The 144,179-nt window shown below is 37.6% G+C and overlaps 4 protein-coding genes across 5 annotated transcripts in view; 1 reads left to right on the top strand and 3 right to left on the bottom strand.

Annotated features, from left to right (window-relative positions):
- The first annotated feature begins 259 nt into the window (after positions 1 to 259).
- On the top strand, positions 260 to 30,411 carry LOC137236880 (putative fatty acyl-CoA reductase CG5065). Of its 2 annotated transcripts, none has more exons than XM_067759970.1 (9): positions 260 to 1,343; positions 22,472 to 22,827; positions 23,645 to 23,869; positions 25,302 to 25,465; positions 25,530 to 25,688; positions 27,133 to 27,428; positions 27,493 to 27,767; positions 27,868 to 28,078; positions 30,214 to 30,411. In XM_067759970.1, exons 2-9 carry the CDS (start codon positions 22,779 to 22,781, stop codon positions 30,287 to 30,289), a joined length of 1,455 nt encoding a protein of 484 aa, XP_067616071.1. In that variant the 5' UTR covers positions 260 to 1,343; positions 22,472 to 22,778; the 3' UTR covers positions 30,290 to 30,411. The 2 variants fall into 2 exon arrangements, with proteins under 2 accessions (XP_067616071.1, XP_067616079.1); XM_067759978.1 differs by lacking the exon at positions 260 to 1,343 and adding an exon at positions 14,353 to 14,561.
- Positions 30,412 to 30,479: 68 nt separating this feature from the next.
- On the bottom strand, positions 30,480 to 60,336 carry Xport-B (exit protein of rhodopsin and TRP B). Its single transcript, XM_067761040.1, has 14 exons — positions 59,986 to 60,336; positions 57,525 to 57,808; positions 56,104 to 56,117; positions 54,079 to 54,455; positions 49,295 to 50,493; positions 46,383 to 47,229; positions 43,223 to 43,450; positions 42,642 to 43,135; positions 42,027 to 42,585; positions 37,431 to 37,574; positions 33,417 to 33,560; positions 33,192 to 33,328; positions 30,705 to 30,866; positions 30,480 to 30,636 (listed from the first exon to the last, which is right to left on the bottom strand). Exons 1-14 carry the CDS (start codon positions 60,334 to 60,336, stop codon positions 30,480 to 30,482), a joined length of 5,097 nt encoding a protein of 1,698 aa, XP_067617141.1.
- Positions 60,337 to 60,496: 160 nt separating this feature from the next.
- On the bottom strand, positions 60,497 to 67,983 carry Xport-A (exit protein of rhodopsin and TRP A). The gene is made up of 2 exons (XM_067759320.1): positions 67,648 to 67,983; positions 60,497 to 60,713 (listed from the first exon to the last, which is right to left on the bottom strand). Exons 1-2 carry the CDS (start codon positions 67,832 to 67,834, stop codon positions 60,583 to 60,585), a joined length of 318 nt encoding a protein of 105 aa, XP_067615421.1. The 5' UTR covers positions 67,835 to 67,983; the 3' UTR covers positions 60,497 to 60,582.
- A 23,563-nt stretch (positions 67,984 to 91,546) lies between these two features.
- The window catches only part of RhoGAP92B (Rho GTPase activating protein at 92B), a 131,065-nt gene continuing 78,432 nt past the window's right edge, over positions 91,547 to 144,179 (bottom strand). Inside the window, exons 4-5 of the mRNA XM_067759321.1 lie at positions 97,986 to 98,946; positions 91,547 to 96,571 (exon numbers count right to left, since the gene is read on the bottom strand). Of these exons, the coding sequence (XP_067615422.1) occupies positions 95,457 to 96,571; positions 97,986 to 98,946 (2,076 nt within the window). The 3' untranslated portion in view covers positions 91,547 to 95,456. The remainder of the gene's footprint in view (positions 96,572 to 97,985; positions 98,947 to 144,179) is intronic.

Here is a 144,179-nt window from a genome sequence, read left to right on the forward strand (position 1 = left end):
CGTCTCCCACTCAACCATTATCAAAAAGTAAGTTAAATGAGGTTGTGAGGATAAAATCCCCCAAATAAACTTTTTAATAATCATCTGGCAACATCTCAACATTGTTACTCACAATGATATTTAATTGTGAATATTAAAACAGAATGAATAAAACATAAACATAATACGTCATAAGATATTTTAGTGTAGTATGTAAGAGTGAACCAGATATATGTGGGGTGAAACATGAAAAACGATTGGCAAGAGTGATATTATAATATACACCAAATAAAGTGTTGAATTTTTAATGAATTGGAAAGTGTACCGTAGACGGCCGCCACGGTAGTGAAAATTTAATTCCAGTACACACCATGGCAACGATCTGGAGGCGGCGCCCTCCACGGTTCGAATTTTGCAAATAGCATGGCGCTGGGACTGCCAAGTCACCACGGGTGAGTTATTGTTGGGTCAGCAAGCAAGTACAATCAATTTGTACATTATATGGCGACCGTGAGGCTGGAGCCTCGTTCACTTCAATTTTGGCATCGTGGCGTACCGGACATTTTTTTGGACAGCAGCGGTGAGTAGAGTGGAGAAAAGTGGAAAAGTGTTGGTCAGTGAAATTATTAGAACAAAATTAAAACAAAGTAAATAAATTTATAATACAAAAACTTTAATGCTACGGAGATAACAAAAAAAAATTTTTTCTACAATTATAATATAAAACACTAAATCTAACAGAAATAATAAAAGAGAAATCAACCTACAATATAAATCCTAATGCTACGGAACTAATGGAAAATTTTACAATTATAATTCAACAAAACTAAATTTAACAGAGATAATAGAAGAAAACTGAGTATAAATGCAAAGAACTTAATCCTACGGATATAATCGGAAATTTTACAAAACTAAAGTACGATATTTAAGTACGGAAGAGATAAACGAAATTTTTAACGATTAAGTACAAAATTTACCAAAAGAGTAAAACCATAATATAAAACAATTTTAATCGATGCAGAAATAAAACAAAATTTTGGAAATAATAAACTCAAATAAAACAAACAGAGATAATACAAACTAAGAACAGCGGAAATAGAAAGAAAATCGCAATTCAAAAGATAATTTTAAAATACCTAATTCGCCTGAGTAAGAGAAAATCTGTACCAACCACATTTAATAACGGCATAACATCCGCCATATTCCTCCACCTACTCACATAACGGAACGCGAAAAACCACTCCACCAATACAACGCCATTTTTACCGCAATCAGTAGCAGCAACAACACCAGCAGCGATTCAGGTCTGTCAGCGCAGCAGCAGCAGTGACGGAAACTAGCAGCAGCGACAATTAAGCATACATGTATGTATTTAAAATTATTCTTGCTTACGGGTCTTTTTCTTCAAACATATATACTTATATAAAACATTTTAATTACCATTAAATGCAATGCATTCGCTTTTCATATAATTAACTTGGATTGTTTCAATAGCATATAAATTTTGGATTTTTGATATTATGGTGGTTTTCGATAAAACCAATTAATTTTTTTTTTGATACATACAGTGATTTTCGAAAAAACCCAATTAATTTTTCGGTACATGCGGTGGTTCCGTTAAAAACCAAGTAATTTTTTTTGACAATATGCGGTGGTTCCGTTAAAAACCAATTTTTTTAATACATGCGGTGGTTCCGTGAAAAACCAAATTGAGATTTTTTTGAATAAAGCGGTGCGTCCGTGAGTACATTTTAAGACAATATACATACTTTTGAGCCATTTTAAAATCAATTACTTTTATAGATTTTTCATACAAATTTACTGCAGTTTCAATTAATTCTTCTAATAAATTGTTAAATTGCGACTATTCACCTGCAAATCAGTTCCCTTTTATAAAATTTTCAACTTCAAATATAAATTAAACATTCAAACAAGTGCTTTAGTAATTTCATATGTACAACCTTAGAAGTGGTAGACAAGTGCAAAAAACTTCAGATTCAGAATCCGATTCAGATAAATCAGGCTCAAGCTACGAAAGTTTAACTTCATCTTCGACCGGAAAAGTCACAAACCAGGAAAATGGATTTTCTTTATCAGCAGATTTTCCAGGCTTCGAAAATTCTTCCATTAAAAAATCAACTTCTAATTTAGTTTCAAATCTTAACGTTTCAAATAGTGAAATATTAACTTCAACTTCTCCTACTTTAAAATCAGATCTTAACGATCCACTTAGTACAAACGTGGCCTCATCTTCTGCTAATTCAGCTCCAGATCTTAACGATCAAATCATGGCAACACCTGAGGAAAAGAGAATTTTTTTAACACACGTGCTAATTCTATTAGAGAAAACTACAGTGGTGATCCACTAGCACTTGATTCTTTCATAGACAAAATTGCATTACTCGAACAATTCGCTACTGCAGATTTAACCTATACTTTTATAGCGTTCTTAAAATCAAAATTAGAGGGTAAAGCTCGTGAAGCAATACCAACACAAGTAACTACAGTCAATGAAATTAAAACAGCTCTACGTAATAGGATAAAACCAGACAACTCGAAAGTTGTAGCAGGGAGAATTGCAGCGTTGCATGTTAACGGTAACAATTAAACAGATTTTGCCAAAAAATTTGAAGATTTAGCTGACTCACTTGAGCGGTCTCTTATTATTGAAGGGATCACTCAAACGAAAGCTTATGAAATGGCAGTCGAACAAACTGTTAACGTGTGTCGTCTAAATGCAAAATCAAATTTAGTAAAAACGTCTAAATGCAAAATCAAATTTAGTAAAAACCATTCTAGCCTCAACAGCATTTACTAATCCGAAAGACGTAGTAGCAAAAATAATTGTGGAACAAAACAACGAAGTGACTGAACGTCAGGTTTTAGCTTTTCGATCACGTGGTAACACCACATTCAGAAACTCACGTGGTAGTTATCGAGGTTTTTACCCAAACCGGGCCATACTGGTTATAGAAACAATAATTCATTTTCATACAATAGTAACTATAACGGTAACAATAATCAAAGATATAGAAATTATAACGGAAATAGATACCAGAAAAACAACAGTAATAATATGCGTCCAATTACAAATTCCAATTCAAATACAAATAATGGTAACAATAGAGGTAACAATTCGAGATCAGCCAATGGTAGAGGTCGAAACGCTAACGTTCGCGCTTTAAACGCCAGCGCCCCTCAGGAGCGAACACTGAGGGAGGACGAACTAAGCCAGTAAGCGAACTTCTCTCACCAATAGGCATCTATTGTTTAAATTTAAATTACTCTGATTTCATAGAATTACAACTAAACGAGTCACAAAAATTTTGTTCTTTCCTAGTAAACACTCAAGCCGACATTTCCTTAATAAAAATATCATATCTAGACAGTAACATTTCATTAAATACGAACGACATTATTAATATTACCGGTGTCACTTCTGATTTAGTTTCTACTTTAGGTAAAATTACAGCAAATTTAAATTTTTCAAACTTTTCTATTAAACATACTTTACATGTAGTAAATGAAGATTTTAATATTCCATCCGATGGCATACTGGGTAAATATTTTCTGAAAATTAACAAATGCATTATTAATTATGAAAGAAATAGTATTTCCTTTTGGGTAGGTAATGAAAAAGTCGCGATACCAATCCTACACGGAACAGAAAGCGACAGTTGTATCATTCCGCCAAGATGTGAAATATTCAGACTTTTTGATTTAGGAGATTCACCCGAACCACTTTTCGTAGACTCGCAGGAAATTGAAAGAGGTGTTTTCACAGCTAGGTGCATTGTTAATTCCAGTAACCCAATAATTAAAGTCATAAATACCACAGATAATATAAAGTATGTCAAAAGAAAAAGTATTCGGACAGAAAAACTTTCAAACTACCATGTTTATACAATTAACAAGACAGAAACAGAAGACAAAAGTACCAAAAAACTAATTTCAATTTTGAAAAATTAAATACCTCAACATGCTCATAGTAAATTAATTGACCTTTGCATAGATTATGCCGACATTTTCGCTCTTGACACGGACAAAATGACTTTAAATAACTTTTACGAGCAAAAACTAAGATTGACAGACAACGATGCGGTATATGTTAAAAACTATAGATTGCCATACTCTCAACGCGAAGAAATAAATCGCCAAGTAAATAAATTATTAGACAATGATTTGATTGAACCCAGTTATTCGAATTACAATAGTCCTTTGATTGTAGTCCCAAAGAAAGATACCAATGGTCAAAAAGCATATCGTATGTGCGTAGATTTTCGCGCGGTAAACAAAAAACTCATTGCTGATAAATTTCCAATAGCTAGAGTTGACGATATTTTGGACAATCTTGGCAGGGCAAAGTATTTTTCCACATTAGATCTTTTTTCAGGATTTCATCAAATCCCCTTGCATCCTGATTCTCGTGACATTACGTCTTTCAGCACTGACCGTGGCGCATTTAGATGGAAAGTGCTTCCATTTGGCTTAAATATAGCACCAAATTCGTTTTCACGAATGATGACAATAGCTTTTTCGGGTATACCACCCAATGTCGCATTAAAAATCTTTCAAAAGTCTTCGATACTTGTAGATCTTTTAATCTCAAACTTAACCCAAATAAATGCAACTTTTTACGACCAGAAATTACATTTTTAGGTCATAAATGTTCAGCCAAAGGTTTGTTGCCAGACGACTCTAAGATAAACGCAATTAAAAAGTACACGAAACCGACTGACAAAGACGCGATACGACGATTCGTCGCGTTTGCAAATTATTACAGACGGTTTATACCTAATTTCGCATCTCTGGCAGCGCCTCTAAATCGATTAAACAGAAAAAGAGTTGAATATGTATGGGATGTTGAGTGCGAAAGAGCATTTTTATCTTTGAAAGCAGCGTTACTTTCACCAAAATTACTTCAATATCCAGATTTTACTAAACAATTCATTATTACCGTTGATGCTTCCACAACTGGATGTGACGCTATTCTGAGTCAAGAACAGCAAGGTAGTGATTTACCAATTTGTTTCGCTTCTAAAGCATTTAATAAAGCCGAACAGAAAAAACACATTATAGAATTAGAGCTTTTAGCTATTTACTTTGCAATAAAGCAATTTCGACCATACGTTTATGGCACCCATTTCATTGTAAAATCAGACCATATACCTCTAGTATACTTATTCAACATGAAAGACCCATCTTCAAAACTTTCAAGAATAAGACTGGAACTATCTGAATATAACTTTACTATTGTATATATAAAAGGTAAATCAAACGTTTGTGCTGATGCACTATCGCGTATAACAATCGATGAGATTAAAGAAGCTAATAAACAAATTTTGGCAGTACAGACAAGAGCCATGACAAAAAAGGCAAACGACAAAAATTTACATAGGAAAACAGACAAAACCGATGAAAAACAATTTACTTTACATGTCTACGACAAATTTTCATTTAATTTTTCTAAAAAAGTTCCACGAATAAGATCTGCAATTACGTACGATAAATATAATAAAACAACAAATTTAAGAATTTTTGCGCATATTAAACATAAGAAACTCGAGTTACTTAGTTTTGAGCTTGTTAACGAAATAATGACTTTAGAGAAATTACTTTCGAGGCTTGAATCAGAAGCCGGCAAACGCAAAATTAGGCAGATTGAATGGCCTAAAAACGATATTATGTTCGAACATTACACTATTACAAATTTCAAAAATATTGGAAATAAAATTTTAAAATCTTTAGAAATTATACTAACAGATTCAGTGGAGACAGTAACAGATGAAGATACAAAATTAAAACTTATGAAAATTTACCATAATGATCCCATTTCTGGTGGACATTGCGGAATGAAAAGACTTTACGCAAAACTACGAACAAAATTTTATTGGAAGAACATGACTCGTGATATATCGAAATATATCAAAAATTGTAAAGATTGTCTTGGCGATGGCGAGTACCGAAGAAGATTTAATGATGAGCTGTACGAGCTATACGCAGACATCAACATAGTCCAGCGAATTAAAACGCAGCGGCTGCGCTGGCTAGGCCATGTTATGCGAATGAAAGATGATGCTCCGGCCAAGAAAGTGTTTCTATCGGAACCCGCCTATGGAAGCAGAGGTAGAGGGCGGCCCCCACTCCGTTGGAAGGACCAGGTGGAAAACGATTTAAACTCCCTTGGTGTGACCAATTGGCGCCGGTTGGCGGAGCGAAGGAGCGACTGGCGCGCCTTGTTGGACGGCCATAACCGTTTAGACGGTTAATCGCCAATTAAGTAAGTAAGTAAACCTAAAACAAAAGAAAAACTTGTTTTCATATTTCATATTTCTTTATTCAGTCTATGATTTACAAGAATCTTACAGACTATATTAAACATTGTATGATTTTTAATAATCGGGGATTGCCCATATTGCTTTTTTTTTTTTTTTTTTAAATGTATGAAAACATTTATTTGAAGCAATTTTTTAATTTTATAATTTATTTAATAATTTGGGAAAACTTTAAACAACGTGACATCAGGACGGACAATATTAAACATTATTAAACATAAGGTTTATTTACAGTAAAGTTAATTTAAAATGGAAAATAACATATTTTTAAAACTTCGACGAGATATCGAAAAATCAATACAATAATTATTATTGATTGAGTTAATAGCAATTAGAGCGTGAGTGATCGGGCCATTAAGTGCGTAATTAGATCTAAACTGGTCAATTACAAACATAGTATATTGGCGCAAAGTCCGTGATGGAACATACAAGTTCAAAGACTCTAACAGTATCGGGCAATCAATATTGCCATTAGAAATATCCATAATAAACATTATAGATGTAATTAATCTTCTACTTTCTAATGTGTGAAGATTGATTAGCTTACACCTAGAGATATATGGATGAAGAGGCAGATCGAAGTTTATATCGTATAAACAGTACTTCATGAATATTTTTTGCACACGTTCGACTCTCTTATTGTGTACCTCATAATAAGGACCCCATATTATGGAACCATACTCAAGTCTTGACCGTACAAAGGCATTGTATAATAGTTTTTTAGTATATGGATCCTTAAACTCGGATCCATTTTTTTAATAAAGGCCAGTAAGGAATGTGGTTTGGGGATAATAAAATTTAAGTGCTCGGTGAATGTAAAAGACGAATCAAATACAACACCTAAATCCCGAATTTTATTCACCCTAAGTAACGGCTTATTAGAGACATAGTAAGACGAAATCAATTTATTACATAATTTGGAATAAGTTATGTAATAACATTTGTTGGCATTCAGCGCAAGCCTATTTTTACAGCACCACTCATTAAAATTATTTAACTCAGATTGTAGTATGAGAGTATCAGACTCGTTCTTGATTCAGAAAAAAATTTTCAAATCATCAGCGTAAAGAAGATAATTGCATTGCTTGAAACAAGCACTTACATCATTGATAAAGAGAATAAAGAAAAGTGGGCCAAGGATACTACCTTGGGGCACACCTGATGTTGCTACGTAAGGAGATGACTTTACGTTGTCAATAACAACAAAATTTATCCTATTGGATAAGTATGAATAAATCCATTGTAAAAATGTTGAGTGGAAACCCATTTTTCGCAATTTAGCCACGAGAGCTTTGTGCGAAACTCTGTCAAAAGCTTTGGATATGTCCGTATATATGCAGTCAACTTGACAACCATGAGTAAAAGACGAGATGCAGTAATTCGAAAAAACGACCAGATTAGTTACTGTTGAACGCCCCGGAACGAAGCCATGCTGACATGGGCAAATATAACGCTTAACTGCGGACGATAATTTAAACATCACCGTTTTCTCAAAAAGTTTTGAAATCACGGGGATCTTCGATATTGGCCGATAGTTTGTAACGTCAATTTTACTACCACTTTTATGAATAGGTTGAATAAAAGTAGTTTTCCATTCATCCAAAAAGATACTTTAATGATAAATTAAATATATGCAACAAGGGCTCTGCAACGGAAGCTACACATTGCTTCAGGAAAAACAAGTAATGAAGGCTAAGTTCGGGTGTAACCGAACATTACATACTCAGTTGAGAGCTATGGAGACAAAATAAGGAAAATCACCATGTAGGAAAATGAACCTAGGGTAACCCTGGAATGTGGTTGTATGACATGTGTATCAAATGGAAGGTATTAAAGAGTATTTTAAGAGGAAGTGGGCCATAGTTCTATAGATGGACGCCATTTAGGGATATCACCATAAAGGTGGACCAAGGCTGACTCTAGAATTTGTTTGTACGATATGGGTATCAAATGAAAGGTGTTACTGAGCATTTTAAGAGGGAGTGGGCCTTAGGTCTATCGGTGGACGCCTTTTCGAGATATCGCCATTAAGGTGGACCAGGGGTGACTCTAGAATGTGTTTGTACGATATGGGTATCAAATGAAAGGTGGTAATGAGTATTTTAAAAGGGAATGGGCTTTAGTTCTATAGGTGAACGCCTTTTCGAGAAATCGCCATAAAGGTGGACCAGGGGTGACTCTAGAATATGTTTGTACGATATGGGTATCAAATGAAAGCTGTTAATGAGTATTTTGAAAAGGAATGATCCTTAGTTCCATAGGTGGACGCCGTTTCGAGATATCGCCATAAAGGTGGACCAGGGGTGTCTCTACAATGTGTTTGTACAATATGGGAATCAAATGAAAGGTGTTACTGAGCATTTTAAGAGGGAGTGGGCATTAGGTCTATAGGTGGACGCCTTTTCGAGATATCGCCATTAGGGTGGGCCAGGGGTGACTCTAGAATGTTTGTACGATATGGGTATCAAACGAAAATTGTTACTGAGCATTTTAAGAGGGAGTGGGCATTAGGTCTATAGGTGGACGCCTTTTCGAGATATCGCCATTAGGGTGGGCCAGGGGTGACTCTAGAATGTTTGTACGATATGGGTATCAAACGAAAGGTGTTACTGAGCATTTTAAGAGGGAGTGGGCATTAGGTCTATAGGTGGACGCCTTTTCGAGATATCGCCATTAGGGTGGGCCAGGGGTGACTTTAGAATGTGTTTGTACGATATGGGTATCAAATGAAAGGTGGTAATGAGTATTTTAAAAGGGAGTAATCCTTAGTTCTATAGGTGGACGCCTTTTCGAGATATCGCCATAATGGTGGACCAAGGGTGACTCTAGAATGTTTGTACGATATGGGTATCAAACGAAAGGTGTTACTGAGCATTTTAAGAGGGAGTGGGCATTAGGTCTATAGGTGGACGCCTTTTCGAGATATCGCCATTAGGGTGGGCCAGGGTGACTCTAGAATGTGTTTGTACGATATGGGTATCAAATGAAAGGTGGTAATGAGTATTTTAAAAGGGAGTAATCCTTAGTTTTATATGTGGACGCCTTTTCGAGATATCGCCATAAAGGTGGACCAAGGGTGACTCTAGAATGTTTGTACGATATGGGTATCAAACGAAAGATGTTACTGAGCATTTTAAGAGGGAGTGGGCATTAGGTCTATAGGTGCACGCCTTTTCGAGATATCGCCATTAGGGTGGGCCAGGGGTGACTCTAGAATGTTTGTACGATATGGGTATCAAACGAAAGGTGTTACTGAGCATTTTAAGAGGGAGTGGGCATTAGGTCTATAGGTCGACGCCTTTTCGAGATATCGCCATTAGGGTGGGCTAGGGGTGACTCTAGAATGTTTGTACGATATGGGTATCAAACGAAAGGTGTTACTGAGCATTTTAAGAGGGAGTGGACATTAGGTCTATAGGTGGACGCCTTTTCGAGATATCGCCATTAGGGTGGGCCAGGGGTGACTCTAGAATGTTTGTACGATATAGGTATCAAACGAAAGGTGTTACTAAGCATTTTAAGAGGGAGTGGGCATTAGATATATAGGTGGACGCCTTTTCGAGATATCGCCATTAGGGTGGGCCAGGGGTGACTCTAGAATGTGTTTGTACGATATGGATATCAAATTAAAGGTATTAATGAGGGTTTTAAAAGCGAGTGGCCCTTAGATGTATATGTGAAGGCGTTCTCGCGATATCGACCAAAATGTGGACCAGGTGATCCAGAAAATCATCTGTCGGGTACTGCTAATTTATTTACATATATATGCAATACCACTAACAGTATTCCTGCCAAGATTCCAAGGGCTGTTGATTTCGCCTTGTAGAACTTTTTCATTTTCTTCTACTTAATATGGTAAGGTTTCACACCCATTTTACAAAGTTTTTTCCAAAGTTATATTTTGTGTCAATAAACCAATCCAAACATGGTAAGTTTCATCCCTTTTTTCGTATTTGGTATAGAATTTTGGCAATTTTTTCATTTTTCGTAATTTTCGATATCGATAAAGTGGGCGTGGTTATGGTCGGATTTCGGCCATTTTTTATACCAAGATAAAGTGAGTTCAGATAAGTACGTGGGCTAAGTTTAGTAAAGATATGTCGGTTTTTGCTCAAGTTGTTGTGTTAATGGCCGAGCGGAAGGACAGACGGTGGACTGTGTACAAAAACTGGGCGTGGTTTCAACCGATTTCCCCCATTTTAACAGAGAACAGTTAACATCATAGAATCTATGCCCCTACCAAATTTGAGAAGGATTGGTAAATTTTTGTTCGACTTATGGCATTAAAAGTATTCTAGACAAATTAAATGAAAAAGGGCGGAGCCACGCCCGTTTTGAAGTTTTCTTTTATTTTTGTATTTGGTTGCACCATATCATTACTGGAGTTGAATTTTGACTTAATTTACTTATATACAGTAAAGATATTAAATTTTTTGTTAAAATTTGAATTAAAAAAAACTTTGTGTTAAAAAGTGGGCGTGTTCTTCATCCAATTTTGCTAATTTGTATTTAGCACATATATAGTAATAGTAGTAACGTTCCTGCCAAATTTCATCATGATATCTTCAACGACTGCCAAATTACAGCTTGCAAAACTTTTAAATTACCTTCTTGTAAAAGTGGGCGGTGCAACGCCCATTGTCCAAAATCTTACTAATTTTCTATTCTGCGTCATAACTTCAACCCATCTACCAAGTTTCATCGCTTTAACTGCCTTTGGCAATGAATTATCGCATTTTTTCGGTTTTTCGAAATTTTCGATATCGAAAAAGTGGGCGTGGTTATAGTCCGATATCGTTCATTTTAAATAGCGATCTGAGATGAGTGCCCAGGAATCTATATACCAAATTTCATCAAGATACCTCAAAATTTACTCAAGTTATCGTGTTAACGGACAGACGGACGGACATGGCTCAATCAAATTTTTTTTCGATACTGATGATTTTGATATATGGAAGTCTGTATCTATCTCGATTCCTTTATACCTGTACAACCAACCGTTATGCAATCAAAGTTAATATACTCTGTGAGCTCTGCTCAACTGAGTATAAAGATGAAAATTCTTGATAATCACATTGCTTGGAGCTCTTGATCGTCTGAATACTTAAGATAATATCATCAATATCTAGAACTAATGAGGAGAAGTCGAAACAAGACGTTATCCCATTCAACATATCCCCGTCGTTATTCCCCAGGTCATCAACAACAAAGTTTGTTTTAAAAAATTCTGCAAACAGATTGGCTGAATCACTAGACGATGATGAATTCTTGCACTTGTAAGACACAGACAACGGTATTGTTGAAACCGATTGTTTGGAGCGAATGAAATTCCAAAACGATTTAGGATTCGATTTGATATTATTTTCGAAATTGAGAATATATCGATTGTACAAAAACTTATCAAGACAATTAAACTCCTTCGCGTAATTCAGATATTGTTGCTTGAGTTCGGGACTTCCTGATTTTTTAAAAAGTTTATGATATTTATTACGCAAATTGTTTAGAGTCTTTAAGCTTTTGGTATACCACGGCAACTTGTAAACCCTTGCCGGGAAACGAGGAATATTAATATTCATTATTTCCCAGATATTACTTTTGAATAAGTCAAAGCACTCTGAAAGATTGCGATTATTAAAAAGAGACTGCCAGTCAATATTTGAAATCAAATTATTGATCAAGGCAAAATCACATCGGCTATAATTGAAACCAACTTCATTATTGAGTTTAATATTTTCAAATTCATAAAACTTAATCTCCAATATCAATGGTACGTGATGTTTATCAGTATTAGACAACGGGCAGAGGGAACGAATTAAATTATAATTAAGATCATTACTAACAAATATAAGATCGAGGATTTTACCTAGCGTATTTTCAAAATCATTGATTTGAACTAACTGTAAACTATAAATATTATCAACTAAGTACATTTCACTAGCTTGATTGACATTAGTAGGTATGAGAGTTTTCTCACCTGGAAGATAATTCCATATGATTTTATTTAAGTTAAAATCCCCTAAAATACAAAATTTAGAATTCAAGTTAGTGCTCGAAAGATGCATAATATTATTAACATGATTTTCATAAACACTATCTGCACTATTTGGTGGTATATAAGAAACACTGACAAATAGACATTCTGTTTTGCCTTTTATGCTGATTATAAGCTGATCAATAGAAGTATCAGCGATATTAAGAGGAACCTCCGAGGTTTGTAGGCTTTTTCTTACAGCAATTAGCACTCCTCCACCTCGATAAGGTCCTGTACTTACATTATCACGATCTTTGCGATATATATTATAAAAATTTTTATCAAAAAACTGATTACTAAAAAAGTCCGCAGTAAGCCACCAACTCCTTGTAAACCTTTCGATATATTAGTAATTGACACAATAGGACCCCTACCTGAGTCCAAATATGGTAACAAGTTCGCACTTACCATGATTTGCGACATGACTAAATACCTGGTAACAGTCGCTGTGCCAGACAAATTGGCAAAAACAATCGCTTCAGCAATTTTTGAAGGATTCATTTTAACATACGACACAATGAATGCCATAAAGTCATATTTAGTTACTGAATTTAAAAATGAATTATTCGAAGAATTAACAAAGCTTTTAAATATTCAACATAATTTTTCAACTGCATACCATCATGAAACTGTTGGCACGATTGAACGTAATCATAGAGTTTTTAACGAATACTTACGTGCATATCTAAAAGACACTTTTTCTGATTGGGATGTTTATTTAAAATACTTTACCTTCCTACACAATACTACGAGTAGCACAAATTTCGACAATCAATTTTCACCTTACGAGTTAGTCTTTGGGAAAAAGGCAACTTTGCCTAATGAATTAACAAAAGAAAAAATTTACCCAATTTATAACGTCGAAAACTATGCCAAAGAAGTAAAGTTTAGGATGCAGAAAACGCACAAAATGGCACAACATCTAATTAATAAAAATAAGCTACAAAGTAAAACATTTATACGATAAAACGGCACGACCTTTAATTGTAAAAATCGGAGATAGAGTACTTTTACAAAAAGAACCACATCATAAACACGAAAATATTTATCAAGGTCCGTTCATCATTACTAAAATTAACGAACCTAACGTAACTATTTTCGATGAAGTCAAAAACAAAGAAAAAGTGGTACATAAAAACCGCCTTAGTAAAGTAAATTAACATTACTTTAATACCTTGATAAAACGTTAAATTCCATTGAAAAATAAATCCAAACTTTTCTTTCTAGAATTTAAGCAGCCACGAAGGCAAAAAAAAAAAAATTGTTAAAACAAAAAAAAAAGCACAAAATTTTGTATATTCAAAAAACATATTTCAAAACAGCAAAGACTACAAATGTAAAACTTTAACAAATCTAATATATGTATATTACAATGTAACTATTTACAAAAGAAAATTCAAACAAAACAAACATACAAAGTATTTTACTAATTTAAATTGAAATTAATATTCTCGCCAATAACTTTCTAGTTCCTACCAGTAAACAAACATGAATGTAAATAAAATTTAAGTATTTTTACTTCTAAGTTCATTTGTAATAATCAGTCATAAAAATGGTTCTGAACCAACGAATTAAAAAGGGGAGGGACACCCTAATATAAATATATATTCGTTTGTTCGCAACAATTTTTATAAGTTTTTGGCCAAAGAAGAATGTGACAAAATTGATCACTTTGTCAATTCTTCTTTTCCCCAAAAAGGGTGATGTAGTGATAAAATTCCCCATTTTATACATAACGAACACATCTGACAACGCCATTGCGGACAATGCAAGATGTGACATTGTGAATGGTGCACTTTGTAAGAAAGAGTAGGAAACATGTTCATAGCATATTCTAATAAGTAGTCAGCTATTGTAATACCACGTGTTAGACAGTAGGCAAAGTATGTTGTATATAATGAAATATAAAAATGACGAATGGCAATAGTGCCATCGGCATTTTTATGTTTCACGGCCATTATTATAATTTCGGCTACTCATTGAATTGGACGCTTTTAGAATTGGTCATTTAAAATAAAGTATTTTAAAATCCAAAAGTTTTTCCTTTTTTTTAAATCAATGAGTTTCTGGCGGAGAAGACCGCCACGTGATTAATATAAACGTGACATGGCGTCGATATGGAGGCGGCGCCCTCCAAGATAATGGTAAACCGTATCAGAACAGCAAGGTGACGCCACATGGTAAAACGGGGCGAAGAAGCAGGTAACCTAACCTAGGTGAGTCGAATGGGTCGGCTAACGAAGCCGTACCTTACATTATAAGGTGCTTTTACCGAATCGTCGATGGTCTCAATTTATGCTCAAGTTATGGTGTTAAGGGACTGTACTTTGTTGATTTTAAACATGTAGACCATCGACACGTGGCTAAGTATCGATACTTTACTCAGTACTTGGCAAAAAGCATCGAGTACGAAATACTCGAGCATTTTTGTAAAAGTATCGATACTACTCACTCAGTGCTGTTGTTGTTGTTGTAGCAGTGCTTCGTCCCACCTAACAGCTGCGACCGATCACAAATTGTGATCAATATCCTCTAACGGGAGTCCAAGGAAAATTGCTGTTTCAACAGGGGTGAACCATAATGAAAGGGGTGTTAGAGGCGTTGGTTCCACATTACAATTAAAGAGATGGTTGGTGTCATGTGCGGACACATTGCAAGCGGGGCATACATTTTGTATGTCGGGGTTGATTCTGGATAGGTAAGAGTTTAACCTGTTACAGTATCCAAGACGAAGTTGAGCTAGAGTGACTCGCGTTTCCCTGCGGAGTATGCGGTCCTCTTCCGCAAGTTTTGGGTACTGGATTCACCGGGCAATTCCTGGCATAAAGGTCCGATGCCTGTTTGTGGAGTTCACCAAGGACCTGCTTGTGTTTTTTTGCTTCATACGGCTGAGTTCTCAGGTGCCGTATTTCCTCAAAATGCTTACGGAGATGACTTCTTAAGCCCCTAGGCGGTGTTGGCTCATCAATCAGATTTCTGTTGGGATGCCTAGGTTTTTGGGCATTCAACAGGAACTGTTTGGTTAGCATCTCATTTCTCTCCCTGATGGGGAGTATAATCGCCTCATTATTATGTAGATGGTGTTCTGGGGATATAAGAAGACAGCCCGTGGCGATTCTGAGAGTGGGTAATTTTTAGGCTTGGCGACCATATAGGGGACGCGTAGCACGCAATCGGCTGGCCAATTGCTTTGTAAGTGGTAATGAGCGTTTCTTTGTCTTTTCCCAAAGTACTGCCAGCAAGGGATTTGAGGATTTTATTAGGGCTCTGGATTTTCGGAACAATTGCGGCTGCGTGCTCACCAAAATGTAGATCCTGATCAAATGTCACACCCAAGATTTTGGGGTGTAGGACAGTCGGTAACGTAGTGCCATCGACGTGGATGTTCAAAATCCGTAATTTGGGGCGTCCATGTTGTAAATAAGGTCGCGGAGGATTTAGTCGGTGATAATGCCAGGATTCGCGAGGCGAAAAAACTGAAGAGATCAGGGAGGTAGCCGTTTATTCTGTTGCAAAGCTCACCGATCTGTGGGCCTGGGCCTGTGGCCATTATTGTGCAGTCATCGGCGTAGGAAACGATAGTAACTCCTTCTGGTGGCGAAGGTAGCTTAGATATGTAGAAATTAAACAAAAGTGGGGATAGGACACCACCCTGTGGCACCCCTTGTTTAATTCTTCATGGTTTTGATGTTTCATTTCTAAATTGCACCGATGCCGGCCGACCACCCAGATAATTTGCGGTCCACCTTTTAAGACATGGGGGAAGGATAGACCCATCCAGGTCTTGCAGTAACGTGCCATAGTTGACCGTATCAAAAGCTTTTGATAGGTCTAGCGCAACGAGTACTGTTCTATGGTGGGAGTTTTGATTTAAACCGTAATTTATCTGGGTGCTGATGGCATTTAGCTCGGTGGTGGTGCTATGGAGTTTTCTGAAGCCATGCTTATGACAGGCTAGCTGAAAATTTGCTTTGAAGTGGGGGAGGAAAATGGCTTCAAGCATCTTTGCCACTGGCGATAGGAGAGATATCGGGCGATACGACTCTCCGATGTTAGCTGGTTTTCCAGGCTTTAGTAACGGGACCACCTTGGCCACTTTCCATTTTTCGGGTATGACAAAGGTGGAAAGAGACAGGTTGAAGACATGTGCTAAATATTTGAAACCCTCTTTCCCTAGGCTTTTAAGCATCGGCATGGCTATGCCGTCTGGGCCCACTGCTTTGGATGGTTTAGCATGACCGATGGCATCCTCAAACTCTTTGACGGTGATGGTAATTGATGACGTGCTGAATTTATGTTTATGTGCGTGTCTGTTGGCCCTCCGTCTATCTATGTCGACCGTAGAATGCATTATATATTGTCGGCAGAAAGCGCTCGCGCATTTTCGCATCCGACAGCACTTTATCGCCAAAGGCGATGGAAACTTTGTCATTGTGGCTAGAAGGATTCTATAGGGACTTTACGGTGGACCAAAGTTTACCTACACCGGCAGAGAGGTTACAACCGCTTAGGTGCTCCTCCCATTTCGCCCGCTTGTGTTCATCCACAAGCAATCTGATGGTTTGGGGTCGCCGGGATCGAGCTGTCTTATAAGGTCGCGTTCTCTCGCTAAATTTGAGGCCTCCGCCGGGAAGTGGGGCCGAATTTCGGGAATTCTACCAGCGGAAATGAAACGTGCCGAGGTGGATTCGATGACCTTGCGGAAAGCACGCTCCCCTTGACGGGCATCAGTCGGGATAGGGAGGGCAGCGAAGCGGTTGTCTGTAAGGGATTTGTATTCGTCCCACTTTCCTTTTTTAAAGTTTATGAAGGTGCGTTTTTCTCTGACAATGAAGTCGGCGGTACGCCAATGTTACCATCGGCTGCCAGTTGGGCGCTTCCCAAGGCAGTCGGTTCTATGTACCGGAGCGACTCGGGATTTTTCCCGACCAAGGACTGTCATCTCAGTGTGACCCCATTTAATTTGTTTCGTCCCTCCCACAAATTGTCATCCTCCCAGCAGCTCCTTGCAGCAGGACTGCTACATATTCTCTTACTCCGGGAAGGTATCGAACCCAATCCGGGTCCGTCTCCTGACCCCGGTCCTGAGAAATGGTTTTGCTGCATTTGCCAGAAAAGAATCTTTTTAGGACGGTCATAATCTGTTCAGTGTGTCTCGTGCAAGGGATGGTTGCATCGGACAGGTTGTTCTGGGCTTGATCCCAAAACCCGACGTCCACGTAACTTTTATAAATCTTTTGTGGCTCCTTGCTGCTCACGCCCAAGGGCGTCCCGTAGTCTACGCCTAAGCGTATCCGCACTACCTTCCAGCAGCTTCGCTGCTCAGCAAGCCACAACAAGTACCCGCTGCTGCTCGCGCCCCACGGCGCCAACAACTCAAACAGCTGATACCACTCATAACTGCTACCTTCGTAGTAGAGCTGGTAGCAATGCTGAGCATCAGCCCCTGCCCCCGTCTTCTTCTCCCCCCTCTTTTCTGGCAGCAATCGTGCAGATCAGGGAAACAGACTCTTAGTCCCTGCCTCCGTTTGCACCGTCTGCCAGCACAGAATATATAGGTTTACGACATCCGCTCAATGCAGCTCCTGCCTTGGGTGGTGCCACTTTCCTAGATGTTCTGGTCTCCGCGACGTCAACCCCTCGACGGGTTTCATCGCGCCATGTTGCCAGGTCGCAAACCCAAATCATCCGGGTACCCCAATGTTTGCCCAAGGGCGCCCAGTCCCAAGGCCACAACAGCAATTGCGTCCTGGCCTTCCACAACCTAGGCGTAGTCACCCCTCACTTACCCCTAGAGTGACGGCGTCACCCCTCATGCACTTCAGAATTCTGCAGTTCAACTGTAATGGACTAACTGGGAAGATTACGGAGATAGTCGATTTCATGAAGCGGCGCAACATCCGCATTGCTGCGATTCAAGAGACTAAACTCACAGCAAGATCTGCATTGCAGACCTGCTCTGGTTATAATGTCCACAGGAAAGACCGCGAGAGCGGAAATGGAGGCGGCCTCGCGTTTATTATACACCACTCTGTGCAATATCATATATTTGATCCTGGCATCAACCGCAGTGACAATGTCTTAGAACGTCAAGGCCTATCTGTCCGGTCAGGCGATGCAAATCTAGAAATCATCAACATCTACATCCCTCCTGTCACCTGTTGCCCCAGTGGATACCGCCCTAATATCGAGGCCTTACTCACTGGCAACAATCGCCTTATCTTAGGCGATTTCAATGCCCATCACAACCTATGGCATTCAAACTTGCGGGCGGACAGTAGGGGTGGGATGTTGGCGGATCAAATAGACGAAACGACGTTCTGCACAATAAACGGAGACGCCCCCACACGTATGGTAGGAAGCTGTCATAGCTTGCCAGATATCTCAATCGTGAGCGCAGAACTCGTAAACTGCGTCAACTGGCAGCCGATGGTAACATTGGCATCCGACCACCTGCCCATACTTATTTCTTTCGAGCGTACCGCCGACTTCATCGTCACCGAAAAACGCACTTTCATAAACTTCAAAAAAGGAAAGTGGGAAGAATATAAATCTGCAACAGACAGCAGCTTTGCTGCCCTCCTTATCCCGACTGATGCCCGCCAAGGGGAGCGTGCCTTCCGTAAGGTCATTGAATCCGCCTCGGCACATTTCATTCCCGCCGGGAGAATTCCCGAAATCCGGCCCCACTTCCCGGCGGAGGCCGCGAGCTTAGCGAGGGAACGCGACCTTATAAGAAAGCTTGATCCAGGCGACCCCCAAATAAGGGATATAAACCAACGCATCAGATTGCTTGTGGACGAACACAAGCGGGCGAAAAGGGAAGAGCACCTCAGAGGTTGTAACCTCTCTACCGGTGTAGGTAAACTTTGGTCCACCGTAAAGTCCCTATCGAATCCGACTAAGCACAAAGACAAAGTTTCCATCGCCTTTGGCGATAAGGTGCTGTCGGATGCGAAAAAATACGCGAGCGCTTTCTGCCGACAATATATAATGCATCCTACGGTCGACAAAGATAGACGGAGAGCCAATAGACACGCACATAAACACAAACTCAGCGCGTCACCAATTACTATCACCGCTAGAGAGGTTGAGGACGCCATTGGTCGCGCTAAACCATCCAAAGCAGTGGGCCCAGACGGCATAGCCATGCCGATGCTTAAAAACCTAGGGAAAGATGGTTTCAAATATTTAGCGCATGTCTTCAACCTGTCTCTTTCTACCTTTGTCATACCCGAGAAATGGAAAATGGCCAAGGTGGTCCCGCTACTAAAGCCTGGGAAACCAGCTAACGTAGGTGAGTCATATCGTCCGATATCTCTCCTATCGCCAGTGGCAAAGACGCTTGAAGCCATTTTGCTTCCTTATTTCCAAGCACATTTGCAGCTAGCCCCTCATCAGCATGGCTTCAGAAAACTCCATAGCAGTACCTCCGCGCTAAATGTCATTAGCACCCAGATAAATTGCGGTTTGAATCAATATCCCCACCATAGAACAGTACTCGTAGCGTTAGGCCTATCAAAAGCTTTTGATACGGTCAACCATGGCTCGTTACTGCAAGACCTGGAAGGGTCTACCCTTCCCCCATGTCTTAAAGGGTGGACCGCAAATTATCTGGGTGGTCGGCAGGCATCGGTGCAATTCAGAAACGAAACATCAAAACAAAGGAGAATTAAACAAGGGGTGCCACAGGGTGGTGTCCTATCCCCGCTTTTGTTTAATTTCTACATATCTAAGCTACCTTCACCACCGGAAGGAGTCACAATCGTTTCCTATGCCGATGACTGCACAATAATGGCCACAGGCCCAGGCCCAAAGATCGATGAGCTATGCAATAAAATAAACGGCTATCTCCCTGATCTCTCCAGTTTTTTCGCCTCGCGAAACCTGGCATTGTCATCTTCCGCGACCTTATTTACAACATGGACGCCCCAAATGTCGACCATATTGAACATCCACGTCGATGGCACTACGCTACCGACTGTCCTACACCCCAAAATCTTGGGTGTGACGTTTGATCAGGATCTACATTTTGGTGCGCACACAACCGCAATTGTTCCAAGAATTCAGAGCCGTAATAAAATCCTCAAATCCCTTGCTGGCAGTACCTGGGGAAAAGATAAAGAAACGCTCTTGACCACATACAAAGCAATTAGCCAGCCGATTACGTGCTACGCGTCACCCATATGGTCGCCAAGCCTAAAAACCACCCACTGGAAGAAACTACAGGCCTGCCAAAATACTGCTCTCAGAATCGCCACGGGCTGTCTTCTTATGTCCCCAGAACACCATCTGCATAATGAGGCGAGAATACTTCTCATCAGGGAGAGGAATGAGATGCTGACCAAACAGTTTCTGTTGAATACCCAGAAACCTGGGCATCCCAACAGACATCTGATTGACGAACCAGCACCGCCTAGGGGCCTAAGGAGTCATCTCCGTAAGCATTTTGAGGAAATACGGCACCTGAGAACCCAGCCGTATGAGGCGGAAAAATACAAGCAGGTCCTTGGTGAACTCCATAGACAGGCGTCGGACCTTTATGTCGGGAATTGCCCGGTGAATCCAGTACTTGAAGAAAAATATCCAGAACTCGCAGAAGAGGAACGCATACTCCCCAGGGAAACGCGTGTCACTCTTGCTCAACTTCGTTCTGGATACTGTAACAGGTTAAACTCTTACCTATCCAGAATCAACCCCGACATACAAAATGTATGCCCTGCTTGCAATGTGTCCCCACATGACACCAACCATCTCTTTAATTGTAATGTGGAACCAATGCCTCTAACACCCCTTTCCTTATGGTCCACCCCTGTTGAAACGGCAAGTTTCCTTGGACTCCCGTTAGAGGATATTGATGACAATTTGTGATCGGTCGCGGCTATTAGGTGGGGCGAGCATTGCTACAACAACAACAGTTGGTGCAGTTTACGAGTTCTGCGCTCACGATTGAAATATCCGGCGAACTGTGACAGCTTCCTACCATACGTGTTTGGGGCGCCTCCGTTTATTATACAGAACGTCGTTTCTCCTATTTGATCCGCCAACATCTCACCCCTTTGTCCGCCCGCAAGTTTGAATGCCATAGATCGTGATGGGCATTGAAATCGCCTAAGATAATGCGATTGTTGCCAGTGAGTAAGGCGCTGATATTAGGGCGGTATCTACTGTGGCAACAGGTGGCAGGAGGGATGTAGATGTTGATGTTTCTAGGTTTACATCGCCTGACAGGCAGATAAGCCTTGACGTTGTAAGACACTGTCCCCGCGGCCGATGTCGGGATCAAATATATGATATTGCACAGAGTGGTGTATGATAAACGCGAGGGCGCCTCCATTTCCTCTCTCGCGATCTTTTCTGTGGACATTATACCCAGAACAAGTCTGCAGTGCAGATCTTGCCGTGAGTTTAGCCTCTTGAATCGCAGCAATGCGGATGTTGTGCCGCTTCGTGAAATCGACTATCTCCGTGATCTTCCCAGTTAATCCATTACAGTTTAACTGCAGAATTCTGAAGTGCATAGGGGGAGACGCCGCCACTCTGGGAGTAAGTGACGGCTAACTACGCCTGGGTTGTGGAAGACTAGGACGCAACTGCTGTTGGGGCTCTGTGACTGGACGTCCTTGGGTAAGCATTGGGGTACCCGGTGTATTTAGGTATGCGGCCTGGCAACATGGCGCAATGAAACCCGTCGAGGGGTTGCCGTCGAGGGGTTGCCGTCGCGGAGACCAGAACATCTAGGAAAGTGGCACCGTCCATGGCAGGAGCTGCATTGGGCGGATGTCGCAAACATATATATTCTGTGCTGGCAAACGGTGCAAAGGCAGGTAGGGACTAAGAGTATGTTTCCCTGACCTACACACTCAGTGCTCGTATCGTTCTATCACTACCTACACATGATGTTCTGTGGAGCCCCGCACTTCGTCTCACGCTGTTGTGTTGATTACAAGTTGCGTCACTTCAATAAAATGTTGCCTAAATAAATCGTCGTGCATACATATGTTTATGTACATACAATATAGTACGTACGAGGTAGAGATATATCTTTTCCCGCCAATTTTATCGTTGTTGTTTACAAAAGCCAAATAAAAAAATTACTTTTACGAGTATTTATTCATTTTTCTAGCAACAAATGCTGCCCGGTAAAGCACGTGCTATTGCTGCTGATTGGCACCATGAAAAGCTCCATAGAGCCGCTGCAATCGCAACGCTACTGCTCAGTCACTTATTGGAAAACTTGTTTTTCTAGGATTGATGTGTGGCTAGCCAATGTTGGCTTTCATCTAATATTTTTCACTTTCATTTGGTACAGCAGAGAGATTACTTGGTGTGGAAATCAATTCGGAAAATTCGCATAAAAAAAATTTTTACAAAAACAAGTTGTAGCGGCAGGGCATTGGAACTTTTCTTAAATAACGGACTTACAGTGAAAAATGTGTGATTCAGAGGACTTCTACAAGGATGCTGTAATATTCGTAACAGGTAAGGAAAAGTGGAGAACGAGAAACCTACTACATATTTCTGTGTAAACAAAAAAATAATTACAATAAAACAAATCAATCAAATTTGTTTAAATTTTCCTGTTTCGTAATATGCAATTGCAATATTTCTACATTAGACGGTAACAAAATCTTAACATTTTTAGTGCAAATTTTGATCGCTACTCTTAATGTACTCGTATTACACAAACGGCGACGCGTTTCACCTCCTAGTTTTAATTTGTTGACGCTGGCGATTTCAATCCGAGAACAGATAGGCTAGCTGCGTCGACACTAAGTTTGAATTAGGCGGGGAAAACGTGTCCTCTGAGTCGATTGAAGTTTTATGAACATGCGTGGTAGTAAAAAGGTTTACAATTGTTATTTTCATTATTCATTTTGCGATTCACTATCTCATCTCTTCAAAGTTGGTATAACTGCGCTTTGTGGAGGGCATCATTCCTAACAACCCATTGGAAGTACCAAATATTTTATATGAAAAACTAAAAGGGAGAAAATCGAGTTAAAAGGGGGCTTATGAGTTTCACTCGGAACTTATTTCATGCAAATATAATTATTAATATTTTTCGACTTAATCGGGTGGGAAAACAAAATCACTAAAAACGTATGTGAATGATTTCACACGATTTACGCTGCCCTAGAAAGAAATTTCGGTTTCATATATTTTTTTTATTGATACACCTTAACCTTTTTACGTATATGTATGTATGTGCAAATGTATGTAGAAGCAGATGTTAATTTGTTTTTGTGTTTTTATCTACAATTTTGCGTTATCTTATCCCCTTTTATTGTTATTTTAGGCGCCACTGGCTTTGTAGGGAAAACTTTATTGGAAAAGCTATTATGGAGCTTTCCTGAAATCGCGCGCATTTATATCTTGATACGTGAAAAGAGCGGCTTCACGGTGGCTCAGCGGTATCAGGCTTTTGTGCAGCATAAAATTTTTGAGCGTCTACGAATGAATTTTCCTGAGCGGCTGGAAAAACTGCAATATCTCAGTGGAAATATTGAATGTGATGATTTTGGTGAGTTCTGGAACCACTTTTTTACATTAGATAATTGGCGCTTAACAATCTTAGAGCTTAAGTTAAAGAAACCACAATAGAAAACTGCGGCGATTTTAAAACTTATTTGAATGTATGTATGTATGTATGTATCTCTTACAGAAACTGGAAAACTTTGACTTTATTTTCCAAATTAAAAAAATAAATAAATGTAAGGCGCGATAACCTCCGAAGAGATTTTAGCCCGAGCTTCTTTCCAATTTACGTCGCATTCCATTTAATTATTCCTGCGAATTGGCGGGACGGGACCTACTTGTTTTATACCGACTCCGAACGGCATCTGTAAGGCAGATGAGTTGTTTTCACTGAGAAGCTTTTCATGGCAGAAATACACTCGGAGTGCTTGCCAAACACTGCAGAGGGGCGACCCCGCTTAGAAAAATGTTCTTCTAATAGAAAAAAACTTGTTTCTTAAATTTTGATGGTGCTGTGCCCGGGCCGTTAACCCAGGATATTCGGTGTAATAGGCGGAGCACGCTACCATCACACCACGGCTGCTTTTCGAAATTAGAATTTACAATATTAATTATTTCACAAATATTTAATAAAGTAATAAATAAAAAGCAAGAAGATGAAGCAGCTCTGGGAGGGTTTGACGGAAAAGTTCTTCGAATGATTTATGGACCTCTACGTATTGGCGTTGGCGAGTGCCGAAGAAGATTTAATGATGAACTGTACGAGCTTTACGCTCACATCAACATAGTCCAGCGAATTACAACGCAGCGGCTACGCTGGCTAGGCCATGTTATGCGAATGAAAGACAACGCTCCGGCTAAGAAAGTGTTTTATCGGAACCCGCTTTTTTCACAACACAAACTTTTTTTTAATTAATTTTAACTTTTAATTCGATATTTTTTAAAAGCGTGTTTTTTAGTTTATTTTAGCTATGTATATTTATTTTTGAACTTTCCTTCAAATAGATATTTTCACGGAACAATAAAGAAGGGGCACAAATTCGCAGGAGCACTCATGCAACTTATTACAGCCAAAAGAGACCCACGCTCTACTCATGGTTCAAATTTACTTTTAACCTATCTGCCCAATGTCTTGAATATTTGAGCTGCATAACAGCCCCGTCTCATCATCATTATAAATGTGATTGGATAGAAATTAAAGCTTTTCAAACTCTTCTGGAAAATCAAAAAACAATTTAGCATTTTCTTTTTTGAAACGTTTTACTCTGTCAAACGAAGTTCAATTCCAGTAGGTTCAAGGAGGCTGACTTGTCTTGGTAGAGTTTAGAGAAAGCATTAAACCAGTCTTTACCTGCTCTTCTATCCAAAGTAAATTTATAATTTCTAAGTCATTCTTATTTCGTCATAGCCGTCGTCAGATATTATAATGTAATTTAGTAATTGCTTAATTTTTTATCAACTCGTTGTACCTATTTCAGGGTTAAGTGCCGCTGATCGTCATGAATTATGTGAAAATGTACAGATAATTTTCCACAGCGCTGCAACAGTTCGTTTCAACGAGCGCTTAAAGGTGGCCTCGCAGGTTAATGCCATTGGCACTTTGCATTTATTGGAGATGTGTAAGAAAATGCCACAACTGAAGGTATGTATGACTAAAAATGGCTTAGAGTAGTCGTACCTTTTTGAGGTTTTATCATCATTTATAGAGCTTTGTGTATGTTTCTACGGCATACTGCAATCCAGGACGCAAGTACGTTGATGAGTTGATATATCCAACTCTACCCCCGGTCAATTGGAAAATGTTCGTTGATTGCACCAATAAAATACCAGATGCATATTTCAATAGTTTGGCCAATTATATTAAGGTAAAAAATATTAATTTGTAACGTCACCGTCGTTTATTACATTGTTCTCCAGCTAGCAACTTTTCGACTTTAGTCTCTACGAGACCTATTTCCTTAAACCTAGAACTGTCTTAGTTTTAACCTACGATGTTGGTAATGTACGTAAATTTTACGTACTATACCATTTCCGTATGTTATTTTAAATAAATGTTTAATAAAAACTCATTTGTCTTCAGTGTTGATTTTATTGAATGAAAATACAAAGTTTTTGGTTTCCTAAACTACTAGGTTATGGAACAATTTATGGGAAATTATTCATACATTAGCCGTGTTTTTTTACACGTATATACGTCTACTTTTGCGGGTAAAAAACGCTTATCTTCACTTAGATAATGTTTAGGATACCCATCTAGCGGCAACTAGCTACAGAACATGTTGTACCGAAAAGCGGAGACACACACCTCTGATGGTCATATTTATAAGCTATAGCTGAATCGGTTTCGGTGAATAGTGGACACACACAATACATAGAGGTGAAATAAAGACACATATTTCAGTTGCATCTGAGTATAATGCGTATTGAAATTTAGGAGTACTAATTTTCTGCGCGTCACCGCAGACCACACCGAATGCCCTGGGTTCACACCCCGGGCAAAACAACATCAAAATTTTAGAAATAAGGTTTTTTAATTAGAAGAAAATTTTTCTAAGCAGGGTCGCCCCTCGGCAGTGTTTGGCAAGCACTCAGAGTGTATTTATGCCATGAAAAGCTCTCAGTGAAAACTCATCTGCCTCGCAGATACCGTTCGGAGTCGGTATAAAATAAGTAGGTCCCGTCCCGCCAATTTGTAGGAAAAATTAAAAAGGAGCCCAACGCAAATTGGAAGAGAAGCTCGGCCTAAAATCTCTTCGGAGGTTATCGTGCCTTATATTTATTTATCATAATTTTCTGCGGCTACCGTGGTGTGATGGTAGCGTGCTCCGCCTATCACACCGTATGCCCTGGGTTCAACTCCCGGGCAAAGCAACATCAAAATTTTAGAAATAAGGTTTTTCAATTAGAAGAAATTTTTTCTAAGCGGGGTCGCCCCTCGGCAGTGTTTGGCAAGCGCTCCGGGTGTATTTCTGCCATGAAAAAGCTCTCAGTGAAAACTCATCTGTCTTGCAGATGCCGTTCGGAGTCGGCATAAAACATGTAGGTCCCGTCCGGCCAATTTGTAGGGAAAATCAAGAGGAGCACGACGCAAATTGGAAGAGAAGCTTTACATTTATTTTTTTTAATTTAATTTCCTGCGCAGCAATTTCAGAAGAGTAGATAAAGTTTAACACTTAACAGTCCATATAAAGTTTAAGCGTAAACGTATATAGATGTAAAAAAAACCCAGCTAATATATCCTTTGCTGAAATTTAACAAACGGTTGTTGTATTGGATACTAATTAAATAGATAAATAAATCCTACAATAGGGTCCACATCCAAACACTTACACTTTTACGAAGTCCATAGCAGAGCAAATCGTGAACGAATACAAACACTACATACCAATTGTTATCGTCCGACCATCCATTGTGACGGCTGCTCATCGGGAACCCTATCCCGGCTGGATCGATAATATACAAGGCATTACGGGAATTATGATGGAAATCGGTAAAGGAACAATCAGCAGCATATTAGGCGATAAAGATATTATATGTGATATAATACCAGTAGACTTTGTGGTTAATTCTTTGATCTTAATGGCGAAAAAAGCAACGCTAGGGAGGTTTGGAAAGCTAACACATGCCCATCACCAACAATTTTGTACGATTTTATATTTTGTTTCGTAGAGTTTGCATTTCCAATGCTACATCGGGTGTAACGAACCCTATTACATGGGCACGTCTGGGTTGTCTGACACTCAAATGGTCACGCGTTTATCCCACCAAACGCATTATGATGTTTCCGAATTTTAAGTATCAAAAAAGTTTTCTGCTACATGAAATAGCGGTAATTTTGTTGCACTATGCTCCAGCGCTGCTAATGGATCTTTTGACGGTTTTGAGGCTGAAAAGAAAATTTGTCTTACCCATAGCGAAAAAATTTCGACAAGCTTGCCTAGCTGGTAAGTAAGTGATGAGCCAGTGAGGAGGTTAAAAAGGATGAAGGAAGGAGTGGTGGACTACGAAGTGAGATAACAGACATAAATAACTTTTCATTGACAGGTCGCACTTTCTCCTTAAATGAATGGATATTCAAAAATCATAGTCGCCATTATTTTAAGGATTTGCTACCTACTAAGGCTGCACCTGAGATTTTATGGAACTTGGAATCATTGGATTATGACACTTATATAAGGGCATTTGTAATTGGCATACAAAAATATCTGCATCGTGAGCATTTTCAGGAGAATTCCAGCAAATGGAAAATCACTCGGTGAGTCAAATTAATATCCCAGGAAATTCGAGTATTGTAAAGGGCTAATAAGCTGTAGGAAAGATAAGAAACCTAAAAATTTAGGTACGATAGCCACTAATGTGAAAGGGTGGGGATCCCAACACAAAACCAAAACAATTACTTAGGTCAATGTAAGACAGGGTAAAAAAAGTTGAATCTAAGTGCACTCCAAGCGGTATTGCTACAGTTCAAGTTGACTATGAAGAGTTTCGAAATCCTTCTATTAGGTTAGATTGAAGAGACGCGAGTGCAGTTTCATTTATTTCCACGCAGGCACTCTATGTCCATTTTGAATTCCATTAAAAGGTGCCGTTTGCGGACACATACCGTGACCTGTCAAAACTCCAATCTTTATTTACGGATCACCGTCTATCCACTTCCGGTCAAAAGTAGCCCTGCAATGGGTAGTGACTATTCAGTCTAAACTTAGCTATCCCGAGGCTAGTGTGCACAGGAACAAATCGCAGGAGATCAACGGTACTTCGGATTCCTTGCAGCCCTCTAATACCGATTTAATTGTACATGTGCGGGCTATGATATCTACTTGACAGTATCCTGGGAAACTTCTATTGCCCGGAATCTAGATGATCCGTATCTTAAATAGTACAAGGCATGTTGCGAGGCTGACTGCTGAGGTGGTGAGGAGCAGTAGCAAGCAGGTATGCACGCTTGTATCTCACCCTAGCTCGTCGTCTTGGGCGGGGTATTTCACCACCGTTCTTACCCATAGCCACATGCACAAAATGGTGGTTCATATGCATATATCAGGAAAGAAGAAAGGAGTTAGGCATGAGGGGCACAACATAAAGGAGGAAAGAAAAGATGAGGTCTGTAAGTAGAAAAGGAGTCAGCATAGTACTCATGGCTTCGCGCAACTCGCGCTGAAAAGGGTGTGAGGACACCACCTTACAGAACAGGCCTCACCTTTTATTTTCCCTTTTCTTGCCGCATCACATATATTTCTATATTTATTCAGGTATGAACCTAATTTTTTTTCATGTGGCTGTGGGCAAGGACGGTGGTGCTCAAGACGACGAGCTAGCATGGGATAAAAGCATACCTGCTTGCCACCGCTCTTCTCCAATTAAGTAGTCAGCCTTCAACATGCCTTGTACTAAAACACGGATCATCTAGATTCCGGGCAATAGAAGTTTCCCAGGATATTGGCAGGTAGATATCAAATCATAACTGCTTGTCACCGTTCCTCGACACCCAAGGAGTCAGCCACGTAATAAGCAATCGCAAAAGAGGTCAGGCACTCCTGGAGTAGCCTCCATCGCACCGTTGTTGAGCTGTTTAATTCTTTCACCGTAGTTGTTTTATAAACTGCATCTTTATTCGCTGCAACTTCCTTTTGGAAGACGCTACTGTGATCATGCAGCTTGAACTTGGGGCTCATATCTAGCTCAGGACAGAAAATCGCCCAGCAATCTTTCATTCCAACCTCGAAATATCAGTGAATCAGTTAACTAATATACTGCGCCGAATCCAGTGTATTCCACCATTCCCACATCCCATAGAGCAGAACCGGCTTGACTACCATCTCTTAAATCCAGAGTACAGTCCTTGGAGAGAGGCTTTATTTTGCACCTAGTATATAGGAATCTAGGAAGAAAAAGATACCACTACTACGAGGAAAAACTATGCGGAAAAGTGTAGTGAAACGGAAATCAGTTACTCGTAGAAGCGGTAGTCATGTGGTCTTTAGCGTTATCGAAAAATTTAATATTAGCACTAATATGCTTCCTCGACAGTTAAAATGAAAATTTTTGAGAGCGTGCGTGGTATGAATAATAGCCACCAGTAGCACCCTTTATGAAAGATTTTGGTATTTAACGAAATCCTGGAAACTTTTCGCAAACGCCGTCGATTTATCGACAATGATCACAGATAAACTCCTTCCACAGGTTTGTAATCTCATTGAAATTTGCCGTGTCTATATTTACGCGGCACGGGGGTCCAACTAAACGCTATTAATCTCATGATGGAGCTTGTGTAAGGTATACCTCTACTCAGCGGGATCCTTAAGTCCTATTAAGCTCAGCTTCTTATTTTTAAGTAGATATTTAAGTAAAGTAGGGCGATATTAATGCTTAATGTTCTTTTCTTCACAGCCTCTATTGGACGTGGTCATTTCTTCATCTTTTCATACCATTATTAACTGTATATATGGTATTCGCTCTGAAATAATGCAACTAAGTCAAACAAAAATTTTGATCAAAAAAATCTTGTGTATTTTATGTATAAATGAAATAATTAAACAATGATAAGTATGGCATACGTACAAACATACATATGTATGTAGATATGAAAGTCTGTTAACAAAATCATTTATAAAATAAAAGTTAAGTTAACGGGAAAATATTTAAAAGTATTAAAATTAATTCATTGGCTCTTCGCAACCCTCAGGAGGTGGTCCCAATGTCGGGAATGTACGCAAACGTTGCAACTCCAAAATGGTCTTCAATTCAAGGATATGTGCATAATCCTGCCGAACCTCGTTGATGAGAAAACTGTAACGTTTTATTTTCTCCATTCTGTAAAAAAAAAAAAACATAAAATCAAAAAAAATTGAATGTCATATTGATGAGCAACAATTTATTGCCTGTCTTTGCGTTCTCTATCCAATTTCTCTTCCAAAAGAAAATCACGATTTGCGGTAAATACCGCCACATCAACTTTAATCTCATCAATTGCCCGATTTATACAAGCATTTTTTCGTTTAACTTCAATAATTTGGTCCTTGCAATTTGTAATTTTTTCGTTGCTACAGAAAGGAAAACGTTTGAATAAGAATCTAAATAATGTACAGCCGCTCCCTAGTCTATATATTAATAAAATATGTAAGTGTGTGTGTTTGTATCTAAGCAGCCTTTAGACTCCGAAACCAGCGATCATATTTTGTTCCAATTTCCAGGACTGTTTCATAGAAGCCGCGGGAGTGTACCTTAAGGGTGCTTTTTCTGGGAAGTAGCCAAAGAGGTAAAGAGAGAGGGAGACGAAAAGGAGAAAGAGAGATGGGATTAAATAGAGAGAGAGAGAAAAAAAATAGGACGGACAGGGCGATAGAGAAAGGGTGATAGAAGTAGAAAGTTTGAAAAAAAGTATTAAAAATAAGTATTAATTCGATTAGCTAGAAACTTGGAAAGGGAGAGGAGATGGAGAGGTATAAAGTAGGTGATGGTAAAAGAGAGGGAGGAAAACGATACTGTGACATGAAGCGGCAAAGGGAGAGTAGAGAAAGTTTTTTAAACTCAGACAGGTAAGAACTTATTGAACGAAATTGAAAATTATGCATGTAAACCAAAATTAGGGCAAATTACCGTCTGTGGGGGAATCTCTTTTATGTTACAGAGAATATAAACCATGTATTAGGTTCGCGTCTTAAGTCTTTTGGTTTTTTGTGCTGACTTTACAGGAAATCTGTGCTCTGCCCAATTAAATTCGCCTTGCATGAAACTAAGCCATGGCAGCTGAGAGATTCGGATGAGACTACTCTAAGCATATCCGTAGAATTAAAAGATATTCAAAGGTACTTTGGTCTATAAAGTTTTGTTTGGAAATTTGTGTGCTTCAAGGTCAAGTTAATAGAGCTTTATTTTGTCTACCTCATTTAAGGTGGGCTTTAAACAATGGAATTACTCTTAGAGTTATTTAAAGAAAACCTTACAAATGAAACCGTAAAAACGGAGTACAAGAAAGAGCAGTAAAAATAGGGCTCCCTATATAACTTTCATATAAGATTTCAATGAGTTGTTTTATCTTTGCTAAGCTCTTTTTCTGTACTACGTTTCGCTTTTATTGGCTCTTAAAATAAATCAAGTTTTATTGCCGGCCGTTCATTTATATGTTTCTGGTGTAAGATATCATTTCATTACATGACGGAACTAATGAAAAGAAAAGGAAAACAATAACCGGAACCCTCGAAACCGGGATCAAAATCAAAACTGGAACGGATAACATATTCGGAACTAGAACCATAATCGAAACAGCAATCGGAACCACAACATATAGCGGAGTAGAAGGCCGAACCCGAACCAGAAACGAAGTCGCACTCAAAGCCAGCACCGAAAAGGAAATTGAAACCGAATCTGATAACCCGCGCGGAAATGAAATAAAACCGAAAACGTGGCCGTTACCGGAAGGGAAATCGAAGCGTAAATATAAACCAGCGAATCCAAAAAAAGCAATGGCAATTTTACTTAAATTTCTTCTTTTTATGTTTTCAAAATTTTATATGTAAAAAACTTCTATGAATTTTTTGACTGTAACTATGCAAGCAAATCGTGAAAACATTTTTGAGTATATTATTTGAAGTTCTCTGAATTTTTTTGAATATGCAGTTTTGTAGCTCAACCAATTTTAGTTCAACAACTAATTTTCCTAAAAAGGAGATTTTATTCCATATACAATAAAAAAAATGGTTCAAACTTTTTATGGAGCTTAATCTAAGACACTCCTCGAAAAAAAAAAATTGTTAAAATTCAATGCGAATTTTGGGGGACCTATAACTTTTGTTTTGTTATACTAAGATTGATTGGAGTAGAACATACATACCAACTCAAAAAAACAAATTTTCTAAAAACGTTCTCGAATTTTGAAAAAAAAAGAAGAGTTTAACTGGCGAGGTTTAATGAAAAATTGGCACTGCTATTTTTCTGTAACCTGATGTAGACGGAAACAAAATCAAAATATGTATCGAAATCAGAAGTCGAATTTTTATTCGGTATCGGAATTTTAGTCATTTGAAATTGATGGACGAGGTGATAGTATAAATTAAACTTTGACTGAGTCCGTGTAACAGCAAAAAGCTAGATGAACAAGAAAACAATATAGTTAGGTAGATCTATTAGTTGACGAAAGGCAAAAGCCCTCCCGGCACAATTGGCTTAGGTAGATGGGAATACATAACACTCGTCCGATCATTAAACTAATCTGGGCGGTCATCTACAAAACCAAAACTACTAAGCAGTTAATGTACCATGGCCGCCTTTATGTAAAGTTCGATAGCGCGATAATTTGACAAACAAAGTCACATTTCTTTGAAGCCAGTTTGTCCTATATTTACGTCATTTATTATTCGCTCACTCACATGCAATCCAAATTCTTACGATATGCCGCTACTCGTTGTTCAATCAGTTGCTCAATACTACCAATCTTCATCTGCTTCGCGCGCTGCTCTTTAACTTTTTTCCAGTTACGTAATAATTGCAGAAACTCTGCACTTACCTGGAAAAATATTTCATGAGACAATTTCAAGAAGATCTTCCATGGAAGTAGGCGGTTTTTTTTTTTTTCAAATTACTACATACCGTACCTTGCACTTTTCTATTACTTCCAACATATACTTGAGGTAATCGATATTGGCACGATACATTTTGTGCTCCCATTCTCTGTAGATCACCTGACGACGGAAGACGGCTAAACGTTGCATCATACGTAACTTTTTTGCACCTGCTTTCTACGAGTATTAGTGGAAATACATTTTATGTCTTTTTTAATTAAATTGAAAATTATAACCTCTTAGTTTCGATACTGACTGACCTAAAAGTGTAAAAACTAAGATAAAACGCTATTAAGGAGATGACGATCACGGCAAACTGAATATTAATATCTAGTTATAAGAACGACTATACGATATCTAGACCCTTTTATAGGTTTTATAGTTCTCTGACAACAAAAGCATCATCCCTCATATAAAGTGTTTTGAATCAGACACGCGCCATTTTTAGTGAGTTTTATTCTAAGAAATCAAGTTCAAATTCGGAACTCCAAAATCACACTCCGCTATAAAAATATGATGCCTTCGTGAAACTACATACATATATTATTTGCTAGCGACCTTTCTATTTTCTCAAAGTACAAACGTTGTATCCTTGCATCAAAAATCAACTATTGGCGTCACTTACCGTTAAAAAGGAATGGCTGGTGTTTTGCTACTATACGGCCAAATCGAATAGACTGTTAAGGCCCTACTAAGGATTCTGATGAATTATGACTACGTCATCCACGTAGCCTATCAGAATTCTATCCCGATATTATTTGCAAGATCTCACTCACCATAGCAGAGGTGATAGCCTCCTTTACTCCTCCTTTACTAAGATCTCTTCACGGACCCCAGCTGTACTCTTTCGACCCCTTTTTTTTTAGAAAATTTGTTTAGGAGTAAAAAAGCTTTATTTTATGGACTATGTAAAAATTTTCTGCCAAATATCATTCGAATAATGTCGTTTATCTTGATTGCAGATTTCGGGCTCATACGAACAGGCATCTGGGAAGAAGGCTCATAACAGCACTCCTTGCTATTTTTTGCTCTAAGGTAGTTACAGCAATACTTTTTTAGTTAAAATGAAAATACCACAGCTAAAACTTTGCCTTTCAAGACACTACCTCGACCTGCCTTTATACTTTTGGGAAATGTCGAAACTATCGAGAATATTAGAGTGCCCTAAAAGTGAGCACGAAACCCTACCCAGTCGTAGTATTTTGCTAGGCCTCCTTAATATCCAAGAACTAAAGAAGCTAAATGTGACTGTTACACAGTGGCTCTCCCAGCTGCTTCTTATCTTGTAAATTGTGAGGGTCTACCACGTTATCCCCAAAATCAAAAGGGTTGGGCTCGAAATCCCCAAACACAACATCCCTAAATCAAAATCCCCAAATTCAAAATCCCCAAACACAAAATCCCCAAATACAAAATCCCCAAATTCAAAATCCCCAAACTCAAAATCCCCAATTTCACATTTCTTACATTTGATTTATTTCATTGCATTTCCAAACAAAAGTTTTTTGTTTTTATTAATTAACAACACATATCTAACATAAGAATAACATATTATGATTAAAGGATACAGAATTCAAGTTAATTAAAACGAATTTAACAAAGAAAGTAAAATATTATTTGCAACAGCTCGTAAATAATAAATTTTATCTAGTTTGGTACGATTTTTTACAATTTTTTAAATTTTTTTGCGACGTTTTGCTTTTTTTACAGGTATTTCTATTCATGACTGGAGCTTTTCCACATTTGTCTTTATTAAAATCATTTCTTTTCCCAGCTATCGTATTATTGCGTACAGACCCCAGTTCTTTCTGCCAACAATAACTTTAAGTCTTCAGCACCAGGCCTCTATGGAGTTTTGGGTCCGAGGAAAGTTTTCTTTGAAGGTATCTGCTACACTCCAAAAGTCAGGACCATATTTCGGATTGCTAGATCCGGGTTTTCCGGTTAAATAGTTAACCCTAAACCAAGCACCAATTTTTTTAAAGTCATAATCCTCAGTATTAGCAACCAGCTCTTTAAAATACACCAACACTTCCTCTGTAGGTACAAATGCCAGGCTTTTTAGCATACGTATGTGCATACTGAAATTGCAATCATTCCCATATTTTCGAGTTAGTCTCCCTTTTTGTATGCGTCTCCACATTATCTGGCCAAAGTGAAATAAACAGCCTTTGTACTTCGCATCAGGAAAATATTCATTTGCAGCAGATGCTATAGTTTTTTCAAAATCGGAAATAATTCTAGTGTGATTTAAGCATACATTTTTTGAAGCAGCCAAGAAACATAACCGATGAAAAAACTCTTCGTATGCTTGCTTTGATTTTTTGCTCATTAAACAAAAAATTAGCGGAACCAAACTGACCATCGATTAGGCCTTGAATTGTGAAAAGCTGTCGGAATATAGTTGGCACCACATAAAATGTACCATCCATTACCCAGAACTGCGAACTACCCAAGGCTTTTAATGAGTACGTTGTACCCAATATTATGTTTTTCTCATCACCGAAACAGCATTCACTTTAAAAAAAAAATGGTTCACCTTCTAAATTTCTTAATTCTTCGGTTATGTCTTGCAAACTAATTGGCTCGCTACATACGTCATGCAATTTTCGAATACGTCGTACTTTAAGCTTTTGTGCTCGTTTTGAAGGAAGGTACACCCTACACTCTGGCTCACAATTTACTGCAGTTTCCCGAATGATTTGGGAAGGTTGAAGTCCTGACGAATTGGCCAATTCTTTTAATTTAGTCTTGGCATTTGTCGTGGCCAAATGAAAGCTTCGGGGATCGTGAGAGTGTTCGGTGGGGCTTTTTTTAATTGCATGCTCTTGCTTATTCGATGATGTTGTCACTACAACACTTTTACACAATAGAGACTTCCTTTCCGCACACGACCAACGATATTGCTCTTTATTTCTGGAATGCAGATGGAAAGTATATCCATCAACAAATAAAAAATCGTTCCCTTTGTTGGACTTTTGTATTTTGATTTCCATTTTATTTATTAATTAAAAAGTTCTTTTAAGCACTAATTGCTAACACAAGCGTACTCGTATAATACTACAAATGTAACAATTTTTTTTTTTTAAATATGTATGCACACATTCATGCATATGTTCAAAGTTGAATATGATTTTCTATATCATAAACAGCAAGTGCAGAAAGAAATTTTGAAACACCGGCTTCGCAATCCCCAGTATTTCTGTGCAGAGACCCCTTTTGAGGAGGTGGCCCACGGCCATGCTTCATAAAAATAACCCTTAGACGATCCAACTCCGGCTACGCGATCCCCAGTATTTCCATATTAAAAAACCTTTCTGCGTAGGTGGCCTACGGCCACGCTTATAAAAAATAACCCTGGGCTACGGCATGCCAATTCCGGACGTGTGCACTAACCGTGGCTACCGCCACGGTGACGTCCTTCTGCGTAGTACACCCTTCTGCGTAGGCCTTCGGACGGGCTTCATAAAAATAACTCTTAGCCGATCCGACACTGGCTACGCCATCCCCAGTATTTCTGTTCTACGTAGGCGGCCCATGACCGCGCTTACGAAAAATAACCCACGGCCGATCCTACACTTGAAGGATTCGGTATTTGGGGATTTTGAATTTGGGGATTTTGAATTTGGGGATTTTGTGTTTGGGGATTTTGTGTTTGGGGATTTTGAATTTGTGGATTTTTTTTTGGGGGGGATTTTGTATTTGAGGATTTTGTTTTTGGGGATTTTGAGCCTCTCCCACATAAATATGAATGAAAGAGGAAAAAGATATTGCTATTTTTTACACGATCATGATGTGTATAATAGCACTGGGATTTTGTGTTTGGGGATTTCGATTTTGGGGATTTTGATTTTGGGGATTTTGATTTTGGGGATTTTGAATTTGGGGATTATGTGTTTGGGTATTTTTCTTTCTTTGGAGATTTTGTGTTTGGGTATTTTTTTATGGGGATTTCGTGGCACTCCCAAATGTGACGATGACCCTTACTTTCGGTCTATTATTAGAATAAACCAATTCAACTTCTTTGTTATTAAAAATATATCTTACCTTAATCGAATCATTTACTGCATTTATGTCGTCGATACACATTAGAATGCAGTTGTTCAAATTTTTCATCGACCCTCCGATTGATGTTTCTACCTGGCCCAAAGGTAAGACAATTTCCAAGTTTTGATTTTGTACGGTGTTGAACTGTTGAAGGTATGTTATTAAAATAATTGATATATATTTACATAAATATATTGTAACGAATTTACTGCAAATTCTATTATTTCAAATTCTCTTCTAACGTTCGAATCACTAAACTGTTGAATAAATAACTCCAATATTTAATAATGCAAAATGGCCTTTATTAAAGTACTTCACAATAACACTGAAACTAATTTTCAAAATAATACTGCTATTGCTCGCTAGATAGCAACTTAAATCCAACTGATTATCGCGCCTCTACTGTTGCTGCCTTTTATACTCTCTGATTTCCTCGTTCGCATCTTCTAGGCGCTTCCATTTCCAGAATCTACTAGTTGGCCATCAGCTAACAAATTTCTCAGCTGTAACTACAGATGCACGAATTTATAGCTTCTCTCATTGCATACTTTCGGGAGTATCTCAGATATATGCATGTGGTTGTGCGTTGCTTCTCCGCTGCGGGTACGTACATATGTGTAGACATAATGATTGATTCGGTTATGTAGATACAAGCGACTGTCTGCTTTATTGTTGTTGTGACTTCATTTACTTAGCATCAGACTAGGGATGTGAGTATCACTTAGTGTCACTAATATATCGTCCCGGTCAGACAAATCTCTCGATCTAACCGCTGCTAGCCTCTCCAAATGAGCCACCCTTCTATTTCGTGGTTTCCCAATTGTTTGTATGCGGTAGATGACATCACTGATCTTCTTCACAACTTTGTACGGGCCTTCCCAACTGCACCGAAATTTGGATGGAACACCTTTCCGCCGGTGAGGGTTGTATAACAGTACCAAATCTCCCTCCAAGAAACCTTCCGAATTATTGTTCTCATCGTACCTGCGTTTCATCTTACTACTCATTATCCTGGATCGTTCCCTCGCACTCTGTTGTTTGATCAATGAAGAACTACTTCGCAGAGATTGATCTTGACGGATTGACTTTGCATCATCAGTATCGTCTTGACGTTTCACAACAGTAGTGCTCGCTGGCTCGAAACCACCCTTACATCCTTTCTGGAAAATTCTTTCAGTCGTTTTAGTGCGTCCATTAGGGGTTTTCAATGCCAGTTTTTCTCTCGCAGGTATCTTTGGTTTTGCTTTGTTTGGCCCATTCGTTCCATCAACCTTTACCTTTGACTTTCGTGGTCTTTGTCGACTCTTCTCCACCAGTACTCGATTACTACTAAACCCTTTTTCCAAACTGAAGTTAAGTGGCAAATCCTGGTTCTTATAACGCATAATCCTTTTCTTCATGTCGATCCTGATGTCATGGTCAGCTAAGAAGTCCACTCCCAATATGACTTCATCAATAATCTCCGCTATAATGAATTTGTGTAGAACCATGACCTCCCCAATTAAGACTTCATATACCACTTCTCCCTGGACTTGGTTACACTCGCCAGTAATCGTACGCAATCTTGCTCCAGGTAATGGCTTTACTCTCCTGGTGACCAAATCAGATCGGATCAAAGAATGAGATGCACCTGTATCGACAGTCACGTTCTTTGCCATCCACATTTCCCCCGACGTTAAGACTGCTCGATTTCCTTCCAGTTTGAGAGATAGGTATCACACGACGTTCAATAGCTGGGGCAAGTTCTCGATCTTTACATTTGACTCGCTGTTGCTTATCTCCTCCAGCTTTGCGGTTACGACCAGCCAAGTTGGAACTACCTTGACCGGTGCAGCAATGACGTGCAATGTGACTCCGGCATTTTTTTGTTGTAATCCCTTCAGTGCTTCCAAAATTATGCCTACCCAATCTGGCCTTTCCACTTCCACGCGATGAGATTTGTATGCGGGCTTACTCAAAAGTGACGCTATTTCCTGGGTCAGTACATGGGATACCGTTTCAGCAAATGTTGGCTGTGGGTTCGCATATGTAGCTCGTTTCGTTTCGGCACCCCGCATTCCATTTATAAAGCTCTGAATTTTAACCCTCTCGGTGTATTCCATGGGTGTGTCTACATTTTCGAGATGAACCAATCTTTCAACATCCGACGCAAACTCCTGCAAAGTCTCATTCGCCTTTTGGTAACGATTTTGCAACTCAATTTGATATATCTGTATCCTATGTTCGCTTTCGTAACGTGTCTCTAGAGAGCTCATCAATGTTTCATAGTTGTTCCGTTCGTACTCTGAAATTGTCTGTAAGATTTCAGCTGCAGGCCCTTTCAATGCCACGAACAGTGCAGCAACATTATCTTCAGCATTCCAGTTGTTCACTGCTGACGTATTGTTGTCGTGACTTCATTTACTTAGCATCAGACTAGAGATGTGAGTATCACTTTGTGTCACTAATATTCGTCACAATATGATAAAGATTTGTAAATGAAAAAAAAAAAGTTTCGTCGACTATCTTCGTGATCGATATTTACATGACATAGTTCCATGCATTGACGGCCACCGTGGTGTGATGGTAGCGTGCTCCGCCTATAACACCGTATGCCCTGGGTTCAACTCCCGGGCAAAGCAACATCAAAATTTTAGAAATAAGATTTTTCAATTAGAAGAAAATTTTTCTAAGCGGGGTCGCTCTTCTGCAGTGTCTGGCAAGCGCTCCGATTGTATTTCTGCCATTAAAAGCTCTCAGTGAAAACTCATCTGCCTTGCAGATGCCGTTCGAAGTCGGCATAAAACATGTAGGTCCCGTCCGGCCAATTTGTAGGGAAAAATCAAGAGGAGCACGACGCAAATTGGAAGAGAAGCTCAGCCTTAGATCTCTTCGGAGGTTATCGCGCCTTACATTTATTTTTTTTTAGTTCCATGCAACATTCTTCCGTAATCTTCTGCAACCGAGATCGCTAGAAGATTGGGCCTCTTAAGTATACCATTTTCCTATAATATCTCTACTGCCAACCGTGACCTATTTTCTATTTGGACTTTTTGTTCCTGCGTATGCTAAAAACACAAGGCATTGATCGCCTCAAACTAGTCCGTAACGGCATCTATACATCAAAATTTAATGGCTTATTAAGCAATTGATTAAAAAAATTTGCAAAATGAAGATGATGCTGGTGGATGCATATTTTTCTACAGCATGTACTCAAACACTAACACCTACAATTTTTTAAAAGCATATTTTTGTAGAATAATTTATTCCCGAAACGTCCTTGGAAACACGGCTTTTAGCACATTTTTGGAAAATTTCGGACAAATATATGCCATTTAGTAGCCACCGTTCCTGTTTTGATTAGACAACGTAACAATCTTTATCTCGTTCGACTTACAGAAGCTGGTAGATATCGATTATGTCGTATCTTAAATTACTTGCAGTATTTAAATAACCTCGAGGTTATCCTGAAAATATGCGTTAAAGATCCCAGAAGCTACAATTAAATTATCGCGAAAAAAACTCCAAAATGATCTTGGCATGGTTCTAAATTTTTTCACAAACTTTCTTGAAATTATCCCTATATGATCACCAATACAATTCGAAAAAACATTTCATAAATAATAACACAAAAGTACCGCATTGATCTCGATTTTTGAAATGATCCCAAGAAAAATGCGAATCTATACTAGAACAGTCCGGGAATGTTTAAATGATCCCCACATATTTTCGGAATGATCACCAAACAGTCTAAAAACTATCACGAAAACGATTACGAATCTAATCCAAACACAACCATATACAAAGTTCCCAAAATATTCTCATTCTTGTATAAATTTTATAATTTTTTGGACTACTTAAATAACCAATCTAAATTTGGTTTAAAATTTAAATCATTTCAGTTGAAATAATTACAAAAGAAAAATTATAGCCACAGACCCGCTTTGAATGTATTCCCAATGGAAGTTTTGTGCTTCACCCACAGAGCTTTCCCATATTTATAACAAAATGTCAACGAAAAAAAAACCAAAAAGACAATTTTAAAGCCTTAGGATTTGTTTGATATTTTAAAGTGATTGCTCAGTTAAGTTTCATATGTAAACTGAATAAACTTAAAAAATGTAAACTGAATAAGCTTTAAAAAAGCCGCAGTAGTTGGAAGGTTTGAAATTTGATACAAAAAAGTTAAAAAAATAGCTGAAACCGCGAGTGGTTTCAATTTTAAACTAAAACTGTCGGTCTTTTCATATCATAAAACCGGAACTGTATATAAAAATATTTGATCTCACATAAGTCCTTTCCGCGACGACTTATTAACTCGAGTTAATGTGGCAGTGTGTCGTGCTTTCGAGTATTCCAACAAATTTGTTTGCCACATGGGCCCGTAACGTGTTATAAGATGACGTATCGAAAACCAATTTCACATAAACGATAAATATGAATCTGTCAATGTTTTCTTAAAATTAATCATAATGAATCTCATAAGTACTTGTAGCCGTAAATTACCTCAATCCCAATTGTCATTTCAGTGCTACTGCAATTTAAAGAATTGAGCTCGGCACACGGATCGTAAATCACGATACGGGTCCTGGTAAAAAAAGAACGGACTATACTCACGTATTGAGTGGAAGCATTTTCCATTTCAGTTATCATATGCTGCTTAACACTTCTCAAATTATTTAATTCTTTTAAAAAAACATTCAATTTATCCTGAGCATCGGCCAAATGGAAAGACTGCCCTTTAATTTTTAGCTCATTCTCAATCTTCTGTCTACGCAAACGTACAAATTGATCCCAATGCTTTGGATCCATTTGATTTGGCGCATTGTGCGGATCATCTAAACTTTGTAAATTATTAAAATAATCCTGCACCTCAATAGGCAGCGGAAACATTGAACGACCCTTTTGCACTAAATGTGCAGCGACCTCGTGGCACACCAGTGCCGATTGGAAGGAGCGTTGTAACATTTTTGGACGACGTCTAAACAGTTTAATCAATTCGTGGGTGAACGTTGGAACAGTCGGCAGAAAGTTGGCCTTAAATTGACGTTCGATGTATTTGTCACGTGCATTCAACGCCTCCATGTCTTGTTTAATGTCCACAATGGATTTTTCAGAGAACTCAAGCAATTTTGAATAGCGATTTATATATTCGGTAGCCTTTTCGGTTTCGGCACTAAAAATAAGTACAGTTAAAATGATAACCTTTTGCAAATTTTTGTTTTTGCTTACTTCAACTCGGAAATTGTATTTCGAAAATTTACGCGCTGATAGAAAGTCACCTTCAAGCCGAGTAAACGAACGCGAAAATGCTTCAAAGCAAAGTCGTACTTCAACTTCAGCACCGCCATTTCGGAGCAACGTTCATTAAATTTATGAATGTAATTATTTTTCAAATCAATTGCTTTTCGCTCGTTCACATTCAATATACGAAGATACTTTTGTCGATCCTCCTGTAAAAGGCGCAAAGTGTCCTCATAAAAACGTAAGAGCTTCTGATCTTCCAAAGTGTATTCATGTGGTTGACGTTTGGACATGAATTCCGGTTCAGGCGGCGTCTTTTTAATTTCCTCCTCCCATAATTTCTCCAATACACCATCCATCATTGTATTAAGAGCACGTGTCCAAAACTCTAAAGACCATAAAAGCATACGTCCGTGTTTTTGATCGCTAACGATGGCCTTTTTGGCACGACGATTGATTGCTTTGATCTCGGAGTCGTCAACCTACAAGATAACGAAAGGTAGAAGTGGTAGAAGTGCCTATGCGAATATCAAATTTAATATCATCATTAATTTAAAAATTTTACTTACTGTCATTATACGTTCCAGTACTTCATCGTTCATCCATGTCGGTATCGAGAGTTGCGGTGGCTCGAAAGTTGCCAAACCCAGTAATGTCAGCATAATATTCATATCATCATAGATATGAGCCAAGGATTTATTTGTGTTTAGGATATTATTGATGATCTCGTTCTTGTATTGTTGTACTTGATCAAATAATTTATTGAATTCTTCTCGTAATGGTCCATCCAAGAGGACCTTTTGAAGAATAAAAAAGTGGAAAAAGTAACCATCAACTAAGGGTATTGTATCCATTGACTGAGCTTAGACAAAATCGGAAGGAGTAACAATCAAGCTATCCAAGCTACTCCTTCAAAAGAGTTAGCACTTTGAAACTTCTATAAACCTTGCATTTAGATATCAAAAGGCATACAAGTATACAGTTTTATAAAAACTTGTTTTTATTGACAATTGGGATGCAGTTGATAAAGTTCAGTAGCGAGGATAGTGAAATTACTTCCAAATAAAAAATGCATCTACCTTTTAGTGGGGTGACTTACTAGGCATTGGCCAAAATCGGCCAGACGTCTAAGCGCCAATAAATATTGATGATGATGAAAACGCTCTGATAAGGCTCAATCAGTTCGTCGTCCCGATGGAACTTCATAAGCCATACATCCCATCACCAGGTATTAGGATATCGCTTTCGTCATCTTCCTCACTTTCTAGCGGTAATGAGAAGTTCTCCTTCCATAGCTTCACATGCACCCGTACGCCGATTACAAGGTCGCCATTATCGCTTCTGCAGGACTTTGTCTCGGCTTGGAATTTGTCCCTTTGTCCCTCCGATAGGCATATGAAGCTACTCGCATCCACGACTTTCGACTTAACGTTTCTTTCTAATTGTCTAAATTGGTATTAACACGTCTTATAGTGCGTAAATCTATGACCCTGGTGCTCATCCTGCCGTTGACCCACAAATAGCTAGATATATAATTCTAATGAACTAAATCAAAGGACCTATAGACTATTGAGTGTCGAAAACTGTCCCCTGTGCCAACTTCGACAGAGGCCCTCCCTCTAGACAAAACAAGTCCAGCAAATTGATTCGACAACGTAAGCAGTTTATCGTAAAAAGAGGACTTATCCATGGCGGGAAACTAATATGTTGGCGTGTAGATCACGTCAAGACACTCGCTCTCAGTCGGGAGCAAAATACTTGGCGGCTAAGTCTCTTTCCCACGACAAAAACCAATAAAACTCAAAAGCTACACCTTTCTTTCTTCTCTTCTTGGTCACTCTGCTACAAAGATGTTGCCCGCCTGCCTTGCTTTGTCTGTCGCATTTCCTGTAGGGCGCTGATGTCAGCCTTTGCAATCAATTACGATAGGTGCTTAACGTGAGTACCTGTCAGTGGATGACTCAACCCCACGTTGTCAGACACGGATCTAATTGCATGATCAATGGCACAAATTATCAGCTCCATGTTGCCCTCCTCCCTCAACACTTCTTAGCATAGCCATTGGAACCATTGAGCTTGTAATCGGACGTTTCAATTGCGGATTCTTACCTTGGTCTGATAGGAGTCTATCAAGCTCCCGCCATTTTATGGACAATGGCATCTGGTTGCAAGGCAACTCCACCTAGAATTCCACTACGATTTTAATTCTATGCTATTTCGCTGTAACATATTCTGACCTTTAGCACAATGCATCAAATACATGATACAGTTCCACAATTTTAATACAAGTATTAGGTGAGAGTGAACCACCCGTTCTGAACGGAACAAGGAAACCTGGATCACAATTTAGGGATGTGATATAACATTTCCGAGACATTGTGATCCAAAACATCCTATCGCATAACTACAACGGCGTCATCTATAAGATCAAAATGTCTTTTCCGCATGAATAACTACCTCGACGTCATCTTAAGGTTGAAATGACAGTTCGCCGTGAATAACATGATTCTAACGTAACTAAATTAGAAACATGAATAGCCACAGGTACTACGCTCATTTACTCGGAAGATACACCTCATTAATCACAGGTACTAGTACGTATACTAAAGATCAAATGCTTGGTGTAACGAAGTTTCAAAAACTAACCCAATCTTACAATTATCCATAAATATCCACAACGAAAGATCATAATGTAACATTCATTCTGCTTTATTTATTAAACTCATATGTTCATCTTTATTTTTGTTCAGCTTTACTTACCAAACATTTTATACTCAACATTCACAATTTTGGGATGTGTTCAACGGGTTCCTTTTCCGCAGAAAGGCAGTTTACTCCATGTGAGAAGAGTATCATGAGTAAAGTTTATGCCAACCTTCCACCGAAGAAGGCTGCATTACTCCGAAGAGAATGCTTTATTGTTTGATTCGATGGCTGAAGCGACCGCATTACTCCGAAGAGAATGCTTTATTGCCACCACAACGAAGAAGCGACTGCATAACTTCATTAAGCATGCTTTATTGTCAACTTCCACGAAGGTGAATTCGTGGTATTAAGGACGCGTCACGAATCCAAAATACAACATGAAACCACAACCCCCAAGATTTTTCCGAATCCTCAAGGTAGGAGTTTCAAACCTGATACAAGCATCATATGATACATTCCATCAGATTGCAACTGGCTAATCCTACACCCCGCAGTACAGTTTCTAAAGACCATGCTAGGGTCTCGCAGGAGGTACATAGCGTCCACTCTGCTCCCTTTCAAGTAAACACCACTCATGGATTGGTTAGCCATGGCATTATGATCGCCTCTTACGATCGGTATATCTACCGCGGGCATATTCATGGCCCCTAACCCGCAGGAGGGAGCCTTTGCAAGCAAGAAGGACATAAATCAGCCAGACCCCATAGCCCTTAAAATATTTGCCCTTGGAAGAGGTTTTGGGCCCAAAGCCCAGCGTACAAGCCGAAAAGGGGTTAGTTACTAGTTACAAATATAAATATCTGAAAGCAGGTTGGAACAAACGACAAGGTATCCGTTTGTTCCGACCCGCGTTCACCCTCGTAATTAACAAGTGCTGCAAGCCGCGATTAGTCATTCAGCTGAGATGCCTACCCTCCAGGCTTGCTCTCTTTCAGCCCCGATCATAGCCGTGACATATCACACACTTTTTATAATAATGATACTCGCTAGTTCATTGAACCACTTCGTCATTAAACCACTCACTTTGAACTTAATATCCTCATTATACATTTGATTGGCCGTAACCAAACGTATGTCCTGCATCAGGAATTCCTCTGCCATCACATGCTCAAATATATTGCCCACAACTTTATAAAGTTTACGCTTTTTCTTCACAACAGCCACCTCTTCAACGGGTTCAGGTGCTTCTTCATCAACTTTACCAAAAGCAACAACAGTACCAGGACCAGCAGCACCTCCTCCATCTTTCTGCTGCACATTTTCTATTAAATGTTCTTCTTCTTCTTCTTCTTCTTCTTCTTCTTCTTCGGGTTCTAGATCTTGAAAACGATACAAATCGAAAAATTCTGCTAACTCCTTTACTCTCGTTTCCAGAGAATAATTTTCGAATGCATTTTCGGCAAATATGGAACGAACTTTTACACTAATTTTTGTCGTATTTCCAATTAACAAATTCATAATCCAATCTCGTATACGACTTTTATCTTGAATACTTTCCTTTAGTGATCTATACTCGGCCTCACATACTTTACGCGCCTCCATATTTAATTGGTTCAACCAATTGTAGTTCAAACAGAATTTCCGATAGATGCCCGTCGTCTTTCCTGTCACTGAGATGTCATAATCGATTAGAGTACGAACTTCCATTTCCAATTCAGCGATTCGTCTATCAATGGCAATGCGCAAATCTAGACTTTCTTGTGGAATTTCCCTTTTCACTATTGAAACCGAGCATGGTATGACGTAGAGCGGACCCTTTTCGAGCTCCACTGGTGTCTCAGCAATTTCATTATTTTCGCGTAGATTATCAGAAAGCGAATGTAGGCGAGATACTTTTAAGCAACCGGACTCCAGTAAAATAACCAAATATCTGTCAATTAAAATAAAGACAAATTTAAAGACTCAATATATTATTATCTAAAATTAGTATGTAAAAGTTTATATCCAGAAAAACGAATTTGTGAGGTTTTATGTGAGCCGATCTCGTTGTCAGGTGTTATAGGAGAGCAATCTCGTATACTGGAAGGATTTTACCAGTGACTGATTTCGTGAAAAAAATTTTTTGCGATGGAGTAGTGTCAAGTTAGACGAATTTTGCCCCCTCATAACAAAAGAACAAAATATCCAATAAAACCTACTTTGTAATGATAATTTCCATAATATCTAGCCTCAGAAATTCATGTGCATGTCCACGAAGGGGCAAGAATTTTCAAGACGGCCCTTAACAACTATCTTTCTCCCCATATACTAAATAGTCTCTTAATTTTAGGAGATATATTTGGGTAAGCACTTTGCGGGTTATATCTCTAGGTCTAGGCTCAAGAAAATTAATATACCGCAGACATCTTGGCGTTTTCTGATCACAAATGCTTACCCAAAGCGATGACGTCATGATCAACGAACTCTGAAAGTTACCTAAATCGACTCGGACCATCGTTTTGTGGCAACCAAGACACAACGCCTCTTTTCAGAGCGCATAGTAACTCAAGGATATTTTTCGTACACCTCCCCTCCGCTAAGGACAATATATCGAAAAGAAAGAGGATACATTCATGGTCGAATAAGCAGTGATGGTAAGCGTAAAAGTGAGAATGAGAAGAAAAAAGGACGACTTTTTAAAAAAAGAAAAATAAATGTGCTTAAGACCCTGGCTGATGAGAAGCCACTCAGGGATGGCAAAAGGTTTCTAAATCGCGACATTTTTCTGATGGAACACAAATAACAGAGTTTTCACCTTCTCCTCATACATAGTTAAGCAAAATAAATTTCGACGACTGATTAATTTCTAGTTAGTTTAGAAACATGGTGCTACGTGTTTTTACACCCAGCATGTATTTATCACCAATAGAAATCGAGATAGATAATGACTTCTTTATATATATACATTAGGGTGGTTACAAGGTATATGGTAAATTTTAATTTTTGTTCTATCTTTCGAGGCACCCTACTAAAATACTCCAATAGATCAGAAAATGATTATTGCAAAGTTTCAGGCAAATTCGATAATGTTAACATGTGCCTCATTGAGGTCAAAGTTAGGAAAAAGAGCGATTTTTCAGAAAACATTTTAGTGTTTCGTCAGATTAAGATGTCTTTAATTAAGATGAAGGCGTGGCCTCGCCTCGTTTATACCAATAATGTCATAAATCTAACAATACTAAGGAAATTCGACATTAGTATTGTTTCTACAACAATACCAATTTGTTGTAAAAATAGGCGAAAACAGTTGGAAGCTACGCCCACGTTATATACCTAGCCGTCCGTCTGTCCTATTATGCGTTCGTTAACGCGCTTACGTGCGCAAAAATTTAGATATCTTCATAAAATTTAGTACACGAGCTTATCTGAACTCAAAATTTATTGGTATTGAAAATGGTCGAAATCAGATTATACACACGCCTACGTTACCGATATCGAAATTTTCAAAAAATGGGACAATGCATTAACAATCACTGATTAAGTAGTGCAACTTGGTGTGAATTAACTATCGGAGTGAATTAACTTTATGAGGCAAAAGAGAAAATTAATAAAATTTTTGTTAAATCGGCGTTGCTCCAAATTTAGTACAAGGACACTTAAAAAACATGTTGGGCAGAAGTTTGTTTCTTGGTATTGTATATAAACCTAAGAAAAACCGTTGACCACCTCGCTCTTTTTTGTTATGCAATAAGCCAATCAAAAATTAACCAATTTTAATGAAATTTGGAAGGAACATTGTTCGTATGACTGTATTAGTTTTATAGCCTCCTACGGAACTCTATATTTGCATTTGCATTAGTATATTTCAGCTTACATATCATTTAAAATTTGAAACATTTATCTCAAATCTATCCGATAATATTTGTTGAAAACAGACAGTTGGGTATATAATGTTAAGCCTCGCCGGGACCTAAACTTTCTTACTGGTTTTACATATATTTATGTTTTTAACTTACTTGCTGTTATATAACTCCACAACATTTCTTATTAGCCTCTGTGAGTAGCTTGAAAATAATTTCCGACATACTATATAATGTTTCGGGGAACGTTTATGTTGACGAAAGTGTATCATCAGGGTACTTATGCCAAAGGTGATTAAATTGCGCGTACCCGTGACACCATTTATATAACCCATATGTATGGTATGTAATGTGCGCATTAAAAATACGTTCTCACAATTTTTTATAACATAAAAATCCAAACAAAAGCTATCGACTGGCAATGCGACGAATTCCACATGATTTCTATTTGTCACTTGTAACATCGTTACATCGCGATATTGTTTCGGTAAATGTATAACCTGCCGATTTACACTATTATTCAAATGTGACCATGTGCCGATGACGAGTTTATCTGCATACGGTATAACAGTGGTATCATCCTTGGTCGGCGTAAAGAAAGACAAAGACAGTTCTTGATCAACCAGGAAAAATGCAAGCACATGAATTTCTAATGTTGTTGGTAACGGTATAAGCATTTCGAAACGTTCATTTTTGAAATCAACAAAATACTGCTTGTAAGCATTATCTATATTTTTCAACAATAATGTCTCATTTGACATACGTATGTCACTTATTCGACACTTATCTGCTTCCGCAACATGCACAATTATCGGTGCACGTATCTTCTCATACGATATAAAATACAATTTGCCATATTCAGTACCAACTGCAGCATAAGGCATTACGTTATGGCTGGCAATGCAACAGCTTTGGGGTATATGGAGTTCAGAAAACTTCGTATTGCGAAATATTTCTACGGCCCGTAAATTGGAGTCACGCGTTAATATAAGTAAGTTCTCATCCTTCAAACCATTTAATATTGTGAAATCTTCAACTGTGTAATTTGTAACAGAGAAATCTTGAAGCGTTGCAGTGTAACCTTTTATTTGTAATTGATATAAGGAACCCTTATCATCGGCAGCGTAGACATCTCCAACGAAATTTGATACAATTTTTTGGAAATTGGCAGTGTGTTTTTCCATTACCCATTCAACAGTCCATAGATCATGTTGTTGCGTTATATATATAATACTCTCAGAGCACGTAACCATGAGGCCATGTTTGTGTGGATAAAGGTGATATGCCTGTGGTGGGCCATGATGGGCTATTGTGGTACCCCATTGTCGTAATAAATGGAATTGTGCCACTTCGACCTGCAATCGGTGTGAAGATGTTATAATCGGACTTATTGTGATGGTCGATGTGACAGTCGTCCTTTTTTGCATTTCAATCAGAATAAGTCCGATTCAAAAATACATATAGCAAGCTAAACCCTATGCAAGTAACAGAGACACTACAGAGAAGTTGTAGAGAAACACCAACGACGAACACCAATTGAATGAAGATGGTAAAAACAACGGTATTTTGATACCGCTTTCTTCCTCCTAACACAGATCGACCGCAATAGCGGTAAAGCGCCTTTTTATGATAAACATTCATATTCCCATGATTGTGCGGACTCGGATAGGTGCCTTGCTGTTGACGGCACCATTTCCATATACATCAACGATTCTTAGTTAAACGGCAGAGTTGGGGTGGAGTTTATTCAAACGGCCCTATACCTCTAACTCTCTTTCAGACTTCCCATTCATTGTACTGTCTTCCGTGCAGAAGTATCAGCCGCCATGGAAGACGCAGTTAGGATAATGAGACACAATATCGAAACGAGTTTTCAGCGACAGCCAGGCTGATATCAGTTCAATTCTGAACTAACACTAAACGGTCGCCAATCGCTTCAAATAATGGCCCAACAGAACCGTGTATACAGAAGCGGGGCACAGGGACATCGATGGTAAACTGCATTGCAGAAGAGGGGAAACTGCGTTGCTAGGCACATCACCACCAGGCAAATTATTCTAAGAACGTTTAGGTATGATATTTTTCACATCCTAAAAGACCCGTCACATTTACACCCTAAGTAGGTTAGAAGCGGTTTATCGTCACTGTTGCAGAAGTTGTAAGGAGTATAAAGAGGAAGACAAGGTGGTTCATCTCATCTACAACTGCCTGGCGCTAAGTATCACAAGGCAGCGCTTTCTGGGAGCTCCCTTTCTGAATATTCTGCGCTAGATCATGGAGTATAACATCAAGGACTTGGTAGCCTTTTTCAGGTCCTCAAAATAATTCGAAGAGGGCCAAATGTTACTGGCCTAGGTGTGCCCTTGGGCAGCTACTTCAACCTAACCTAATATATGAGTTATAAAATAATTTAATTGTGATTTTTATATCAAAATAATAGTGATTCTGGCATTAAAGTTGGCATATTTCAAGAGAATATTTCCCAGTTACCTAACCACCATTTGATTATTAACTGTTGGCCACTTAGAGGGTTCCACAGTACAATTTAAAATACGGTCATACATATCATGGGACATACATATCATATGTGTTACTTTTGACCGCGTGTTTTGGGGGACCTCCGTTTTTCTCTAGCGTCTTTCAATGTGCGGCTGTCCAATGGCCTTATACGTTATCAACTTTTCTTTATCTTTTCGCCAAGTGCTGTCAGCAAGCGACTTCAGAACTTTGTTGCGACTATGTACTGTAGATGCAATTTCTCCTTCATGTGCCGAGACTGCTATCGAACAGTACGCCAAATGTGTTTTGGTATCTTAAATTCGGTAGCTTAATGCCATTGACGTGGCGATTTTCGCCGTTGCGCAACAAGATAGATCAAATCTTCCTCTCCCATCTGAGTGTAGGTCGCTCCACTTCGCTAGATAACTTTCTGCACCGGAGCGCTTTCATACATTCGCTTAACATGACCTAGCCTGAAAGCGTTTGGGCTTTTTTTCGCTGCACTTTGTTCATTTCTGTGATAAGTTAATCGGCATCCCGAACAGGACCATAAACGTTCCGGAGAACTTTTCTCTCGAACACTCCAAGAGCCATCTCATCTTCTCTCGACACTGTCCATGATTCCAAGTCATACATCAAGACAAGTATTATGAACGACTTGTTGGCAAGAGTCCTCCTCCGTTTGGTTTCGAAGCCGTTTAGTGTCGAAGCTGATTATTTTCGCTGTAAATGCTGGTTTTCAGATAGTCTCGAAGATGCTGATTTTTTTGGATAGCACCAAGTGCTTTGTCTTGTCCTGGCAAATGACGCGTGGCGAAACAACTAGACAATACTTGCTGATTGATGTTAATTTTGAAGCAGCACGATTTCCAATATCTTCACTACTGACATAAAAAGGGATATCCAACGAAAGACTCTCCTTGGTTAGTTTGTTTTCTAGACTTTAGAGTCGTGACAACCCTGTCGATTTCCATCTTCGAATTAAAAAAAAAAATATAGTAATAATTCCAAAAAAAAAACAAAGTAGCTTCATCCCTCTTCGCAATGATCCCTCATTTATATCGGCATTGCTATTTCGATGACTTTTTCGAGACCGACAGAACTTTATTGCTAGCTGCGATAAAAAATGTGTTCCATTTGACAGTGATTTCACGGTTGATCCCAACATACAAACAACAGCAGGGAGGTTGTAGTTCCTATATACGGCATATTGAAGCTCCTTTCATATAGTTCTTCTGATTTAAGTTTTTGTATAAAAGCTCGCCGTCTCGCAAGGGTAGCAACTGAAGCTGAGAAAGTAGGCCGATTTTATAGTACTCTACCAGCAGATATGCAGCGATTCGATCCAGATCAATGACCCTTCGAAACCAACGTACAAGGCGCGATACACCTCCGAAGAGATTTAGGTCCAAAAGTTTCCTTAAGGTTTCCGGAATGGGACCTATATGTTTTAAGCCATCTGCAAGGCAAGATGAGTTTTAATTTAGAAGCTTTTCATGGCACAAATACACTCGGTGTGTCTGGCAAATTACTTCCGACTAGTGACCCCGCTTAGAAAAACTTTTTTATAATTGTGTTTCTAAATGTTTAATGTTGTTCCGGGCAAAGGTCTTGAAGGCAGGATCTTCTGTTTGGAAGGCGGAGCAGACTCCACATCACGACGGCCGTCCCCTTGCTAGGCATCAGTCGGCTTTATAGCCATCCCTGTTAACTATTTGAAGTTAAGAAAACTATGGCATTTAGAAATAAAGGTAGGTTGGTGGACGCCACAGTTAATATAAGCTGTCGGTCAGCGCAGTCTGTCACTGCCACTGGAGATGTTTCGCGAGCCAAGATAGCTTCCTGCACTGTAAGAGATCTTCTCATTTCTGCCTGCTTCTGGCGGCTGGCAAGTTCGAACGGCAGAGAATGGGGCATACTTTGAAAACGAACAGATCAAATGGTTTGCAGAGTGATAAATACGAGACCTCCCAGATTTTTTCGCTCCCGATCTTTCTGATGTGAGTTATAGCCATTGCAAGTGGGGTGTTCCAATCTGGCGGTAAGCTTTGTTACTTATAATGCAGCAGTGTGGACTTTGTCTCTACACAAAACCGGCTACGGTTTAGTTGCGACGCGGAAGAAGTTAATTTGGGGGTCTAGAACGTATTTGTGTATAATTACTATTATAATAGAAAACCGTTTTATATCCAAATATCGGCGGATTATAAAACTTTTTCCCACTGAACGGAGCAATAGAAATTGAAAAATTAAATAATTGAATTTTTTCGGTTATTCGGGCAAAAACTAGTTTTTAGAAAATTGGAGCTTACGACGTTTTTCGCGCCACTAATTCAAATTTTCGTCACAAAAAGGGGATACATACACAAAAAATGTTCCATAGGTGCTAACTTAGCACCTACTTTTTTCACTATAACTATGCCCCAGAAAATTTTACTTACACTGAACACAACACCAAAATCATTCACCACATAAACAGCATCATCTAGGAAGCACGTAGCCCATTGTGTACTCATCACATGCGCCTTCGGCAATGGTATGCGAGATATTTCATGTAGTTTTGTTGTACCAGCAGAATAGTTCATTTCCCAGAATATTAATTCTTTTTCGAATTTTGAATATTGCATAATCATAGGCCAAGTACGGCTGGAGCATAGTAAAGAGAACATTGAGCATTTGATACCAGTTGAATGCTCGGCCATAAATTTTCCAGTACGACAATTCCAAATGCGAATTAAATAATCAGGAAAACCACTTAGAGCGATTAGCAGATCATGACGAGAGAAAATCAAGCTGACATAGCTTACGACTTGTGTACCTGGAGGAACATTTGAAAATATAAATTTTAGAGAAGGCGATATGTGAAGATATATCAAGTAGTTCTAAAATACCAAACTGATGTTTTTTTTTCGATTGTACTTTTGTATAAGAACCTGCTTTTGAATATATAGGACAGTTCCTAACAATTTCAAGCTTTGGTTGAGAGAAATTTTACGAGTTTTTGCTAACTCCAATTCTTATTCCTCAATTCTAGCACCCAACGAAAACCAGCATGTTTCTTTTTCGAATGTAAGGTTAACAGGAATCATTGTTCTAGCCTAGTTTATTATCCATATCGAAGTTTATTATCCATGTCAAAGACTACTTTTTATACTCAGTTGAGCAGAGTTGAGTAGGTGATTTAAACTTATGACGCAGAATAAAAAATTAGTGAAATTTTGAACAATGGGCGCGGCACCGCCCACTTTTAAAAGAAGGTAATTTAAAAGTTTTGCAAGTTGTAATTTGGCAGTCGTTGAAGATATCATGATGAAATTTGGCAGGAACGTTACTCCTATTACTATATGTATGCTTAATAAAAATCAGCAAAATCGGAGAACGACCACACCCACTTTAACAAAAAAAAAATTTTTTAAGTCAAATTCTAACAAAAAATTTAATATCTTTACAGTATATAAGCAAATTATGTCAACATTCAACTCCAGTAATAATGCGGTGCAACCAAATACAAAAATAAAAGAAAACTTCAAAACGGGCGTGGCTCCGCCTTTTTCATTTAATTTGTCTAGGATACTTTTAATGCCATAAGTCGAACAAAAATTTACCAATCCTTGTGTAATTTGGTAGGGGCTTAGATTCTAGGACGATAACTGCTTTCTGTGAAAAAAGGGCGAATTCGTTTGAAGCCACGCCCATTTTTTGTACACAGTCGACCGTCTGTCCTTCCGCTCGGCCGTTAACACGATAACTTGAGCAAAAACCGATATATCTTTACTAAACTCAGTTCACGTACTTACCTGAACTCACTTTGTATTGGTACAAAAAATGCCCGAAATCCGACTATGACCACGTCCACTTTTTCGATATCGAAAATTACGAAAAATGAAAAAATGGCATAATTCTATACCAAATACGAAATTGGATTGGTTTATTGACGCAAAATATAACTTTAGAAAAAAAACTTTGTAGAATGGTTGTGACACCTACCGTATTAAGTAGAAGAAAATGAAAAAGTTCTGCAGGGCGAAATCAAAAGCCCTTGGAATATTGTTATTACATATATAAATAAATTAGCGGTACGCGACAGATGATGTTCTGGGTCACACTGGTCCACATTTTGGTCGACATCTCGAAAACGCCTTCACATATACAACTACCACCACTCCCTTTTAAAATACTCATTAACACCTTTCATTTGATACCCATATTGTACAAACAAATTCTAGAGTCACCCCTGGTCCAACTTTATGGCGATATCTCGAAAAGGCGTCCTATAGAACTAAGCCCACGCCCTTTTAAAATATTCATTAATACCTTTCATTTGATAACCATATCGTACAAACTAATTCTAGAGTCAGCCTTGGTCCACCTTTATGGCGATATCCCTAAATGGCGTCCACCTATAGAACAATGGCCCACTCCCTCTTAAAATATTCTTTAATAACTTCATAATGTCATACAAACACATTTCAGGGTTACCCTAGGTTCATTTTCCTACCTGGTGATTTTCCTTATTTTGTCTCCATAGCTCACAGCTGAGTATGTAATGTTCGGTTACACCCGAACTTAGCTTTCCTTACTTGTTTTCTCTTGTTTTCGGGTAAGACTTACATATTTCACTCGCCTAAGTCGTCGCCGCAACATATTTATCTTCGAAGGTACCTACTACATATATGGTAGACTCTGACGCCAAAGCCATCCTCGACGACACCCCCAAGTGAAATGGCAAAGTGGGCGGGGATATCAATTTAGGAGTTCCACCGCCCTTCTTATGTGTAAGACTATCGATCTATTTTAAGCTTGCTTTCATCCATAAAGGAGCTCAAAAAGGCGGGACTTACTCTAACAGCCAAGGAACGATCATGGTAGAAATGCATATTTTATCGAATAACACCGTTGATTAGACCGTGGTGAACAAATCAAGAAAAGTCGCACTTCCAAGTAATTGCTTTGGTCGGACCTCACTAAGGAACACAAAACCATTAAAACATTGAAACTCACGTGAGGTATCCAAGGGAATTGGGTCCGCGCCAATAAGACACCGATGGCGATCAAATGGTAAACACTTGGAAATCCCAACAAACAACCTGAAGAAACGATGAGAAGACAGAAAGTATTGAAGACTTTATCTGCAGAAACTGCTTTGATGAACGGATGGAAGACCAACCAAAAAACTTGGCTTATTCTTCGTTTAAAGGAGAAAGGGCATCAAGTAAAATCCGTAGGACTGGCATATGTGTGCCTAACTGCTATGCTAACAAACCTATTGACCTGGCGTCGATCAATTTTCATAATTTATTAGCTTATACCCGCGGGTTTCACTCCACCTACCTATATATGTAAATACGCAGAACAAATAAAACTAAATTGAGATTCCTATGGTAGCGGACTCGGCAGGCTTTGGTTTGCCCTTTTTAAAGAAGAACGGCCTTCCTCTCACTTTCCGACGGCAAGTACCGAGGCTTGTATGATTAACTATAACGTATAGAAGCCTCCTTGTCCCGCATAGGGCATGTTGTGCGTATGAATGGGACGCTGCGGGCCTGACAGTATTCCCATCGATAAGCGTCAGCTGAAGAGAGGAATTAAGTGCAGCCTTTAGAAGGCCAGATAAACTTTCCTTTATTCCTTTCATATCGGCTGCCATTTCGGAAATGACCTATCTGAGAATAAGTTTGAACAACGGCCTATTCCAGTATTTGTTTCAAAAACATTTGTTTATTTAACATACCAAATGTTTAAAGCACCTCTCTAAGGCTGAGTATTGTCAGAATTCGCAGTTGGAATATGGATCAGACGTATCTTGATCCCATTCAATCTTTTTACCTACCTATATGGTTTAACAAACACTCTACAGGCCACACAATACTTACTCTCAAATACAAACAGTTTATGAAAATCCGGATAACGAACGATATGTATCCTAGGTCGCATTACAGTCTCTGAATAGGCAAACATTGGCAAAGAATGATGTCCGGCTAAATTCCTTGCGCCCGCACCAATATTCGGATTATCAACGGTGTAGTAAAGTTTGTTTTTACTTTTTAAATCCGTGAAAAATATTGTATGGTCATGCAAGAAGGCCAGTGCTTCCATTCCTATGGTGACGAGTGTATTGGAGCGGGCATAAGTCGCCCAAGAACTGAAAAAGCGAACAAAAATTTCACGAGACTACTAATTTAAACAGAATTAGGATTAAAAATTAGATAGAATTAATATTACCAAGACTGCCAAGGATGGAAGGTCGCCATTTTATTAGTTTTTGTTCAATTTCACGCAGGTAGAATCAGTTTTTCAAATTTTAGCTAATATTTTGTATGAAAATGGGGAAAATTGAATTGTAAATGAAGGAAAATTTCATTGAAGTGCTGAATAAAAATGATTTTTCTTTAGTAAATAAATTCATTGACGCGAAACATGTGAATGATGTCATAGAAACGAGTGGGGTTTTTTGGAGAAAAGTAACGAATATTGTTGCTACCTTTATTACTTAATTTAGTATGATATATGTAAAAATAAATACACACCGGCGGGCCAAAAGTAGGATCTATAAAAATAGTTTGTAAATCTTATATTATTCTTATTGTCGCAAATTGTACAACGAAACTAATAGCTGTGTTTTTTTACATCTATCTACGTTTACGCTTAAACTTTATATGGACTGCTCCCAAAAACCTAGTGACATGGAACTTTAAGCACAGCTTAACGCTCTAATAGGTTGTACTATTTAGGATAAAGGAATTTTCTATATAGGGCAGGGATCGAGATATTTAGAAAGTCCGTTTACAACATGTGGAATCTTGCAACCGGAGAAAATAAAAAGAAGATACACAATTTTTAAGAACTTACTTTATATAAACGGACCAAAAGGAACAAAAAATTTCTTGTTAAAAAACGTAATCTTGTTAAGCTTTGATATTCAAATTTTAACAGAACCAATGAAAAAATTTTTGCGTACCGTTTTTGTGTTTTTGACCATAAGCAAATCGGTTGTTCTACCTGTTCCTGTAGAGCGATTCTTTAACATCTATTTTCAAATGGTACAATTTTTTAAGTGTTTTAATATGAGAGGATTATTAAAACATAAACGTTTGATATTCTGGAAAAATATTGTGGGTGGCTTTCAGACAGGATTATCTACCATTTGTTCTACCCTACCGTGAGTTGCAATGAAACCTCGTCACTTTTTAGTTAATTTAAAATATATTTAGAAATAATAAGTGAAATAGAACTCACAACAACGGCACTATTTTTTTCAAGATAGAATACAGGATGCTGAATTTTTTAATAGGTTTTTAATCTGGTTTCTTCACTAAAGTTATTATTCATATTAAATCCGGCTAAACTATGTATACATAGATGTAGAGTTGAGAACGTAATTGATCAACTTTATTTATTTATATGTTGCATCTATTTATACTTACATACAACACATTTTGCTCGTTCTTCACACAATAATGTGATTAAAATATGTATTTATTTCTTGTTTCAACACTACTTGCATAGTGTATTGAATAATAATTCCTGTTAATACCATATGAGTGTATATAAATATGTATGTAGTATCTATGTGTATCAGATAAATATATAATGTAATTATAGTCTTGTAACTATTTAAAATATTTATGTGTTTTTAATATATTTTGTTGCCTTTTCCTGCTTTCGTATCTCGGGATGTATTTCAAGGACCTTCAGAATAAGCGCAATAGTGTAGCAAGGACTGGTTTGTTCTTATCGCATCCTTCGGTGTCTCATGACATGTTGTATTAAGTTTAACATGTTGTTTTACATATATTAGTGCTTACTTGATTATAATCATTTTGTTAATATGTATGTAAATATAGATAAATAGTTTTAAATATATAGATAAATGTGTGTATAATTATATGTTTTTATTTTATAGGGTTAAGTATGAAATTCAAACTGTATTGATTATAACATGATGGTCTTGGTTCATAACATATTTTTCTGTGATATGTAACTTTTATATATGGTATATATGTTTATATTAAGTTCTTCAGAAATGTTCTTCAACATTGTGGTAACCATCCAGATTCTATTCTACTAAACATAAACGATTGGTAGTTTGTTCTACTTATTTCTCGAACTCTTCTAAACGCTTTTAGCGCAATCAAGCATTAGCTTCATAACAGATTTTTCTGTGATATATAAATTTTATGTATGCTATATATATTTATATCTTGTTTTTAAATAATGTTCTTCAGTATTATCATAAAGGTATATTATATCGCCGTTTTATACAGCTTCTAATCTACTAAACATATACGATTAATTGTTTGTTCTACTAATTTGTAGAACCCTTCTAAACGATTTTCGTGCATACAAACATTTGTCGGCACCAATACATCTATTTCATCCCCTCTAGCTTTGTTGCTCGAACTTATATCGGCAGCCGCATCCCTTCCCATATTTGTTGTAACTGTTTTATCAATTTCTTTGATTTGCTGCCACTGTACTGCCTTATCCTTCTCCACACTTTCATTCTTGATCTTACTTAAACGATGTTGGACAATTTTGTCAACTCCAATAAAATCGCTTGATTCATTTAATGGTTCATTAGCAATAATTTTACGCTGAATTTCAGTGCGATAATAATCGTTGATTAATGAGAGCATACCCTTGGTATACCAATAGATAATGCCCATTAGAAGCACACCTTGCATGAAGGGGCCAACCATTTTGATAAGTTGCTTATTAACTAAAAATAAACTCTTTTTTCTTTAACTTTCGATTTGTTGCTGTTCCCCGCTTTAAGGTTCATTAAGTATTTTTATATGTAGTATATGTGGTGCATAAGTATATTTGTTTCAGAAAATTATTTTTGATAAATATATGTGATTATATATGCTTTTATATGATTAAATAAGTTTATATATATTTGTTTATTTAATTTTATCAATAGCTTTTCGTTATGTTTTGGATAACTACTGTGTAACGGCAAATGATTCCAACCATTCTCTCAACATATAATATTGCTCCTTGAAATGTGGCCAAGCCATTGTAACAATTAGCATGATGGTATTAGCAAAAACAAAGAGCTTCATTATCTCGACCGCTGTAAAGGAGAGAAAATGTTCATTATGATAAATGTATTACTATTGATTGGGATCTATTAAGTCCCGTTTTATACCATTAAATTCTTGAATTCAACTCTTTTGGCGTTTCCTTTTATGCTTTCTATACGCGTTTACTTGAAAGCAAGTTTGAAACAAAAAATGGAATACAAGCAGAGAGAGGAAGAAGAGATAGCAAGAAAAAATTTAAACGACTTGACGGTACGTATGCTGTTGTAAACTTCCCCTCTCTTCTCACCTCTTGGCAGACTTGAATTCAAGAAATGTATGGTGTAAAAGGGGCTAAGGGCTACATAATTAATAACGATCTTACATAGACTAAATGGGTCCATAGAAAAAAAAAATGAATACTAAGCAGATGCAAGACAGATGAATTTACATTTAGTAATAGGCAAATAATCGCGACAACCCTCCCGCGAAAGCACTAGACCCTGCGAGAAATACACTAACAAGGCAACTGAGAGTACAAAAGCAGCGCAATCTTAGATTCAATTAGCTTGATTTTAACACGCTACAAGTGAAGTACACGAATACAATAAATTGTGAAGATCTACTACCATAGAAGTGCTGTTAATGAAAAACATTTTAAATGTAAAAAATTTCCGTGATTCGAACGATAACAGACGATTTATCGAATTATTTAAACTCGCAACAATTACTTATTAGGAGGATTTTATTCGAGGTTTGCAGATATGTAAAAATAATGAAACTAGGCTCAATATATCTCAGAGGAGATTAAGGTAAAGATTATCTTTCCATTTGCATTATAGTAATTTTAAGATATTCCCGCAGATTGGTGGGCTCTGGACCTACATACTTTATGCCGACTCCGAACCGCTTCGTTGCCGAGGGGAGACCCCGTTTAAAAAACGTTTGCTACAGCTGTTTGATGTTGCTTTTTGATGTTGCTTTTTCTAAGAGTTGAACCCAGGACCGTCGTTTTGGTAGGTAGCACGCTGCTTACACAATACTATGTACCCGGTAATATTATACTGTGGCGAATGTTAGTAAATAATCACAACAACAAAAACGGCAAGCAGCCACACTTATGTACATGTACACATTAAAGCATAGAAATTATCTCACATACACATATGTAGTCTTCAGCTAAGAGACGAATACATATAGCTAAATAACCAAGTATGCGATACAACTGTTCCATCTTCGTGGAAACTACGAATCCATTGGCAAGTGTTAACATTAACGCGATACTAGCAGTGCTGAAGCAAATGTCGTCACAAATATCAACCGATATGTCAGCACAGACGACGCAGATTACATCCAAAATGGAAGCTTAAGCTTATCATTGCAGGTGGCCCAAATGTCTTCACAGTTATAAGAACAGGAAGCAAGGGTAACATCAAAGCTGGGGGCAAGATACAACAACTTTACAGCTCGAGGCAAAGAGGTCCTATACAGGAGTTGTAAATTAATCGCCCAGCAGCGAATAATACAAAGGTAAATACACCATCCTTTGACGGTTCTGTTCCTTTACAGAAGCTACAGTTTGAGAAGACCGCAGCAGTGAACAACTGGAATGCTGAAAATAAAGTTGCTGCACTTTTCTTGACATTGAAAGGATCTGCTGCTGAAATCCTACAGACAATTCCCGAGGGAGAGCGGAGTAACTACGAAGCTTTGATGGACGCTCTAGAGAGGCGATACGGAATCGAGCATATATACCAAATGGAGTTACTGAACCGCTTCCAGAGGGCTGGTGAAACGTTGCAAGAGTTCGGGGCGGACCTTGAAAGATTGGCTCACCTTGCAAATGCGGACGCACCTGTGGAATATACTGTGAGAGTTAAAATTCAAACTTTCACAAATGAAATTCTGGATGTCGAAACGAAGCGACAGTGCAAACCCAAAACCTACATTCGCAGAAACGGTATCACATGCACTGATTCAGGAAACAGTATCGCTTCCGTGTAAGCCAGGTTTCAAAGCACGCCGTGTGGGAGGCCAGACTGGGTGAACACAACTCTAGATACGGGCCCTTCTCATTCCATAAATCGATCTGATTTGGTCAACAGGAGAGTAAAGCCATTATTCGGAGTAAGATTGCGTACGATCCCTGGCGAGTACAACCAAGTACAGGGAGAAGTGTCATCTCCCTGTACAACCAAAAAAAAGGAGAAGTGACATGTCCCCCAGCGGGTTAGGGGGTCAGAATATACCCGCTGTAGGTATGCCTGATATAAGAGGCGACTAAAATATCAGAATCAAGGGGCTGTGTAGCGCAACCCTTTCAGGTTACCAGCGTAATATATAGCTTCTCCAAACCCAATTGTCAACCTCACCTATTCGTGGCGGATCTTGTTTCACTAACAGACGAGGCTCTGGACCCCAACAAGCTCCTCATGGAACTTAGGGGTGGGGAGGGAGGGATGGCCACAAGGTTTAATGTGGCCATATAAATCTTTCCCGAGATGATTGTGCCAGCACCTTAGTGGTGCTGTGTACCGGATCTGTATCCGGCAAAGGACCATCACACCGATAACACCCAAAGCCTTCGGGTCGTAATTGGGAAGGCCTCGGTTCTGCACAAATTCGTTGTGGCAGAGATTGTTGATGAAGTCATATTGGGAGTGAACTTTTTAGTTGACCACGGCATCAGGATTGATATGCAGAGAAGGATTATGCGCTGTAAGAACAAGGATGTGTCACTTAGCTTTAGTTTTGAGAAGGGGATTAGCAATAAGCGAGTGCTGGTGGAGGAGACTCGACAAAGACCACAAAACTCAACAGCAGTAAACCGGGCAAAGATTGGTTGAACGAATGGAACACACAAATCAATACCGATGGACCTGCGGAAAGAACACTGGCATTGACAAACTCAAATGGACGCACTAAAATGAAGGAAAGAATTTCCGAGAAAGAATGCAAGGGTGGATTCAAGCCAGTGGGCACTACTGTTGTGGAACGTTAGAACGATAATGATTATGCAAAGCCAATCCGTCAGTTGGGAAGACCCGTAAAAAGTTACAAGCGGATCAGTGATGCGGTCTATCGCATACAAACAATTGGGAAAATACGAAATATATGGGCTGTTCATTTGGAGAGTCTAGTAGCGGTTGGATCGGAAAATCTGTCTGATCGGGACTTAGATGGAGGGCAGTGTGGCGAATGTTGACATCACTAAGCTGTTAGTAAATAACAAAGCAACACAAAAACGGCAAGCAGCCACACTTATGTACATGTACGCATTTAAGCAAAGAAATTATCTCACATGCACATATGTAGTCATCAGCTAATGGACGGAGTTCTTACTCACACATACACACTCATATAGCTAAATAGCCAAGTACGCCATACAACTGTTCCATCTTCGTGAAAAGCCTAAACCTTAGGAGAAATATGCGAACGAGAGTATAAAAGCAGCGCAAGCTGAGGAATAATCAATCAGTTTGATTTAAACACGCTATCAGTTGTGAAGTATAAGTATTATTGTGAAGTACTACTCCCAAAGAAGTCTAAATGAAGACCATTTTGTATCCGCTTCCTGTTCTCGCTTCCGTATCGCCCATCAATGTTTCGTAGTTATTTCATTCTCCCTCTGGAATGGTCTGTAAGTTCTCAGCGGTTGGTCCTTTTAACGCCACGAACAGTGCAGCAACTTTTTCTTCGGCATTTCAGTTGTTCGCTGCTGACGTCTTCTCAAATTGGAGCTAAAATCAAACGTTGGGGATTTTACCTTCAGAGTAGACGTTGAAGGGATTGGACGGTTCAATTGTAACTCCTGAACCCGATCTTTCAAAGCATCCATCTCGGCCTCCATTTTATCTCGTCGTTCACTAAAAGCTTTCAGCTGCGATGAGACTTTTGTTTCCTGTGCATCCAGCTTTGTTGCGATACGCTCTTCTTGTGCTTCAGGTTGTAATGTTATGCGTGCCTCTTGTTCTTTTAATTGTTCTAAAATTTGTGACGCCATCTGTGTTTTCTGTTCATCCAATTGGGATGCCATATTGGATGTTAAACGTATCTCTTGGGATTCCATCTTGGATGTTAAACGCGTTTCTTGTACTTCGAGCTGTGCTGACAAATTGGTTGTTATTTGTGACGATATTTGCGTCAGCACTACTAGTATCGCGTTAGTGTCTTCACTTGACAATGGGTCCGGAGTCTCTATCTTCTCCACCATTTTACTCGCTGACTCTTCCACATCAAGATAAAAAGAATGTTCATCAACGTCGATTCCATAGCTTCCCTTAGTCGTGATTTTAGCTTGAATTTATTGCCAGTAGGATTCACCCCACGGGCTTCCAACTCCTTTTTTAGTTGTTGAATCTTTAATTCACTCAACTTGCCCATGTCCTTGTTGTCCTCTGGAATTTATTCAACAATTCCTCTTTTGACACTAATTGTAACAGATTTTGGGGAGTTCCGATAATTATGCACCTTCTGCTCGGGTTCTAATCGTTGAAATGTCGAATAAATAACTCCAATATTCAGTATTTCAAAATGGGATATATTTAGACTACTTTGAGGGTAGTACAATTGTACTACACTATCACGTATTTCTCAGCTTGCCCTCCTTATATTTTCTCTGTTGCCTCGTTCGCATATTTCTCCTAAGGTCTAAACTTTTCACGAACATGGAAAAGTTATTATATCGCACACTTGTTTTTTTTAGCTATATGCGTGCGTATGCGTGAGTAACAACCCTGCAAAAAATCGTGCGATTAATCTCTAAGGAGAGCGGTCTGTGATTGATCTCTTTTGCCCACATTGGGGTATAATTGATCCCCTCTAGTCCCTTTTGGGTATATTTGGCGTCAGTCAGTTTGAAAATTATGAAGCCAATTGAAAAAACAAACAGAAATGAAATTAATAAAATAAAAAGATTAAATGTGATTGAATAGAATTATTTAAGAAACATGCGGCGCTCTATACCGAAACAAAATAGTAGGACCACATGTTCCATTATAATAATATTTGTTTTGTTTTTATTATTCTACAGCACTAATACGAATACAAATCAAGAATATTGTATCAGAGTTTAAAAAATTATAAAATCCGTAAGAACAAAGAGGATCCGTCCGACAATATCCGCAGTGGTACAAAGAGGACAAGACGAACAGTACCCGTAAGGGAATTACGGAGAGTGGAAAATGATCTGTCCGACAATACCCGTAGGGGTACAAAGAGGGCGTGTCGAACAGTACCCAAAGGGGTACAAAGAGGAAGTGCCGAACAGTAAAAAAACGATCTGTTCGACAGTACCCGTAAGGGTTAAACAGGTACAATTGGTCTGTCCATGGGACATGCTCAAACAACAGGGATCACTCCAACTCATATAAAGGGATCAGAACTGGCTACAGTCGCATATTCCTTTGCGACTCATCCCGGATTCATCCAATGCTAATCGCGTTTTGCAGGGAACTTTTGCTCATACATACATATATGTATGTGAGATAATCTCTTTGCTTTCAGCTGCTGGTTATGTGTGTGGAATATTCTTCGTAGCCTTCTATGTAAGGGTGGCTGCTTGCTTTAATGTGTGCATGTACATAAGTGCGACTGCTTGCTCTTTTTGTTGTTGCGATTATTTACTAACAGCATAGTGATGCTAATATTCGCCACAATATTTAAACAGATAAAGTGTGAAGAATAAGTTACCAGGCACCATTGCACGTTTCATAAATATTTGGTTTGAACAAAAAAAAAAAAAAAAAAAAAAACGGAAATAAGAGCCATGTTTTTTTACATCTACATAACTTAGATAATGTTTAGGAGCGGGAATTATTGAAGACTTGCGGCAGTAGTTAAATAATCCGCCGGGATGTGCTTAATAGCGGAGACGCGCACATCTAGTGGTCATAGTGTATAACCAGAGAGGCTAGATATAATAAGTGACGTCAGTTCGATTTTTATTTGTAATGTACCTGATTGGCGGCTATTAAAAAAAATGTGATTGTTGGAAAGAGGAAGAATTGTTTAATTAATACACTCCCTTAAAACAAAACAAAAATACCTCATGAAAATGTGTAGAAGTAATTTAAAATTACCCCTCAAATAAGACATTACAAATTTATTTCTCTTATTATATCTATCCTCTCTGGTATAACCTATAGCTGAATCGAATCGGTTGCGATGAATCGTGGTCACACACACTTTTTGGTTGACTTAAATCGGCTATCGAAGAAAAATCGCTAGACGCTAGACCACTATTAATTGTATAGCGTTTACAGTTGCATTTATTTCATTTAGTTTCAATTTAAATTATTTCCTATTGAAATCATAGTTCAGAGCAGTGTATATCTACGATCCACACTCTATGCTTTTCGTTTAAAAGTTCAAAAACATTTCAAAAAAAATTATAAAAATGTTTAAACTTTTGAAAGCCAAATTTTTGTGGTCCAATAGAACAAGGCGGCCACCGTGGTGTGATGGTAGCGTGCTCCGCCTATCACACCGTATGCCCTGGGTTCGCACCCCGCGCAAAGCAACGTCAAAATTTTAGAAATAAGGTTTTTCAATTAGAAGAAAATTTTTCTAAGCGGGGTCGCCCCTCGGCAGTGTTTGGCAAGCGCTCCGGGTGTATTTCTGCCATGAAATGCTCTTAGTGAAAACTCATCTGCGTTGCAGATGCCGTTCGGAGTCGGCATAAAACATGTAGGTCTCGTCCGGCCAATTTGTATGGAAAATCAAGAGGAGCACGACGCAAATTGGAAGAGAAGCTCGGCCTTAGATCTCTTCGGAGGTTATCGCGCCTTACATTTATCTTTTTTTTAATAGAACAAGGTGCAATTTGTTCTCTGAAACCATAACGCATTTTCTCTGTCTTCCGTATATGGAGAAAAGTTCGAATTAATTGTGAGCAAAGCTGGTAAAAACATGAGCGTCTACTGTACACACTTAAAATCAAATATTTTCTTTACTTCGTATAAAGTAATTATGTCAAGAGTAGAATACCTTCCGAAGAGCGCAAGTAATCACCAAAACCCGAATTCAAATCCTTCTCGGAATGCAATGCCTTTGTCTTCTCCACCTTTAACTTCTCCTCCAGTTTAGCATTGGCCTCATCTTGCTTGCGAAAGTTGTTCTTCAATTTGCCATATCCCGACGAGGAGTTGGCAAAAATGCCTTTCTTAGGCTTCATCGTGGAAGGTAATCGCGTTTTCCGATTCCCCTGCACTTTTGTACCAATTAATACAAATTATTTAATTTTTAAAAAATTGTAACCTATAAAGGCTACCAATTATTGCGAAAAAGTTCCACTCACACCGATTAGTTGTTGCCAACTAAATTTTTAAATTTCAATACGCTGTTATACCTGAGGAACTTAAGCTGGGGACGAGCTTTTGTGGGTCACTCATAAAATCGTGAATTTCCTATGGCTTCCAAGTTCATGTTATTGATTACCTGTTACTATTCACGTGTGGCATTTTCTAGCGTAAGAAAAGTAAACAACAAAAACAAATTCAGAAATTTGTAGTATGCGACTAATCGGTCAGCTAGAAGTGAAGGATAGCAATTTGTTCGAGCTGGTGCTAGAATGGTGGTAAGAACATTGACATTATGTTGAGTGAAAAAAGAGATTGGAAATATTTCTTTGTTCTCAGTTCTACAGTATAGGTAATGACTCATATTTGTTAAATATATACAGTAGACGCTCACAAATTAGAACCACTTAGTTTTTAGAGTGATTATAATTTCTGAAAAATTAAGTCATCTTGCATTAAAAAAATCACAATGAAATTGTGTCTTATTCAATTTTATTCATAACAAGTAAGGAAGGTTAAGTTCGGGAGTAACCGAACATTACATACTCAGTTGAGAGCTATGGTGACAACATAAGGGAAAATAACCATGTAGGAAAATGAACCGAGGGTAACCCTGGAATGTGTTTGTATGACAGTGTGTCAAATGAAAGGCATTAAAGAGTATTTTATGAGGGAGTGGGCCATAGTTCTATAGGGGGACGCCATTTAGGGATATCGCCATAAAGGTGGACCAGGCCTGACTCTAGAATTTGTTTATACCATATGGGTATCAAATGAAATGTGTTAATGAGTATGTTAAAAGGGAGTGAGCCTTAGTTCTAAAGGTGAACGCCTTTTCGAGATATCGCCATAAAGGTGGACCAGGGGTGACTCTAGTATGTGTTTGTACGATATGGGTATCAAATTAAAGGTATTAATGAGGGTTTTAAAAAGGAGTGGTCCTAGTTGTATATGTGAAGGCGTTTTCCAGATATCGACAAAAATATGGACCAGGGTGACCCAGAACATCATCTGTTGGATACCGCTAATTTATTTATATACGTAATACCACCAACAGTATTCCTGCCAAGATTTCAAGGGTTTTTTATTTCGCTCTGCAGAACTTTTTATTGTCTTCTACTTAATATGGTAGGTGTCACACCCATTTTACAAAGTTTTTTCTAAAGTTATATTTTGCGTCAATAAACCAATCCAATTACCATGTTTCATCCCTTTTTTCGTATTTGGTATTGAATTATGGCCTTTTTTTTCTTTTTTCGTAATTTTCGATATCGAAAAAGTGGGCGTGTCATAGTCGGATTTCGGCCAATTCAAAGTGAGTTCGGATAAGTACGTGAACTGAGTTTAGTAAAGATATATCGATTTTTTCTCAAGTTATCGTGTTAACGGCCGAGCGGAAGGACAGACGGTCGACTGTGTATAAAAACTGGGCGTCGCTTCAACCGAAATCGCCCTTTTTCACAGAAATAAGTTATCGTCCTAGAATCTAGGCCCCTACCACATTTCACAAGGATCGGAAAATATTTGTTCGACTTATGGCATTAAAAGTGTCCCAGACAAATTAAATGAAAAAGGGCGGAGCCACGCCCATTTTGAAATTTTCTTTTATTTTTGTATTTTTTTGCACCATATCATTACTGTAGTTGAATGTTGACATAATTTACTTATATACTGTAAAGATATAAATTTTTTGTTAAAATTTTGCTTTAAAAAAAAATTTTTTTTTTAAGTCGGCGTGGTCGTTCTCCGATTTTGCTAATTTTTATTAAGCATACATATAGTAATAGGAGTAACGTTCCTACCACATTTCATCATGATATCTTCAACGACTGCCAAATTACAGCTTGCAAAACTTTTAAATTACCTTCTTTTAAAAGTGGGTGGTGCCACGCCCATTGTCCAAAATTTTACTAATTTTTCATTCTGCGTCATAAGTTCAACTCACCTACCAAGTTTCATCGCTTTATCCGTCTTTGGTAATGAATTATCGCACTTTTTCGGTTTTTCGAAATTTTCGATATCGAAAAAGTGGGCGTGGTTATATCGGACTATCATTTTAAATAGCTATCTGAGATGACTGCTCAGGAACCTACATACCAAATTTCATCAAGATACCTCAAAATTTACTCAAGTTATCGTGTTTACGGACGGACGGACGGACGGATGGACGGACGGACATGGCTCAATCAAATTTTTTTTCGATCCTGATGATTTTGATATATGGAAGTCTATATCTATCTCGATTCCTTTATACCTGTACAACCAACCGTTATCCAATCAAAGTTAATATACTCTGTGAGCTCTGCTCAACTGAGTATAAAAACGAGAAAACATAAGGTAACAATCCAGTACAATACATATCACATGTTCTCATACACAGCTGTACTTGTACACAGGGTATTATAGCTTTGATTGGATAACGGTTGGTTGCACAGGTATAAAGCAATAGAGCCATGTCCGTCCGTCCGTCTGTCCGTTAACACGATAACTTGAGTAAATATTGAGATATATTCCACAAATTTGGTACACGAGCTTATCTGGACCGAGAATAGATTGGTATTGAAAATGAGCGAAATCGGATGATAAGGACGCCCACTTTTTATATATATAACATTTTGGAAAACACAAAAAACCTGATCATTTAGTAAATAATACAACTAGAATGTTGAAATTTGACGTGTGGACTGATATTGAGACTGTTCACAAAAATTTGAAAAAACTTTTTAAAATGGGCGTGGCACCACCCACTTGTGATAAAATCAATTTTACAAATATTATTAACCATAAATCAAAAATCGTTAAACCTATCGTAACAAACATCGGCAGAGAGGTTGCCTTTACTATAGCGAATGCTTTGAAGAAAAATTAACGAAATCGGTTAAGGACCACGCCCACCTTTATATAAAAGATTATTAAAAGGGTCGTGGACGAGTAAAATTAGCTATGTCTTTGCAAAATAGAGCTTTATATCAATGGTATTTCATTTACCAAGTGGATTTATAACAATAAATAGGAAAAAAATTCAAATTAAATAAATGGGCGTGGCACCGCCCCTTTTATGACTAAGCAATTTTCTATGTTTCGGGAGCCATAACACGAAGAAAAATTAACGGATCGTAATAAAATTGGGTATACAAATTTTCCCTATAGCAGGAAATATTTCTAGAAAAAATGGACGAGATCGGCTAAAGACCACGCCCACTTTTATATAAAAAAATTTTAAAAGGGTCGTAGACAAAAATAATAAGCTATATCTTAGCGAAAAGAGCTTTGTATCAATAGAATTTTACTTTCTACATAGAATTATAACATTAAATTGGAAAACACTAAAATTTTTGAAAATGGATGTGGCACCCCCCTTTTTGGTCTAAGCTATTATCAATGTTTCGGGAGCCATAACTCTAAGAAAAAATTACATATCGTAACAAAATTGGTTACACATATTTTCCCTATAGCAGGAAATATTTCTAGTAAAAATGCATAAGATTGGTTAAGGACCATGACCACTTTTATATAAATGACTTTAAAAAGGGTCGTAGGCAAATATAATAAGTTAAATCTTAGCGAAAAATAGTTTTGTACTAATCGACGGCCACTGTGTTGTGATGTTAGCGTGCTCCGCCTACCACACCGTATGCCCTGGGTTCACACCCCGGGCAAAGCAACATCAAAATTTTAGAAATAACGTTTTTCAATTAGAAGAAATTTTTTTTTTATTGCGCAGCCTTGTAACACTAATAAGCACACAAAACAAACAACAACAGCATTTCAAGTGTACAGCTGGGTATGTAATGTTCGGTTTCACTCGAACTTAGACTTCCTTGCTTGTTTTTTATTAAATATATATATATGTATATATACGCTAAATCAAAAAAGATCCAAAAAACAATTACAATAAATATATTTTTTCAAAATACATAAAAGATCGATAGAAATACATTAAAAAAGCCAAAAATGAATCAAAAACTTCATAACTAATATTCAGCGATGTGCAATGATTTTTTGTTAGCCTCATGATAGGTATTAGAAATAGCCTTTAAAATTTAAGATTTATTCGATTTGATAAAGCTGATTGCAGATGGCGCCACATAAAATTCTAGGGCTAACCGCTTCCCTTGAACACCTTTGTCAAGCTTTTCCAAGGTCTGAACTTTGGTTTGTAAGGACAAAGTATTTTTCTTACGTTTATTTGGCATTTCAGCTAATTGCTTTTACTTTTAAACAAACAATGCCAAAACACGTGCACGCGTATCGAATTTCAGACAAAAACTAACAAAAACTGTACTGAATTGCGACGAAAATCCAACGACTACCGAGCGTAACATGAATAAATTGGGAATTTCCCTTTATATATCAATTTTGCAACAAAAAAAAAAAAAAAACAAAATACTCCCAGAAATTGGAATTTCCGATTCTAATTTCAGATCATGTAATGTATTGAACAAGTTGATTCTAATTTCTGAACATTCTAAGAACTGATGGTTCTAATTTGTGAGCGACTACTGTATCTATATACATACATACATTGTAGATAATTCAAAAGTTGTATGAATTCCTGTGTTTTTTAAGCACTGAGTATGATCTTATTTTTATGGAATAATTCTATTGTGTAATTGAGTAAGGTTGTACAGCTGGGTAAGCTATCACAGGCCTGACTCTTACGTCGTCGTTCTTATACTTTGGGCATCGTGATTTTTCTAGGTGCAAGGTACTGTTTAACAACTTGGGTCACGCCAAACTGGGATGGAGCTTCGGGGGCGCCATTCTGACTTCCTCGGCTGTGGAGTCGCAGAGGTCTGCAGTGTTGTTGTTGTTGTAGTGATAAGGACACTTCCCCTTGGGGACGGTAACAAGCACCATAAAGGTACCTAGCCCGACCATCTAGGGAACGATTTGGTATGACCAGATGAAACCGTCTACGCTATCCCGCCCTCCTACCCCCTACATCCATCAGGAGTTCGGGGTCGCCAGAGCCTCGGCTGTTAATGAAACAGGATTCGCCACGGGTAGGTGAAGTTTACAATTGGGTTGGAGAAGCTATATATTCCCCTTGAGAGGGTTGCGCTACACAACCCCTTGAATTAATTTGGTATTTTAGTCGCCTCTTACGACAGGCATACCTACCACGGTTATATTCTAAGCCCCCTAACCCGCTAGGGTGGGGTCTGCAGTGTCTGATCATAGTGAGTAGCGGTTGCAAGTGGGCATAGTTTTTTGATCAATCGGATTGCTATATAAATGTGTAACTACCTTTTAATACCATAGCCGAGTTGTGCGCTGGGCTTGGTGTCCGCCGCGCAAAACCCTTTGAATGATACAAACTTCACGGCAGACTTAATGGACTTTCATAAGAAAACAAGTTCTGAATTGGTCGGAATTTTTCAAATATCGGTACCGAAGCCCGACTGGCTGATGCCACCGTGCAGGCAAATAATGAAATCACGACCATATAGGAAACCACCGTGCAGGCAAATAATGAAATCACGACCATATAGGAAACGTGAAGGACGGACCAAGACAGAAGCATAAAACGGCTTTGCGCCGTCTGCCTCAGAGCCATAGTATGTCTTGCCGCCTCGAAGTATTAATTGCAATATCCCAGCTAATAATCCAACGTTAGAATGAGTAGCCGATTGAAAAGCAAAGTCCTCTATCAACTAACACAAATGACACTTTATAAGGGTAAGAGTGCTGAGCTTAGCGAGTGTATAAACTTTTTGCACCAGCGGCAATAAGTGCGGTAGTGCGAATGGCAACGCTTAGCCCTTTTTGTATCACGATAAAGCTCCTATACGCGGGCGAGCTGCAGCTCGACATTCCTCGTCGTACCAGTTCTTTTGCGGGCATAGATTCAGGGGTATTAACGTGGAGTAGCAACGTCTCCTCATTCATATAAAAAGGTGTAATTTATATTACGATTTCCTAGGCAGGACCACTCAATACAGCTCGGAGTACTCCATTTCTTTGTTTCTCAGTACTCTATGAAACCCCTAGGGGAGAACACTTCCAAAATTGAAATTACTTCATTGCCCGTAGGTTTGGGCGGTTTTAATCTGCTGTTAAAGTTGAGCTCAGTTTTACATTGCCATTTTGTGGCCGTTTTCTTAAATTATATACTCTAGTTAACTTAAAATCGCATTGAAAAACCGGGCCATAGAGTAGTCTCAAGTATAGCTAAGGCTGGAGTAAATAATCCATATTAAAATACTTACTTACTTAATTAGCGCTTAACCGTTTAAACGTTTATGGCCTTCCAACAAGGCGCGCTAGTAACCTCTTCTCTCTGCCAACCGGCGCCAATTGGTCACACCAAGGGAGTTTAAATCGTTTTCCACCTGGTCCTTCCAGCGGAATGGGAACCGCCCTCTGTGTAGAGCTCATCGTTAAATCTTCTTTGGTACTCGCCATCGCCAACGCGTAGAAGTCCATAAATCTTTCGCAGAACTTTTCTCTTGAATTGATTTTTGGCAGTGCTCAGATAGATTACATGATAAGGGCGAAAATTGCTCTCAGTGAGCATATTTTTATGATGAAACCTTGCACTACAGGTGGCCAAATGTCAAGTCGCAGGGAAGTCAATAAGCCGCAACCCGTTGGAAGGTGTTGCACCGTCAAGCTAAATTTTAAGATTTTATGACCAATGTGCAATGTTAGATTACATCGTTAGGACGAAGATTGCTCTTATTGAGCAATTTTGGGAGCAAGTGGAGAATTCCCCACCTTTTAATGCTGAAACCTGGTACTGCATGTGGCGATATGTATGTTGAGCCGCAGCGAAGCAAATACCCTTTTATTGTCCAATCTAGCTTTAAAGCCGCTAAGCATGATGTAATGGCGAGGACATTCATGGTATGACATTTCCAGTTAATCAGATATTTTCTATTGCAGCGGAGGACAGTCTCTTTCCCATCACAACCATCAACACCGTAGAGCCGCTTTAGACTTTGTTTTAGATTTGGCCCATACTTCCCACAGACTTAAATATCGGTTAGAAATAAAAGGTCCTTTTTTTAATTTACAGCTGCATTAAATGCATGGTGTAAACATTGTATTTGCATAATTAAAAATGAAAATATAATACAATTGTCGAAACAGCTATTTTTTTAATATTAGAATACCATAATTTTTACTGTTTTATCATTATTCTTTTTTTTTTTTTGAAACACTATAAGAAAATAATATTATGTAATCATTGACTTTTTCTGACAAATACTACATACACACATACAATATAGTACAGTTACAAATCGATAGAACTACACTACACAATTTTTTATATCTTAGTTTGTATTTCTTTTTTTATATATTTTTTTTCTACTGCTATGTACCAATATCCCTCCATAGCATAAAAAAAAAATGGGATTATAAAGCTTTCTTAATCTACATAGTTTATTTTTTATGAATTTGAGGTTATGTACCTACATTTTTCTCAAATTCCTCTATGTGAGATTGGTATAAGATTTCTATAGGGAAAATATTGAAACTGAAACGGTATTAAACAAATCTTCCATTAGAGAGGTGCAGTGTGTACGAATTTATCGGGGATAGCGCTAGTAAACGAATGCAACGAAATGAAATTGTATGCAACATAATACTTAATGATTATTCAATCCAGCACAACCCAATGATTACGACTTAGGGTGTGGCTTAGCATTTTTCTTTCATCATTGGTAATTTTAATACTTCACAAATTGAAACGGTCTGCCCGAAATAGGTTAAATAAAACAAGTCTAGAAGTTTCGCCGTGGTTTCGCTGCAGGATGGAAAATTGTTTCTAAAAAAGGAATCTGGTAAATGTTACTTACAAAAGATGTACACCATAAAACGAGTTTGTTATTCTAAATTAAACGACGGATAAGTCAAAGTAATTTACTTCAGCGAATCGCTGCGTTATAACGAAATATGTACGGCTAAGACTGACTTGGTACGATGAAGAATGCCGCGTTGCAGCCGAAATAAAATACGCTGCCTACAGAGCTACGTTAAAAGCGAGCGCGCTTGTTGCGCTACGCGAGACGCCTTTTCAGGAAAAAAAGGCAGAGTCAAAAAGGCGTGAGTGAGAGGAGCTTGAGTTGCTAGCCACCAGGAATAAGTCCCAACAATTTTACAGGGATGACGAACCCGATCCCGCAATGGATGATGATGGAATAAATTTTCCCCCACCCATTATGACGAAGTCAGAATAGCAATAAGTAAGGTTGTAAGGCGCATGCATCAGCTTCTTTGCAAAATATGGTCGGACTAGTGCATGCCCGACGATTGGAATCTAAGTGTTCTTGGCCCAACCCAGAAAGGGGATACTGCAAATTCCGCCTTCGACAGCACGAAAAGGAGCTGCCTATGTGCCGATATGTCTGAATTTCGTTTCCTCACCAAAATTATACGGTGTTGAGCAACACCAGGGAAGGATCTCTCCGAGCCGTTCGAAACTAAAAGAAAAAAATCTTGCGATTTCTTTAATTTGACGCTGAAGAAAATTATACTAGCTGCAGAACTTAACCGCTCTGGACAATATTCTATAAAAGCGTGCAGAGGGAACTAGACAATAAAAAGAACTGTGCTGGACTGTTCGTTGATATCACTAAAGCATTTGGCATGGTTGATCACCAAATTTTATTAGACAAATTGTATTGTGCGGGCTTCCGTGGGTTTATATATAATTGGTTTAAATCTTATTTGCCAGGAAGAATTCAAAAAGTAAATGTTTGAAGTAGTATAAGTAACCCAGTTACAATTAGCTTAGGTGTACCTCAGGGATCTGTCTTAGGTCCTATACTATTTTTGATTTACCTAAATTCAATATTCTCGCTGCCATTGTATGGAAAAGTAACAGCCTTCGCTGACGACCTTGCTGTCGCCTATGGTTCATCGAACTATCTGGATTTGGTAGCAGGAATCAATAACGATGTGCATTTGCTAAGAGTGTGGTTTGCAGCACATAAGCTCTCTGTCAGCAAGAAAACGAAGTTGATGTATTTCAATTTGCATCCAAAATCCTCACCTGACATAGCCATTGTATTCCATGCTACTGACTGCAAACGTTTTGTACTAAATAATTTTCTGTCCGAGCATCGTTTAAAGCTGAAGTAAACTGTTGCGATAAGTGCTTCACTATTGAAAAAGTAAGCGACTTCCAATATCTTGGTGTTATTGTTGACCAAAACTTGAGTTGGTCTACGCACATTTCTCGTTTGAAGTCCTACTTGCGATCTTCCGTTCGTTATTTTTACAATTTAAGAAAATTTTGTTCAAACGCAACACTTAAAACTATTTACTACGCTTTAGTTCACTCCAAGCTCCAATATGGTATAACCTGTTGGGGTGGCGCTTCAGGTAAAAAAATCCAGCAGATTCTAACTATTCAAAAATGGATCATAAGAAAAATATGTAATGTTGATCGTTTTCACCACTCTATGGAGTTGTTTAGGGATCTGAAAGTTCTTCATGTTAAGCATATGTACTACTATAAAACGTTACAGATATTTTTCATTCGCTGTGGGTATTTACATAGCCTGGTCTCGGATAGTTATAACTTGAGGAAAACTCATATGGACTTGTGTATGTCCCGACCTCTCGAACAACCAACTTCTTTACGATCGTTTCTTGTAAAGCTTTTAATGCGTTGCCTGCATGTATACGTGTCACTAGAAATCTGAATGAGTTTTTGGGAAAGGTTAAATCTTTTCTACTAGAGAAATCACACGAAGACTTCACCCCGCGCACTATTTTACATGTTTTTAAATTCAATTTTATTCGGAGATGGCATTCGATACTAAAATACATATATTTTTACAGAATGCCTTACTTTTCTTTCTGTAATTTTGGTTAATTAAATCAAGTCGCTATTGTAACATACATATATGCTGTTTTGAAAGAAAATGAATAAAAAATGAAATGAAATGAAATTACTGGCATATGCTGATGATATTGATATCATCGGCCTGAACACCGGAAAATTAGAAAAAGAAGCGATGAAGATGGATTTGATGGTGAATGAGGACAAAACGAAGTACCTGCGGTCACCGAGCAAAGAGCCAGCGTATATGCGCCTTGGCAACTACGCTACTGTTGGCAGCCATAATTTCGAAATGGTAAAAAATTCCGTTAATTTGGGAACCAGCATTAACACTAAGAACAACATCAGCTCTGAAATCCAGCGAAGAATCATTCTTGCCAATAAATGTTACTTTGATATAGGTAAGCAATTGAAAAGTAAACGAAAATCATGCCCTACAAGTCATTTATCGCACCTGTCGTGTTAAATGGTGCAAAAGCAGTGACCATGCCAACATCAGATGAAGCGGCACTGGGAGTGTTCGAGAGAAAAGTTCTTCCAAAGATTTATGGACCTCTACGCGTTGGCGAGTACCGGAGAAGATTTAATGATAAGCTGTACGAGCTTTACGCAGACATCAACATAGTCCAGCGAATTAACAGCGGCTACGCTGGCTAGGCCATGCTATACGAACGAAAAACTACGCACCGGCTAAGAAGGTATTTTTATAGGAAGCCGCCTATGGAAGCAGAGGAAGAGGGCGGCCGCCACTCCGCTCGAAGGACCAGGTGGAAAACGATTTAAGCTCCCTAGGTGTGACCAATTGGCGCCAGCTGGCAGAGCGAAGTGTGGAGATTGAAACCACGTTTTAAACTTTATATTATATTTTATTAATTCGCCTAAAAGTATGCGTCTATTTTACTTTTTTATTTTTCACAATAATGAAAATTTTTGAAAATTGAAAATCAATTTTGAAACTTAAAATATTGATAATACATTTAAAAATTAAAAAGTTCAAAGTAACTAAAATATAAAGTAAAATAAAAATAATAAGAACCCTACATTACTCCCCCTTCAAGAAAATTTATCATTAAACAAATTGAATGTAACTCTCTTTTTATGTAAATTCTTGGTGTTGTTTGTGTCTGTTGTCTCAATTATTGCAGGCTTTAATCTATCAATAGGAATAGTTTTAATATTATTATCTATTTCTAGTTTAAAACATTTTTGGTCTTTTTCCACAATTTTGTAAGGTCCTTCATATGGTTGTTGTAATGAATGTTTATTAATGACTCGAACGAATGCAAATTTACAAGTTTGAAGATCTTTTGGAACATAAATTCCAGTATCAGCATCTTTATGATGACTTAAATTTGATCTAACATTTCGAAAATGTTCACGTAAATTACTTAAAACTTCAGTTGATGAGAAATTTTTAGCTGATGGCACAACAAGTTCCCCTGGCAAACGTAAATTCTGACCGAAAACCATTTCCGCTGGTGTAGCCGAAATATCTTCTTTGTAAATAGATCGCAAACCAAGTAATATGACAGGTAACTCGTCATACCAATTATTTGTGTCCTCTCTAGCTATTATAGTAGTCTTTAATTGTCTATGGAACCTTTCAACCATACCATTTCCTTGAGGGTGATATGCGGATGTTGTAATTTGGTGACTACCAAGTAATTTAGTTAACTCTGAAAACAATTTCGATGTAAATTGGCTACCTTGATCAGTTGTTATCTTTAACGGAACTCCAAACCGAGAAATATATTCTCTAAAAAACTTATTTGCAATTGTAGTTGCTGAAATATCTTTTAATGCATATGCCTCAGGCCAACGAGTAAATCTTTCAATAATCGTTAAAATATAGCGATGTCCTTTTGAAATAGGTAATGGTCCAACTATATCTAAATGGATGTGTTCAAATCTATTCTTGGGAATTTGAATTTTGACAACAGGCGATTTTGTATGACGATAAACTTTAGACTTTTGACAATTAAGACACTCTTTTGACCAAATATTAATATCCTTATTCATATTAGGCCAATAATATTTTTTAACTATGAGCCGTCGTGTAGCTCTTGTACCCGGATGTGCTATTCCATGTAAAATATCAAATACTGTCTTTCGCAAATTACTCGGTACAAATGGCCTAGGAGTTTCTCCTGAAATTTCACACCAAATATTAAAATTTAAAATAGGAATATTAATTAACTTTAAATTTAGATATTGAGAATCAGATACAAGTTGATTTAACTCATCATCTTTTTGTTGTTCAGTTTGTAAAATTTTAAAATTCAGTTCTGTATTATATATTGCATTAACCTCAAAAGCTCTAGATAGCGTATCTGCTACAACATTGGATTCTCCTTTAATGTATTGTATGTCATCAGTAAATTGTGCTATAAATTCCAAGTGTCTCGTTTGTCTAGGACTTCGTTCTGTTTTTGAATTTAAAGCAGTAGTCAAAGGTTTATGGTCCGTATAAACTGTAAATTGTCGTCCTTCCAAAAGATATCTAAAATGTTTTATATTTAAATAAATCGCCAATAATTCCCTATCAAAAGCACTATACTTAATTTCAGTTGGAGAAAGTTTTTTAGAAAAGAATGCAATGGGCTCAATTTTATTATTGTAATTTTGTTGTATAACGCCCCCAATCGCTGTGTTAGATGCATCTACTGTTAAAGATAATTTAGCATCTTTGTTAAAATGATTTAACAATATCGTAGATGCAAATTTATCTTTAATGCATTCAAAAGCTTCATTCGAATTCTCATCCCATACCAAAGTTTTGTCGCGTTTCTTATTTACTTTGTTAATTAGATCATAAATTTTGTTTGTAAATTCTGCTAGTTTTGGAATGTATCTATGATAATAATTTACCATACCAATAAATTTCTGTGCCTGCTTAACTGATTTTGGACGTTCGAAATTGCGAATAGCTGATACCTTTTCATCGGAAGGTCGAATACCTGTTCCAGAAATGTTATGTCCTAAAAAATCTATATTCGTTACACCAAAAGTACATTTACTTGGTTTAATGTTTAAACCGTACTCTGTAAGGCGTTGAAAAAGGATACGTAAATCTTTTAAATGTTGTTCTTCGTCTGTACTTGCAATAAGTAAGTCGTCGATGTAAGCATATACAAAATCTAAGTCACCTACTACCTCATTTATGAATCGTTGAAAGGTTTGTGCAGAATTTCTAAGTCCGAAAGGCATTCTCATGAATTCAAACATACCGAAAGGAGTTGTAATAGCAGTTTTATAAATATCTTCTTCAGCCATAGGAATTTGGTGATATGCCCTAACTAAATCTAATTTTGAAAATATATTTTTATTATGAAGGTTCATATTAAAATCTTGAATGTGAGGTAAGGGATAACGATCGGGAACAGTTACAATATTCAATCTTCTAAAATCACCACATGGACGCCAATCATTCAACTCTTTTTTAGGTACAAGGTGAAGTGGTGATGCTACTGAAGAATTTGAAGGCCGACAAATGCCTGTTTTAACTAAGAAATCAAACTCCGTTTTCGCGACTTTGTATTTAACCGGATCTAAGCGCCTGGGCTTAGAAAATGGAAGACTACCTTCTGTTACAAGTCGATGTACTGTTGTATGTTTAACAGGTTTAGTATAATCTGGCTCTGAAATAAGTGACGGAAACTCTTTTAATAATTTTGTAAATTTATTGTCAACCACAAATAATTTAGGTAATGGAATATCACAAAAGTAGGATACTGTATTAACTGAGAGATTGGTTAATGGATCTACTAAACGTTTATGTTTAATATCTATAAGAAGACCATATTTACAAAGAAAATCAGCGCCAATTATTGGCTTGGCTATATCCGCAATCAAAAATGTAAAGGGAAATTCACGTCTTAAACCCAAATTTACGTTTAAAAGCCTTTTCCCGTAAGTGGCAATTGTTGAGCCATTAGCTGCAGTGAGAATTATGTCGGAACGTTTCGTATGAGGAAATTTAGATGCGGGTAATACCGAAATTTCTGCTCCACTATCAATTAAAAAATTTTGTTTGTTTTCTCTATCAAAAATAAATAAGCGACGCGTCGAAAATTCTAAATTTCCGCTGTTCGTCGCTGCAAGAACGGAAGAATTTAGTTTGTTGAATCTTTGTTTTTTGCTATAAGAACAAGGTTGTTCACAACTTCTAGCATTATTTCCAAATTTGTAGTGAAATCTACACAACAAATTTGGATTATTACGCGAGTTAGAACGACGCCTAAAAGAATTTCTAAAATTGTTCCTAGAATTGGAACGCGACCTAGATTGATTCCGATACATTTCTGTTTTAATTTCACCTAACTCCAAAGAAAGTTTCTGAAAATTTTCACTCACCAAAGAGGTGGTTTTAACCAAGTTTTCAACAACAGAATTTTGTGCTTTTGTATCCGAAAAATTATTAACCGAAAATACTTCATTTTTGTTTATCACTTCCCAAATATTATCTGCTAATTTTGTTAATTCGGTAATATTATTAGAACTCGAACTAGCTAAAATCATACTCAAATTTTTAGGAAGTTTACGCATCCAAATTTTCTTTAAAATATTTTCGCTAAAATTTGATCCGGCTAATATAATTAATGAGCGATAAAATTCTGATGGCTTACGATCACCCATCTCAGAATCGTTTAAAATTTTATCAAGTTTCGAATTTTCGCTAAGTGAGTGTCTTTCTATCAACACTTTTTTAAGTTCAGTAAATTTGTTATTAATGGGGGGATTTTGGATAAAATCCAAAATAGTTATTATCACTTCCCGCGGAAGTGCTGTAATGATGTGTTCGTATTTAGTGTTTTCTTGTGTAATGTTTTTAGTACTAAATTGTGTTTCGGCATGAATAAACCATGCTTCCGGACAATTAGTCCAAAATTGTGGAAGTTTTACTGAAACTGACAAAATTTCATTTTGAGTAACATTTGCATATGGATTTGTAATTTGTTGTTGAGAAGTGTCATGTGATAAATCTATCAAAGTGTCGTTTAAATTGTTAGTAAATGTAGATGTTTGCGTATTATGTTGTGGTGAACGAATCATAATGAATTAAATGAAAAGAGAGTTAACTAACAAAACAGTAAAATAAACTAGTAATTCTATAAAGAGAGTTTACAATAATAATAATATATCTATATATTAGTATACATACATAAACACATATAATATAAATATAACTGTTCACCAAAATACTTGGTGTGAATATGCAGTTTGTTGCTGTTAATGCAATGGCTTTTGATGTTTTAGCTGCTCAATCAGGGAACTCAAAAATAACAGTTGTGTTTATGCAATGGCTTTGTTGAGATTGTGTGTCCTCAATATAGTTGGATGATACAATATTGATGAGTTAATTTTTGTTTTGTTGTTGTTATTTAACATCGCATTTAATAAGAGCAACCGAAGTAGTGATTTGGATCAGCTTGAAAAACTGCACATTATTCTACACATTCTTGTTGATACACGTTCAATCCGGTCTTGATGGGAATTCGTACGATGTTACAAATCTTTGTACTGAGTTGAAATTAATGAAACTTTCTGCATTAGATATTGGTTCTATGTGAGGTAAACGTTCGGGTAACGATATACGAAATTCGTTTCGTATTGATTGTAATATTTTCTTGGATGCTATGGCTGATAAAGGCGTAATTGTTCAGTTGTACGTGTCCGAGTGTTTCACCAAAATATTCATATTTTGTTGATTAAATATTTGTTTTTGGTTTTTGCTTTTGTTTAAGCTATTTCCAATTCGGCGTGTATGCTTTTTGACCGATGTAAACTGGAATGAATGCCTGTTGTTTTGTTAATTATTCTTTGTTTGAGAGATTCTTCTCATTTTGCACAATTTACTTTTTTTGTTCGTTATCTGTTATGATTTTATTACAATTCGCACATATTTGTCTTTTTTTTTTTAAATTTTCACAAAAGTTCACTTTATCACTAAAGCAAGATCGCCAGTGTGGAGATTGAAACCACGTTTTAAACTTTATATTATATTTTATTAATTCGCCTAAAAGTATGCGTCTATTTTCCTTTTTTATTTTTCACAATAATGAAAATTTTTGAAAATTGAAAATCAATTTTGAAACTTAAAATATTGATAATACATTTAAAAATTAAAAAGTTCAAAGTAACTAAAATACAAAGTAAAATAAAAATAATAAGAACCCTACACGAAGAAGCGACTGGCTCGCCTTGTTGGACGGCTGTAACCGTTTTAACGGTTAAGCGCCAATTAAGTAAGTAAGACTGACTCCGACCTTTAAATGTGTCCTGATCTTTCGATTTATCCTAGCACAGGCAGCGACGTTAACATACCGGTAACCAAAAACAACCGGGTAGAAGAACCTAGGTGTAGGTGGTGTCTGCCTCACTTTTGGGCAACATCCTAGAGGTCTAGCTGTTCAAGAACCAGACTAGAGGTACCTATTTGTGCCTAGAGACCCGCATGACTGTAGCCTGAGATGTTGCTACTACCCAGCTTTTTTGTACACAAATGCATAAAGTAAAGCACTGGATTGATAGCGAGAGGTGTCATATCAATAGATGGCCCATCTAGTTGCCAAATTTTTAGTGTATATTTACGTGTTCTATTAAAACCACTTTCAGATAAAAGTGGACGTATCCGTTATTTGGTTTTTTTGTACCAAATTTTCATGATATAAAAAGTTTTTGGAGATATGCCTTTAAAGAATCGTTCTTTTGGTACCCATTACATTTTTTTATGTTTGTGTAATTGCGAAAATCTTTCTTAAAGGTTTTGTGTTCCTAACTAGATCCTCCACCACGCTAGATAGAAGTTTTTTGAAAAAACTTTAGTACTTTAATAATGATTTGAGGAATAAGATCAATAAGATTCTGGCCTGTGCGCAAGGAAGTCGTATTTATTCAAAGGGCTTGCCAAACCCCTGCGGAAGGGCTACATTGCTTTAGAAAACAAAGGATCTTGAAAAAAGCTTCACCTTAGTATTATAAATGAAGCTATCAGTGTAGACAAATACAATTTATGTTTAAAATACTGTGGCGAATGTTGACATCACTATGCTATTAGTAAATAATCAACAACAACAAATACAGGTAGCAGCCAAACTTACGTACATGCACATACAAAACTAGCAGCTCGAAGTGAAGAGATATCTCATACACACCCATGGAGTCATCAGCCGAAGTTGTTACTCACACATACGCACGCATATAGCCCAATTACCAAGCAGGAGATACAATAGTTCTAGAAGGCGAAACGTCTAGACCTTAGTAGAAATATGCGGACGAGGCAACAGAGAGTATAAAAGCAGCGCAAGCTGAGGATTGACTAATCAGTTTGATTTAAACACGCGAAGTGACATATAATTGTGAAGTAAACTTGTACTACTCCCAAAGTAATCTAATAAAGACCATTTTGCAATACAGAATATTTGAATTATTTATTCGATAGCTCAGCGATTCGAACGTTAGCAGAAGGTTTCAAATAAGCGGAATTTCCCTAAATTCGTTACAATTGGTGTCAGAAGTGGGATTGTTGAATAAATTCCGGTGGACAACAAGAATATGGCCAAGTTAAGTGATTTGAAGATCCAGCAGCTCAAAAAGGAGTTGGAGAACCGTGTGATGAATACATCCGGCAATAAACCCGAACTACAAACACGACTATGAGAGGCAATGGAATCAGAAGGAACTAAAGTGGAGGAGTATGTCTTTCATCTTGATGGCGATGAGACAACAAAATTGAGAGAGTTATCACAGATATCGACAAAAATGGAAACCCAGGAAACACGTATAACAGAAAGTATAACATCTCAACTGGAATCACAGGAGACACGTATAGTGTTAACTACTTTGTACTCTTTACTTTAATTTTTAAAATAATTTTAATTGAGTTTTCGTGTTAACTTAAAATTTTGAATAACTTCAAAAAAAGAAAATTCTAATTAGTTGGAAAATATCTAAACTCAAAAATAAACAAAAATAAATTTTTATATTTAAAATCAAAATAAAAGATTCTTTTAAAATATCAATTTGAATGTTGATATATTGGCGGAGTAAATATAGTGTTAACTACTTTGTACTCTTTACTTTAATTTTTAAAATAATTTTAATTGAGTTTTCGTGTTAACTTAAAATTTTGAATAACTTCAAAAAAAGAAAATTCTAATTAGTTGGAAAATATCTAAACTCAAAAATAAACAAAAATAAATTTTTATATTTAAAATCAAAATAAAAGATTCTTTTAAAATATCAATTTGAATGTTGATATAACACGTATAACATCCAAGATGGAAACTTATCTGGAAGAACAGAACACATATATGGTATCCCAACTGGAATCGCAGGAGATACGCGTAACATCCAAGATGGAAGCACATGAGGAGCGCTTATGTTGTTGTTGTTGTAGCAATGCTCGCCCCACCTAATAGCCGCGACCAATCACAAATTGTCATCAATATCCTCTAACGGGAGTCCAAGGAAACTTGCCGTTTCAACAGCGGTGGACCATAAGGAAAGGGGTGTTAGAGACGTTGGTTCCACATTACAATTGAAGAGATGGTTGGTGTCATGTGGGGACACATTGCAAGCGGGGCATACATTTTGTATGTCGGGGTTGATTCTGGATAGGTAAGAGTTTAACCTGTTACAGTATCCAGAACGAAGTTGAGCAAGAGTGACACGCGTTTCCCTGGGGAGTATGCGTTCCTCTTCCGCGAGTTTTGGATAATTTTCGTTAAGCACTGGATTCACCGGGCAATTCCCGGCATAAAGGTCCGACGCCTGTTTATGGAGTTCACCAAGGACCTGCTTGTGTTTTTTCACTTCATACGGCTGACTGAGAACTGCCGTATTTCCTCAAAATGCTTACGGAGATGACTCCTTAAGCCCCTAGGCAGTGCTGGTTCATCAATCAGATGTCTGTTGGGATGCCCAGGTTTCTGGGTATTCAACAGGAACTGTTTGGTCAGCATCTCATTTCTCTCCCTGATGGGGAGTATTCTCGCCTCATTATGCAGATGGTGTTCTGGGGACATAAGAAGACAGCCCGTGGCGATTCTGAGAGCAGTATTTTGGCAGGCCTGTAGTTTCTTCCAGTGGGTGATTTTTAGGCTAGGCGACTATATGGGTGACGCGTAGCACGTAATCGGCTGGCTGATTGATTTGTATGTAGTCATGAGCGTTTCTTTATCTTTTCCCCAAGTACTGCCAGCGAGGGATTTGAGGATTTTGTTACGGCTCTGAATTCTCGGAACAAAGATTTTGGGGTGTAGGACAGTCGGTAGCGTAGTGCCATCGACGTGGATGTTCAAAATGGTTGACATTTGGGACGTCCATGCTGTAAATAAGGTCGCGGAAGATTTAGTCGGTGATAATGCCAGGTTTCGCGAGGCGAAAAAACTGGAGAGATCAGGGAGGTAGCCGTTTATTTTATTGCATAGCGCATCGATCTTTGGGCCTGGGCCTGTGGCCATTATTGTGCAGTCATCGGCGTAGGAAACGATTGTGACTCCTTCCGGTGGTGAAGATAGCTTAGATATGTAGAAATTAAACAAAAGTGGGGATAGGACACCACCCTGTGGCACCCCTTGTTTAATTCTCCTTGGTTTTGATGTTTCGTTTCTAAATTGCACCGATACCTGCCGACCACCCAGATAATTTGCGGTCCACCTTTTAAGACATGGGGGAAGGGTAGACCCTTCCAGGTCTTGCAGTAACGAGCCATGGTTGACCGTATCAAAAGCTTTTGATAGGTCTAGCGCTACGAGTACTGTTCTATGGTGGGGGTATTGATTTAAACCGCAATTTATCTGGGTGCTAATGGCATTTAGCGCGGTGGTAGTGCTATGGAGTTTTCTGAAGCCATGCTGATGAGGGGCTAGCTGCAAATTTGCTTGGAAATAAGGGAGCAAAATGGCTCCAAGCGTCTTTGCCACTGGCGATAGGAGAGATATCGGACGATATGACTCACCTACGTTAGCTGGTTTCCCAGGCTTTAGTAGCGGGACCACCTTGGCCATTTTCCATTACGCTTAGGCGTAGACTACGGGACGCCCTTGGGCGTGAACAGCAAGGAGCCACAAAAGATTTATAAAAGTTACGTGGACGTCGGGTTTTGGGATCAAGCCCATAACAACCTGTCCGATGCAACCATCCCTTGCACGAGACACACTGAACAGAGTATGACCGTCCTAAAAAGATTCTTTTCCGGCAGATGCAGCAAAGCCATTTCTCAGGACCGGGATCAGGAGACGGACCGGGATTGGATTCGATGCCTTCCCGGAGTAAGAGAATATGGAGCAGCCCTGCTGCAAGGAGCTGCTGGAAGGATGACAATTTGTGGGAGGGACAAAACAAATTAGATGGGGTCGCTTACCATTGCAGGTGGCACAAATGTCTTCGCAGTTCGAAGCACATGAAGAAAGGGTATCATCAAAACTGAAAGCGTAGGATGCAAAAATGGCTCAATTTCAGGCAGAAGTCGATGATTTAAAAGGTCGTATGGAGCAGTTACAACTAAATCGCCCAGCAGTTTCAGCGAGTAATCCAAAGGTAAAAACACCATCCTTTGACTGTTCTGTTCCTTTCCAGGTATTTAAGCTCCAGTTTGAGAAGGCGTCAGCAGTGAGGAACTGGAATGCGGAAGATAAAGTTGCTGCATTATTCGTGGCATTGACAGGGCCTGCAGCTGAAATCTTAAAGACTATACCAGAATACGAGCGGAATTGTTATGAAGCATTGATGGCCGTTGTCGAGAGATGTTACGGAAGCGAGCATAGGAAACAAGTATACCAAATTGAGTTGCAAAACCGCTACCAAAAAGCGAATGAGACTTTGCAGGAGTTTGCGTCAGATGTCGAAGGCTGGCCCATGTAGCAAATGCGGACGCACCCGTGGAATACACCGAGAGGGTAGAAATCCAGAGCTTTATAAATAGCATACGGGACGAGGAAACGAAGCGAGCTATATACGCAAACCCAAAACCAACATTTGCTGAATCGGTATCCCATGCACTGACTCTGGAAACACCATCGCTTCTGTGTAAACCAGCTTTCAAAGCACACCGTGTGGAAGTAGAAAGGCCAGACTGGGTGAACACAATATTGAAAGCATTGAAAGTATGGCAAAAGCGGAGTGAAGGTGTTATCAAATCCTTCAAATGCGGGAAGCTAGGTCACATTGCACGTCATTGCGGTCTCGACCCTAGTGTCTCCAACAGTATATACTGAATGTAGATACATTTCATTCTTTCATCCGATCTGATTTAGTCAACAGGAGAGTAAAGCCATTACCTAGAGCAAGATTGCGTACGGTCACTGGCGAGTATAACCAAGTCCAGGAAGAAGTGGTATGTGAAGTCTTAATTGGGAAGGTCATGGTTCTACACAAATTCGTTGTGGCACAGATCGTTGATGAAGTCATATTGGGAGTGGACTTCTTAGTTGACCATGGCATCAGGATCGATATGCAGAGAAGGATTATGCAATATAAGAACAAAGATGTACCACTTAACTACAGTTTTGAGAAGGGTTTCAGCATTAAGCGAGTGCTGGTGGAGGAGACTCGACAAAAACTATGAAAGTCAAAGACAGTAGGCAGGGCAAAGATTAGTGGAACGAATGGAACACACAAATCCATACCTAATGTACCTGCGGGGAAAACACTGGCACTGACAAACCCAAATGGACGCACTAAAACGGAGGAAAGAATTTCCCAGAAAGAATGCAAGGGTGGTTTCAAGCCAGGGCGCACTGCTGTTTTGAAACGTCAAAACGATACTGATTATGCAAAGTCAATCCGTCAAGATCAAGCCCTACCAAGTAGTTCATTGGCCAAACAACAGAGTGTGAGGGAACGATCCAGGATAATGAGTAGTAAGATGAAACACAGGTACGCTATTATTTGCGAAGTGAAGTATAATTGTGAAGTAAACTTGTACTACTCCCAAAGTAGGCTAATAAAGACCATTTTACAATACAGAATATTGTAGTTATTTATTCGACAGTTCAGCGATTCGAACGTTAGCAGAAGGTTTCAAATAAGCGGAATTTCCTTATATTCGTAACATTACATACTTAGATTCTGAAATTTCAATACAATAATTTAAAAGCCGCCTCTTAGTGCCCATTATAATGCGGCGCTGTAGGTATGACGCCCTCTAAGTGGATGTAATAGCACAGCAGTAGACCAAGTGTGCCGAAATCGTGTTACACCACTTTTCAGCTGTTAGCCTCATATCGACGTTTTTGTGGAATATCCCCTTTCTCGGCTCTACCAGTTCGCTTTATCTTCTTTTTGTAGCAGTTCTCACTCACAAATTGGCTTATATTTTTTCTTAGTTCGCGGCAACTAATAGTTTCAATAGGGTTGAGCAATAGAGCATTGATTTTAGAGGTGTTAGTTCCACATTACAATCGAAAACATGGTTGCTGTCACAGAACTTGTTTGAAGAAAACCCTATCTCAGACATTTTTTATAAACTCACAACTTCACGTCAAAATTGATTGAATTTATGATAAGATAGGCATCTAAAAGTGTGTTATAGTGTAAGCAATCCCTGGAAAGAATCCGGATAGAGAGAAGTGAACATCTATAATGGGTCCCAGGGAATAGATGGAAATGAAATAGCGGATAGACTAGCTAAAAATGGGCGAGATTGAGAGAAGCGAGAGCTGAATATAATCGACCAATCGGGAAAGGCGTGGACCCAAGCGCGGGGCTGTCAAGTGTCGAAGATCATGGGCAGATCTTACCCCAGCGGGTTAGAGGGCTTAAAATATACCCGCGGTAGGTATTCCTATCGTAAGAGGCGACTAAAATACCAAATTAATTCAAGGGGTTATGTAGCTCAATCCTTTCAAGGGGTTGCCAGCGCAATATATTGCTTCTCTAACCCAATTGTCAACCTCACCTACCCATGGGAATCCTGTTTCTTAACATCCGAGGCTCTGGCGACCCCAAGTTTCTTATGGATCTAGTGGGTGGGAGGGCGGTATGGCCTAGAAGGTTTCATGTGGTCATAACAAATTGTTCCCGAGATGGTCGGGCTAGTACCTTAGTGGTGCTTGTTACCGGAACGTACCGGATCTGCATTCGGCAAAGGACCATCAAAATAGATAACACTCCCCAAGGCCTTCGGGGAGTGTCCTTATCGCTACAAGGCAACAACATGAGCAGGTCTTACAACCTTTGACCAACAAAGTTACTTCTATCATTAAAAAGAGGGGACTGTAGACTCATGACGGGTATTCTGACTGGACACAGGCAGTTGCGTCACTTGACTTTAAATAAGGCTTGGTTAGTGATAGCAGATGTAAGAATTGCGGGTCGGAAGAGGAAACGATCGAGCACGTTTGGTGCTCGTGCCCCGCGCTTGCCAAGCTAAGACTCCAGCTTTTAGGAGTGATACAGCTGTCAGATCTAGAAGCAGCAAGTGACATTGGTCCCTGAAAGCTTCTAGTATTTGCCAAGAGGACGGAGTTATTTTATAACATAAGTAGGTACTGGTTTTTGATAGGGTTTTTGAGACTGCTCATTTAAAAAAAAAACGTCCGTTAAACCTACGGACTCATTCGGTATATGTGAGGTCCTCGCGGGCAGGACAGTTCAACCTAACCTACCCTATGCTAAGATAGGGCGTTTTTGAAATAAAATTTGCTAGAGTACTCCTCCGAATTTTGAAATATTTTGATATAGGTTGTTTTTCAAAAGCTTGCGATGACAGGGCGTTTACGAAATGACATACGTGCATAACAATAAAAAATTGTTGAAGACATTACATTAAAGCAAATATTTTTCAACTACCACATAATAGAATTATATTTTTCCTCATTATCATTGAACATACCAACATAAAATTTTCCTTTAGTAGCTATAATTTATTTTACCTTAATTTTAATCATATTTTCATTTCTAAATAATTTTTGTGTTTTTCTAATGCAATAACAAATGCAATCGAACTATGAACTTTAAAGTATATTTCCATTATATATGTTTTTTCTGAGTTTCTAATTTGCTTTTTGGCAAAATTCATAATTTTTTTTTTTTTTTGAGCCTAAACAAATATATAAATCATTTTAAGAATATAGCAAATATATAGATGATATGCGCTATAAATTTATTTTAGCAGTTTAAAAAGCAACATGCGCCAACACACACACAAAATATGTCATGCTTGATAGGTTCGTGGTTTTTTTTTTACTCTAAACAACTGCCTTCTATAAATAATTTATTTTATACTTGCCTTGTTTTGATTTATATTGTTTAAATTTTAATTCATAACTTTTTTTCATTTTGTGCGTTTGTTTATATGCAAAAGTGGTGGATGTAAAAGTGGCAACAAAATTCAAAATGGCGTTGTTTGACTAATATGGTTATTTACCATTTTTTATTTAAATTTGGAATTAGTATTTTTATGTCTTTTATAACAGACAGAGCTGCCCTTCAAATACAACAAGTAAAAAGTAAATAAATAATCAAAGTTTACAAAATAATGCCATTTTGAAATCTAGGGTGCTGCTTTTCACCTGCCACTGTCTCTATTTTGCTATTTTCATACATACATACGTATATCTTAGTAAGTTTCTACCAAACACAAACACGGAGCTAGCCAACTGTTTTATGCAAAATGTATTTTAATAGATACAACATTTTTGTTGTTCGCTTTCGGATTATACATAACGAGGTCAAAACGCGTTTTCCGTATCCCTCCCGAAATTTCTGGACATGTTTAAGCAGTCGGTCAAAACTGGCATATACGGAGTTTGGATTTGGTGGAAAAGTAGTATAACTTTTACAAAGTTATATCATTTTAGCGTGCGGTTATTATTTTTAACAGTGAAAGCTTTCTCTTAGCGCAATAAAACTTACGCTCTTCAAAATTTCGACTGCTGAGTGGAATATCACACTAACATGGTTGCCGTGTCGAAAAGCCCTATCTCAGAAAACTTTTCATTAACGCCCTATTTCAGACATTGTTGGAAAAACGCCTTAACTTAGAACTTTTTTCATTAACATCCTAACTAATGTCAACATATGTATTTATATTGAATTTAAACTCAAATAGGGCGTTTTTGAAACAAAGTCTGAGATAGACCGTTCTTCGACAGAATTCTGAGATTGGGCGATTTTTAAAAATGTTTTGAAAGAGGGCGTTTCAGTTTTTTTTTTTTCAGATAGTGCGGTTTTGAAACAGTAGTCGAGATAGCTGATATTCCAATCAGCAGTGGATTTACAAACATCCATTGGGTTTATTTATCTTTTATACCTGAGCTTTTTTTTCGTCGAGGTAATTATAATTATTAAGATTTATAATACATATTTCCTTAGAATTGCTTATCAGGTTATCTGGTTATGTACTAGATACTGCAGAGAAATAGTTTTTTTACCAAATAATTAGGCTACTGGGAGACGATTGTTATTTTAAGAAGTAGAGACGGAACTGCTAAATTGTGATACGCTATTGTGCCAATAAACGGACCAATGCAGTCTCAACAGCTAGGCCATAAGCCACGAAAGCGGCGTAATTGAGAAAATTCTATTAGTGTTTGAGCTAAACGTACCACAAATTCAGATTCAGCACTTCGAAATACATATGCCCACATGGGTCAAATGTACAGACCACAGGTTAACACGCTTAGCTTAGCTTCACTTGTATGTATGTTTGTTTGCAACTCTCTAGGCTAGGCGCGCAAAGGAGAGTTACAAAAAAATAGGTATAGATGATGTATATTGGAACGATTTTCCGTTATCCCTTGTCAAATTTGGTTTCGAGACAACTGATGATGGCACAACGCCGAAACCGATTTGTCTCGAAACCAAATTTGACAAGGGATGACGGAAAATCGTTCCAATATACATCATTTATCCACCCTGTCGGAAAATCAACAAAACAAAGTAAGTCAAATAGGTATAGTTAAAAAAAAAACTAAAAACGCGCTTTTATAGTATATGGAACTAAGAAGTGAAAAATAAAGATAGTTTAAAAAAACTAAAACACACGCCTTTAAATAATATCGAACTAAAACGTTAAAAATAATTTTCAAACTAAGTTTAAAGTAATAATGAACGAAAAATACTAGTATTATTGTAAAGAAAAAGCGTGGGCGCTTTGTGCCATATTTTTCGTATATCGAGCATCCGTTAACTTTTTAGTTTGATATTATTTAAAAGCGTGGTTTTCAGTTTTTTTAAACTATCTTTAGTTCTTTTGTGTGCCGATGTTAACGAAAATGGGTAAGGTGACTACTGTGGCGACACTCGGCTATAACTTTTGATCGTGTTGGACAAAAAAGCTTGTCCTCCTCATTAGGAAATTTTCATTGCTATTGTTTTTGTTGTTGTTGTAGCGATAAGGTTGCTCCCCGAAGGCTTTGGGGAGTGTTATCGATGTGATGGTCCTTTGCCGGATACAGATCCGGTACGCTCCGGGAGCACAGCACCATTAAGGTGCTAGGCCGACCATCTCGGGAACGATTTATATGGCCACATTAAACCTTCAGGCCATCCCTCCCTCCCCACCCCCAAGTTCCATGAGGAGCTTGGGGTCGCCAAAGTCTCGTCTGTTAGTGAAACAGGATTCGCCGCGGATAGGTGGGGTTTGAAAATTGGGTTTGGAGAAGCTGTATATTGCGCTGGCAACCTGAAGGGTTGCGCTACACAGCCGCTTGAATCTGGTATTTTAGTCGCCTTTTACGACAGGCATACCTACCCCGGGTATATTCTGACCCCCTAACCCGCTGGCCCCTAACATTGATATTGTTGTTTGTGTTAATGTTAAATTACTTCTTGTGCTTTTTGTTGGTTTCAGTACATTATTGTTGCTGAGGTTTGCTTCCAACCGTTTGCATTACTTTTGTTGCGAATAATTTAATTTAAAAAATTTAAATCAAGAAATATTTCGTTTAAACTTTCATAACTAATATCTTGTTCGAAAGAAAATTGCCTTGAGGCAGCCAACTTATAATGCTTTTAAATTTTATACCAATGAGTTGTGTTTTTTAAGTAAACTTTTAATATTAATTTTGGGAGTTTGAGTTAGAATTTAGCCAAAAAATTAACAATTTAAAACAATCTTAAAATATTATACAAGCAATCAACACGTCATGCATTTAAAATAAAATAATCAGAAACAATTTTGCAGTTTATAAAAATCAACAGCTTAAACTAGTATATTGCAATAAATATTTTAATATTTTGCAAAAAATTTGGAAATTATAGTTTGGGATAATAACAAAAAGTAATTAAGCATTATCTGAAAGCTCACAGCTTTTTATATAATTTAGCGTAATTCGAATTGGATAAAAACTTTTCTCTGTATACTTGGATACTTATTATAATAAATTTATATATGCAAAATAGGTAACATATATACATATGTATCTTGGCAAAGAATAATTTTGAATAACAAATTTACTTTCTTCAAAAAGTTAAAAACTTTTATATTGAATTTTTGTTGTTTTAAGTAAAAATTATTGCTTTCCTACCTGTTAAAGCAAAGTTTGTTTTATAACAGTTTGGATTGGTAAAAGCGCATATTTTGTGTGTGCAAGTGTGTCTACAAATTTCAGTATATGTATGTATGTATAGGCATATCATGATATACATTGCAATATATCTACATACATATGTATGCTTATAATTCATTGATAAATACAATTTTATAAATACAAATAAAAGCCAGCAGCAGCACCTCAACACTCATCGCGGCCTCCTTAATCTGATTGTTTTTTAATTATCGTAGGCGGTGGTGGCGCTGGCACCGTTGGTCGTTTCATAACCATCATATGAGGTGAAACGGGCGTTGTGGGTGTGATGCGTGTTATCGGCGCTGGTGTTTGTGTTTGCGCTGACGTTGTTGTCGCTACTGCTGCTGTTGTAATCGCTGGCGCTATCGTTGTCGATTCTGACTGTTGTGGAACACAAATATTGGCATTCGTATTCGAATTCGAACGGGAGTGACCACCTCCACCAATACTGTAAACGCTACTTCTGTTACTGTTGCTGCCACCTGCGCTATTTATATTCGCATTCTGTTCCGAATTGAGTAGCCGTTGACTGTTTTGATTTTCGCGTGTTGTCACATTTGCTGTTGTTATATTATCACAATTTTCGCTGCGTAACTTTTCAATAAATTTCTCGGTGGTGCGTGAAACTATGCCAGCACCTCCACCGCTACTTATCACACCATTAGCACCTGCCACACTAGCATTGCCCGTTTCAGAGTTTTGCGTTTGTATTGGAGTTGTTTCATCATCACTTTTGCCGCTGCCATTGCCGCCACTGAGGCTTAGCACCATTGCCCGTTTTGGTATCTTTGGTTTTTGTGGCAAATCTGGCTTGTACACCATCGCGCCTATACTCTCAGTACTCTTTCGATCCGCCACAGGTGATGGTAAATTATCTAAACCGAAAAATTGTGTACGTGTCATGGGCACTGGTTTTGCTGATTGTGGTGGTTCTGGTTGTGGCGTTATTTGTTGTGATGATGATTGTATTGTGAGTGGTTGTTGCGTGGTTTGTTGAAAATGTGGTAATTTTGGCAACGGCGGCTTTTCAGGCTTTTCTGTATGAATATTATTACTACTAGTGCCATTGTTGTTGTGGTTATTGTTTTTACTTCTTATCGTTGAATTAGCAACAGTAGTAGTTGTTGTTGCTACCGTTGCTGCTGCTGCTGTTTTATTAGGGAAAAGTTCCTTCACACCATTTCGTTGTAACTCATTGTTGTTGGGCATCTTCTCAATTGATTTGGTGGTGCTGGGTGGTGAGGGAGCAGCGTATGCTTTTTGACGACGTATAGTCCCATAGCGTGGACTCTCAAGAGAATCTGCAGGATAAAAATTTTAATTAAAATAAGCACTGACTTAATTTATATTGGGGTTACTTAGAACGGTAATTGGTATCTATTTAGAATTTTATACAAGAGAAGTACCATATTTCTTGTTTTTCCGAGCGAAATGTAGCAATCGCTTTTGAAAGAGTTTTAGCATGTGGAGACTTCAATATCATCGGCCGAATGACAGCCGGATCACACTGAAATTACTCTCCAAAAATATATGGGATTGTCTTTGCCGTTACTGAGATCGGGAGCCTTTCAATAAGATTCCAGTATACTGCTTTAAAAAAAATCAAATATGGAATTCTTGAAACAATTGTTTAAGTATGGCTTGTTCATGCAGCCAGCCGAAATAGGATGACACTTAATTCAACCAACGTATGAAGACTAGACTTTCTCCGTTGACTAATTTTTTTATCGAGGACCAGTACATATGATACAAAATAACTCTATCCACTTCGCAAAATACTGCAATATATGCTGTTTCTAGATTTAAAAATGCTGTCACTTCTGGTACCTTATTAGGACTAGCAACACACGAACACAATATACGCTAAACCGTTTCATCCTGCAACTCAAAATTCCATTTGCTGCCCTCATAGGATTAAAACATGATCATTTTCACATTGCAACTCTGTGCTTGTTTCCACGACTATTCTGCGTGGTTGATCATGTGCAATTTCTGCCTCCCTTTTATCTCACCCATTCTTAAAAGGCCATCGTCAAGAATAGCACTCTAACTTGCCAGCTCATCCGCCTTTTCGCTACCATATATATACCCCTAAGAGATCAAAATCGTGATTGGCGACATCAATTCCACGACGTGCCTCAAAAAGACATCCGTAAATCTTCGTTTGGCGGATTGCCTTTGTTATACGGCGGTGAGGCAAAATTTAAGAAGAATATTTATTGTGGTTGAGAGGGTTTGACAGGCAGCAACACTCGAGGTCGTGGATCGGATTGAGCTCCCTACGTCGCGTGACTGCTTGTGTGTGGCTACCTCTTGAACATTCGGAGCCAAAGAGGATCCTAGAGCGAATGTGGTATTGCATTGATCAAATTGGAGGGTTCTCAGAATAGGCAAAACGGTGGGTCCACCTAGACAGATGGAGGCTCTGCTTAATACAGAAACCCATGGTCCTCTCCCTGATAAGTAGGTTGGATTTTAAGGATAAGTAGGTTGGCCTCTAAGGGCCAGTTAAGAACAGAAAATTTCACCGCAATATAAATATGTATATAGGAACGTTTTTCCGTTAACTTTAGTCAAATTTAAAGAGACAGAAAATATCCACTAAAGTCGACATGCGATGACGCAAGATTACTTCAAGATACACTACTTAGAATATCTACCTAAATTCACGCACGTTATATAAATTCACCGCTCTAGTTTCACATTTTGACTCACCCGCATCATTCCGATCCAAATGTTCATTCGATGAGCCACCAGATTTTTTACCTTCTACAAAGAGTTTGTTGCGCGTTAATGTCACAAAGAAGTAAACTTCTCCTTCAAAGAAATAATCCCACTGACTTATTAACAACTCCACAATCACATTCACAGCCGATGAACTATTTACTTGTCCCAAATAGTCTGCCGGATTGCTTTTATCCATACGTGGCCATAACATATTTGGTGACATAACAATCGCTACATTTTGCGAACTCATTTTATTTTGCTCTACATTTTGTGTAACAAGCCAAAGGAACCGCGTTAAATAGCGCAAATTCGCATAATTTGATGCAGGTAATTTCGCTAACGTCGCTTTAATGGCCAACTTGCGCTCCTCTTCACTGCCGCATTCCGCCGCATAAATAAAGTCTTTGTAGTATTTATAAGTGAGTATAGGTTCGGGTAACTCACGCAAATACAACTTAAGTATAGAACCTATTACATGCGGATCCTGATATTCTACCGGCAGCGGGGTCTTGACATATTGCGCTTCTAAGGCATGCTTCATACGACGCAACTTAGTGCTTGCACAGCCCACACGCAATAAACCCTCTTCATAGAGACCATTCTCGACCAAACAACAAATGCAAAGCTCTAAAATGTAAGAAATTTGACGATTCGTTGATTCTAGATGTTCCGTTAATGAGGTACCAAAACGTGATTTAGTTGTCGATTGTATAATATCTTGTATGGAGGCGAGTGAACTATTGACTTTTTGTAACGCTCGTTCATGATAATTACGCATGTATAGTACATAATCCCGTACGCTCTGTACGATGACATCTTCTTTGGTGATTAGCTCAAACATGAGGGCCGCTAAAGAATCGCGCTCCTTCTCCAGCTTAGCTTCACATTGCTCTTGTTGATCTTTGATGTGGTTAATTTTCGCTGGTGCTTCATCCAATCGTATAGCGGCCTAATGTAAAGAAAATATAAGGAAAGTTTTAAATCACTTTACAATTCATTAACAGGTGAATAATTGATGTTGGAAATTGAGAACAAACAGTTAATTGTAATTTCACTAAGACCTAGTCGTACATCGAACTGTTCAGATGCGAATAAATCACTTAGTAAAAGGATACAATTACTACAGAGGTTACCTTGAAATTTAAAAGCATTTCAACAATATTGTAACGAATTTACTTGCAAATCCTCTTATTTGCCCTTCTGCTAAGTTCGAATCACTAAACTGTTGAATAAATAACTCCAATATTGAATAATGGAAAAATGGCCTTTATTAAAGTACTTCACAATAACACTTATACTTTGCAACTAGCTGGCTTAATAACCAAACTGATTGATAGCTGAAATGAAACTGAATTCTCGCCTCTACTGTTCTCGCATTTTTATACTCTTTGATTTCCTAGCTGCATACTTCTAGGCTTTTCCATTCCAGAACTTACTAGTTAATTTCTCAGCTACGACTACAGATGTATAATTTGTATAGCTTCTCTCACACCCCATGCGCTTGTATGTGTGGGCGACACTTCCACAATTATAATTGCCTACATTTAGGAGCATCTCAATAAGATGTCTGCATGTGTTTGGGTATCTCATCTCCGCTGCGTGTAACTTAACTTTCACACGAAGCGCGAAAGGTTTTTAAAAAATCAACCGTCTTGCTTGGTGGTTCAAATCAAATCTAAAAATTCTTTATTGATCTTCTCTTATTTATAACTTATTTACTTACCACTACATACAATTGCTTTGTGCTTAAGTTCTAAACAATGTGAAGCTTAAATGTTTATTTAAAACCAATTTCATCATTCGATGAAATAGGTTTAGCCTTGAAATGGCTTGCCCTTGAAAAATCAATAAAAATAGCCAACTGAATATTTGAGTTATTATTTACTTTAGCTTTTTCTGTTTAGATTAAAAATGCAGAGCTTAGGATATTTTAGATATTATCCACTTTAGCTCTTCCTGTTTAGAATTAAAATATGTGGTTACTAATTGCCAGTGTAGCAAAGACATATTTGAATCATATGCCTAAGTGGTTCAATGAAGCTATATTTGTTTACTTGGCGGGTAAGTGTTATGGGTGAATGGTGGCGTTAACTCCCCCGCTTCTAAATCGAAGCGTCCCGTCTTCGAATATATAGTTGTAAGGTGATTTATTTGATTTGACAATTTCATCAACATTTTTTCCTGTTCTTTAGAATTTTTCAACTTAATTTTAAAATTAACTTAATATATAATTACACTAATGAACAAAAGAGTAGTAAATGACCACCAAACGGGATTCTTTTTTATTTCTTGCTTAAGTGGCGTTAGTACATTAAAATTGTTCAATCTTAGATCTATATTTTTTGTTTCAACATACTGTTTCACAAAATATGGTTTAAATTGTCCATCTTTTAGGTATTTTAAAATTTTTCCTGATGGATTTTCATATCTTACATTATCTATCATAACCAAATCTTGAAAGGTTATCAAATAAACGCCCTGTAGCGTATGATTATTAACTTTATGTTCTCCTGCAATTATTATAGCTCCATCTTTTACTATTCTTATGGGTTCATTTGCTTCATTTAATTTTGTACAGTTTGCTTGCTTATTATTCAACAAATTTGATAAGCATGTGACATTTTTTCCTATCATACAAAAAGCATTATTTAATTCTCTTTTACAAAATTTAACGGAATAAAATTCATTGTGACATTTTATTATTTCATTTTCAATGAGCCATTTTCCATCATTTTGTGCTATAGCTATTGTTTTATATAATTTACACATCTTATTTACTTTTGCATATTTAATATAAACAACTATTAAATTATTACTTTGTGCGATCTTAAATTCTGCAACATCTATGACGTCTGTTATCGTTACATTAATCTGCTCTTTACTTATTATTTCTTGAATTTCCGACATATCTAAAATTAAAGGGTTCAAAATTCCTGCTTTTGACAATGTAATAGTCTGTATTGTGTTTTCAAGTTCAGTGATTATAAGTTTGTTTCTTTTTCATAAAAAAGCCACTTCATTAGAGCTACCTTGTAGTTGTTTTACTATTTGTGTTAATTCCGTTATTGTTTTAAATATTTGAGAATTGGTTGTAAATTGTTTATTTTATTATCTATTAACTCATTTACTTTATTTGTTATTTACATAAAATCGTTATGGTCAGGTGTACCTGTAATCCACTTCCACACTGTTCCCAACTCATTAATCCCCCTTTTTTGTCTATTATTATTAATTTTTAATTAGTTTAATAATGTTTTTATCATTTGTATTTCAAAGTCCATTCCCAAATCATCAATTAATTTCTCGTCAGATTCATATTTTTCCACAACGTCATGAAACAATGATAAATTTGTTAAGTGATATATTGTTCCATAACTTCCAAAAATTGCTGCATCTTCCTCCTCCACCAATATATAATTTTCTCTGGTGTAATCAATTATGTCCGACGCGACAATAGTGAGATTCAAAAATGTCAATGAGATTTGTATGAGTTTCTTCATCCCTATAAAATAACGTATTTAAACTTTAATATTATCCTTATGAATTATTCTGTTTCTATTCTGTATTTTAACTTTATTCCCCAAATCTTCTACTACTACCTGCTTTTTGTACCTCGGTTTTAATTTATTTCTTTCTCCATATATTTTTTCATATATAACCTCACCCCTGTGATAACTTTTCTGAAGCCTTTTTTTATTATGATGCTTTAGCATATTTTCCTGCGCCGATTTTAGTTTATCCCTTATATTAGCGTGAGTTTCTTTATTGAATAAAATATTACAAGGTTGTTTACCTGTTACCGAATGTATTGTTTTATTATACTGCTGTACCGCCCTCATAATTGATTCGAAATCACTTATTAGGCTGTGCTCCTGTTTCAAACAACGGGAAATTTCTATGAGTGTTGAATGAACTCTCTCTATTTGGCCATTGCTAGTACTGTGGCGTGGCGTACAGTAATAAATTTGTATATTTAACCTTTCCATTAGGAATTTGAATTGTATCGTACTCAAACCTGGTTCATTATCTAAAACTATACTTCCAACATCTGGGAATGTCTGTAGAAGTTCTAAAACCTTATCTTCTAATTTTACCTTATCTTCAATGTATTTCACCACCAGATACTTAGAATAAGAATCCACACATGTCAGAAATTTTCATTTCTGCGCAAAAAAAATATCAACATGGAGTTGTTCCCCTTCTTTTTCTGGAATGGGTGCCTCACCTATCGGAATATGTTTTGGGTGTCTTTCATATTTATTATTATTACATATATTACAATTTTTTACATATTGCTTAAATTGTTTTATCATTAACGGCCAATAGTATTGCTGTCTAATTTGAGCTACATTTTCTCTATAATTCCTATGTGCCCTATTATGAGTTTGTTCAATAATTATTCCTTGATCCTCTCTATTGGTTATATCATTCGGAAATGACTTCGAATATAGAAATTTCATCGTAGGGTATGCCTTCCTTAAAACATGTTTAATCTCATAAAGCACCTCAAGTGTGCAAAATATTCCTGTTACTATTTTTGGATTTAAATATTCCGTCAAAACTGGAGTTATATTTTCCGGTAAGTCGTATTCGATCAAAAAACGCTTGTTACCAAATGAGGAAATGGTTTCCAACGTTGTAATTCTTGCCCCTTTATCAATTAAAATTTGCTGTTTAAAATGGTTTAATGGTTTTTTTGTTGCATGAATTTGATATTCATCACTACTCTCTGCGGAATGTTGGGTACCTGTTAATGAATCACCCGAATTACCTGATTCTTCTGAAGTAGATAAATTATTTAAAATCTGTCTTGATAATGCGTCTGCAACGACATTTGTAGCCCCTGGTTTATAAACAATCTTTGGCGAATATTCCTCAATAAACGCTCTCCATCTCTTGATTTTAATGTTTGGATCTTTTTCGGAAATTGCAAACGACAATGGCTGATGATCGGTATGAATTTCCAAATCATTCACTCCATAAAGATAATTACGTAAAGCTTTTAATGCCCACTATAGCAAGCAATTCCTTCTCATTAGTAGCATAATTCAATTCTGTAGAGTTCAATGTCTTTGAAATAAACACAATGGGGTTTCCTTCCTGTGACAATACGGCCCCTAAAGCCACATTCGAAGCATCAGTGGTCAACACAAATTTTTTATTATAATCAGACTGTGTCAATTCTATATGTTGAGATAATAATTTTTTTAATTTTTCACAAGCAGCGATGCCCTCTTCATCAAGGCTAATAATTTTCTTTTTTGACAAATGCTGCGAAATTCTTCCATTTTCGCCTTGTAAATGTTTGGTTAATGGTTTTGCTATTACTGCGTAGTTTTCCACAAATTTCCTATAATAACCCGTCAATCCCAAAAATCCTCTCAACTGACGTAATGTTTTGGTGTTGGGTAGTTTTGTATCGTTTAAATTTTTCTTGGATCTGTCTTAATTATATCTTTTGCCACTACATAACCCAAAAAGTCTACCTCTTCTTGGTAAAACTTTGACTTTTCTGAAGATATTTTCATATTTGCTTTTTTAAGTATTTCAAATACCGACCTCAAATGTTTTTTGTGATCCTCCAAATCCTTGGAAAAAACTATGACATCGTCGACATAGACATGGCAAAACTTTCCCACAAATTCCCTCAACACATTATCCATAGCTCGCTGAAAAATACTCGGTGCATTTTTCAACCCAAACGGCATTCGTAAAAATTCATATTTCCCGTTATTCACTGAGAATGCCGTTTTATCTATGTCACTTTCATTCATCAATATCTGGTGAAATCCAGACTCCAAATCAATAGTGGAAAAATATTTAGATATTTCCAAATTTGCAAGTATTACTTCCGGATTAGGCATTGGATATCTATCTGACACTGTTTTTTCATTAAGTTTTTTAAAATGAATTACCAGTCTTAATTTTGGACATCCATCTTCATTCATGCCCTTTTTTGGAACAACCCACACTGGAGAGTTATATGGACTTTTACTTTCCCTAATTATGCCGTTTTGCAACAAATTTTGAATTTCTTCATTAACAAATTTGTTCACTGACATAGGATAAGGGTATTTGCTTTGACCAAACTGGTCTTTCCTCAATTGTTCGTATTTCCGCTTTCATGTCAGTGCGAAAGGGCAAATTTAAATTCAAATCACTATGTGCTGTGCTAACTTCTTCTAATACTTCTTTTTAATACTATATTGCCGGTAAAATCTTCGGCGGGAGCCTTAGGATTTTTGTATCCCAAGGGGTTTAAATTCTCAAATTTTTTACTTTTCTTTTCATATTTTTTTCTTTTGTTGCCGGTAGTTACATCGGCGGGCGCCTTAGGACTTGTATATCCCAAGGGGTTTAAATGTTTACTCTTAACAGTTTTCTTTGTATCTTTAAATTTTTTTGCTTTAATTTTTTTGGTTTTGCCGGTAAATGCTTCGGCGGGAGCCTTAGGACTACTGTGTCCCAAGGGGTTTAAAACTGCATTATTGTTGCCAGCATTTTCACTGTCTGCCATTTCAGATTCAATATCTGAAATAATTAAGGTTTCTTCTCTATTATTATTTATTATTAATTTTTTGTTTTCAAAATCCACCACCGCATTAATTTTCTTTAAAAAATTGAATCCAATTAAGAGATCCGATTCCAAATTATCGATCTCATAAAACATCTGTTTTATACCAAACAAATGTATTAGGTGGTAATATTTTATTATGGTATAACCATTAATGGTTTTTACTCTTTTATATATGGCAAGCTCATTTTTATTGTTATAAATTCCTGCTTTTATGTAGCAACTTGTTGCTCCAGTATCAATTAAAATTTTAAAATGTTTACATATAGTTTTGTCATATTGCAGGATATATGGCAAGCTTAGCTTTGATCTAAAAAATGGTCCTCATCAATATTATTAACTCGTTGTACTTTGTTTGGTGGTTGAACACTTAACTGTGCACTAGCATGTGGTCTTTTATCAGCCACATTGCTCTGATTATTTGTAAAGTAATTATTTCGATAATTGCTTTGAATATTATTTGGCATTTGTTGTGGTCGGTTTTGAATCTGGATAGTCCGATCGACATCCATAGGTGTCGGTCGAGGTTGATCATGCTCTTGAACCGTCCTTTGGTTGTAATCAATTTGTGGTTGGCTTTGCCCCAACCGTAAATTATTGCTAAAGTTATTTCTTCGAGGTTGGCTTTGTGCAAATCGTAAATTATCATTAAAATTGTTGTTAAAATTATTTTGTTGCCTACCCTTAACTATGTCCGAAAAAGTTGGTGTTTTTCCAAACTGTAATGCGAAATTCACTCGCATATTATTTGATTCAAGCTCTTGAGCTTTCGCAAGAGCATTTGGCAAATCACTTGGCGAAAGTGAAAACAATACCTGGGACAAATTGCCATTTAAAAAAAAAATAAATAAAATCCCGTAATAAATATTCGTAACGCATCGCGCCTATTTTTAGAATTTAATTCTTTGGTCACCGCACTTTCTGATCCGTACGTCATTATAGTTTTATTTATAGGTAAGGTTAACTTCTCATTCACTTTATTATAATATTCAATGATAGTGTTATTGCCCTGACGCAATATACTCATCTCATGCTCAATAATATGAGCAGGTCTCTTGTCAGCATACGCGAAATCAAGGCGGGCCAATATGGCATCAAAATTCAATACTGTCCCGTGATTTGAAAGTATATCATTTGCTTCATTCGTTACCTTGTTCCTCAATATTGTCAAGGCAGCGAAATACTTACGGCTACCCCTAATGTACAAGCTCATTGTATTGTTAGCTGACTCTCTCCAGCTAACATACTTGGTTGGTTTACCACTAAATTCCGGTAAAGATTTTATGACATCCAAAGATTCATCGCAATGAATCTGGGGATCTATTTCTTCTGTCCTATAATCCGTCACTGTTGCTGTCCTTGTAAGGTTCTCGATTTGTCTTTTCAAATCCGAGACCTCCAATCTAAGAGAAGCATTGGTAGCTGCTTTTAATCTGGCTATAACTGCCTCATTATCTCCATTTACTGACATCTTAGAAAAACTCTCTATCAAACAAAACAATAAAATAATTTCCTCCTTAATTTAATTCAAATTAATAAAATGGCTTTCTCTTAAGTCTTTGGTTATTCTTTAAATACGGACACTTTTTTATTTTATGGTTATTACCACAATAATTGCAATAGTAAAGTCCCTCGTAACGGGGCAGACTCGGTTTATTGCCCATACAAATGTTTAATTTGTTTTTAAAATTTTATGAAAATATTCTTAGTTTTAATGTAAATACGTAACTTATAAAAAAAACAGCGACTCACTGTAGTTGTCTTCTATTACGCTATCCGTTTGATCCTTTGTTGCTGCTACTGGTGTTCTTGTTGCTGTTACTGATGCCCTCTTGTAATTTCGTGGCTTTTGTTTGATATTTGTTTTATTACTCTCCTATTTTATTTTGTTAGTGCCGATTAGATGTTCGTTTTCACTTTGTCCCACAGTTTTGCTTCACTTTGTTTCGTAATCGAAACTTAAAGAGTTAAAAAGTCTCTTGATTTTGTTTAGCTTTTCTCATATTTTATATGATACTTGTTTTTATTTTGATTTGGTAACTAGAGATTTATGTCTCTTTTTATTGTTACCTTTAGGAGATTTTTTAAAAAAATTGCTCCTGGGTTTGTTTTACTTTTCTCATATTTTATATGATACTTGTTTTTGTTACGGTCTGCTGCTACGGTCTACGGCTACGATCCACTTGGGAGCGTATTCGCGCGAACACACCTAGTGATGGGGCGAAAGTTGCGATAAAAAGTATCGAAAAACAAGGAAAAAACGGACCGGCCATCACTAGCGAAAATTGCCATGAGTTTCCGGCAAGAAGAAAAAGAGAAAAGGTGAAAAATTGCGTGAGCGAAATTTTGGCGACGCTACAATTATACAAACGGGATATATAACATCTAGGGGCATTACTTCAGCAGCAAAGGCGTCAAGTTCCGCCAATATACTGCTTTAGTAACCTTATTGCTCACTTCGCATCCCCAACGATACTCAACTATACTGCTTTAGTAACCTTATTGCTCACTTCGCATGCCCAACGATACTCAACTAATCACAAAACATCCTCGCCGGCTGTGCGCGTAAGCAGGTGATTGTCCAGAAACTAGGAAAGAGTCGATAGCGCAAAACACCGAAACCGTTCTTTCCGACAAATCTCGTTTCCACGCGTCTATTTTGGGTGGTAATAAACCTTGCACCGGTTGTGTTGCGTGGACACAAGATCCAGTTGAAGTAGGTCGGCGTTCGCAGTCACACCTAGTGAGATAAACCACTTCCTCTACGTTTACGAAGAACCCTACCATCTGCGGAAAAGCGTCCGACACCACCTCTGCCTCCAGGACCAGCAGTACGCTGCCGCGTAATACAATCAACGTCAAAGAGCCAAGTCTTCCGGCTCGTAAAGGGTAGCACGAAGCTTTATCGCCACCCGGTTCACTCGGTTACCTCGACCCAAAGCGCCAACCACCACCAACGGCGCCCACTATTATCACGGGCACCACCGACAAGAATATTAGCCGCATCCTTATCAGCTACGACCATAACGGCTACAACAATACTAGCCGCATCCTTATCAGCTACGACTATACCGGCTATGACAATACTAGCGCAACCCTATCCGCTACGACCATAACGGCTACAACAATACTAGCCGCATCTTTATCAGCTACGATCATACGGGCTACAATATACCAGCTACAATGACAACCACAGGGCAGCGAACATAGGCCTGCGGCCAGGCCAATTGCGACAACGACTATCAGCGGTTAAAGCGGTGAGTTCGTTCCAATACTGAACTAAGTATACGTATGTGTAGTCTCAACCTTGTTCTTTACCAAGCTGCATCCACTTGTAGTAAAGTTAACGTATTATACCATGCAAAAAAAAAAGTAGACGTAACGTAAAGTGAAGTAAGGAGGTTTAATCAACTTAGAAGCATAAAAAAAAGGAAAAAAACAAAACATATCTTAATGGTCATAGGTAGGCAATTTGTACTGCCCGTGAAACAAAAAAAGTTTCAGGTATTAAAAGTTGCTTTGCGTTACAGTAAAATTTTAGTATTACTTTTTAATTAATACAATTGTTGCGGATATGTTTTTGGAATGAGCAAAAGCTATTGATATTGTTTCTGTAAGGAATAAAGTTTTATTGGTAGTTCAAGTTCAATTGCATTATCAGTTAAAACGCATTAAATTTATATTAAGGGATGCAATTAACGAGTAATGCAAATTAACTTACATTATCAACAAAAAAAAATATATATACTATTTCTATAATCTTTATCAGTAAACTGTTAAATTTAGTGATAATGTAAGTTACAGTACATGCAAATTTTTATTGCTTAGTGCCATCTTACTAACTGCAGCATGCCCGTGTAAATTGTGAATAATTAATATGGCATCTACTTTATTGTTTTTTTTTCATTATCAACCTCAACTCAAGAAGTGAATGCATTGTCGAGTTTAACTTACAAATCATAAAATTTGCAGTGGAACCTAAATTGCTTCATTCTACATGAATATATGTCAAAAATAAATTTATACATATTAAAGTAATATTATTATATACATACATGAAACCTTTCAAATCTGAATTATTTTCTTTGTTCTTTCATTTTATTATTTTAATTTTATTTTTTTTGACTGAGTTGAACTAAACACAAAACAATACCAGCACTGACTGGTACATGCAAAACAGTTTACGTTTCACCTGAACAAGTAAAACGATTTCATTAATTTCACTTTAAATTTAAAAGTTCACTTTTTGCCTGAACAGGTAAAACGATGTCGTTAGTTTTACTATAAATTTAAAAGTTCACGTTTTACCTGAACATGTAAAACGATTTCGTTAATTTTACCATAAATTTAAAAGTTCACGTTCTACCTGAACAGGTAAATGATTTCGTTAAATTTTCTATGAATTTAAGAGTTCACGTTTTACTTGAACATGTAAATGATTTCGTTAATTTTTCTGCGAATTTAAAAGTTCACGTTTTACTTGAACATGTGAAACAATTTCTTCGAGGAGTATGATTTACCCCAAATTTAGTCTTAGTTGCGTTTATAACAATTTTCCTAGTACATAGTACATATTATTGTCATTATACTATGTGTTATACCGAATTGATGTTTTGTTAAACTCAAAATAAGTCTACTACAACAACATATTAATTTTTTAAGGGGGCCCCAATTATCGGAAGTTGTATCCAAACTGTACAGCCCTAAGATAGGTTTGTGAATGAAAAGAGAAAGGGCATTTAACCAAATTTCTACTTTGTATGTAATCTATCTACAATTCATAAGCACATTTTTTTACAATTTTTTTTTGCACCAAGCGCTTATAACCCTTGTCAAAAAAAAAGGAGGTGACATAATTATAGGTATAGCTTTAAATATTTCTTTCATAGCATACATACTTTAGTAAAAATGAAATTTGAATAAACTTGTAAATAATATGGGAATGCTGGCGTCGCCATTTATTTAGAAGGCACGTAGGGTTACCAGGTAAGGGGCCACCGAAATTTAGGTGCGTCGGTGGCCATGGATTTTGAGGGGGGGCATAGCACCGGGCGTCGCAACAACACCCGCTGCGCCCCTCTATATATTCGGCCCTTTTTGTTTTTCTTATTTTAATTTTCACCCGTTTTTTTTTAGTTTGATTTTCAGCGTTAGTAACCGGCCATGTCCGGTTCGGTAATTTTTTTTGCGGTTATTTTTTTTTTTAATTTAAATTTTGAATGTTTTAACGGTCTGTCCGTGACATCCGGTTCGACCGGATGTTGTTTTAGTCCATTTGAGCGTTTTGAATGAGTTCTGCGCTTTTGTCAGTTTTTTTAAAGGCATGATATGACTTTTTTCTGATTATGGCGTAGGAACAGTAAGGTTGGCAAGGACCCGCCCCAGCCGACAATGACTAGCCAATGTGCACCACCACATCATGCCGACCGCCTTCCTTACTGCTGTTTCATCGAAAATGCCTTACCATAACAGATGGCGCCCAACGTGGCACCTGAGGCGCTGGTCGCGAGGGTCAGTCGGGTCAACCTGTGAAGTTGACCATCCCACCAGTCCGAGTGAGCAGCCACAGAAGCTGCCACCTACGTTGCGGTGGGATGGTTGGACGGATCAGGTTATCCGGGCTGGTCATCGGGGGCAGTAGCTGACGGAGCCATGTGACTTAACGTCAGTTATCCGGATTTTTTTTTTTATGTTTCCACCGATGAGGCAGTGCTGCACGCACTTTATTTTTTTTGTTTGTAAGTGGGATTCTAGTTGCCGGAATGTTGTCCGTAGTCGGCTAGGAATAACTTTGTCCGCTAAATTGGGATTCTTATATTTTTCTTTGTAATGTTTAAATTGTTATAGTTTTCTTTAGCCGAATTTGTGTTGTTAGAGTGAGTGTGTGTGTATATGTGGTGAAAGAACCCCAGCTCATCCCACGCCCCAGGTGGTAAAGTAGAATACCACCCGGACTATGACGGGTTGAGCTGGGATTCAAAGTGGCACCCTTCCCTGTCCCACCAGTCTGGGGAGCGGCCCTTGAAGCCGCTCCACCCATAGCGGCGGAGGCAGGAGGGGTGTCCCGGGTGAATGGACGGGAGGCCTCAGCACCCCCAGCCAGTACCACTAGCGCGTCCCCAGAGACCGCCTCTGCGTTGCGGCTGGGTGTGTTGGGACCAACCTGTGTGTGTAGGAAATTGACCCTAGTGGTCCCAACCAGTCCCAGAGGTAGGTCCTTAAGACCCCCTTATGCGTTGCGGTTGGGAGCACTAGGGACAAGAATGAATGAGTTTGTGTTTTTTTTTTTCTTTTTTTCTGTAGCCCGAGTGCCTTCGGGGAATGGGATGTCAGCGTCCCATTGAGTATCCAAATTTTTTTTGGCCTTCTGTGGGGGCGATGACCACTAGCCTTTCGGAGTTTGGACAAGTTCTCCTTTATCAAAATGACTACCCAAATATTTTTTTTGGCCTTCTGTGGGGGCGATAACCACTAGCCTTTCGGAGTTTGGACGAGTTCTCCTTTATCAAAATGTCTACCCAAATATACTTTTTTTGGCCTTCTTTGGGGGCGATAACCACTAGCCTTTCGGAGTTTGGACGAGTTCTCCATATCAAAATGTCTACACCTTTTTTTGTTTTGCCTTTCTGTGGGGGGCGATAACCACTAGAAATCATCTTTCGGAGTTTTGACGAGTTCTCCATAACAAATGTCTAATTGCCGCAAAGCCCTTTTAAACGAGGAAACAGAAATAATTCCCAACTTGACTTAACCTTTTTTTTGATGGACCCATGTTGCCCGGCTAGCTTCGTAGTAGGACTTTGAGACTTATCTCAGGGGTGAGTCGTGCCCCACGTTGATTGGCATCGGAGGCCCCTGGCAGTGGCTTCCCACAGCGGATCCGGTTTCCTGTTCGCTTCATCGTCAGGTCTTCAAAGCGAAGCAGGTTTGTTACGGTCTGCTGCTACGGTCTACGTCTACGATCCACTTGGGAGCGTATTCGCGCGAACACACCTAGTGATGGGGCGAAAGTTGCGATAAAAAGTATCGAAAAACAAGGAAAAAAACAGACCGGCCATCACTAGCGAAAATTGGCATGAGTTTCCGGCAAGAAGAAAAAGAGAAAAGGTGAAAAATTGCGTGAGCGAAATTTTGGCGACGCTACAATTATACAAACTGGATATATAACATCTAGGGGCATAACTTCAGCAGCAAAGGCGTCAAGTTCCGCCAATATACAGCTTTAGTAACCTTATTGCTCACTTCGCATCCCCAACGATACTCAACTATACTGCTTTAGTAACCTTATTGCTCACTTCGCATCCCCAACGATACTCAACTAATCACAAAACATCCTCGCCGGCTGTGCGCGTAAGCAGGTGATTGTCTAGAAACTAGGAAAGAGTCGATAGCGCAAAGCACCGAAACCGTTCTTTCCGACAAATCTCGTTTCCACGCGTCTATTTTGGGTGGTAATAAACCTTGCACCGGTTGTGTTGCGTGGACACAAGATCCAGTTGAAGTAGGTCGGCGTTCGCAGTCACACCTAGTGAGATAAACCACTTCCTCTACGTATACGAAGAACCCTACCATCTGCGGAAAAGCGTCCGACACCACCTCTGCCTCCAGGGCCAGCAGTACGCTGCCGCGTAATACAATCAACGTCAAAGAGCCAAGTCTTCCGGCTCGTAAAGGGTAGCACGAAGCTTTATCCCCACCCGGTTCACTCGGTTACCTCGACCCAAAGCGCCAACCACCACCAATGGCGCCCACTATTATCACGGGCACCACCGACAAGAATATTAGCCGCAACCTTATCAGCTACGACCATAACGGCTACAACAATACTAGCCGCATCCTTATCAGCTACGACCATAACGGCTACAACAATACTAGCCGCATCCTTATCAGCTACGACTATACCGGCTATGACAATACTAGCGCAACCCTATCCGCTACGACCATTTCTTATTTTAATTTTCAGCCGTTTTTTTTTTAGTTTGATTTTCAGCGTTAGTAACCGGCCGTGTCCGGTTCGGTAATTTTTTTTTGCGGTTATTTTTTTTTTAATTTAAATTTTGAATGTTTTAACGGTCTGTCCGTGACATCCGGTTCGACCGGATGTTGTTTTAGTCCATTTGAGCGTTTTGAATTAGTTCTGCGCTTTTGTCAGTTTTTTTAAAGGCATGATATGACCTTTTTTTCTGATTATGGCGCAGGAACAGTAAGGTTGGCAAGGACCCGCCCCAGCCGACAATGACTAGCCAATGTGCACCACCACATCATGCCGACTGCCTTCCTTACTGCTGTTCCATCGAAAATGCGTTACCATAACATTTTTATTTTGATTTGGTAACTAGAGATTTATGTCTCCTTTTATTGTTACCTTTAGGAGATTTTTTTAAAAAATTTCTCCTGGCAGGATCGCCACTTAACTTTCACACGAAGCGCGAAAGGTTATTAAAAAATCAACCGTCTTGCTTGGTGGTTCAAATCAAATCTAAAAATTCTTTATTGTTCTTCTCTTATTTATAACTTATTTATTGTGCTTAAGTTCTAAACAATGTGAAGCTTAAATGTTTACTTAAAACCAATTTCATCATTCGATGAAATAGGTTTAGCCTTGAAATGACTTGCCCTTGAAAAATCAATAAAAATAGCCAACTGAATATTTGAGTTATTATTTACTTTAGCTTTTTCTGTTTAGATTAAAAATGCAGAGCTTAGGATATTTGAGATATTATCCACTTTAGCTCTTCCTGTTTAGAATTAAAATATGTGGTTACTAATTGCCAGTGTAGCAAATACATATTTGAATCATATGCCTAAGTGGTCCAATGAAGCTATATTTGTTTACTTGGCGGGTAAGTGCTATGGGTGAATGGTGGCGTTAACTTGTATGTACATATGTGTAGATATAATGATTGAATTATTGATGTGAATTCACGCTCATCCACATCAATTCCTTCTGCTTCCATTGCCTCTCGTAGCCGTGCCTGAAGTTCGAGTTTAACGCCGCTTGTATTCAATCCACGGCTCTCCAACTCCTTATTCAGTTGCTGGATCTTCAATTCACTGAACTTTGCCATGTCCTTGTTGTCCTCTGGAATTTATTCAACAATTCCTCTTCTGACACCAATTGTAACGAATTTACTTGCAAATCCTCTTATTTGCCCTTCTGTTAAGTTCGAATCACTAAACTGTTGAATAAATAACTCCAATATTGAATAATGGAAAAATGGCCTTTATTAAAGTACTTCACAATAACACTTATACTTTGCAACTAGCTGGCTTAATAACCAAACTGATTGATAGCTCAAATGAAACTGAATTCTCGCCTCTACTGTTCTCGCATTTTTATACTCATTGATTTCCTAGCTGCATACTTCTAGGCTTTTCCATTCCAGAACTTACTAGTTGGTTTCTCAGCTACGACTACAGATCAGAGCTGTAAAATGATTCAATCAATACAGTTATAAATCAATACTGATTCATTTTATAAATATGAATGGTGAAATTCAAATATATAAGCCAAGTTTGAATGCGATTTAATGTTTTCCATTCAAAAATTCCGTTAGTGATTGCATGACTGGAAAAAAAGCATTCAGCTTGATTGTGAGTGCATCGAGACCACTCCCACTCACGAGTGATTGCAAAATTTGTTGACTGCAATCACATTTTCATTCAGTTCCATTGAAATTTTCGTTTTCAGGGTTGATACTTTCGTATACTCTTGATGGTTAACATACCTGTGATTGGTTTGAAGTTGTCAAAAAATATAAGTAACCGGACTGCCATATTTCATTTAAAACATGTTTGATTCTAAAAAGTTTTATTCCGTGGATTTTGCTTCAAACAAATTAAATCCAATAAAATGTGTTTCTATTCCGATTGGAAGAAATCAGACATACGAATTCCAGAGTCAAAATATTCAAAAAACTAAATTGGAATATAATATTACCTACAACAAAATAATATTTAGTCATAAGGTCCAAAATTGGCTTCCGTATTCAATAACTACGGTGACTCTGACTCAATGTTTTGACATTTTGTATTTTATTAAAGTTCTTTACTGATTTCTACTAAATTAAGCATTATTTTTTAAGGAGATTAATGGAAATCAATTGCCACATAAAATGTGTATTTTATAAAGTGCATTTCAATGGTGTTCTTGAAGTGAAAGTGTAGAAAAAAGCATTTAAAAATTCGAAGCGGTAGATGTCAAGAAGCAATGTACAGTGTTTCATAATAGAACAAAGTCTAAACAAATTCGGGGCGATACGATACATAAAATGAAAGTTTTGGAGTGTGCCACATTGGATGTGGAATAACTCTGAGGAGGACCCACTATATATATGTTTATGTCAATATAATTATATTTTTAATACCGTGAATTACATATGTGTTTAATTTTATGAATCGAAGGGAAACCGAAAATTTTAGTTTAATTTATGACTTACAAAAAATTTTTATTGGAGTTACCGATTAACAACGTCAGACGAAATTCGTCTATTTTCGTCCTCCAATACATTTTATTACTGTTGTAAATTTTATAATAAGCTACTCAAGGGACCACTCTAGCTAACCGGCATTCATTATTAATTATTAAGAAATTCGCATTTATATATTTGTTCGTGTTAACATATATCATGTGTAAAAATTGCCGCTAGAATGAACTTGTGATACTAACGATTGTACACAAAACCATCGATGTTGTTGTAGCAGTGCTTCGCCCCATCCAACAGGTGCGACCACTCAAATATTTGCATCAATATCCTTTAAAGGGAGTCCTAGGAAACCTGCAGTTTCAACAGGGATGGACATAGTGAAAGGGGTGTTAGAGGCGTTGGTTCCACATTGCAATTAAAGAGATGGTTGGTGTCATGTGCAGGCAGGACATGCCTTTTTGTATGTCGCGGTTGATTCTGAATAGGTAAGAGTTTAACCTGTTACAGTATCCATATCGAAGTTGAGCTAGAGTGGCGCGCGAGTTTTATTATATCAATATAAAACAATATGTTGTTGGATGCAAGATTATTTATTGAATGAATTTTCTATTTTTTTGATGTTAGAAATTTTCTTTCAATTTCAATTGTTACATAGTTTTATAAATAAATACAGAAATATCCAGTAGAATGCGTAAACAGTACTAAGTATTTAATATAATTAACAAACTAAAACTAACATAATAATAATATCAACATATTAGTGGAATATATAGACATAATATATAACTTCCCCATCGCTAGCATTTAAAATACCTCAAGTATTTTAAATTAACAGTATTTAAATATAGTTCAGCAATTTAACAAAAAAAAAAAAAAAAATTTTATTAATAACAACAATTAATTTTAGTAATAATAACAATGTAACAATAGTAACAGCCATGATAGTTAAATTTAATATTATTTATATAATAGACCAATTGATAGAATATATTTTAAATTTTACATACAAATTTCAAACAAATTCAGTTACATTATATGTAAGTTTTCTTTTAATATTTGAATTATGAATATTTTCTAGTTTTGAGTTTATATATTTGGATTGTTCTTTGTGTCGTAAAGCTTTATAGTTCTTTATATATCCTTCAGTTCTATCTTCTATATAATTTTCTCTAGTCTTATTCCTTTTTTCAATATATTTTTGTTTTATGAATAAAATATTTTTATATATATTTTCTTTATTACAATATCCAAGTTCAATACTTATTGGCTTTTCTTTAGTAACCGAATGATATGTATTATTATAATATTCTATTGCCTTGCTAATTTTATCTTTAATATTAAGTGATTTTTGTTCTAGCATCAACACTCTTATTTTTTCTGAAATTGTATTATGTAGTTTTTCTATGTCAGCATTGCCAGTAGGATTATTTGGCTTTACCAAATGTAACTCTATATTTTCAATTTCCAGATACTCTTTAATATATATACCTCTAAACTCGTTATCACAAATCAGTTTTCTGAAGTGTCCCTTTTGTGATTTATAAAGCCTCAACTTCTCAATAATTGTTCGATGGTTTCTATCCTCTAAATAATATGCGGTAGCGAATTTTGAAAAACGGTCAATAAATGTTAAAAAACTTGATTTAGAGTTTGTATAAATATCCATGTGTACAATTTGATTTATATCTGTTGGAGTTTCAGTTAGGCGAAATTTAGCTTTTATAGGTTTTCTATCAAATTTAGCTTTTGTCCAAATAGAACAATTGTTAATATATTTTTTTATCAAAATTTTCAAATTAGGAATATAAATTAATTTCTTTAATCCAAAATAATTTTCGCTTATGCCAGTATGACTTGTTTCATTTTTATGATAATTATGAATTTGCCTATAAGCCTCTTCCTCCGTTTCTATATCTTTAGCATGATAAGAACATCCAACAAATTTAATACTATCCACATTTCCATATAACTCCAATATTTTATTTTGCAAAATGGCATATTGATGGTCATCTAACTCAGTATATATACCTATTTTACCTCTAGTTATATGCCTTTTCAGAATTTCCTCTAAATTATTATCTAACTCAGAAGAATTAATAAAAACCTTCTTGTTTTGTTGTTTCACATCTACATCTTTTAGTTTATTATCTGTTAATATAATTTGTACTTTGAATCTATTAACTACTGTGTTTAAAATAGGAATATGGTCTTGAATGGCTTCATTTTGAGAATGAATTGTGGCTAAATCGCTTGTTACTTTATTATGTAAAGAATCTTCAGAAGCAGTTAACATATGAATTTCATTTTTATCTACATTTATCCGACTTAAGAAATCTGCAACTTGATTTTCCTTGCCTTTAATATATGTTACATTAATATTGAACTCACTTAATTTGATTAGCCAACGATGTAATCGAGGACTCATTTTCCCTTGCGATTTTACAAAAAGCCATCAGAAAGGATTTCAAATTTATTACCATATAAATAAGACCGAAAATAACTAGTTCCCCACACAATTGCAAGAAGCTCTCTTTCAGTAGCTGAATAATTTTTTTCAGGCTCATTTAATGTTCTATTTGCATAACATATTGGGTGACCATCTTGCTGTAAATCAGCACCAACAGCGAAACAACTCGCATCAGTAACGAGTTGGAATTTTTTATTGAAATCGAGATATTTTAAAACTGGTGGTTCCGTTATTAATAGCTTAAGCTTATCAAAGGAATTTATGTAATTTGAATCATTAACATTTAATTTAACTCCTTTTTTTAAACATTTGATCATTGCATACGCCACCTTTGAAAAATCTTTTATAAACTTTCTATAATAACCAGCTATACTAAGAAAAGATTTAATCTGTTTCACGGTACTTGGTAATTTTAATTCTAAAATTTGATCAACTTTGGTTGTGTTGGGTTTAATTCCTTCAGGTGTTAAAATATGACCCAAATACAAAGTTTCCTTTGCAAAAAATTTACATTTATTTATTTGAATTTTGAGATTTGCTTCCTTAAGCTTCGCCAACACTGATTGACATCATTTATATGTTATTGAAGACTTGTAGAAAAAATTAAAATATCATCTAAATAAACTACAAAAACTTTATTGATAAAATCTCGTAAAATGGTATTCATTAGTCTTTGAAAAGTTGCAGGTGCATTTTTCAGGCCAAATGGCATGCGAATAAAATCAAAATGCCCATAAGGAGTAGAAAATACAGTTTTCAAACGATCTGTTTCTTTAACAATAATTTGGTGAAACCCTTTCGCTAAATCAAGAGTTGTAAAATATTGAGCACGTCGTAATTTATCTAATACATTTTCAATATTTGGTATTGGAAATTTGTCATCGATTGTAATATTATTAAGTGCTCTATAATCAATAACTACTCTCCATTTCTGTTCTCCAAAATTATCAGTTTCCTTTGGAACAATCCATACTGGACTATCAAAAGGTGAATTGCTTTCTTTTATGATTCTCTGTCTAAGCATTTCATCAATTTGTTTGCAAATTTCTGTTCATGTATCTGTGGATAACGGTATAGTCTTGAATAAATAGGCCTATCAGTTGTAGTTTTGATTTCATGTTCTATAATATTTGTATTAGTAAGGTTTTGACCTTCTACAAATATTAAAGCCTTATGAGAGCCAAGAATTTTTTCAAGTGCTTTTTTTCTTGTGTATTTAAGCCATTAAACAAATGGTCAATTAGCTTTTTATCGATATTAATTTCTTCAAGTACGTTAATTTCATTAAAATGAAATGGGAATGGTTGATAAAAACCAATAACAACATTTTTAAATGTAATTGTTTTATTATGCATATTTATAACACTATGCATTGGAGTAAGAATGTTTTGACCTATAATTGCATCAAAAGGTTTATTTTTGAAATCAGTAATTTTCCATGACATAGTTGAATTTTCATTGAACTCTAAAGGAACTAGAGTGATGATTTCATGAGTTATACTTGTTTTATTATTCAAAGATGTAAAATATGTATTTTGTTTGAGTGGTAATCGTTTAAAATGAAGTAATTTATTATTATCAAGTAAAGAAGTGGTTGAGCCTGTATCAATCAACGCTAAAATTTGTTCATTATCAATAGTTAATTTTATTAAGGGTAATGATTTTGTGAGACTATTGTAAGAAAATTTAAATTCTTCCATTTTTGGAGCACAAAAATCATACTGGTTATCTGCTTGTAAATTATCTATCTCCATTGGTGTTGCATTTGCAAAATTATTGTTATGATTCTTTTGATATCGAGTAGTATTTTGTGGCAAATAAGTACAGTTACTACTACCAGCTTGAGAAGATGAAAAAGGAATTTTATGGTTTGAAAATCTTTGAAAATTTGCCTTTTTGGTGTCAAACTGGTTAGGTTCATAATATTGCCTAGATTGAAATTTTGAATTTGGATATTGTGTATATTTTTCAGTATTGTAAGAATTTGTACTCTTTTTTATTAGATCATTTTCTTCCAATAACTGAAATGCATCCCTAATATTTGTTATTTTCGAATTAATTATAACGGAAGCTCTATTAACATCTATATTAAAATTATCTACCCTCTGTGGTTCAAATTCAAATGATTTTTCTTCATCGAATTCATATTTTTCATTAATTTTGCAACAAATGTTGCTAAGGTATTTAAAATAACTAACTATGTCTTGATTGACAGCTGTATGAGCACACTTGTATAACTCATCATATGATTCTTTTACCCCGAAATTCTTTATCAAGGCCTACTTTACATAAGGCCATGTTGGAATCGGTCCTATCGTACGTAATACATGTAGAGCTGGTCCCTGTATTTTGTTGAGGATAACTCTTTGGTGTATATAGGACTGTAACAATTCCTCCTCTCCTACCAGCGATTGCACTGATTCAACTTCTCTTATAAATGACGATAATGCATATGTGTTATCGCCCTTAAAAAGTTGTATTGCTTGAGCATCTTTTATGATGTATCTTGCATTTAGAAAATTCGTCATAATTACAGAAAAAAAAATGTATATTTATATATATATAACTCACAGTAATGATTTTTTTTTTCACTATTCACTATTGTTTGATATATATCTAAATATTTATATTCGCAGATTCAGTACTATGTTGACTCAAACAAAATTTTAATTGTAATTATTAATTGAAAAGATAATAGCGGTTCACCAAGCGGATCACATTTAGTCAGTTCTCAGATTTGTTTTAATTTCTTATTTAAAATTTTTAAAATTTACCGTTACTTAGTTTTAATTGCAGTTGTTTGTATATTCCGTATATTTATGATCTCTTAATTTGCTTGGTGGATATTGTAGATCACTATTTTGATTGAAGAAAAAACAGTTTTAATTCTCCTTTATTGTTGTTTGTGTGTCCTTGAATTACAAGCGTTTTCCTTTTTTATATTTAATTAAAAAATATTCTCCGTTATTTAATAATTTGGGAAAAATTGCTTGTTGCTTCCGTGTCCTTGTTTTGGAAGCGTTTTCTTTTTTAATTTAATTTAAAATATGTTCGCCGAAGACTGCGCCAGTTTTATTATATCAATATAAAACAATATGTTGTTGGATGCAAGATTATTTATTGAATGAATTTTCAATTTTTTTGATGTTAGAAATTTTCTTTCAATTTCAATTGTTACATAGTTTTATAAATAAATATAGAAATATCCAGTAGAATGCGTAAACAGTAATAAGTATTTAATATAATTAACAAACTAAAACTAACATAATAATAATATCAACATATTAGTGGAATATATAGACATAATATATAACTCGCGTCTCCCTAGCGAAATTGTTTCCTTTTTTGCGACTTCAGGATATTTATCTTTAAGAAAGGGGTTGGCCGGGAAATTTATGGCATCGAGGTCCGACGACTTTTTGTAGATATCTCTGAGGACCTGTTTATGTTTTTCTTCTACATACGTCTGAGTTCTCAGGTGCCGTATTTCCTCATAATATTTGCGGAATTTATTTCTTAAACCCCTGGAATTCGGGGCCTCTTTAATCCGTTGTCTGTTGGGTTGCCCAAGTTTCTGGTATTCAGCAGACACTGTTTATTCAGCATTTCGTTTCTCTCCCTAACAACGATTCTGAAAACAGTGTTTTGACAGGCCTGTAGATTCTTCAACTGAGTATCCTCTACGCTTGGCGACCGTATCGGGGAGGCGTAGCATGCAAGCGGCCGGTCAACTGATTTGTAAGTGGTAATGAGCGTCTCCTTATCCCTACCCCAAATGCTGCCGGCAAGAGTTTTGAGGACTTTATTACGGCTCTGAATTAAGGTACAATTGCGGATGCATTTTCGCGATCCAGATCGAACGTCACACTCAGTATTTTCGGGTGTAAGACTGTCGGTAGCGTGACGCCATCTGCGTGGATGTCCAATACGGTCGACGTTTGCCGTGTCCATGTTGTAAATAAGGTCACCGATGATTTGGTCTGTGACAATGTCAGGTTTCGCGAGGCGATAGCTGGAGAGATCAGGGAGGTAGTTGTTTATTTTATTACATAGCTCATCGATGGTTGGGCCGAGATCTGTAGCCATTATCGTGAGTTCGTCGCCTGAGGATACAATGGTAACTCCTTCTGGTGGCGAAATGAGCTTCTATATGTAGAAGTTTGTAGTTTAATTCTTCTTGGTTTAGATGTTGCGTTCCTGAATTGCACCGATACTTACCTACCAGATAATTTGCGGTGCACCTTTTGAGACTTGGAGGAAGGGAAATTTTTTGGTAGTTTTGATTAATATATGTCCTTCGATAGTTTTAAAACAAAAAATAAACCGTCAATAATATCGATTGTTACAAGTTACAAAGTTCCACCACTTTGATCTACTACAAGCTGTTTTTATTTTTCACATTTGTCGAATTGGCTACACTGTGATAACAGGAGAACGGTCATGTTTTTTTGCTGTCAAAAACAAAACAAAAAATTAAATATAAAAAATTTTAAGTATTTGACAATCCAATAAGCATTTTTATCAATGTTAATTTAGAATTCATTTGAGAGCTAACCTTATTCTTAAATCTCCTACGTTATTTAGTTTTCAAGTACACCTAAAATCACAGTAACACCAATTTTACACAGAAGTTTAATGGAACCACAATTTAACTTTTTAAATGTAACGTTTTTAACAAAAAATAGTTAAAAGAGAAAGCACTTCCAATACAATCAAAATAAAATGCATACTCAAATTTTCAAAAATATTTCACCCAACCAAATACATATGTTTAACTTTTTTAAAAAGCCACATTATCTTGTGCCGCAAACTTTGCAGAAATAATAATTTGCATTTTCTTGGTGCTTTTATGAACATCATTAATTATATAATGAATTTTTAAATGAAAATTTTGTAACATTAACTATGAAATCCGAAACTTCAAGAAAACCGACTATATTTTTGTATCTAAAAGCCTTCCAATAAAGCAATAATGAAACAATGATTTTGACGTTGTATTGAAGCTTTGTTCCAAATAGAAAGTACCTTTAAAATTCATTTCAATCAATTAATTTTATTGAAGCAATCTTTTTCAAATTCTCTATTAGTTGAGTAAGTCCTTTTAGATGGATTTTTTCACAAACTGTCTTTTCTCTCGAAAGTGTTCGCACAACAGTATTTTTATATACATTCAAGACACTATTATAGAGTTCTGTGGGTACACATTTCCATTTGCAAGGTTTCCCACTTTTCCTAAAAGTGAGATATTAGCAAGAAAAGCAACTGCATTAAATTGCAGTGAAGTCGCTTCACTGGGGTAGGATGTAAAAAATTCAGTTGGATTTAGTTAACACTTCATCAATAACAAGGTTAGCAGCTATTCGAAGTTTCAGTAATGTGGATTTAGCGGTCCAGGAGTTAAGCGATATGGAAATACATTCTTTAGGGGAAATGTCACATCCCCTTTCCCAATCCCGCCTGTTTTTCTAAAAAATTATAATAGTGATGTTTTTCATCTAGCTGCCAGGTATTATTACCCTCGCATCATTGCCTTCAGAGATATAAATATATATGGGGTATTCCATCCCATTTCGACCAATTTTGAACCCGACCCCTTTAGAATTGGCTGAAAGTTTTTCTCCTTTTTATAGCTTACGAAAGACGTTTTTCAGAATTTTTTCAAATTTTTTCATCCAACTCAAAAAAGGTTATGAATTTAAAAAAAAACACCGTCTTTGTTTTCAAAATGCTATAACTTTTTCAAAAATTGACCGTTTGGGATCTTTTTTTTTTTTTAATTGGTTTTTAAATGTACTTTTCGGAAAAAATACAAAAAAAACGCCTTTTCGAAATATCGATATGAAGGTGGACCAGGGGTGACTCTAGAATTTGTTTGTACGATATGGGTATCAAATGAAAGGTGTTAATGAGTATTTTAAAAGGGAGTGGGCCTTAGTTCTATAGGTGGACGCCTTTTCGGGATATCGTTATAAAGGTGGACCAGGGTTGACTCTAGAATGCGTTTGTACATTATGAGTATCAAACGAAAGGTGATAATGAGTATTTTAAAAGGGAGTGGGCCTTAGTTCTATAGGTGGACGCCTTTTCGATATATCGCCATAAAGGTGGACCAGTGGTGACTTTATAATGTGTTTGTACAATATGGGTGTCAAATTAAAGGTATTAATAACAATTTTAAAAGGGAGTGGTGGTAGTTGTATATGTGAAAGCGTTTTCGAGATTTCGACCAAAATGTGGACCAAGGTGACCCACAACATCATCTGTCGGGTACCGCTAATTTATTTATATATGTAATACGACGAACAGTATTCCTGCCATGATTCCAAGGGCTTCCGATTTCGCCCTGCAGAACTTTTTCATTTTCTTCTACTTAATAATGGTAGGTGTCACACCCATTTTACAAAGTTTTTTTCTAAAGTTATATTTTGCGTCAATAAACCAATGAAATTACCATGTTTCATCCCTTTTTTCGTATTTGGTATAGAATTATGGCATTTTTTTCATTTTTCGTAATTTTCGAAATCAAAAAATTGGGCGTGGTCATAGTCGGATTTCGGCCATTTTTTATACCAATACAAAGTGTGTTCAGATAATTATGTGAACTGAGTTTAGTAAAGATATATCGATTTTTGCTCAAGTTATCGTGTTAACGGCCGAGCGGAAGAACAGACGATCTACTGTGTATAAAAACTGGGCGTGGCTTCAACCGATTTCGCCCTTTTTCACAGAAAACAGTTATCGTCCTAGAATCTAAGCGCCTACCAAATTTCACAAGGATTGGTAAATATTTGTTCGACTTATGGCATTAAATGTATCCTAGACAAATCAAATGAAAAAGGGCGGAGCCACGCCCATTTTGAAATTTTCTTTTGTTTTTGTATTTTGTTGCACCATATCATTACTGAAGTTGAATGTTGACATAATTTACTTATATACTGTAAAGATATTAAGTTTTTTGTAAAAATTTCACTTTAAAAAAATTTTTTTTAAAGTGGGCGTGGTCGTTCTCCGATTTTGCTAATTTTTATAAAGCATACATATAGTAATACAAGTAACGTTCCTGCCAAATTTCATTATGATATCTTCAACGACTGCCAAATTACAGCTTGCAAAACTTCTAAATTACCTTCTTTTAAAAGTGGGCGGTGCCACGCCCATTGTCCAAAATTTTACTTATTTTCTATTCTGCGTCATAAGTTCAACCCACTTACCAAGTTGCATCGCTTTATCCGTCTTTGGTAATGAATTATTGCACTTTTTCGCTTTTTCGAAATTTTCGATATCGAAAAAGTGGGCGTGGTTATAGTCCGATATCGTTCATTTTAAATAGCGATCTGAGATGAGTCCCAGGAATCTACATACCAAATTTCGTCAAGATACCTCAAAATTTACTCAAGTTATCGTGTTAACGGACGGACGGACGGACATGGCTCAATCAAATTTTTTTTCGGTACTGATGATTTTGATATATGGAAGTCTATATCTATCTCAATTCTTTTATAACGGTTATCCAATCAAAGTTAATATACTCTGTGAGCTCTGCTCAACTATATACATAAAAATTTGCGTATATTATATTAATAATTTAAGTGCTATTAGATTGGGTAAGTTTTTACTTTATACAAACCATATATGTATTTCTATTCTGGATATCTTGGGCAATATAATAAATAATGATGATAAAAATTTTGTTTATAGAGGTTTAAAATATTTATAGTGTTTTAACTGACTTTATCTGACTAAAAAATAAAAGTCAGGTGTATCCTGTAAATTTGTAACAAACATATTTATAATAAAAAAGCTTTTTTCTACCGCCAATGTGATTTTCTCGTATTCTGCTATTGCATTTGACGATAGGATTGTATATAAATGTGTATGCAAAGTGGCCTACAATAGATCGGCCAAAGTTCAAATATTTTCCGAAATGCCCGTCTCTACTGCTTCTTAAACAAAAAACAAGCTGCAAATTAATGTTTGAGTTAAATTTCTGAACAAGTTTTTTCTCAAATGATGTAAAAGACAGATAATCAAATTGAGAATTAACATTTTCTTCTTTTCAGATATTTTGTTCTATTGTTTATTGGGAAAAAAGAAGTTAGTATGAAAGACAGGAATGTTCAACCTGCCGAAAATGTACTTTTTTCTGTTTTACATTGCGCTTTTTCAAATTGTCATGTTTAACGCGATTCAGGAAGTTGTTTCAACTGTTCTTATCCTAAAGAATGTCATAAACATTTTTATACTCAGTTGAGCAGAGCTCACAGAGTATATTAACTTTGATTAGATAACGGTTGGTTGTACAGGTATAAAGGAATCGAGATAGATATAGACTTCCATATATCAAAATCATCAGTATCGAAAAAAAAATTGATTGAGCCATGTCCGTCCGTCCGTCCGTCTGTCCGTTAACATGATAACTTGAGTAAATTTTGAGGTATCTTGATGAAATTTGGTATGTAGGTTCCTGGGCACTCAACTCAGATCGCTATTTAAAATGAACGATATCGGACTATAACCACGCCCACTTTTTCGATATCGAAAATTTCGAAAAACCGAAAAAATGCGATAATTCATTGCCAAAGATGGATAAAGCGATGAAACTTGGTAGGTGGGCTGACCTTATGACGCAGAATAGAAAATTAGTAAAATTTTGGACAATGGGCGTGGCACCGCCCACTTTTAAAAGAAGGTAATTTCCAAGTTTTGCAAGTTGTAATTTGGCAGTCATTGAAGATATCATGATGAAATTTGGCAGAAACGTTACTACTATTACTGTATATGTGCTAAATAAAAATTAGAAAAATCGGATGAAGAACATGCCCACTTTAAAAAAAAATATTTTTTAAAGTCAAATTTTACCAAAAAATTTAATATCTTTACTGTATATAAGTAAATTATGTCAACATTCAACTCCAGTAATGATATGGAGAAACAAAATACAAAAATAAAAGATATTTTCAAAATGGGGGTGACTCCGCCCTTTTTCATTTAGTTTGTCTAGAATACTTTTAATGCCATAAGTCGAACAAAAATTTACCAATCCTTGTGAAATTTGGTAGGGGCATAGATTCTATGACGGTAACTATTTTCTGTGAAAATGGGCGAAATCAGTTGAAGCCACGCCCAGTTTTTATACACAGTCGACCGTCTGTCCTTCCCCTCGGCCGTTACCACGATAACTTGAGCAAAAACCGATATATCTTTACTAAACTTAGTCCACGTACTTATCTGAACTCACTTTATCTTGGTACAAAAAATGGCCGAAATCCGACTATAACCGTGCCCACTTTTTCGAAATCGAAAATTACGAAAAATGAAAAAAATGCCATAATTCTATACCAAATACGAAAAAAGGTATGAAACATGATAATTTGATTGGTTTATTGACACAAAAAATAACTTTAGAAAAAACTTTGTAAAATGGGTGTGACACCTACCATATTAAGTATAAGAAAATGAAAAAGTTCTGCATGGCGAAATCAAAAGCCCTTGGAATCTTGGCAGGAATACTGTTCGTGGTATTACACATATAAATAAATTAGCGGTACCCGACAGATGATGTTCTGGGTCAACCTGGTCCACATTTTGGTAGATATCTCGAAAACGCCTTTACATATACAACTAAGGGCCACTCCCTTTTAAAACCCTCATTAATACCTTTAATTTGATACCCATATCGTACAAACACACCACCTTTATGGCGTTATCTCGAAAATGCGTTCACCTATAGAATAAAGGCCGTCTCCCTTTTAACACCTTTCATTTGATACCTATATCATACACACGAATTCTAGAGTCACCCCTGGTCCACCTATATGGCGATATCTGGATAAATCGTCCAAATATAGAACTAAGGCCCACTCCCTATTAAAATACTCATTAACACCATTCATTTCATACCCATATCGTACAAACACATTCTAGATTCACCCCTGTTCCACCTTTATGGCGATGTCTCGAAACGGCGTCCACCTGTGGAACTAAGGATCAATCCCTTTTAAAATACTCATTACCACCTTTCATTTTATACACATATCGTACAACACATTCTAGAGTGACCCCTGGTCCACCTTTAGAAGTATGGCCCACTCCCTTTTAAAATACTCTTTAATACCTTCCATTTGATACCCATGTCATACAAACACATTCCAGGGTTACCCTAGGTTCATTTTCCTACATGGTGAGCGACACTTCCACAATTATAATTGCCTAGATTTAGGAGCATCTCAATAAGATGTCTGCATGTGTTTGGGTATCTCATCTCCGCTGCGTGTACGTACATATGTGTAGTCATAATAATTGAATTATTGATGTGAATTCACGTCACTGCTTAGCATCGGCTTAGAGATAGCAGCATCCCTTAGTTTTGCTAATATTCGTAACAATATTTTGAATGAGTGGAACCCATAATCCCGAAGTTCAGAATCCCAGCAGGACATAACCCGACAATTTACAAAAATATCAAGGAAGTAAGAAATAGCGAATTCAGATAGATCAAGATAAGAATTAGTAAATATACATATGTACCTATAGTTTTGTCACATCGGCTGAATGGTGGCAGTAGATCGCAGGCTTCGAAGAAAGCTAACTGCGCTATCTAGCAGTGAATATTAGCACAAATCACGGATTCATTATTCTTGTTATCGTAGCTCATTGTTCTGATGTGACGAGAGCTATGAATTATTTTGCTATGTTATCGCTGTTCAGGCGCAGTCACGCATAAATATCACAGCGACTAAGTTATAAAAAATTTAAAATTTTCAAAGAAAAAATATAACACAATCTCGACAGGGCATTATTCCGACAAAGTAAAGTCCCGACAACTATAAATTCCGACTAAAAACAATCAAAACAAAATTAATGTAATAATAATAGAACGAGGAAAAAATAAATTTTTAAAATTATGCTCATTAGACTGGGTCGATTTATTAACCGATATCGCGCCATCGATTTTTCGATAGGATTTGGGCTCAGGAAAAAAGTTACCCTACGCATACCCATAATAATAATTTTCGAGCCTGCGAAATTTCATTTTTTTGACTTTTTTCGACTTTGACTTTTAAAGTTTTTTTCATGACCTACTAAAAAAATGTTCATGTATACCCTGTGCGACCCAAAAATGTCCGCTAAAAACGTTGGCGACGTACAGGGTATGCATATGAAAATTTTTTTAGTAGGTCATGAAAAAAACCTTAAAAATCAAAGTCGAAAAAAAGTCAAAAAAATGAAATTTCGCAGGGTGGAAAAGTTTTTTTTGCGTATGCGTAGTGGAATTTTTTTTCCCTGAGCCCAAATCCTATCGAAAAATCGATGGCGCGATATCGGTTAACTTTCATCCATACAAATCGACCCACCCTAATGCTTATATTTGACGGTGTTTTTCGTCGGTTGTTAGGTTGTAAATAACACCGGTAAGTAAGCGGAGGAGATTAAGGCCGACTTTCTCTTCCTTCTATTTTAAAAAATCGCATGTAAGATAACCAAATTATTATGAAATATAATCATCTCTTTTCAAAACGGTGCAAGGGTCCAGGGTTTTCCTCCTAAGTTAAAGACCAAACCTTTCACTCAGAGAAAAAATCGTTCTAAAACGAACGAAACAAGTTCAAAATTAAGAACATTCGTTGACAAAAGTCTAACGTACTTAGTTTTTTCGTAACTCGTGACCGATGGGCCTGTTTTAAGAACGGTTTTCCCAAGCACACCGTTCGTATTTTATGACCAGTTTGGTATTGATGTGCGCATTGCAAGCACTACTTGGGCTTGATTTAAGATGTTTCGTTCTCACGCTTTGAAAACGATTTGTGGTTGATTTAACATTTTTCGGTTTCAATTCAAGAACGGTTTGTGCTTTATCTTTGCGGGTGGCGAGGGGGTCAAATTTTTACAATTAGTACCCATTTATTTATTTTTTTTATTAATAATATTATTTTTTTTAGTAATTAATAAAAATATTAATAACAAAAAAATATTACTAATGTCCAAAAATTAAAAAAACGCATAATATGCAATTTTTTTTAGCTTTTTCTTATTGAGAAATTCTTCTTTTTATTGATGTAATCTGAATATACTTAAAACAATTCATAACAAGTTTGAGAATTACCCGTGCATATGTGAATGGAACTGAACGAAAAATATGAGTTAAAAAAATAGAACATAAAAAAATCGTTTTAAAAAACTTTAGAGTTTGACGGTGTTCGAACTCGCGCCACACAATCGCAATCGCAACATCATAGCCGCTGGACCACTACGAATGTTTGGTGGCTTGTGCCAAATGTTGTATTTAACATTGTAGTGCGCACGAATTGTACCGTTTCTTTTTTCTTGGGCTTTATTTAAGAACATCGTTCTCATTAATAGAACATTTGTTCATATTTTAAGACCAGCCGTTCTCTTTTCAAGAAAATGGTGTCAGTTCAAGAACAAGGTTGTTGTTTTAAGAACAGGTCGTTCGTTTTTCAAGAACAAAAAAGTAAGAACATGAAAATTTTGAATTGAGTCCGGTGGTGCTGGATTTTAGAACGGCGTTTTTCTCTGAGTGTTGACCCAGTCTAATGTGCAATATGTTTTCTTAGGATTTGGTCGAGTCAGAATTATTAATAGACAATATTTCGCAATGTCATGTAATGTTATACACCAATTGAAACATACTACTTGAGGTGAATCGTGCTACAAATACGAATTGAATGTGCTAGTACCCGAACGTACCGCATCATTACACTGCGTTACAAAAACGAGCTTTAGTTCTGTCCTATGAACCAAATATAATTTTTCGGAAAGAGGAGAAAAATAAAAATACACGTGTATCGGCGATTTTCATGTACACATCAGATTTTTTTTTATGTATAAAGTATAAAGCTCGTATTGTCCGTCTGTCCGCCTGTGTGAAAGACTTTGGACCGATTTTTAACCCTTTTGCCGTGATCCAATCGAGCTGAATTTGTGCAGGCAGACTCGCGAAAATGTCTGTATCACGTCAAATTTAAAATATTTTTTTTTAATTCTCAGATTTTTCTGAATTATTTTTTTTTAATTTGTTTTTTTTTCACTTTTTTCGGCATAACTTGAAGGGACTCCAAATTTTTAAACTACTAAAGCGTTCCGAAAAAAAAATTGTTTTCCAACCCATCCTACTCCATATATTTGTAGTTTATCAATAGTAACTTTTGTTACGGTCTGCTGCTACGGTATATGGCTGCGATCCACTTGGGAGGGTGTTCACGGGAACACACCTAGCGATGTGGCAAAGGTTGCGATGAAAAATATCAAAAAGGAAGGAAGAGACAGACCGGAGATCACTAAGAAAATTTTTTCTTCTACCATGAGTTTCCGCCCGATAGAGACAAGCCTGAAAAATTTCTGCTGACCTGGAACTAATTTCGTTGGGTATTGTCTTAAATTTTGTCTATTTAAATTGAATAATGCAGAACAATCGATTGAAGTGAAATATGAACCACAACAACGCCATTAATACAAAGTGATGGTCGACGTCAACAGTGATAGCAATAGATCGCTTTAGCAGAGGGTGCTGCGGTTTACTAAGTGTACCGAAAAACAGCGAAAAGTATAATGTATTTGTATCGAAAAATAGGTCTAGCAATGTAGCAAACAAGCAGGCCGCCTATATTAGTAATCTGCAGGAGAGCGTTTCCAAGCAACAGATCAGTCTCAAGACCAATTTTAGTCAACAGCAACCACGCAATTGTGTTGTTTTCGTAGTAACGTAAGGACAATTAAGAAACGGCAGCAGTACGCGGCAGCGTAACCCACGAACGCCAAAATTAGCACCAAGTCATCAGGATCGTAAAGGTCAACACGGAGTTCTATTGCCACCAGGTTCACTTGATCACCTCGGGCCAGAGCGCAAAACCACCAACAGTACCAACACCAACTACGACAACAACGTTTGAAACTGGGTGAGTCCGTTCCAACTCGGTGAAATTATATTATGTATTTATATGAAGTGATAAAATTCGTCACTTACAGATTATCGTTTCAAATTTATGTAATTCATTCCAAGCACGCTTAATGAACCTAAAGACCCCTTTCTGTAACTCGATTCGAACATACGGTATATGAATTCGGACACTTTGGTGCTCTTAACTCTGTTGACCCGTCGGATAAGTGCAATGTAAAACCCGTTCTGTAATCTTGCGAATAAGAAACATTGTTCTGTAAAGCTTGTGAAAGGTCAATACAGTCAAGAAATAGGAAACCAAAATTATAAAAGTTTGAGTTCTGCAAATAATTTTATTCAAGTCAAGTTACAGAATAGTGTCACTAGTATATATAGTACTTTACATTTTTGAATGTGTCACTCGGAACCATATTTTTTTATATACATACATGCGAAAGCCATGCGAATGGGTAATGCATTACACATTAGCGACATATGCCTTTCCGCGAGAAATTAGAATCTAGTCGCAACAAGAAATAGAGGATTTATGTCTTTGTGATCATGAACAAATAAACTCTTTCTATAATTTTTTTTTTGAAATATTTTTTTTTACTGCTCCACTATACTGTTGCGACTGAAACGTCACCTGAAAGTTCATAAATTGCTTTCTCTATATGATCACACGGCACAAGTTAGTATGTGTCAACGAAGACTAAAGCTATAAAAGCTTATTAAATTGTTACGAGAGTTTTGCCCGACCATATCTATTGGTGTGGCAATCAAATTTCCATAGACTCGAGATAAGACAAATGAAAATGAATTTAATACAATTGAACTTGCAAAAAGATAAAGTATGTTTTACATTCAGAACATAAAACATTGGTATGCAATCTAAGTGCAATCATAGAAGTTCCAGATAGTATTCTAAGATTAGGTTAGACCACTAAAATTTGTAAGTTGTACCTAACCATTTAGTTAAGAAGCTTCGCATTCCAAGGGGTTGGGTTCCTTTTATTTTCCTTCCTTGTCTATATATATATATATATATATAAATAGTGCGTACATATAAATTTGATGCACACGGGCGAGCGTTGTCGCTTTTGGGACTCTGCAGTCTAACTTTACTGGAGCGTAGTTTCAGTTGACTTATTTAATTAAAGACAATTTTCTTGCATTCTCTTACGTATTAGCGAAATTAAATGGAATTTATTGTAACCCACTTAAATACGTCAACATAAGGATAGAAAATAAAATGAGCTCAGTGACCTTATTAAAACGACATACTTATGTTCGAATTAGTATATTATATTAGGTAATGCCTTGGATTTAAAGATGTATAAATAAATGAATTGTAATTAAAATGGGAATGTTGGCATCTTCATTCTTTTAGAAGGTACTTAGGGTGATCAGGTAAGGGGCCACCGGAATTTAGGTGCGTCGGTGGCCATGGTTTTTGAGGGTGGGTTAAAGCACCGGGCGTCGCAACACCACCCGCGGCGCCCCTATGTATATTCGGCCCTTTTCTTTTTTATTTTTTTTAATTTTCAGCTTTTTTTTGCAATTTTATTTTTCAGCAGTTTTTTTTTGAATTTGATTTTCAGCGTTAGTAACCGGCCATGTCCGGTTCGGTTTTTTTTTGCGTCAGTTTTTTTTTTGAATTTGAATTTAAATTTTTGAATGTTAACGGTCTGTCCGTGACATCCGGTTCGGCCGGATGTTGTTTTATTTTGTATTGATAAGCGTTTTGAGTCGGTCTCTGCGCTTCTGTCAGGGTTTTGATTTTGACAGCTTTCAGTTTTGATAGGCATGATATGACCTTTTTTCTGATTATGGCGCAGGAACAGTAAGGTTGGCAAGGACCCGCCCCAGCCGACAATGACTAGCCACTGTGCACCACAAAATCATGCCGACCGCCTTCCTTACTGATTCCAATGTAAATGCGTTACCATAACAGATGGCGCCCAACGTGGCGCCTGAGGCGCTGGTCGCGAGGGTCAGTCGGGTCAACCTGTGAAGTTGACCATCCCACCAGTCCGAGTGAGCAGCCACAGGAGCTGCCACCTACGTTGCGGTGGGATGGTTGGACGGATCGGGTTGTCCGGGCTGGTCATCGGGGGCAGTGGCCGAAGGAGCCACGGACTGAACGTCTTGTCCTCCGGACTTTTGTATTTCACCCAGTGAGGCAGTGCTAAACGCACTTGATTTTTTTTGTAAGTGGGTTTTTGTGTTTCCGGAATGTTGTCCGCAGTCGGCTATGGAAAATTATATGTCCGCTAAATTGGGATTTTTTTTGTAATATTTAATTTTTTTTTGTATATATAGTCCCCTTATGCCGAATTTGTGTTGTCTTGTGTGAGTGTGTGTGCGAGTTGTACGGACCCCAGCTCAGCCACGTCTCAGGTGGTACCACCGAATACCACCTGGATTGTGACGGGTGAGCTGGGATCCCACGCGGCACCCTTACCTGTCCCACCAGACTGGGGGAGCGGTTCCGAAACCGCTCCACCCATTGCGGCGGAGGCAGGAGGGGTGTCCAGTGAGAATGGACGGGCGGCCTCAACACCCCCAACCAGTCCCAGGGGCAAGCCCCTGGAGACTGCCCCTGCGTTGCGGCTGGGCGTGTTGAGACTGACCCGTGTGTGCCAGGAGCGGACCCTAGTGGCCCCAACCAGTCTCGGAGGGGGGCCTTAAGACCCCCTCGCACTGCGGTTGGGAGCACTAGGGGCAAGTATGAATGGATTTATGTTTTTTTTGTTAGCCTGTATCCCGAGTGCCTTCGGAAGGGGGGATGTCAGCATTCCCATTGATTTCCGACTTATATCCAAAGTATTTAATCGCTTCTTTTTCCAGCTTTTGAAATTTTTTTTTATTTTGGTGCGATCATTGATAAATGATTGCATTAATTCTCGCACAAATTTTTTTTATAGATATATAAATTTTTTTTTTTTTCTTTCAACAAACCATCTTCTGGGAACAGAAGTTTTTTTTTCGAATACTAGGATTTGACAAACTATTTTTTTTTAACGGATTATGTCGCGCGACCAATCATTCGGGCAACCGGGCCGGAATACCCCGTTTGGGAGTGCAGGGAATCCCCGAAGAAACCAGAACCGGGGCGGTAATATAAATAGAGGGGCCTTCTCTCAGGCCAGGCGTCCCTTGGTGGTGCACACCCCAGTGGGCGGGCAATACGGAGACCCCGCGTTATTAAACATCGACTCGGACCTGAATGGGCCTCGCGAAAAACTGGACATACCTGTAAGCACCAGTCATGTGAACGCGCACGATATATCGGGGCTAATGCCCAATGCGGCGATCTACGCACCCGAAGGAGCTGGTGCTTTACCACCAAACCAGGAGATGGGAAATTTCGGAGACGCTACAAGCGATCGGACCTTAGGAATGCAGGACGAAGCCACTCGTGGAGACTCGTGGGTGGACGTGCTACACCAACTGTTCCAGGCTTCGCAGGAGGAAATGCGGAGAGAGATGGGCTCAATTAGAGCCAACATGGCCCAGCTCAACGCCGCTCTCGAATCCACGCAGCAAGCCAACCAGCAACACAGGAACGCAAGTAGGATGGACCGGAACCCATTGCCATCGGTAGTACCTCCAATGTACCCGACTCCAACCAGCATAGCAGTAAAACCGCAGGAGTGGAAAATCGCATTCGACGGCACTGGGAGCGTAGCCGATTTCCTCTTCCAATTGAACACCTTGTGTGAGCGCACACAATGCCCTGACGAACAAATAATGGCCAGTTTCCACTTATTCCTTTCGGGACGAGCCGAAGAATGGTACTGCCTGTTCACAAAACAAAACCCAAATGCGACATATGCCTTTTTGTGCTACTCGTTAAAAAGAGAGTTTGGCACTTTGAAAACGGACCACGAGATCATGATGGAGATCTCCATGCGGAAGCAAAAAGCAAGTGAGTGTTATGACGTGTTTCACGCGGACATAATCTCCTTGAACGCGCGCCTAAGGGAGCCAATGTCAGAGCTTCTACTGATTGACATAATAAAAAGGAACGTCAACAGTAGCCTTAAGCTAATACTTTTTAATGCGGACGTAAGGACCCTCCATGATCTACGCGATGTAGCACGCAGAGGTGAACAAGTGCTGAAAGAGAGCAAGCTGCTGGGAGCCATTTACCCAGGACGGCATGTAAGCGAGGCACGCGTGACAACCCCGGACATGAAGATGGAAGGCGAGGACGGCGAGATAGATCCGCAGATAGAGGCGCTGGAATATAGACGCAGCAGAAGACCGGACTACTCGGGAATCCAATGCTGGAATTGCCAGGGAATGGGGCACTCCTATATATATTGTGAGAAACCCATAAAAAGTCCTTTTTGTTTCAAATGTGGGTATAAGGGGGTATTTACTCCTAAATGCCCTAGGGACCATCGTAGGCAGGGAAACCAGTACCCGAGCGAGAAGATGGGGGAACCTCGTTCGGCTTCATAGCTCCCACATCAGCCAGTGCTCGAGGCGTCGTCCCGTGCGCTGAACCAGAGGGTGAATCTCTGCATGGAGGTGATACTCTTCCGAGGTGCAGTAGTACCCTGGCGGAAGAACCCTCAAACGTAATAACAACCTACCCTGACAGTTCTGAAGCCGAGAGTCAAACGTCTTCATCCGCGATGAGCGAGCCGATTAGAATTCTGCGACGCCAGCATAGGGATGTCGCTTGCCAGACGCAACTTTCACCAGACCTAGAAGAAAGGGAACATAGGTACGAACACATAAGACATACCATTTTTGAACACTACCCGGTATCGGAAAATATTTTGAAATGTAGGAAGAGATACCACAGGAGAGTACAGGAGCGTAGACTGCTGCAAGCCACCACGTTAACGCTTACAGAGGACGAAAGGCCTTTAGTAAAGGCTAGAATTAAAAATAGTTTTCTTGTAGGGTTGTTGGACTCGGGAGCCAACGTCTCCATCTTAGGGAAAAATGGATTAGAATTCCTAAAGGATAACGGCTTCGAATATCAGCCCTTACATGCGTTCGTATATACCGCGGGCGGCAACAAGCAAAAAATTTTAGGCTCAGTATCTCTACCGGTCACTTTTAAAAATATCACAAAGGTTGTTCGTTTTTACCTTGTTCCCTCATTGCTCCAAGAAGCATACTTCGGCGTAGATTTTTGGAGACCATTTGCGTTAGCTCCCGAAATATTCCCAAGCGTAGAGTGTTTAGAGACTAGGCTTGAAAAGGAAGAGGAACTTAACCTCCATGAATTGTCACCAGAACAGAAATCAGAATTGCGAAAAGTCATCGAGACGTTTCCTTCATACGAGGAGTTAGGCCTAGGGCAAACGAAATTAGAGGAGCATCACATCGACACCGGTGATGCTGTGCCTATAAAAAGCAAGCATTTCCCTCTTTCGCCGCCGAGGCAAGCCGAAGCTTTTAGAGAACTAGACAGGTTACTACAGTTAGGAGTTATCGAAGAATCCAACTCCCCGTGGTGTAGTCCTGTAGTGCTGGTCCGGAAACCAGGTAAAGTTAGGCTGTGCATAGATTCGAGGAAGGTCAACGCGGTGACTAAGAAGGATTCGTACCCCCTGCCTCATATCAACGGCTTATTGAGCAGACTCAGGGACACGCACTTTATTAGTGGCATTGATCTGAAAGACGCGTTCTTCCAGATCAAATTGACAGAGTCCTCTAAGGAAAAAACAGCATTCGCAGTTCCGGGGAGGCCTCTGTACCACTTCAAGGTGATGCCATTTGGTCTGTGCAATGGACCGCAGACTATGAGTAGGCTGATGGACAAGGCAATCCCTTCGCGTCTGCGAGAGAACGTCTTTGTCTACCTAGACGATCTGATGGTATGTAGCACTAATTTTGAGGATCATCTAAAATTGCTAGCGGAAGTGGCTAACTGGTTGAGAGACGCAGGTCTGACAATAAACGTCGAAAAAAGTAAATTTTGTCAGAAGGAAATACGCTACTTAGGATACTTGATAGGCAGCGGGTGTCTGAAAGTGGATCCGGGAAAAGTAGAAGCAATACAAAACTTCCCGATCCCTAAATCCCCTCGGCAAGTGCGTAGGTTTGTGGGCATGGCGAATTGGTACAGGGCGTTTATTACCAATTTTGCAGACTTGGCAGGTCCCTTGACCGACTGTCTCCGTAAGTCAGCAGGCCCGTTCAAGCTTACCTCTGAAGCTATAGAGGCCTTCGAAAAGCTAAAAGTAGCTTTGAGTTCCGCCCCTGTTTTGGCCCAACCAGACTTTTCAAGGGAATTCGTGATACAATGTGACGCTTCCAAAATAGGTGTTGGCGGAGTATTGTTTCAGGTCGATGATGATGGCGCTGAGCATCCAATCGCATTCGTGTCGAAAAAGCTGAATAATGCTCAGCGCAATTATACAGTAACCGAGCTGGAATGCCTTGCAGCCATAATTAGCGTGAAGCGGTTCCGACCATATGTCGAAGGATTACCTTTTCGGATTATTACGGACCACTCCAGTCTCAAGTGGTTGATGACACAAAAAGACTTGAGCGGGAGGTTGGCGAGATGGTCACTCCTACTGCAAAGATACGACTTTAGAATGGAACATCGTAAGGGCACCCTGAATGTAGTACCAGACGCGCTGTCGCGTTTTGATGTTGACGAGTTAACTTTCACTACCACGCCCGGAGAAATAGATTTAGTCTCTCCCGAATTTTGCAGCAACGAATATTTAGACTTAATTCGGACCGTCACCGAAAACGAGGAATCACTTCCGGATTTACGAGTGGTGGACGGTGTAATTTTCAAAAGAGTTAAGTTTCGTAAGGGGATGGAAGGGGAAGAAGACTCGCTGTGGCGTTTATGGTTGCCAAAAGGGTTGACTGAGGAAGCAGTGAGATTAGCACATGACGCTAACCGGAGTTACCATGGCGGATGGCAGAAAACCTTAGAACGTGTTAGGCAGAAGTACTTCTGGCCGCAGCAGGCTAAGGACGTCAGGGACTACGTCCAGCGTTGTGACACCTGCAAAACGGTAAAACCCACCAATCAGCAGTCGAGACCACCTATAGGAAGTACCTTTGAATCCGAAAGGCCATTTCAGCGGTTATATTGCGACTTTCTAGGGCCGTATCCGAGATCTAAGCGGCGAAATCAATTTCTTTTCATAGTACTAGACCATTTTTCAAAATACGTTTGGCTAAAGCCCATGCAGAGAGCCACCACTGTTAACGTTATACATTACTTCGCTTCAGAAATTTTCCCAGCTGTAGGGGTCCCTGAGTTTATTCACAGTGACAATGGTAAACAGTTTATCTCGAAGGAAATGAACCAATTCTTAGTAAATTACGGGGTGACGCACGTGAGGACGGGGCTATATTCTCCCCAAGCGAACGCATCCGAACGCGTCAATAGAGAAATTGTTTCTAAGATTAGGATTTTCCTGAAAGATAAACCTGACCATACCGATTGGGATAGGCATATACCCGAGATTTTATCAGTTTTGAGAAGTGATTTTCATACGGCGATTCAGTGTTCTCCATACTTTGCATTATATGGCCAAAATATGGTCCAGCATGCCTCAACGTACAACATTTTAGGGAAACTCGGCAGCCTTCGAGAAGACCAGGTTACGGTAATAAGCCGAGCTGACAAGTTGACTAATATTCGTGAGCAGATTCGTAGAAATTTAGATCAGGCCAAGGATAGGGGAGTAACCACCTATAACAAGCGCTCCAGACAAGTCAACTATAAGGAATGTCAGGAAGTTTTTCGGAGAAACTTTGCCTTAAGTAATTTCAAACAGGGCATTAACGCCAAATTCCTACCCAAATACCTGAAGTGTCGCGTGCTTCGAAAAATAGGCAATGCACTGTATGATCTCGAAGACCTAAACGGGAAACTGATAGGTCGCTTTCACGCTTCGGACATTCGCCCGCAATGAACCAGAAAACGTTTCCGTGCCAATTTACAATTTGATTTTTTTTTATACCCACCAATTGGACCTTTTTTCTGGGCGTTTTGGCGGTCGGGGACATCTCGCCCAGTATTCTCCCCGAGCACTGACCTCATAGGATGTTCACACGCGTACTCACCGAGGACCGTGAACACCCTGGCAGTCCACGCTTAGGTCGGACTAGCCTTTCGGAGTTTGGACGAGTTCTCCATATCAAAATGTCTATACTCTTTTTTTGTCAGGCCTTTTGTGGGGGCGATAACAACTAAAACCTTTCGGAGTTTTGACGAGTTCTCCATAACAAATGTCTAATTGCCGCAAAGCCCTTTTAAACTAGGAAACAGAATTAATTCCCAAATTTGACTTAACTTTTTTTTGATGGACCTATGTTGCCCGGCTAGCTTCGTAGTAGGACTTTGAGACTCTTATCTCAGGGGTGAGTCGTGCCCCACGTTGATTGGCATTGGAGGCCCCTGGCAGTGGCTTCCCACAGCGGATCCGGTTTCCTGTTCGCTCCATCGTCGGGCCTTCTAAGCGAAGCAGGTTTGTTACGGTCTGCTGCTACGGTATATGGCTGCGATCCACTTGGGAGCGTGTTCACGGGAACACACCTAGCGATGTGGCAAAGGCTGCGATGAAAAATATCAAAAAGGAAGGAAGAGACAAACCGGCCATCACTAAGAACATTTTTTCTTCTACCATGAGTTTCCGCCCGATAGAGACAAGCCTGAAAAATTTCTGCTGACCTGGAACTAATTTCGTTGGGTATTGTCTTAAATTTTGTCTATTTAAATTGAATAATGCAGAACAATCGATTGAAGTGAAATATGAACCACAACAACGCCATTAATACAAAGTGATGGTCGACGTCAACAGTGATAGCAATAGATCGCTTTAGCAGAGGGTGCTGCGGTTTACTAAGTGTACCGAAAAACAGCGAAAAGTATAATGTATTTGTATCGAAAAATAGGTCTAGCAATGTAGCAAACAAGCAGGCCGCCTATATTAGTAATCTGCAGGAGAGCGTTTCCAAGCAACAGATCAGTCTCAAGACCAATTTTAGTCAACAGCAACCACGCAATTGTGTTGTTTTCGTAGTAACGTAAGGACAATTAAGAAACGGCAGCAGTACGCGGCAGCGTAACCCACGAACGCCAAAATTAGCACCAAGTCATCAGGATCGTAAAGGTCAACACGGAGTTCTATTGCCACCAGGTTCACTTGATCACCTCGGGCCAGAGCGCAACAACCACCAACAGTACCAACACCAACTACAACAACAACGTTTGAAACTGGGTGAGTCCGTTCCAACTCGGTGAAATTATATTATGTATTTATATGAAGTGATAAAATTCGTCACTTACAGATTATCGTTTCAAATTTTTGTAATTCATTCCAAGCACGCTTAATGAACCTAAAGACCCCTTTCTGTAACTCGATTCGAACATACGGTATATGAATTCGGACACTTTGGTGCTCTTAACTCTGTTGACCCGTCGGATAAGTGCAATGTAAAACCCGTTCTGTAATCTTGCGAATAAGAAACATTGTTCTGTAAAGCTTGTGAAAGGTCAATACAGTCAAGAAATAGGAAACCAAAATTATAAAAGTTTGAGTTCTGCAAATAATTTTATTCAAGTCAAGTTACAGAATAGTGTCACTAGTATATAAGTTAAATTACTAAAGGTTATTTAGTTGAAAAAAATGTTTTTATTGGGAGCTACGGCTCCTTTATTACTCAATGTCAGAATTAGAACTAACTTTTACAAATATTATTTTCTTACAACTAACTTATTTTGTCGCCGCTCTACCGACTGCGCTGCTGTTGCCGCTTTGTGAATTCGCTGACGATGCGCTTCCCACCGCTTGCTGCATTTCTGCTTATTTTCGTGATGTTATGACTTGGTTGAAATGTTGACGATGCATTTCTCACCGCTTGCTGCATTCTTAGTTATTTTCGTGGTGTTATGTTTCGTTATGGAATTTTGTTTACCAGCTTGTGCAACAAGTGTCTTCTTGCTTTACTATTTGGCGTGCGTCGTGCTAACAGCTCCCCCCCTGAAATTCAAACGTCCGCGTTTGAGGTGCTGGGTTTTGGAAATATTTGATTTAGCCCCTCTATTGCAGCCTCTGTCAGTTCGATGGGCTGCTGCTGGTTGACCTTTTTGGGGGGTAATCTTGACCTTGTAATGGATATAATAATGATTATAGCTACCAGTGCGATACTGATATTAGTAGCATAGTTGAAATGATTTGCAGATTTTGTGTATTCTATTAGTTTGGTGTTATTTATGTTTATCTGCTTTAGCATTTGTAGGGACAATATTTCTTCGGTTCTATTTGATTCTGAAAATGGCTGAAGTATAGCGGGTAGGGGCTTGCTTGTGCGCTTTTCTGTATTGGAAAAATTTTTCCCGTTGATTATAATTGTATCGTTGTTGTAGTGTATTATAAATGTGCCGTTAAGGCATGTAGTTTCTTCGTTTATTACGATTTCTCCTTTAAAGTCGTTCAAAAATAGGATGTCTGGTGAGAGTGCTTCAACTTCCGGTATGTGTTGACTGTTGGTCACTGTGCAGTTCGGCAAGCGGCTGTTTAGGAGATTACTTATACAATAGTCCCTACTTAAATCTAATAAATTATTTTTTGAACATATTTGAATTGAGTTGTATTGTTTACATTCTTTTTGTATGCCATAAAGGTTTCTTTCACAGGTAAGTATTGATTCGAAATTTATTTTATTAATCTTATTGTTTTTCTTTATTGCTCTAATGTCTATTGTTTTACAAGTTTGTTCTTCTACCGTGGGTAGACTTATGATATAAATGATAATTTTGCCATTTGTTGCTATTTTAATTTGTGAAAATTCTAAAGCTTCATCCAAATTTATAAACGGAATATTATCTTTTTCGAAAATCTGTTTGGCAATGTCTACTTCTTCACTTGACATAATATATGAGTTTACTATATTGACTTTAGCCCAATGAATTGCATATGCTATATTTATGATTTCTTCCTTTAAAATTTCTAATTTGTATTTCAATTTCAAAAATGTTTCTATTTCCCTGCTTTTGTCATTTTGCAATTCCTTGGTAATTTGTTTTGTAATTTCATTTATCTTTTTTATTGTTAGTTTGTTAATAATAACCTGATTGTTATTATTTTCAAGGACGTTATTTAATTTATTCAAAACTATTTCATGATCCTCGTGGTCTGGATTTCCTGCGATCCATTTCCACGCACTACCTATGAAATTTAGTGACCTTTTCGATCTTCCTTCTATTTTTAGATTATTTAGATGAGCCTTAATTTGTGATATGAGAAGGGGTAAGAAGGGATAATTGGGATTTTTATAGAGTTCTTCTGCTTGTGTTTTCAGTTCTATATGCTCCAGGATTTCGTTGTATTTGTCAATGTCGATTTCGTGTATTATTCTAAATGTTCCGGTCTGTAGTTTGGCTGTTCCTTTTTCTATTGTTACAAGTTGGGAGTTAGAGTAGTCGAGTATTTGTACCTCTGCTAAGCAGAGCGGTATGAAAAATCTGCAAAGAAGAAGTTTTACACATCGTTTAATTAGTTGCGTATCCTACTTTTGTGTACTATTTGTCCTTTTTCGGTAATTACTGTACTATTTCGATCCTCCTTAACTATTTCCTTAATATATGGCTTACTTAATTTAGTCCCTAACCTCCTGTTTTTCTTGCCGTAAATGATTTGACCTGGTAAATATGATTTTACGTTATGTTTCTTTCTGTTGTGGTATTCTATGTCCTTTCTCTGTTTAAGTGCCAGTTTCTCTAAGTTACTTTGCCTACTTCTTTCTATATCTTCTGGAGTAAACGTAACGTTTCTACCGAAATATAAATCTACTGGCCTCTTTTTAGTCACAGAATGGATAGTATGATTGTATTCCGACACAGCTCTTTCTAGGAGCTCGTCAAAGTTCCTGTGTCCTCCATTCTCTTTGAGGCAACGCATTATTTCCACCAGAGTAGAATGGAACCTTTCTACTTGCCCGTTTGCCTGGCTTTTGTATGGTGGTGTTGTAAAAACTTCTATTCCCAACTCGTCCGTCATCATAAATTTAATTGAACTAGAATTCAATGAAGGTTCGTTGTCGATTACAATCAGTTTTGGCACTCCGAAATAGAAAATCAAGTATCTTAAAGGACCTCTAACGTCTACTATTGCCCTGCTTGAAAGCTTCCTTGTTTGTGCGTATTTCGTAAATTTGTCCAGGGCAGTCATAATTACTTTACCTTCTGTTAAAAAAATGTCTATGTGGACCGTGTGTCCGGGATATGTGGGTAATGGCGTCTCGCCAATTTTGGGTTGGTTGGGATGGCGTTCGTATTTGTTTTCTTTGCAAGTTGTGCAATTAGTTACAATTCTTTTTATTTTGCTGAGCATTCCTGGGAAATAGCTTTTTTCCAGAATCTGTACTTTGTTTTCAACTGCATTTCTGTGTGCGCGTGTATGGATGTCTAAAATGGTGTTTTCCTGGTCCTGTTCGTTGGTGATGTCGTCAACTAATTTTTGGGTATAGCGTATCTTATAGTTACTAAAATGTAGTGGATAGATGTTTTGAATCATGCCCATTATCCTTTCATCTGTGTTGATTCCGTTGATGACGGAGGGGTTAAGGTATCGTTTTAGGTGCGTAGTGAGAATTTGATTGTCATATTGGGGTTCTGTCATTATGTGACGATGGATTGTTGGAAATATTATTTTAAATTGATATGAAGATGTTTCGTCTTGCTTGAAAAATATTTGATTTTTAAAAACGTTTATTGGGGCCTCTGTACATGGTATGAGGTTATGGCTTGAGCTCTCTTCACTGTGGATTGTGGGAGTGAGGGAATTTATTTGGAGAGGTATCCTTGATAAGGCGT

The sequence above is a fragment of the Eurosta solidaginis genome, chromosome 1, assembly GCF_040869045.1.
Source record: "Eurosta solidaginis isolate ZX-2024a chromosome 1, ASM4086904v1, whole genome shotgun sequence".
NCBI lineage: Eukaryota > Metazoa > Arthropoda > Insecta > Diptera > Tephritidae > Eurosta > Eurosta solidaginis.

Bases quoted from the DNA above. Each gene is read 5' to 3' on its own strand.
- LOC137236880 (XM_067759970.1), top strand. From the start codon at position 22,779: ATGTGTGATTCAGAGGACTTCTACAAGGATGCTGTAATATTCGTAACA. The intron at 25,689-27,132 runs GTAAAAAATATT...ATCCTACAATAG, and splicing joins GTTTGGCCAATTATATTAAG to GGTCCACATCCAAACACTTA. The intron at 28,079-30,213 runs GTGAGTCAAATT...TTTTCTTCACAG, and splicing joins AGCAAATGGAAAATCACTCG to CCTCTATTGGACGTGGTCAT.
- Xport-B (XM_067761040.1), bottom strand. From the start codon at position 60,336: ATGGTTGGCCCCTTCATGCAAGGTGTGCTTCTAATGGGCATTATCTAT. The intron at 47,230-49,294 runs GTAAGTTAAAAA...TTTAATTGACAG, and splicing joins GTGGAGTTATATAACAGCAA to ATATTTGGTTATTTTACTGG. The intron at 43,136-43,222 runs GTAAGTAAAATT...GTTATCTTGTAG, and splicing joins TACTGGAACGTATAATGACA to GTTGACGACTCCGAGATCAA.
- Xport-A (XM_067759320.1), bottom strand. From the start codon at position 67,834: ATGAAGCCTAAGAAAGGCATTTTTGCCAACTCCTCGTCGGGATATGGC. The intron at 60,714-67,647 runs GTATTCTACTCT...TCTCCTTTACAG, and splicing joins TTACTTGCGCTCTTCGGAAG to CGGTCGAGATAATGAAGCTC.